This window comes from Macaca fascicularis, chromosome 16 (genome assembly GCF_037993035.2).
Source record: "Macaca fascicularis isolate 582-1 chromosome 16, T2T-MFA8v1.1".
NCBI lineage: Eukaryota > Metazoa > Chordata > Mammalia > Primates > Cercopithecidae > Macaca > Macaca fascicularis.
Window position 1 is genome coordinate 64,752,669 of NC_088390.1, and position 133,253 is coordinate 64,885,921.

At 47.3% G+C, this 133,253-nt stretch overlaps 4 protein-coding genes and 1 pseudogene across 25 annotated transcripts; 1 reads left to right on the plus strand and 4 right to left on the minus strand.

Moving 5' to 3' along the window:
• Positions 1–853: 853 nt before the first annotated feature.
• Positions 854–3,135, minus strand: LOC102130021 (histone-lysine N-methyltransferase NSD3-like; annotated as a pseudogene).
• Positions 3,136–37,441: 34,306 nt separating this feature from the next.
• Positions 37,442–42,533, minus strand: SOST (sclerostin). The gene is made up of 2 exons (XM_005584371.5): positions 42,267–42,533; positions 37,442–39,507 (listed from the first exon to the last, which is right to left on the minus strand). Exons 1-2 carry the CDS (start codon positions 42,484–42,486, stop codon positions 39,086–39,088), a joined length of 642 nt encoding a protein of 213 aa, XP_005584428.3. The 5' UTR covers positions 42,487–42,533; the 3' UTR covers positions 37,442–39,085.
• A 7,918-nt stretch (positions 42,534–50,451) lies between these two features.
• On the minus strand, positions 50,452–64,647 carry DUSP3 (dual specificity phosphatase 3). Its single transcript, XM_005584373.4, has 3 exons — positions 64,470–64,647; positions 60,399–60,625; positions 50,452–54,122 (listed from the first exon to the last, which is right to left on the minus strand). Exons 1-3 carry the CDS (start codon positions 64,592–64,594, stop codon positions 53,917–53,919), a joined length of 558 nt encoding a protein of 185 aa, XP_005584430.2. The 5' UTR covers positions 64,595–64,647; the 3' UTR covers positions 50,452–53,916.
• Positions 64,648–66,212: 1,565 nt separating this feature from the next.
• CFAP97D1 (CFAP97 domain containing 1) lies at positions 66,213–70,245 on the plus strand. Of its 2 annotated transcripts, XM_005584372.4 has the most exons (6): positions 66,213–66,336; positions 66,874–66,944; positions 67,541–67,659; positions 68,953–69,076; positions 69,610–69,666; positions 70,120–70,245. In XM_005584372.4, the coding sequence occupies exons 1-5, from the start codon at positions 66,213–66,215 to the stop codon at positions 69,664–69,666; spliced, it is 495 nt and encodes a 164-aa protein (XP_005584429.1). In that variant the 3' UTR covers positions 70,120–70,245. The 2 variants fall into 2 exon arrangements, with proteins under 2 accessions (XP_005584429.1, XP_045231850.1); XM_045375915.2 differs by lacking the exon at positions 68,953–69,076.
• A 19,008-nt stretch (positions 70,246–89,253) lies between these two features.
• Positions 89,254–121,636, minus strand: MPP3 (MAGUK p55 scaffold protein 3). 21 transcript variants are annotated; one of them, XM_005584375.5, is made up of 20 exons: positions 121,569–121,636; positions 121,228–121,286; positions 120,364–120,425; positions 120,058–120,176; positions 119,743–119,820; positions 118,519–118,599; positions 118,143–118,280; positions 116,241–116,322; positions 114,192–114,277; positions 112,360–112,434; positions 109,232–109,428; positions 106,414–106,478; positions 105,042–105,062; positions 104,405–104,446; positions 102,570–102,734; positions 102,384–102,464; positions 99,517–99,610; positions 99,208–99,316; positions 97,672–97,794; positions 89,254–90,567 (listed from the first exon to the last, which is right to left on the minus strand). In XM_005584375.5, the coding sequence occupies exons 3-20, from the start codon at positions 120,386–120,388 to the stop codon at positions 90,391–90,393; spliced, it is 1,758 nt and encodes a 585-aa protein (XP_005584432.1). In that variant the 5' UTR covers positions 120,389–120,425; positions 121,228–121,286; positions 121,569–121,636; the 3' UTR covers positions 89,254–90,390. The 21 variants fall into 21 exon arrangements, 12 of the variants coding, with proteins under 12 accessions (XP_005584432.1, XP_065387700.1, XP_045231844.2 ...); XM_065531628.2 differs by having other exon boundaries at positions 119,732–119,820; XR_012425908.1 differs by lacking the exon at positions 105,042–105,062.
• Between the last annotated feature and the right edge of the window lie 11,617 nt (positions 121,637–133,253).

Below are 133,253 nucleotides of genomic sequence, written 5' to 3' on the forward strand. Positions count from 1 at the left end.
TGAAACCCAGTCTCTACTAAAAATACAAAAAATAAAATAAAATAAAATTTGCCAGGCGTGGCACGTGCCTGTAATTCCAGCTACTCAGGAGGCTGAGGCAGGAGAATCGCTTGAACCTGGGAGGCAGAGGTTGCAGTGAGCTGAGATTGCGCCACTGCACTCCAGCCTGGGTGACAGAGCGAGACTCCGTCTCAAAAAAAAAAAAAAAAAAATTAAAAATAAATAAATAAATAAAACCAAAAAACAGTCCATGTTGGAATTGATAAGTGTAAGTTAAATGATGGTTTTTAGGCTGGACCCATGATTTTTTTTTTTTTTTTTTTTTTGATACGGAGTCTCGCTCTGTGGCCCAGGCTGGAGTGCAGTGGCCGGATCTCAGCTCACTGCAAGCTCCGCCTCGCCGGTTCACGCCATTCTCCTGCCTCAGCCTCCCGAGTAGCTGGGACTACAGGCGCCCGCCACCTCGCCCGACTAGTTTTTTGTATTTTTTAGTGGAGACGGGGTTTCACCGTGTTAGCCAGGATGGTCTTGATCTCCTGACCTCGTGATCCACCCGTCTCGGCCTCCCAAAGTGCTGGGATTACAGGCTTGAGCCACCGCGCCCGGCCCTGGACCCATGATTTAAGCTGTACTCATCCAGCTTAAACTGGAAAAAAAAAAAAAAAATCATTTGAATGTTAAAGCAGTTGTTCAGTGTCTTGAATAAGAAACCAGGCAGGAAAATGCCAATAATGATGATTGGCAAAATCAAAATCAAAAACAAAGAAACTGTTTATCAAGCTGCCAACAGACAAAGAAATCTTGCAGGGAGACTACAAGTCTGGAGTTTCTGGGATGAAATTGTACAGGAATGTCAGTCTACAGTTTCCTCAACCGCTGTGAAGACAGAGCTGTCACTGAATCCGACAGAGCCCTGCACTCCCCAGTCTGCCCACCCTTCCTGTAACCTGGTCTTCACTGCAGCCCGAGGAACTGTTTCAACCTGCTCCTTTCTTATCTTCTTTGACACAACCTCAGTGGACCTCTCTGATTCAGAACGCGTTCTAATTGATCTTCTCTGTTGCTTCTTTTCTGCTGAGCCTGTAGAACCAGATGTTGCTTCAAGAGATGATATATTCTGCATTGGCTTTTCATTTCTCTGGTTTGGTCTAGAAATTATAAGCCTGTCTTGCCCCCTGACACTTATTTCTGTTTTGTTACCAATTCCCTTTGTTGAATAAACAAGTTGATTAATTTCCCATCCTCTGTAGCATTCTGCAGAGCAAACACTTGTTCAATTTTCACAGCTGGAGACATGTTACACTTCTGCAAATCCAAGCTCCCTTAGTGCATTGTAATGGAAGCTGGTAGGATTTCCTTGCTGCCACAGTTTTCCAGGCTATTTTAACAGGAGGTGGCTCTTCCTCGTCTACACTTGTGTGCCGCCTCTGGCTGTGTCTTCGAATGTCAGTACTTGAGAGTGAGGAGGCCATCTCCCCTGCATTGGTCTATTCTGGCTGAGTACAAAGCACAGATCTCGGTCATCAGGTTTTTTTTAACTTTGGCTTTGGAGACAACATTCTTTTTTTTTTTTTTTTTGAGAGGGAGTCTCACTCTGTTGCCCAAGCTGGAGTACAGTGGTGCGATCTCCGCTCACTGTAAGCTCTGCCTCCTGGGTTCATGCCATTCTCCTGCCTCAGCCTCCCGAGTAGCTGGGACTACAGGCGCACGCCACTAGGTCTGGCTAATTTTTTTGCATTTTTTTTTTTTTAGTAGAGACAGGGTTTCACTGTGTTAGTTACGATCTCCTGACGTCGTGATCCACCCTCCTTGGCCTCCCAAAGTGCTGGGATTACCGGCGTGAGCCACTGCACCCGGCCCCAACATTCTTTTTTGCTTAGGATAAACCCTCTTCAGGTTGTTTATCAATATAGATAAAAGTATGCTGTTCTATTCTTTCTTCTCAAGTCATTTTCAGTGCTTTCTCTGCATGGGCAATGCCAAAATCCCATTGAGCATGTTCTCTCTGAGGTCAGGGTTTCCGAATCTTTTGTTTCTCAGAGTGATTGCTGGCTCGTTTGGTTGCCTCAGCCAGTAATTCTTCATACTGCTTATGATCTTTATACTCCTCTACCCATTTTTCATGAACCCACGCCCTCTCTGGCTGTTTGCTAAAACACTGGACATGATATTCTCGGGCACCTCTTGTGTTAATTTTGAAATGAACCTCAAGCTGGGGATCACTTGAATCCATACAAGGTCACCACGGATAGGTTCCCACCTTGGACCACACAAGATCACCAACGTGAAATTTAACACCGGTAGACACTTCTGTTGTTGGAACAGAAGATAGTGTTGGCTGAACTGGGGCTTCCTCTTTTAGTACTGGATCTTCCCTTGGTTTTTCTGATATGGTGTCAACCCTCTCATTTGGTCTATTTTGTTCCTCTGGTTCTAATTTGGGGATTTTGTGTGACTTGCACTCTTCAGATCTTGATGAGTCATGCTTTTTGGTTTTTTTTCTCTTTTCTGCTTTCATGCTTTGACTTCTCGTGTGCTCACTTGCCTATACTTCATTTAAAAGGTCTCCACAAAGGGAAGATTTGAACAATTCCCTGCCATTCTGGATAGTTCTGGTTATTTGTAGTTTAAATTCAGGTGAGCCAGTCTTCTTTGGAATCACAGTTTGTGGTACTGAAGGAGGGGAGTGATGGCTGTGGAGGGGAAGGTTTTTCTAGAATTTAATGTGGTCTTGTGTTTAGAATTTCTGAATGATAATAGTCAGTGGGGCTAAAAGTTTGTAACTGCACCAAAGCCATTGGCTGACCCATTAGGATATCGATTATACGACTGGTATTTGGTTTGAGTTTCATACATGCTGATTGATGGTAGCCATTTGTGAGTGAAGGAAGATGTGTTGTAGGTGAGTACTGAAAGCTTTGCTGCAAGGTAGTTTCATATGGTGTCTGGCCACCATTTTCAGCAATGTCACTGTTGTTATCAAAGGCATCCTCCTGATGGATGCTGGTGGAGTCAACGAGTTGAGGTGGTCGTTGAACTGTGTTTCCCATGATCCCTTGCATGAAAAAGAAAGAGAAATCCATTGTTCTGCTCCAGCATTCTTAACTTTCCCTTTCTCTCATCAGGCCTTCAGTTTGTCCCGTTCTAACGCCCCGGCCGGCCGTGTCAATGCAATCGCAGGAGGGACACGGAGATCGAGGACGGCCACAGCCGGGTCAGGCCAGGCGTGCTGCGGCAGGAGGAAGGCTCAGGAGGTGGGGTGGGAAGGGGAGGCCGAGAGACGGGGGTCGCCGCGCCCCCGCTGCCGCCAGAGAGGAGCCTACGTCTGGCAGCCCGGCCTGGGCAGCAGGGTCCTCAACGCTCGACTTGGGAAATCGCACGCCTCTCCGCGGCGACCTGTGCACAGCCCCTGGGCCTCCGCCTCCGTGCTGGCAGCCGTCGCAGCGCACAAAGCCCCCTCGCCCGGACTCTCGGGGTGCCGCCGCCAAATCCTCAGCCCTTCATTAGCCGCGGCGCCTGCCGGGAAGCACAGTCCCGGGTTCGGGGCGATGGGGCCCAGGAGGAAGCGGCGAGTCAGCGGGGCGGAGGAAGCAGGGGCGCGAACCACGAACGCCGGCGGCCACGAGGGTCTGGAGGACAAAGGAGAGACTAGGCGAGAGGGCTTATTGTTATTTATTTATTTATTTATTTATTTATTTATAAGACGGAGTCTCGCACTGTCGCCCAGGCTGGAGTGCAATGGCACGATCTCGGCTCACTGCAACCTCCGCCTCCCGGGTTCAAGCGATTCTCCTGCCTCAGCCTCCGAGTAGCTGGGATTACAGGTGCCCGCCACCACGCCCAGCTAATTTTTTGTATTTTTAGTAGAGATGGGGTTTCACCATGTTGGCCAGGCTGGTATCGAACTCCTGACCTCTTGATCCACCCACCTTGGTGTTGCTCTTTTATAACTCTTTTTACCCTTGCACCAAACTAGCATTTAGGGGAAAAAAAGAAAAATCAACAAAAACAAAACAACAACCAAAAAAACCTGTATCAGTTATTTACACGTTAGTTGGAAATAATTTAGACCAGTGTGTCTGTTCTTTGCAGAACACATTCAGTCCTCTCTGATTATGAGAAGGAAGGTTCACCTTTTGATCTTGGTTAAAGAAATTTCAGGCTAAATTTCTGGGGAGGGGATGTATTTCAGGTTCCAGGATCCCAGAATTGCTCTGCACCAGTCACAGCCATCCTTCTTCCCTGCAGCCTCTGTTGGCTGCACTGTGTCTGCTGTTCCTTTAAGAGTGGTTTTGGCAGAGGCCAGGCTGAGCTCTTACTAGCTCCTTACAACAGAACAAGCGAATGTGAAAAGTCTTAAACATTCAGCCTTCTGGTCAGAGGAAATCCCAAAATCAGCATGGCTCAGGATTTTAAGTGCCCCATAGAGTGTCCAAGAGAAGAAACCTAGGAGTCTAGGGTCTTTCAAAACCCCAAAGTTGAAATCTTTCATTAACCCTTCCTGGCTTGGGATTTTAGGCAGCCTTTTGGAGGCCTCCCTTGCCTGGGGCACACTTGGCCATAAACCCATTCATTCAGCCCTACTGATTTAGTGCCCATTATGTACCAGGCAGAGGAAAAGTAGAAATGGTACAATCTATCTTCAAGGGGCTCAAAGTCTGCAGGAAACAGGATCTGTTAACAAATTAGAGCACAAGGGTGTGCTGAGTGTTATAATAGCAGTCTGGTTTGCTGTTGAGAAAATACAGAGGAGGGTACCACCAGGGAGCTTCTATGAGTTGAGCTGAGCCTTGAAGGTTGAAGAGGCATTCCTCACATAGAGAAGACAAAATAGTGCCCTGAATATATACTACAAATGAAAACACCAAGTACTTACCAAGCTCAGATTGGTACATACATGAATAGAGTAGGTGAGTAAAGTAGCAGGGATTGTTGGCAGTGGTGGGAAAGTGGAAGGCCCTCGTCCTGCCTACAGGGCTTCTGCTGGAAAGACAGCCTGGCCTAGATTCAGCCTCCATTTGCCCCTTCTGCTAGGTGCTTTTGTGCAGTGCACAACTCACACAACCTCACATGGCTGCCCTGCCCGGCCATCAGCTGCTTGTTGCCATACTGAAAAAGAGGGTTTGGTTTTGCCTCACTTTGCTTTTTCAATAGAAGCCAGAAACTTGAATTTTTATGTAAAAATTTCCAATTTGTCAAATGCCATTGAAGTGAAACAAAAATCCAGCCTCAGGCTGGATCCACCATAGAGTTTCAGTTTGCAGCGCTGATGGGAACCAGTCCCCTGGGCACATGCTGCTCTCTCTCCTCCATACCACACAACATAGTCCTTTGCTGAGATTTGATAAGGGAGACACAATCATAGATGAAACCCCCTACAGCTGCTGCAAAGCCCTTCAGAAAGATGAGACTGGCCTCTGAACCAGAGGAAAGCAACGTGGGGCTGTACAACAGCAGTCAGCCTGTGAGACTGATGGGTAAAGCTTTAATTTATCGGTGCACCTTGTTCGGAGAAAGCTTCCCTGCCCTCTTGGTTGCCCCCCGTCCAACCCCTCCTGTTTTGCTAATGATAAATGACAAGCAGTGGACATTTATTAATTAAACCACCCGCCGTAGCCAGTGGTAAAACCCAAGGCCACATGCAGGGGAAGCATTCAAAGCATTCCTGCTGCCCCTGCCCAGGGCGCAGGCCCCGGGGTTATCCTTTGCTGGCGAGAGCAGGCCACGGCGGCCACAGCCTCACACAACGGGCCTTCCTAGGATCTGTCTGGGTTCTGGCTGATAAATGGAAATCACCTCCATGGGCCACACAGTAATTAAACTCCTGGCATTCTTTTGACAAAAAAAAAAAAGTGTTCCTCATGGGACATTCCCACAAGCTGCTGAAGATCTGGGACCTGCAAGCGTCCAGCTGATTACCAAGGAGTTTTTGAAGTTGGCCTTGACTGAGGATCAAAGGAAGATGGGAGTTCAGGGAATGAGGGTGGGGGTGGGAAATGCCTTAGAATTAAGTTGAGCATGGGCTGTTGCGGTGGCTTACGCCTCTAATCTCAGTGCTTTGGGAGGCTGAGGTGGGAAAATCACTTGAGCCCAGGAGTTTGAGACCAGCATGGGCAACATGGTGAGACCTTTTCTTAACAAAAAATTTAAAAATCAGCCTGGTGTGGTGGCACATGCCTGTGACCCCATCTACACGGGAGGCTGAGGTGCAAGGATTGCTTGAGTCCAGGAGGTTGAGGATGCAGTGAGCTGTGTTTGCACCACTGCACTTCAGCCTGGACAACAGGAGACCCTGTCTCAAAAAAAAGGTGATCATTTGGTGTTTTAGCTTGAAGCACCCACATTTATTTTCCCAGGACTGAGATGGGCAGAGAGATAAAAGCAGGCCTTGAAGGCTCATTTATTTATATTTCTATTGTTTATTTGTTCACTGATGCACCCCAAATACCTAAAACAGAGCCTGGCACATAGTAGGTGCTCAGTAAATATTTGTTGACTGATTAGCTGGAGATGTGTTCATGTCAATTCTTAACAAAAGCAGTAATCAGGAGAAATTCCTAATTAAGTTCCTAGAACCAGTGGCTTCTAATTGTTTGTTGCCACAGGATTGTAAACACGTTGAAGATGAGGCCAGTGTCTTACTCAATTGACTGTCCCCAGAAGCAGGCACGATGCCCAGCCTAGGGCCTACACGCCGTGGTTTCTCAACAATATCAATTGTCTGAATGACTCAGGGGTAAACCATTTTTCAGTGCTGGGTCAGGCAGAGCCCCACTGGGACGTGACCTGCACACACTCTGGCAGTCCCCTGGGTTGCAGTGGTAGCAGCAGCAGAGTCATAAAGCCTGGGGATCAGAGCCACAGTGGATGTCACAGCTGGAAAGGCCTGAGATCTCAGCCAGTCCCTCGCTAAGCAGAAAGAAGAAATGAATTAGCTACAAATCTTGGGGTCTCTAAAAATGCAGCTTCATTTTTCTCTGTTTCTCCTAGAGACTCCCCATTCTGTCCAACTGCCAAAACCATTTATTTATAATCAATGTCAGCTGAAGTCAGTCATGTCAGACTTAAATTCAATCTATTCCAAATTGCCTCAACTTCCCTTGTCAGGGCATCTACTTAGTTCTGGTGGCTTCTGTGCCATAGGAGGGGAGCTAGAGGAGGGGGAGAGCTGAGCCATGGTCATCAGTATCTGTCTTCATTAGCCTCTTGGGCATGGTCACCCCATTTTGTTGGTGTCTGCTATATCCACATCTTTTTTTTTCTGTAGTAATTAGCCCACACACTCTGTGTGCTCCTGACTCTGCACCTGAGGCCCTCTCAGCCCAGCAGGCCCTACCCAGCACCTTCTATTGGAAGCATTGGAAAACTAGCTGGACCCTCATACTGTAGGGACTCAGGAAGGCTCTGATTGACCTTGAGTGCCATGATAGAACAGAGTTTCACCCACTCAGGGTTCCTGATAGACAGTGGACACAGTCTCCTTTGCATTCGTATTTTCCCAACCGGTTGGGAGGATTCTGTTGGTGCCCACCCCCAACCCCATTGTGATCTTTGTCTCCCTGGTGATCTATGTATGTGCATGATGGGGAGGGTCTCCAGCAACAAGGAAAGAAGTTACATTTGTCCATTTTCACACTGCTATAAAGGAATACCCGAGACTGGGTAATTTATAAAGAAAAGAGGTTTAATTGACTCATAGTTCCGCATGGCTGGGGAGGCCTCAGGAAACTTACAGTCATGGTGGAAGGGGAAAAGGCATGTCTTACATGGTGGCAGGTGAGAGAGAGTGTGTAGGAAGTGAAGGGGGAAGAGCCCCTTATAAAACCATCAGATCTCATGAGAACTCACTCCCTATCATCAGAACAGCATGGGGGAACCACCCTCATGATCCAGTCACCATCAGCAGCGCTCTCCCTCAACACCTGGAAATTACAATTCAAGATGAGACTTGGGTGGGGACACAAAGCCTGACCATATCAGAGGTTGATCTTGCAGCATTTTATTCTCTGAATGTCACATGGGGAAATGGAGGTCAAGAAGGTGGAAAAGACTTGCCTAAGGCCACACAGCATGAGTGAGTGGCAACATTGGGCCAAGAGCCTGGGACTTGGTAAACCTCCCCTGAGCCCGCCTCCTGAACCAGGACCTGTCTCGGGTTCTAGCACACGCAACTGCAACCAGCAGGGTATGTGTGATAGTCTTAAAACATGGCCACAAATTCTTTGATGGTCTTCCCATTGAGCTGTAGGGTCTGTCTCTCTCTTTTCTTTGAATATTGGTAGGTTTATTCTGCCAAGGGGCTGCTTCAGTTAATTGAGTACCGAGAAGTGATGCTATATGACTTCCAAGCCTAAGTCATCTCAGGCCATCAGCTTCTGCCTTTGTTAATGGAACACTTGCCTTTGGAGTCCTGAGCCTCTGGGTAAAAAGTTCAACTATCCCAAGGCCACCATACTGTGAGGAAGCCCAAACTACATAGAGGGGCCATGTGAAGGCACTCTGGTTGACAGTCCCCACTGAGACGTCTCAGTCCAGGCACTAGGCATGTGAGGGAAGAAACCCCCAGGTGATTTCAGCCCTCAGCCTTTCCAGCCACCTCCAGCCATTTGAGTCTTCACAACCCAGGCCCTAGACATTGGAGAGCAGAGAGAGACCACCCTGTTGGGCCCTAGTCAAATTTTTAAACCTCTGAATCTGTGAGCCTAATAAAATGGTTGTTGTTTTATGCCACCAACTTTGGGGTGGCTTGCTACCCAGCCATCTTAACCTGCTGGATTGGTACCCCTTAAGTCTCTGATCTCCATGCTTCTGCCCGGCCACTAATGAAGCCACATCTGTTCCCACCAGAAGACCACTGAGAAGGCCAGTGAATGTGTGGTGGGTACCCTTGTTTGAAGGAAGTTGGGTGAAGGAAGCATGCATGACTGGTAACAAAAGAATGTACATCTGCGGAGGTTGTTCTGGAAGTATTTTAGGGAAGTAAAGGAAGGGAATTAAGACTCATTGACAACAGACTCCATTCCTCGCCCGGCCCATCCTTATTCATTTATTCAACAAGGGGTCTATGAGCAACTACGAGGTGCCAGACCCTGTGTTAAGATTCTGGGACATGGACGCAGGCCTGGCCCTGGTGGTTCTCTTAGTCCAGCTAGAGACAAACATTAAACAGTGATTAATGTACATACTTTGAATGAAAAACTTAGGGCGTTCTGAGAATGGGTAGAGACCTATTTAATCCTCATAATATCCTTCTGAGGTGGGCACCATCCTTTCTATTTTGCAGGGTAATACTAAGGCTCAGAGGGGTTAAGTGACCTTCCCAAGGTCACCCAGCAGGGGAGACACCAGATTGCAAAGAAGCAGTCCCTAGCTACCCAGTGCAGCCAGAAAAGCAGAGGCATAAATGGCCAGCTGAGCAGGAGACTCCTCAGGCCAACAGGGGCACGGTGGGGTCAGCACCCTCAGACTGGCAACCTCTGAGGGAACAGCATTAACCCCTGGCTTCCCAGGGGTTTGTTAACCCAGCAAGGCTTGTTAACAAGCTTGTTAATCCAGCAAACCTGCACTTCTCAAGAAAAAATGGCCCTCTACTGGGAGGGGATGATTGAGCTCCAATCACCTAGCAGTCCCTGGGCAGCCACACTCACCATCTATAAAATGAGGGCAGACATAGAGGGTGGGAGGTATGGTAACCATGAAGAGGCAGTGGCTGGGACTCCTAACCCATTCCTTGATTCTGAGTCCCCAAGGGCCAGTGGAGGGGCATCAGGAGGTGAGACAGGACGTGCAGACAACCCCCCTCCAAGAGATGTCACAGAGAAGTGGGTTTCAGACCTTGGGGTGTGGAAGCACCTGGAGAATAGGTGAAAATGCTGATGCTTGGCCCCACCCTGAGGGATTTGGGTTCATCTGGTCTGGAGTGAAGCCCAGGCATCTATGGGATTTTTTTTTTTTTTTTTGAGACAGAGTCTTGCTCTATTGCCCAGGCTGGAGTGCAGTGGCGCGATCTCAGCTCACTGCAAACTCTGCCTCCTGGGTTCAAGTGATTCTCCTGCCTCAGCCTCCTAAGTAGCTAGGATTACAGGCACCTGCTACCACAGCTGACTAATTTTTGTATTTTGAGTAGAGACGGGGTTTCACCATGTTGGCCAGGCTGGTCTGGAACTCCGAGACTTAAGTGATCCGCCCCCATCGGCCTCCCAAAGTGCTGGTACAGGCCTGAGCCACCGTACTTGGCCAAAAATGTATATCTTTAGATGAGCTTTTAATAGAGTTCTTCAAATACCCAAAAGAGTAGGGAAAACTAGGATGCTGAAGATGAAATAAGTGACTAGGCAAATAAATCATTAGGGAAATTGGCTTCAGGCTCATGGTATTGTTCCCCACAGTGCTGGGCAAGTTACTTGTCCATTCCCAGTTTCAGTTTCCCCCACTTGAAAAATTGAGCTGATAAAATTGATTTTGCCTGGCATGGTGGCTCATGCCTGTAATCCTAGCCTTTGGGAGGCTGAAGTGGGTGGATCACATGAGGTCAGGAGTTTGAGACCAGCCTGGCCAATGTGGTGAAACCTCATTTCTACTTAAAAAAATACAAAAAATTAGCTGGGCGTGGTGGCGCATGCCTGTAGTCCCAGCTACTGCGGAGGCTGAGGCAGGAGAATTGCTTGAACTTGGGAGGCGGAGGTTGCAGTGAGCCAAGATCGCACCACTGCACTGAGCCTGGGTGAGTGCAGAGTGAGTGAGACTGCCTTAAAAAAAAAAAAAAGATTTCACAGTGTAGTCGTGAGGACATTGTAAGAGGGTGTGAGCTATGTGCCAGGTGGGTGGTAAACGTTCAATAGATGCTACTTTCCTTCCTTCCTGAGCATTTGGACCACACGGAGACCTCCCTGCTCTTGGCTTTGGCTTTAAGGAGCTTGTGGTCACTGAAAGGATTTCGCACTGGAAGTACATGCATTCGAAATGGATACCTAAGTGTATATTTTCTGGTGTAAACTATATGTCGACTCTAACTTTAGCCCGGGGGAGCTTTATTATTTGTCTCCCTTTCATGAAAGCTATAATAGAGGAAGAGAAAACCCTGCCTCTCACATTCCGATTCCTAAATACATAATTTATAATTTTCTGGGATATTATTTAAGTTTATTTTAGTTCTGGATACATACCATCCCCGTGGGGTGCTTATTTAAGTTTCGGGTGGGCTCTGGAAAGGCCTGGAATGCCTCAAAAGGAGGGAAGAAGATTCTTTCCATTCATTAAACAGCAGGGCCTGAGGTCTTTGCAGGTTCTAGGGCTTAGAAGTTTCCTCAACACCAACTGAGGAGTCCCAGGGCAGGGGCTGAACTCACACCAAGCTCTACTTCACATGTCCTGAAGGTTTGACAGTTGGGCCTCCTTCTGGCTTTTGCATCCTCTGCTCATACTAAGGCCAACAGAGGGACAGGTTGGACCACGGTCTGTCCGGGGGCTCCAGCTTCCTCTTTTCCTCTCAGTAGGCATCAGGCCAGCTGCCCATACCTGGTGCCCGGGTATGAGAAGAGACCTTTGGCTTTCACCAGGTTCTTGAGCAGGTCAGGGACCTCCAAAAGGATAAATGCCATTGGTCAGATAGTCACTGTCTACCTCCCTTCCATCCATTTCCTGCCTTCAACCCCTGTTCTTGGGACAAGTCCTTCAATAGCATTCAATGGCAGATCCCCGAGGAAGGCCCCAGGCTTGCTGAACATCCTTCAAGGAAGACTTCAGCTCCTGGCCCTGCAGTGAGTGTTGTTAGCAGCGGAGGGGCTGAGCGAGGCAGTGCAGTGAGTGTGTTGTTAGCAGCGGAGGGGCTGAGCGAGGCAGTGCAGTGAGTGTGTTGTTAGCAGCGGAGGGGCTGAGCGAGGCAGTGAGTGCAGTGAGTGTGTTGTTAGCAGCGGAGGGGCTGAGCGAGGCAGTGAGTGCAGTGAGTGTGTTGTTAGCAGCGGAGGGGCTGAGCGAGGCAGTGCAGTGAGCGTGTTGTTAGCAGCGGAGGAGCTGAGCGAGGCAGTGAGTGCAGTGAGTGTTGTTAGCAGCAGAGGGGCTGAGCGAGGCAGTGCAGTGAGTGTGTTGTTAGCAGCGGAGGAGCTGAGCGAGGCAGTGAGTGCAGTGAGTGTGTTGTTAGCAGCGGAGGAGCTGAGCGAGGCAGTGAGTGCAGTGAGTGTTGTTAGCAGCAGAGGGGCTGAGCGAGGCAGTACAGTGAGTGTTGTTAGCAGCGGAGGGGCTGAGCGAGGCAGTGCAGTGAGTGTGTTGTTAGCAGCGGAGGGGCTGAGCGAGGCAGTGAGTGCAGTGAGTGTTGTTAGCAGCAGAGGGGCTGAGCGAGGCAGTGAGTGCAGTGAGTGTTGTTAGCAGCGGAGGGGCTGAGCGAGGCAGTGCAGTGAGTGTGTTGTTAGCAGCAGAGGGGCTGAGCGAGGCAGTGCAGTGAGTGTGTTGTTAGCAGCGGAGGGGCTGAGCGAGGCAGTGAGTGCAGTGAGTGTTGTTAGCAGCGGAGGGGCTGAGCGAGGCAGTGGGATGGGGCTCTTCTTTTTTGTTCTGGTTGCAAATTATAAACTCCCAAATGCTGGAGCTCCAGACTGAGGTTCACAAACTTTAGTGTGAAGAACAGTCAAGTGTGCTTTGAAAAGCACCCCAGGAGATGCTGATGCAGGTGGACACTTAAAGAAATACTGGTTGATAAAGTTTCTTTCTTTCTTTCTTTCTTTTTTTTTTTTTTTCTGAGACGGGGTCTCGCTCTGTGGCCCAGACTGGAGTGCAGTGGTGCCATCTCACTTAACCGCAACCTCCACCTCTGGGGTTCAAGCAATTCTCCTGCCTCAGCCTCCTGAGCTGCTGGGATTATAGGTGTGCGCCACCATGACCAGCTAATTTTTGTATTTTTAGTAGAGATGGGGTTTTGCCATGTTGGTTGGGCTGGTCTCAAACTCCTGACCTCAGGTGATCCGCCCGTCTCAGCCTCCCAAAGTGCTGGGATTACAGGCGTGAACTACCACACCCGGCAGTGGTTGATAGTTTCTAGAAAGCTGTTCCAAGTTACTGGCTGTTTTTGAACTGTTCGAGCTTAAAAAAAAGTAGGCACCCTTTAGGAAGGCCAATTGTGAAGCAAAAGTCCCATTCCCAAGGAGGGCAGGCCTGTGAGCACGTTAATGGCAGCAGTGGCAGCTAGCAACCACTTTTGTAGCCCTACTGTGCACCAGACACTGTTCTAAGCACTCATAAACATTAATCTAAACCTCCCAACAGCCCCACATGCCAGGATACCCATACCTCTATTTCAGGAAAGGCCATCTGGACCCTGCAGGAGGGCAACAGGGAGAGAACAAACAGAGCCCCGTAGGTGAAAAGGAGGAATGAGAGGCTGGAGAGGAATGGGGAGCATTAGAGATCATAAAATGTGGTAGACAGAATAATGGTCCGCAGGTGTTCACATCCACATCCCTGAAACCTGTGAATGTTACCTTATCTTACCTTATGTGGCAAAAGGGACTTTGCAGGTGTGATTACATTAAGAATCCTGAGATGTGAAGATCATTCTGGATTATCCAGAATAATCCAGGTGGATTAGGGGAACCCAATGTCATCACATTTAAGGGTCCTTAGATGTGGAAGAGAGGGGTAGAAGGGTGAGTCAAGGGGGTGCCATGAGAGAAGATGGAAGGGGTCACGAGCCAAGGAATGCAGGCCACTTCTAGGATCCGCAAAAGGCGAGGATACGTGGTCTCTCCAGATAGGAGCACAGCCCTGCTGGAACCTGGATTTTAGCCCCATGAGACCCATTTTACACTTGTGACCTTTAGAGTTGTAAGGTCATTAATTTGTGTTGCTTTAAGCCTCTAAGTTTGTGGTAATTTGTTGCAGCAGCCATAGAAAACTAGTGGAAGGAAGAAAAAGAGCATTAAGAGAGATTTCTCACTTTGCTTTGAAAAGTGGCTGGAAATAGATGGGGCAACAGGGAGAAGATGGCCTAGAGCAGAACGGGGGAGAAAGTCTTCTTCTGTGACTAAGGAAGAATGAGGCTTCTAAATGGCCCTCAGGAAAAAGTTTGTGCCATGATGCTTTTCAAGAGAGAGTAGAGATCAATCAATCTCTGTGCTGTGTTCTTACATGAAATATTTGGGAGGGAAGGGTTGTGGTGAGTCACTTGTAATTTTTTTTTTTTTTAAATACCTGCCACTCCCAGTTTTCCAGATAGCTGAGGAAAGGCTGGGGTTCAAATCCTATAAAAGCCAACATTATTCAATTGGTATATTCTCTAAAATGTACATAAAACATCTAGGAGGACTTCATAACGACTAAGAGCAATCAACTGCTAATGCACTGAGTGCTTATTTTTTCCAGGCACTGTATCAGGCATGCTGCTTCATTTAAATTTTGCAGGGACTTTTGAAGTAGGTCCTACCTTGATTTCCATTTTGCAGGTGAAAATCATCACATTGAGATGTGGCCCTTCAGCCTTCGCCCTTTGATATGGTTTGGCTCTGTGTCTCCACCCAAATCTCTTCTTGAATTGTACTCCCATAATCCCCATGTGTTGTGAGAGGGACCTGGTGGGAGATAATTGAATCATGGGGGCAGTTTCCCCCATACTGTTCTCGTGATAGTGAATAAGTCTCACGAGATCTTGTGGTTTTATCAGGGGTTTCCACTTTTGCGTCTTCCTCATTCTCACTTTGCCTGCTGCCATCCATGTGAGACAGGACTTTCTCCTCCTTGCCTTCTGCCATGATTATGAGGCTTCCCCAGCCACGTGGAACTGTAAGTCCAATTAAATCTCTTTCTTTTGTAAATTGCCCAATGTCAGGTATGTCTTTATCAGCAACGTGAAAATGGACTAATACACCCTTCTTCCTCTTTGCTAAAATACCCTTTTGATGGTGATCACGAATTGGCCTTTGTGTGCAGGGAGTTTTGACTGGTCTGCCAATGCCTTTCCTTTCCTTTCCAGCTATGAATGGTTTTAAAAAATATCAATGCCAAGGCCCACCTCATAACCATTAAATACAAAGCTCTGGTAGGGGCCCAGGTGTTTCTTTTCTTTCTTTTTTTTTTTTTTTTTTTGAGATGGAGTCTCTCTCTGTTGCCAGGCTGGAGTGCAGTGGTGAAATCTCAGCTCACTGCAATCTCCGCCTCCCAGATTCAAGAGATTCTCCTGCCTCAGCTTCCTGAGTAGCTGGGACTACAGGCACGTGCCACCACGCCTGGTTAATTTTTTGTATTGTTAGTAGAGACAGGGTTTCGCCGTGTTAGCCAGGATGGTCTTGATCTCCTGACCTCATAATCTGCCCGCCTCGGCCTCCCAAAGTGCTGGGATTACAGGTGTGAGCCACCACTCCCGGCTGGACCCAGGTGTTTCTTAAAAGCTTTCAGGTGATTCTAATGTTACAGTCAGGGATGAGACCATTTCTAAGGCAATCTTGATGACTCCTTTCCTCTTAGCTAGGGGTTTGCCTGTAAACTATTCTGACCAAGGAGGCATGAAGTTTTCTGTTTCTGGATGTTGTCATCTGCAAATGACAGGAAGGAACCTAGGATCTGAGCATGCTGCTGAGCTGCCTGAGTAGCTCACCTGAATCCACCCTATTTCTAGACTTCTTGTTATATGATGAATAAATGTCCTCCTGGTTTAAGACAGGGGTTGGCAAACTATGACCCAAGAGCCAAATCTGGCCCACTGCTTGATTTTGTAAATAAAGTTTTATTGGAATACAGCCCTGCCCATTTGTTTATGTATTGTCTACATATTGTTTAGTGCTACAGTGGCAGGGACGAGTAGTCATGACAGAGACCTTATGGCCTGCAAAGCCTCAAATATTTACTCTCTGGCCCTTGGCCCTTTACAGAAAAAGTTTGCCAACTTCTGGTCTAAGGGTCTTTTTGTGAGCCTTTCTATTACTTGCAGTCAAGGGTATCTGTTAGTTTGGGAGTTTAGCTTCCCCAAGGTGGCATTGTTAGTGATGGCAAGTTTTGCCCTTTTTAAGCCATTTTTTATGAGAGAATAATTACAGAATGATCTTTCAGGGATTCCAATAATATCAGCCAATCCTACTGCCCACAGGGATATGGGATCACACAGGCTGGGGCTTCAGATAGGCCTGGATTTATGTCCTGGTTTTATCATATAGAACCAATTGTCTTTGAAAAGTGACTTAATCTTCTAGTCCTCAACTTTCTCATCTAATATGAGGACAGTTATATCTACACAAAGGATGGGTACCCTCATGGAAGCAATTCCAGACAAAGGAATCCGTGCAAGCAAAGGAAGCAAGGTGAGAAGTCTCCAGGTACACATGGAGAGCAGGAAGCTGCTCTGCCTGACCTAAGCCAAGAGCATAGAAAAGGGGTCATGGGGCACACTGTGGTGAAGATAGGCTGGCATTTGTTGCATAATAATTTCTCCAGTTGTCTTGGGTTTCTGAGAGGGAACTTCTAAACCCTTGGAATTTCCCAAGTGATAGGAATGTCTTTGTTATTCATAGTGAGCCACTGGGACCATGCCTGAGTTTATACTAACAAGGTGACTCATGGTGGGCCCCTAGATAGTTTCAAGATGGGGACTAGTCATTAGGAACCAACCAAATGATTAGAGGGTTGGAGTTTTGAGCCAGATGATACCAGCCTGACCTCCAGGGAGGGAAGGAGGTTAGAGATTGAGTTCAATCACATGACCAATTATTTGATCAATCATGCCTCGTGATGAAACACCAATAAAAACTCTGGACAACAAAGCTCAGTTGAGCCTCCTGGTGGGTGAACACCAATGTGCTAGGAGGGTAATGCATCCTGACTTCATGGGGAAAAGATATGGAAGCTCTGTGTTTGGGATCCTCCCAGACCTCACCCTATGGATCTCTTCATTTGGCTGGTCCTGATTTATACCCTTTATAATAAAACTGTAATGGTAAGTATAGCACTTTGCTGAGTTATGTGAGTCATTGTAGCAAATTATCAAATATGAGGGGGTTGTGGGAACCCCCAAATTTGTAGCCAGTTGATCAGAAGTGCAGATGGCCTGAGAAACCCCATATTATGTAGGGTCTCTGAAGTGAGGGCAGTCTTGTTGAAGACTATGTCCTTAATCTGTGGAGTCTGTACTAACTCCAGGTAGTTGACACTGCAAAAGTATATACTGCTGTATTGCAGAGCTGGATTCATGAATGCCTGTTTCCAGACTTGGATTTAATTTGGTTGGTGATGGGGAGACATAGAAGGTTTATGAGCAGATGAATGACAGGATTGGTAACTGAGATTCTGGAAGAATAATTGGGCAGCAATAAAGGCTATGTAGAGCTCTCCCTGAGTCACAGGATCCCTTGGTTATGCACTCTCAACTTTGACACGTGATACTGGTCACCAAAGATGCTTCCTTTCAAAAATAAACAGCAGCTATAAAGGAACTCACATATATTGGTAGGGCTGGAGCCATCCCAGGGCAGGCCAGGCCCAGGAGCTACAGGAAATCCTCACTTCTGGAAGCAGAAGGTCAGTTGCTTCTTCCTGGACCACACCCTCTGCAGACATGGGCTCATGGAGGAGTCCTGGAGGCATACACAGCCCAAGCCTTTGCTTTCCACCATAAGGGGATGGCAGCAGAATCTGGGTACGGCTTCCTCTTGGAGGTTTGGGGAACCTGGTGACATTCAGGAGCCCCCCTTTTTAAACCTTGTGTTCCCTCCAGCTTGCTTCTTTCCAGCAACAGCTAGCCACTGGGGCGTTGTATTTCAGTCTTTCTGGGGCATCCCCTACAAGATACGCACTGGCACTGCTTGCTCTCTCTCCCTGGATCTGATTTAGCCTTCACTGAAACCCTGCTGAAGGTGATGACTTAATCTCTGGGCTGAGTGAATGCAGCCAGTATGTTCAGATGGATTCTGCAAGACAAAAGCTCAAATCTGTTTTGTGGCTGCAGATACACATTCGGACTTAACCACATCCATGGTCATTCCAGTCACAAACACAAAGGGTGCTATGAATTCTTTCCATGAAAAATAATTTCCATTGTATTGTTTCTGTCATCATTCATTTCATGATAAGTCAGTTAAAACAGCCAGTCCGAGTCTGTCATTGATCCCAAGAGCCCCATAGTCGTGTCCTTAACTTACTGATGGTTTTAGGTCTTAATTGTTAGCAGCAAAGTTTCTTTTCAGGAATTCTGTTTTCTCATTGACGTTGATGAGAAAGAAAATTTAGAGAGATGCTAGCGAAAAAATTTCATTGCCCTCAAAGAAGTAGCAGTCTTTTTTCTTTAATATACATTGTGCATCAAGCAAAATCATTTTCTGAGAACTAGTTCCAGATTGCATCCAATGTCACGGGTTGTGTGTTTTATTTATTTATTTTCATATTGAGATATAATTCACATACTGTAAAATTCACCATTTTAAAGTATACAATTCAGTGGTTTTAGTATATTCAAAAGACTGTACAACCATCACCACTAATTCCAGAACATTTTCATGACACAAAAAAGAAAATTCGTCCTCATTAGCAGTCACTCTCCACTTCTGCTGTCTTACATTCCCTGATAACAACTAATCTCTCTTCCATCTCTATGTACTTGCCTGTTCTGGACATTTCATGTAAGTGGAGTCATATAATATGTGGCCTTTTGGTCTGGCTTCTTTTACTTAGCATGTTTTCAAGGTTCATCCATGTCGTGAGATAGATCAGTGCTTCATTTCACTTCAGAGTTACATAATACTCTATTGTATGTGATGCAGGGTGGGTGAGCCCTAAATTGGGACTTAGCCCATGAGGGTTTTTGGCTTTGCCCAGGAAAGAATTCAAGGGCAAGCCAGAGGTAGAAAACAGCTTTATTGAAGTAGCAGTGTTAGAGCTTTGTGACTACTCCTGCAGAACAGGGCTACCCCACAGGCAGAGAGTAGCAGCTCAGGGCATTTTGCAGTCATATTTATACCTACTTTTAATTATATATAGATTAAGGGGTGGTTTATGCAGAAATTTCTAGGGAAGGGGTGGTCACTTTTGGGTCAGCGGGTAATTGCCATGGAAAGAAGTGGTAACTCCTGGGTGTTGTCATGGCAATGGTAAACTGACATGGCACACTGGTAGGCATATCTTATGGAAAGCTGGTTCTGCCCCTTCCTTGTTTTAGCTAGTCCTCAGTTTGGTGTCTGACCTTCATCTCTGGAGTTGAGTCTCACTTCCTACCTCATATGGATATACCATAATGTATATATCCATTCATCAATTGATGGATATTGTATTGTTTCCAATTTTTGTCTATTATGAATAGTGCTGCTATGAACATTCATGTGCAAGTTTCTGTACTGACATATATTTTCACATCTCTTGGCTATATACGTAGGAGTGGAATTGACGTGTCATATAGTAAACTCTATGTTTAACCTACTGAATTAGAGTATCTGGGACTAGGGCCCAGCAATCTGTTTTAACAGCTCTCCAGGTGATTCTATGATCACCACAATTTGAGAGGCACTGCCCTAGAGTAAGGGGCAGTAAACAGCTAGGTAGTAAATATTGGGGTTTGCAGGCCAAGAGTCAAAACTGAGGATGTTAGGTAGGCACTTATTTGATAAGAGTGTAAACAAATTTCCAAAAATTTTTATTGACAAATTGAAAAATATGATCATAATAATTGGTAACAGGGTTGTTTCTGTTTGTTGGTTTTTGGTTTTTTGAGACAGGGTCTCGCTCTTTCTCCCAGGCTTGAATGCATAGCTCACTGCCACCTTGACCTCCTGGGCTCAAGTGATCCTCCTAAGTAACTTGGAGCTACAGGCATGCACCAGCACACTGGCTACTTTTAAAATTTTTTTGTAGAGATGAGGTCTCCCTATGTTGCCCAGGCTGGTCTCAAACTCCTGGGCTCATGTGATCCTCCCACTTCAGCTTCCCAAAGTGCTGGGATTATAGGCTTGAGTCACTGCGCCCTGCCAGGAAGTTTTTTGTAATGCAGATTTACTAATGAGAAGAATGTGTTTGGTTTTTTGTTTTGCTTTGTTTTGTTTTTTTGCAGGGTTGGGAGGGCAACATTTTACTTAATTGGGATTCATAGTTGGTGTTCCCTGTCGTCAAATCAATTGCAGATATTCATCTGTAAAAACCATTCTTCTGGCCGGCACGGTGGCTCATGCCTGTAATCCCAGCACTTTGGGAGGCCAAGGCGGGCGGATCACCTAAGGCAGAGAGTTCGAGACCAGCCTGACCAACAAGGAGAAACCTTGTTTCTACTAAAATACAAAATTAGCTGGGCATTGTGGTGCATGCCTGTAATCCCAGCTACTCGGGAGCTGAGGCAGGAGAATCGTTTGAACCTGGGAGGCAGAGGTTGCAGTGAGCTGAGATTGCGACATTGCACTCCAGCCTGGGCAACAAGAACAAAACTCCGTCCCAAAACAACAACAACAACAAAAACCATTCTTCCCTCATGGGCTGTAAAGTAATAAGCCGTGGGCCAGATTTGGCCTGTGACTCTATGGTGTCAACTAGTTCTGGTGCATAGCAGCCCCCAAAGTTTTAGCAGCATGGTTAGTGGAGAGCTGTGGCTTTTGCCTCCATCTCAATTTTTCTTTGAGCAGATTACCTCTCCTGACAGTCTGGTTGGGGGTGTTAGTTGTGGGGTTCTGGCACCTCCCATCCCGGCCCCAGCTAGAGCAGACGGGCCCACAGGAATTTGAATCTGGAGGGAGTTATCAGTGGTGGAGAGTAGAGGCTGCAGGAATCTTCATATAAGTGGAGTCATATAATATGTGGTCTTTTGGTCTGGCTTCTTTTACTTAGCATGTTTTCAAGGTTCATCCATGTCATGGGATATATTAGTGCTTCATTTCACTTCTGATGGCAGGGCCCTGAATTAAGTCCTGCCCTGAGGATTACACTGTTACTTCTAAGCCTTGTGGGATTCCTGAGAATTGCATCCCATCTGCCCCTGCTCTAAAATCTACACAGCCTTTGCCATATCCATTTATCGATCTGGCTCAGCAACATCGACTAATGATGCTTAAATCCTGGGCAGGTATACTTGAAGTGGCCCCAGAGGTTAAAGATCTGGATGTTCTCCCTCCAGCAACAGCTCCACTGCCCCACAGCCTGGGGATTTTCTGTTCTGTTTGTTATTAATCACTTACTTATTGCATACTTATATGTGCCCAAAATGGGATCCTCTCTTGCCCTATTTGGCTCATGAAATTGTAAAGTGGTACCCATCTTCTAGAAAGCAATCCAGCAATATATGAGAAGAGCCACAGAAATGTCCCCCCTTGGGGAAAAGAAATAATCCTAAGTAGAGAAAAATGTATTTGAGCAAAGTTGTTCATGGCTGCATTCTGCCCTTCCATGTCCAGAAATGGATAAAAGCTGAATCTACTGCCAGCAAGTACCACCACCTCCACCCATTCAGGATGCAGAGGGTCCCCACCATTGGGTTGCCTCACCATTGGGTTGCCTTCCAGAAAACAGCTTCCATGATGCCCAGTAATCTCTGTTTCCCTTAATCTCTCTCTTCGCCTTCCTTGTCTAAGTTTCTTCTCTTAGAAAAGGAGCTTCATCCCTTTTGGTCAGCAGCCAGCAAATCTGAATTGCTCCCCATGGCCCTTGTGCACAAGGTAGATAGAACCACCTGCTCCACATCCTCCCATCCTCTGAGTGGAGGGGCCTTGAGATAATCCATTTCTCTCACAGTGGATTCTTTTTTTTTTTTTTTTTTTTTTGAGACGGAGTCTCGCTCTGTCGCCCAGGCTGAAGTGCAGTGGCCGGATCTCAGCTCACTGCAAGCTCCGCCTCCCGGGTTCACGCCATTCTCCTGCCTCAGCCTCCCGAGTAGCTGGGACTACAGGCGCCCGCCACCTCGCCCGGCTAGTTTTTTTTTGTATTTTTAGTAGAGATGGGGTTTCACCGTGTTAGCCAGGATGGTCTCGATCTCCTGACCTCGTGATCCACCCGTCTCGGCCTCCCAAAGTGCTGGGATTACAGGCTTGAGCAACCGCGTCCGGCCTACAGTGGATTCTTGATGTATCACTCTAATGATTTATGAGGTTAAAAGGCTCCCTTCTCAGTAGGGGTGAGGTTAAAAGATTCCCTCCTCAGTAGGGATGAGCATAGAGAGGGAAAATGGGCTGATAGGGCCAGAGAATCCCATCCACCACATTTACGATAGTGAAAATATTAGAAGCCATCAGATGCTCCAAACACCTCTTGTACCAGCCAAGGGGGCTGACCCAAGGCAGGATCCCAGGAGCTAGGGTTGAGTGGGTGGGGGAGGCACTCCAGGCAACAAAGCATCAGATCTGAGTATGGGTGCCAGACTCAGCCTGAGAAGGTAGGCCAAAGCCCAGTTCTAGAGAAGCAGCCTGGATAAGCTGTTTTATTTTGTTTTTAATTGGTTGTAGACACAAGGGGAATATGGAAAGCCATTGGCTCAGGTCTCAATGGGTCTCAAATTTAGACTTCTGCTATTTTTTTCTTCAAGTGCAATTGCATATTTAGTCCCAGAGAGTGACTCTGACAAGACCCAAAGAGAACATTTGTCTTTTGGCCTTGACCTTGTCTCCACCTCTGGAGAGTTGGTATCACCTGTGGTACCTTATTTGTACATTTCTCGTGAGTTTCATAACAATGTTATACCACATTACTGGTGAAAGGAATATTAATTTGTTCAGTGTAAACATTGAAATAGCTGACAATCTTTTATTTTTAATTTTAATCTATTTATTTGTTTTGAGACTGGGTTATGAGACTGGCTAATATTTGTATTTTGGGTAGAGATGGGATTTTACCATGTTGTCAAGGTTGGTCCTGATCTCTTGGGCTCAAGAAATTGGACGGGCATGGTGGCTCACATCTGTAATGCCAGCACTTTGGGAGGCCGAGGTGGGCAAATCACGAGGTCAGGAGATCGAGACCATCCTGGCTAACACGGTGAAACCCCATCTCTACTAAAAATACAAAAAATTAGCCAGGCAAAGTGGCGGGTGCCTGTAGTCCCAGTTACTCGGGAGGCTGAGGCAGGAGAATGGCGTGAACCCGGGAGGCAGAGCTTGCAGTGAGACAAGATCGCGCCACTGCACTCCAGCCTGGACAACAGAGCGAGACTCTGTCTCAAAAAAAAAAAAAAATTAAAAAAAAAAGAAATCTACTCCCCTTGGCCTCCCAAAGTTCTGGGATTACAGGTGTGAGCCACCACACCCAGCCTAAAATAGCTGACAATCTTTATAACCCTCTTTAGGCATATTTACATTTTATAGTATACTAGGAACCTCAAAAATTGATGGCAATTCAGGTTTTTCCAGTATTCGAGAAGGCATTATCTAAGTTGTCAGATCTAGGGTGGTGGTGAGTGTGATATATAAATTGGGAGGTAAATGGAAAAGTCTGGAGCAGGCAGAAGAATGTAGGAAGAGGTCAGGGAGTGAGGGACTGGATTGAGAGGGCCAAGATTTGGGGTCTGAAGAGGGCTGACTTTAGGGAGCAGGAGTCTGGCCCCAAGTAAAACTTAGTGTTATTGTGTGGGTCAGAGGACAACAGAGGATCCTTAAGGAAACTATGGCCCATCATCTCAGTAGACCAGGCAGCCTTTGGGAATGATGGTCACAAAGACTCTGTAGCAACATAGAAAATGCTAATGGTGTCATACAGAATACAGAACTTTATGGACCTATGGTACAAACACACACATGCATGTACCTGCACACACACACATACACACACACACAGAGGAAACAAGACTGGAAGGGGTTACACCTAAATATAAGCAGTGCTTGTGTTCAGGGGTGGAGCGATGTTGTGGGTTTATTTCCTCTGTATTTTTAAATAAAACAATGGCTCAACTCAGAAGACAACTGAGTCAGCATCTCATCCAGCAGCCCCCGGGGCCCCTGGGAGAAGCCACCTCCCACCACCTGGCCAAGAAGATCTAGAGAGGCTGAGAGGCTCCCTCTCCCTCTTCTGGGGTCCCAAGCCACAAATCTAAAGCCACATTCCCTGGGTGACCAGGCAGGGACTGGGGGCAGATGTCAAAATTGGCAAGGACCCGCTTTGTGGTACCGAGCCTGCTGTGGCTCCTGTCCTAGTGCCAGCTCCTCTGCTGTCATCCCGTTCCCACCCCACTCATCCCCACCTCTCCAGCCAATTGGGCCCAAGGTGCCCTCACTGATATGTTGGGGGAATAATCTGCTTCTCTCCATCTCCTCAGGAGACCTGCGTGGGAGGTCCCGCGTCACGGGCTACTGTGGCACATGCTCTGAGTCCCCTCCCGTGGGCCTGAGCCCACCCACTGTGGCTTAGCTCTTCCCACCCAGGACCTCCTCAGGGCTTCTCAGCATTCCAGAAAGACAAGGAGATTTTCTTGGGGACAAGGCGTTGCTGGGTCTCTCTGTCCTGGCCAGGCCCTCGGCAGGCTCCATGCCTCAACTCTACTGCCTTCTCTCTGGTCCTCTCTGTCACCCTTCAGAGACGTTTAAATCCCATAGTCCGGGCTTCAGGGCCTCCAATAAAAGCAGAATATGACCTATAGAGACTTAATAGAGCTTTTATCTATAAAAAAAGACAGACCGTCTAATCTAACTAGAAACTAAGGTAAAAAAAATGAAAAGAGTTAGACTTAAACTCTTAAAAAAAAATAAAAAAGATTCAGTACTGTCAGAGTCAGCCTGATGTGGTAGACAAATTGCTCATGAATTACTCATGGTGTTTGCTAAAAAATGCAGGTTCCTGGGAGTCTCTGAGCCTACTCTGGCTCGAGAGGCTGCCCAATTTAAAAAAAAAAAAAAAAAAGCAAGTTCCTGAGCTTAGTTCCGGAACTACCAAATCAAAATCTTGGGGAGGTGAGGACTGGGAATCTGAATGTGTAACATGTTCCCTAGGTGATTCTGAAGCACACTGCCCCGGTGGTTTAGTGGTTTCCATGCCAGGAGAGCATTGCGCCCTCCCTGGGAACCCTGCCTCCCTAGCACTAGCTGCTGGGAGGCCGGCCAGCACAGACACAGTCCTCCTCCCCAAGAGATTACTAGACCTGGTGAGGAGGAAGACTCAATGGGTAACAGGAGTTGCAATATGGATTTGTACCCAGTTCTCGGGGAGCACGGAGGAGAGGGGAGTTCTCAGAGAGGGAAGATGTCTCAGGGAGTGAGTCTCTGGGGCTAGATCCTGAGGGCTCACTGTAGCATTGACTAGCTAAAGAAGAGAGCAAAGGTATCCCAAATTGAGGGCATAGCATGGGCAGAGGCACAAGGGGGAGCTGTAAAGAGTTTAGGGCCTGGGCACAGGTAGGGAGTAGAGGGGAGGAGTCCAGAGAGATGAGTGGGGCTGGTCCTCCTGCTGTTTTGTGTTTTGTCCATTTGGCTAATCTGGGAATAATACCTCCCAGAATCCCCTTCTCCAGAAGGGTCTAGGGTAGAGTTGGTCAAAAGAGGAGCTTGCATGAGATTTGGAAAATAAAAGTGAAGCAGCATCCTGACTCTCAGAGGGTTGTCATGGTCATGTGCTGTGATGACACCGAGGCAGAGATGCCTGGCCAATCCACCTCTCGGGCTGCTGGCTCCCTGTCTGGCCTGTGTTCTAGCCAGCTGGTCTTGCTGAGCCACAGCTGCCCACAGACCTGTCCACTGGCTCCCTTCATGGCCTCACTCAGGCAGCCAATGTGCTTGGTTTCTTGGGCTTCCCTGCAAACTCTGACTTGTCACCTGTATTAGGCCATTCTTGCATTGCTATAAAGAAACATCTGAGGCCAGGTGTGGTGGCTCATGCCTGTGATCCCAGCAGTTTGGGAACCCAAATCAGGAGGATCACTTAAGCCTAGGAGGAGGAAGTTGCAGTGAGCCAAGATTGCACTACTACACTCCAGCCTGGGAAACAGAGCAAAACTCTGTCTCAAAATTAAACAATTTTAAGAAGGAAGGAAGGAAGGAAGGAAGGAAGGAAGGAAGGAAGGAAGGAAGGCTGACTGACTTGAGTCTGGGTAATTTATAAAGAAAAGAGGTTAAATTGGCTTGTGATCCTGCAGGCAGTAGAGGAAGCATGGTGCTGGGCATCTGCTGGGTTTCTGGGGAGGCCTCAGGAAGCTTCCAATCATGTCAAAAGGCGAAGGGGGAAGCCAGGGAGAGAATGGGGGAGAGGAGGGAGGTGCTGCACACTTTTTTTTCTTAGACAGGGTCTTACTCTGTCACCCAGGCTGGGGTACAGTGGTGCAACCACAGCTCACTGCAGCCTTGACCTCCCAGGCTCAGGTGATCCTCCCACCTCAGCCTCCCTAGTAGCTGGCACTACAGGTGCACACCACCATTCCTGGCTAATTTTTTTTTGTGTTTTTTGCCACGTTGCTTGGGCTGGTCTTGAACACCTGGGCTAAAGTGATTCACCTGACTCAGCCTCCTAAAGTATTGGAATTACAGGCATGAGCCACCATGCCCAGACAGGAGTCCCCCCTTTTTTTTTTCTTTTAGACAGAGTTTCACTCTTGTTGCCCCGGCTGGAGGGCAGTGGCACAATCTCGGCTCACCACAACCTCCGCCTCCTGGGTTCAAGCAATTCTCCTGCCTCAGCCTCCCGAGTAGCTGGGATTACAGGCATGTGCCACCATGCCCAGCTAATTTTTGTACTTTTATTAGAGACAGGGTTTCTCCATGTTGGTCAGGCTGGTCTCGAATTCCTGACCTCAGGTGATCCACCTGTCTTGGCCTCCTAAAGTGCTGGGATTACAGGCATGAGCCACCACACCCAGCAGGAGTCCCTTTCTAAGAGCAGGAAAAATATTTTCCATAAGCAACTCCTCCAACACACACACACACACACACACACACACACACACACACATGCTCACAGTCCCTCCATGGCTCATCAGGGGTAGACCTTTTAATGTCCAGGGCTGGAGAAGGACAATCCCTTCAAACTTGAATGCTATGAGGGCCGTGCCCTTGTCCAGGGCACCTGCCAGGAGGAGTAGGCAGTGGGTCCAGTCTTTCAGTGGAGGGCTTCTGCAGCTTCACATCCTCTCTAGGAGTCTGGAGGTCTATTTTATGGCTTGTATTTCTGGAACCCAGTCATGCCTGCTTGAAGATAAGAGGATCAAACAACAGGATGCTGTGGCTTCTCCTGTCCCAGGGGCCTCAAGGGCAAATCAGTTCCCTTCCTGGGGGACCAGATCCTCCTGGCTGGGATCTTCAGGCCAAGTTGATTCAATTTATATCCTTCATGTCTGGCTTCTCCTGCATGTTCAAGTCACAGGAACTTTAAGTCAGGATCTTCTCTGCATCCCTGAGTATGACAGCCAGCCCCTGCCCTCATGAAACTCCCAGTCTAAGGGAAGAAATAATAAATTGGTGGCTGGGCATGGCAGCTCACGCCTATAATCCCAGCACTTTGGGAGGCCGAGGTGGGCAGAACACTTGAAGTCAGGAGTTCGAGACCAGCCTGGACAACATGGTGAAACCCTATCACTACTAACAATACAAAAATTAGCCAGGTGTGGTGGCATGTGCCTGTAGTCCCAGCTACTCAGGAGGTTGAGGCAGGAGAATCGCTGGAACCTGGGAGGCAGAGGTTGCAGTGAGCCGAGATCGCGCCACTGCCCTCCAGCCTGGGCGACAGAGCAAGACCGAGATTATTATCATCTCAAAATAATAATAATAATAAATTGGCAATTAGAGGGCACTTTGCCAAGGCAATATGAGGGAAATTACAGTCTGTCAGGAAAACACAGGGGAAGGCCCTAACTGGCCTGGAGGCTCAGCGGGATATCCAGGAGGAGGTATGAGAGCCGAGGCAGGAGTAGCAGGTGGCACAGGAAAAGCACTTGGCTGAAAGACCCACTGCCCAAAGGCCGGAGGTGGGAGAGAGTGCGGGACTTGCAGGAACTAAGGAGGAGCCCAGAGAGGCATCTGCGAAGAGAAGGGCCTGGAGAGCTGGGAGCATCAGATCGGTTTTAGCCTGGGGGCCTGGCTGAGGTGAGTGCTCTCCATCCTGAGACCACAGGAAGCAGAGGAGGGACAGGATCAGATTCTGTGCCCAGAGGAAGACTGGCTTAGAGGAGGTGAGTCCAGAGGCCAGGAGAGCATCAGAGGCTGGGACAAGGGAGACAGCGGCCAAACCAGGGAAGTGGCACTGGAGAGAAATGGATGGATTCAAGAGACATTAGGCAGATGGACAGAAAACAGAAACTGTGCACGTGGTGGTTGGTGAGTTGAATGCATGCAGGAGATAGGGGAGCAAGGGAGAACCATGGGGGTTGATTCCAGGGGCCTGGTGGAGCCCCTGAGGGGTTGGAGACACCGAGCTGGTCAGCCACGCAGAAGCTAGGCAGTGTGAATGGGTCCTGTACCGACTTCAAAGTGTGCACCTCTGTCTCCCCAGATAGCAACGGAAGGACCAGGGAAAATTCAAAAGGGAGTCTATGAATGATAATGTAATATAAAATCTCTAATGAAGATGTGACTATTAGAAAAAAGGGAAATAAAGTGATTGAGGAAAGGAAAACATCTTGCGCATAAAGAAGCAAAGAGCAAGCAACCGAAAAGCTCAAAACATTTTTCCAGGCCTGGGGGATGAAGTGGAGAGAGTCTGTTACTCCCACTCCAGGAGGACTGCCTGGGACTAAAGCTGGTGTTTGTGATCCGATATTTAAGTGACTTTCTTAGTGGTGGTGGTAGTGGTAGCAGAGCAAGTGTGCCAGGGCCCACCGGCCCCTTGCTGGTTCACTCACTTGCTAACATATACAAAGCACCTGCTGCAGGCCAGGCTCTGTGGTCTCCGATCTCAAGAACAAGCCAGCTCTGTCCCTGCCTAATAGAGCTTACAACTGGGCAGCGGAGGCAGACCTGCCATGAGACAAATATAAAATGACAACTTGTGACAAGGGTTAGGAAAAAAAAAAGTGGGATCCTGTTTTAGATGGGATGGTCAGGGAAGGCCTCTGAGGAGGTGACATTTGAGCCGACATCGGATGGATGGCAGAGAATGCAAGAAGAGTGTCCCTGGCAGAGGGAACAGTGTCGTCACAATCGGGAGCCGGTGCTTTCGAGGAACTAACAGATAGGCAGGGTGGGTGGAGGGTGGGAGCCAGGGCCAGGCTGGGGGTGTGAGGACACTGACAAAAGACCAGCTGGAGAGGGGGGCAGGGGCTGACCACGCAGGAATTGGAATCTTTCAGTAAAGGCCAGACCAAATGACTCTTCAGGGTCCCTGTTCCCCCAGGTTTCAATGGCACCTGAAAGGTGCTGTCATAAAAGGCTGGGGAGTCTGTTTCTACCCCCCATCTCATTTAAGAAGGGGGGCATCCAGGCCATCATGGAACAGATGACCTGGAAGATGTTCCTTGGTCCAGTTTCTGCAAACTGCCCCGCAGCATTTTTAGAAAATATTCCCTTTTAGATTCGATTTGTCTTAGCCAAATTGACCAGGGAAAATAAGTGCCTACAAATAGCGATCACTGGCAAACATGGAGAGTTATTATCTTAAATTGAGGCTGGTTTCTAAGAAAAAAAACAACAACAACACTAAATGCCACTGGGTCACCCCCCACAAGCCCCAATCCCCAGTGCATACGTGAGGACGATGGCTCCACCACCCTCCCTGTAAGTACCAGGCTCAATGCTGGGCTCTGTGCAAAGGGAAGGAAACAGACAGGAAGGAAGGCAAGAGATTAGAGAAGCTGACAGATGTAAATAACCTCAGAGGGGCCACACTGTCCCGGCATTTCTCCCCCGGGAGCCTTTTGTACCAAGGAATCTGGTTGCCTGAGTGAAAAATGATATCATTTATTTCTTTAGTCAGAGCTGAGCTGTTTTCTTCAGACATAGAAATAACTTAACATCACAACACCAAATTGTTGGCCAAATGACAGAGATATCTGTAATGTGGGCACTTAATAATGTCCAGGGTAAACAACCATGGACTTGGTTTCTTGGGAAGGGCCCTGTTCCCCGCTATGGTTGCAAAGCTACAGAGGGACTTGAATGAAAGAAATGCTTTGGAAAAGTTGTCCAAAGCTCTTGCCTGCTGCTGAGCCAGGAGGAAGCTGGGCTTTTCATTCCTGCTGCTCAAATCATGCTCCAGCAGCCAAACATCCATTAATTCAACAAATATTTATGGAGCCCAGATTCTGGCCAAGCCCTGTGCAAAAGCACTGAGGCTACAAATGTGCAAAGCCCGGGTCCTGTCCTCAGTAGCCTCATAGTCCAGAGGGAGACAGCCAAGTTCAGCCTGTGTGGCAATCTTGTAACACAGCGTGGATGTGGTGTGGTCAGCTCTGTGGAGGAGGCAGTCTCCTCAAAAGGAGACTTGAAGGGGAATTTCCAGGCCAGAGGAGTTGGAGGATGGGATCCTAGGCAGACTAAGGAGAATGTGCAAAAGCAGAGGCTTAAAACCTCCTGGGCGATTTAGAAATTAAGAGAAATACAATATTGCAGGGAACAAAGTGCTAAGGAAGTCAGCAGTCAAATGTGTGGCTGGACAGGTAGGCAGATACCAGATCATGTACTCGTAAGCTAAGGAGTTTAGAGTTGACCTTTTAGGTAATAAATTCCATGGAGGAATTTGAGCAGGGAAATGGCATGATTAGATTTTTGTATTAGAACACTCACTCCTCTCTGTCCTGAGGAAACTCTAGCATATGTCACATCAGGAGACAAATTCAGGCATCTTCCTTAGTGCATTGGTTTTGATAGTGAAAACACTGGAAACAAACTAAATCAGTAGAAAAATAGATAAGCAGGCCAGGCGCGGTGGCTCATGCCTGTAATCTCAGCACTTTGGGAGGCTGAGGCAGGCAGATCACTTGAGGCCAGGAGTTCGAGACCAGCCTGGCCAACATGGTGAAACCCTGTTTCTACTAAAAATACAAAAAATTAACTGGGCATGGTGGTGCACGCCTGTAGTTCCAGCTACTCGGGAGGCTGAGGCAGAAGAATTGCTTGAACTTAGGAGACAGAAGTTGCAGTGAGCTGACATCGCGCCATTGCATTCCAGCCTGGGTGACAGAGCGAGACTGTCTCAAAAAAAAAAAAAAAAAAAAAAAAAAGAAAAGAAAAATAGATAAGCAAATAGTGGTATAGTCATAAAATATAATACCATTCAAGATTTTAAAATAATCCAACATGGCTAGATCTTAAAAGCATAATTTTGAGTAAAAAAAAAAAAGGTGAGTTTCAGAATATGTATGATATGATAAAATGCATGTGAAATTTAAAAACACACATTTGTATATTGATTATAAATAATATATGTAGGACTGTATGGAAACATGGATTGTTGCCTTTGGAGCTCAGGAGTTCAAGACCAGCCTAGGAAACATAGTGAGCCCTCGCCTCTAATAAAAATAAAAAAACATTAGCTAGGTGTAGTGGTGCACACCTGTAGTCTCAGCTTCTTGGGAGGCTGAGGTGGGAGGATCACTTGAGCCCAGGAGATAGAGACTGCAGTGAGCTATGATTGTGCCACTGCGCTGCAGTCTGGGCAACAGAGTGAAACCCTGTGTAAAATATAAAGAAATACTGTAGATGGAGCTAAAATGCTAACATATTCAATTTCCTATGTTTAAAATATTTTTTGAACTTTGCTTTTTTAAAAAACACAAAGCAAAGTCCATCTGGCAGTGGCATAGCAGATGGAAGGGAGGGGATTGGGGAATGGGACCCCAAGCCAGTCTCTGTCTCCACACAGCTCCTCCTGGGTGGAGGACAGCTGGAGGCCAATCTTGGGGGACCTGGGAGTGATGCATACAGAGAACACCTCATCTTCTTGGGCTGCTTTTGGCCTCTGGGCAGAGTGGAGGTGTGGTCCTGGCATCTTGTCTGGTGTCCCTGGAAGATATGGGGCTCTGTCTTGATCAGAACTGGCCACCATTCTGACCTGGGATGTCAGCACCATTGTTGGACACCTGCCAACCAAGGGGCAGAAACTGGAGGATTTTAGAATACCTAGGAAAGCTTGACATTGTATATTCAGAGTAAAGATGGTGTGAATGTGTGTGTGTGCACATGCAAGCGAATGTGCAAATCCAGAAGCACGGTGAAAGCAGGTCTTCCCCAAGGGGGTTTGCAGTGGATGCTGTGACAAATACATTCACCGATGAGGATGCTCTTACAGTTCAGACAAGTAAGAATGAATCATGAATCTTTCCAGAAGGAATTCACTTCTAGACTCCTTCTTACCCTTCAGATCTCCATCACCTGACCTAGAGTCTCAGCTGAGTAGCATAAACCTGTATCCATCCACATATATTTATACATCTGGCTTAGAGCCACAGCAGGGAAGAATTCACAGCAGGAAAGTGCTTGCACTTTCCCAGGCCAAGATAATCCTTTGCTTCCAGCCCAGCCTGGATCTTATAGGCATCCATTAATGAAAACTTCAGGCATTTCTGCAACTAAATATGAATTGTATCACATCTGCATGTGCTAGAAGGAGTTCAAGGGCATCAATATTCCTATTGTAATACATCTGCCCAGTGCTAGCAGCATTACTTAAGCAAACCTATCAAGAGCCTAAAGAATAAAGATGTGGCCGGGCGCGGTGGCTCACACCTGTAATCCCAGCACTTTGGGAGGCCAAGGCGGGGGAATCACGAGGTTAGGAGACTGAGACCATCCTGGCTGACACAGTGAAACCCTGTCTCTACTAAAAATACAAAAACAAATTAGCCGGGCGTGGTGGCGCATGCCTATAATCCCAGCTACTCAAGAGGCTGAAGCAGGAGAGTCACTTGAAGCCAGGAGACGGAGGTTGCAGTGAGCCAAGATTGTGCCACGGCACTCCAGCCTGGGCGACAGAGTGCGACTCTGTCTCAAAAAAAAAAAAAAAGAATATAGATGTGCACCAGCTTGGGCAACAAAAAATACAAAACTTAGCCGGATGTGGTGGCAACTGCCTATAGCCCAGCTACTCAGGAGGGTGAGAGAGGAGGATGGCTTGAGCCTGGGAGGCAGAGGCTGCAGTGAGCCATGATCGCTGCCACTGTACTCCAGTCTGGGTGACAAAGCAAGACTTTGTCTCAAAAGAAAAATGTGTATAGCTACATAATTAATAATATGCAAATATTCTTCTTTAGGGTCACTGGTCTTCAACATATGGAGCCAAGAGAATGTACAGAGACTCATTCTCTCTCTCTTTCAATCACACACACACACACACGCGCACACACACACACACACCCCTCTCCACTATAATTATAATTACTATGTTGGTTTCCAGATCAGGGGTTAGAGCCTTGGCATGGAGACGCCTGAAAGGCACCCAAGGCAATTAGTGGTGTCCCTTCTCCACCCCCTACATACCTTCAGGCCCTTTGCACTTGCTGCTCCCCCTCCCAGTGCACACCCCCCCAGATCCTTGTGTGGCTCCCTCTCCCATCACGTTTTGGTCTTAGTTCAAATGCCACCTCCTCAGAAATGCCTGGCTTGGCCGCCTTCAGGACTGTCTATATGCTCACCAACTTTATTTTTCTTTGGAAAACTTTCCATTCCCGGGCATTGTGCTAAACATTTATTTGTTATCCGTCCATTATCCGTCTCCTTACAGCACTCACTGTGAGCTCCATGAGGCTCCAAGATCACAACCACAAGCCCAGAGCTAGGGTGGTGCCTGGCTCACAGCTGGCATCCAGTCAAGTAGCAATGGAATGAATGAATGATCACCCTCTCTTCTTCTCCATCCCCACCCTCTCCTTTTTCACTTCCTCTCCCGCCGCATCTCCCCTGCCTCCACCTTAAATCTGCTGGCAGGACCAGCCCTCAGGAAGTTGTCAGGCAGGGAAGGTGTGTGCTCTGCACCCCTCTCCTTCCATCTCTCTTTCCCGCCTCCCTCATGGGTGCCTACCTCTCCTACCTGCAGCTGCTCACTGCCAGCTCTGGCTCTCTTGGTGGGCAGAAGCTTAGGCACCTCAGACAATTGTAGGGAAATTGGGCATTGGAGGGTGGCGATAAGAAAGGATTCAGTACATGCCGAGGAAGGATGAATTGAGTGTCTCACCCATGAACAGGCATGCACTTGCAGGGCTCGGGTTTAGTCTCTAAAGCAGAAGGTCATTCAGGGCACCCTTCAGTACCCATGACCCAGTGTCTCGCCTTTCCTGCAGGAGTTGGTGCTGCCACTATGGGGACTCAGCCCCTCTCTTCTCCTGATTCGTTCCTGGGTTCTTCCTGCAGTGATTGACAGTATTTTTTTTTTTTTTTTTGAGATGAAGTCTTGCTCTGTTGCCAGGGCTGGAGGGCAGTGGCATGATCTTGTCTCACTCCAACCTCTGCCTCCTGGGTTCAAGCCATTCTCCTGTCTCAGCCTCCCAAGTACCTGGGATTACAGGTGCATGCCACCATGCCCTGCTAATTTTTGTGTTTTTAGTAAAGATGGGGTTTTGCCATGCTGGCCAGGCTGGTCTCTAACTCCTGACCTCAGGTGATCCACCCACCTTGGCCTCCCAAAGCACTAGGATTACAGGTGTGAGCCACCACGCCCAGCAAGTTGCAGCTCTTAATAGCATGGGCACCATATAATTTACTGCCCGAATCAGGTCATTTTTTAGAGTAAAAGTGGGAGCTGTTAATAATTACACTCGGCCTACAGGTGTAAACGAGACCACCCTGGGCAAACCAGGCATGTGGTTGCATGGATTAAGAGGAATATTCCCCTGCCTCCTGCATCTCCAGCCACAAAAGGAACCTCAGCTGTTGGTCAAAGCTGCCCAATAACCGAGCCCTTGCCTGCCCTTGGACAAGGGAGAAGACAGAGGGCACGTTCCAAGAATGGGGTGGGGGTGTGGCAGGAAGGACGATGCAGGCCCCAGAGCTAAAATCAATGATCTTGGAACCAGGTTGTGGAGCACAGAGCTGTGTCAAGGAGCAGGTGGGAGGTGGGTGGGTGTGGGACATGGCACCAGCATCTGGTGTCTGTGACTCTGAACTTGGCTTACTCACAGGTGGCTTCTGCAGGCTCTCCACCCTCCCAGCTGCGTAAGTCCTGCCTGACTCAAGGAAAACAGGGAATTCTGGGGTCCTGTGGCTTCTTCAAGTTTCTTTTCCTTTACCTCCTTGTGTAAACGTGGCCTGATTTGTACTTGGAGCCTAAGTAGACCCCTACAGAGCCTGTGTGTGTGTGTGTGTGTGTGTGTGTGTGTGTGTGAGAGAGAGAGAGAGAGAGAGAGAGAGAGAGAGAGAGAGACGTATTTCCTTCTATCCCTCTGTCTGTCTTACTCTCAGGCTATTAATACAAGCCCTGAGTCTGGCTGTACCCCCAGAACATGTGCCCCGCCCCCTACAACAAAATGCTGCCCCTCCCAGCTAGGTCTGTTGTTTGTTTCTTTTCTGATTGGCGCCAGGCTCATAGACCCCATGTAGGTAGAATATAACTTTCCATAAATAACCTCTAACCCGACCTACAATTTAGGCTTCAGGTTTTTTTCTTTCCCCCTCGTGGTAATGGGATTGCAGCCTGGGCTGATCCATCCTGTATCTTCAGGTCCCAGAAAGCAGACCCTAGGTTTGGGCATTGCTTGGAATTCCTGGTATCCCCATGTTGCCTTGCACATGGCAAGGACTCGGTACCTGTTGAGGAATGGTGGATTCTCTTCTACCCATGAGCAGCCACGTACTCGCAGTCTTTGCTTAGGCTATGCCTTCTGCCTAGAAGCCCCCTTCTCCACCCGGAATATCTCTAAGCAGCACCCACTCTGTGAAGCCTTCCCTAACCCCTATCCCTCATCCCCTCCACAGAGCAAATTACTCCTATCTTGGGTTCCCATAACACTTGGTACAGAACAGTGTGACCTGATTATTGCCCATATGCCCACCAGGCTCTGAGCAGCTCAAGTGAGGGGTAGGGCCAGGAACTGAGCTCAGTATGGCTGTGGGCAAAACATTTAACCCCTTGGTGCTTCAGTCTCCTCAGATTCAAACACCAACCTGGGGCTGGGCGCGGTGGCTCACGCCTGTAATCCCAGCACTTTGGAAGGCCAAGGCGGGCAGATCACTTGAGGTCAGGAGTTCAAGACTAGTCTGGCCAACATGGTGAAACCCTGTCTCTACTAAAAAATACAAAAATTAGCCAGGCGTGGTGGTGTGCGCCTGTAATCCCAGCTACTCTGGAGGCTGAGGCAGGAGAATCACTTGAACCCGGGAAGGCAGAAGTTGCAGTGAGCCAAGATCGTGACACTGCACTCCAGCCTGGGCAACAGAGCGAGATTATGTCTCAAAACAAACAAACAAACCAAAAACACAAACCTGGCCCAGAGCCCATATCCCCACCCACTGGACCACACTGCCTCTCAGGGATGGAGGACAGCTCTGTTTCCTACCTGCCTGCATATTCCGGGCCCTGAGACACTCATGAAGCATGGCTTTTCTGCGGGGGCTCACTGAGGCCTCCTCAGGGGCTGGAGCCACAGGAAGGGACCAGCCACTGATACCCACTCACACTTATCAAAGACTTGATGATAATGATTAATTCAAGTGAGTTATTGGTAGTTAAACTGACAAGTCATCAGGAGGGACCTCAGCTTTCTTTGTGGGGCTGGGTTCCCGCAAGGTAGGCTGGACTTAATTTAAAGCTTTCCAGTTGACCATCACACCTTAGGGCCACTGAAGAGTAACTTTAGGGTTACTCTTCATCTGAAGATGCTAACTCAGCTAGCATCCAGCACTATTAGACATCCCGGGGAGGTGAGACTTTGAGAAAAGTGCAGGAGGCTGGCCCGCTTTTGAAGATCCTACATTTCTACCTGGGAGACATAAAATCCCCACTTCGAAGAAGACGAAGTTTCCTGTGAACTGGTCCTGACTTGTACTTGGCTTTGTGTTGTCTATGACAGTACTAAGCAGAGCTTGGCCAGGCTGGTCCTCCATGAATGACTGTCAAATGGAAAACAGAATTAGGAACCAAAGTAGAGGTGTGGACTAAAGGGGCTGGAACCTCAGAGGAGAGAGGGATTATGGGAGATTGGAACATCTCTGGAAGGTTGGGGGAAGAGGTGACAAGTAACGTGAATCCTAAAGAAAGAAGATAAGTTATTGGATGGGCTAAGTGTGGATGGCAAACTAAGGAAGCAGGGATCTGCGTGACCATTTGGAGTCAGTAGGAAGCTTGGTGGAGTGGGAGGTGGGAGTCAAGCAGAGAAGCCCTCCCATGTCAGATTGGGAAACCTGTACTTGATCCTGGGCAAGGGGGAGCTATGGAAGGCTCTTGAGCAGGTGAGTGATACAATGAGAACAGCGTTTTTGGAAGCCAGCATGGAGAGGAGGCTGCTAAAAGGATACAGGGTTGAGGTTATTACTATGCCCTGGGTGAAGAAATGTGGTCTGGGTTTGGAAAGGAAGGGACAGACATGACTTTTCAAAGGAAGACATAATTGCTGCAAGGGCCACCAGAGAGCACTCAAAGGTGTGTCCAAGGTTTGAACTCTAGTGACCAAGAGAAGGGTGTCAACTTTGACAGAAATGACATCGTGTGTGGTTGACAAAATGAGACCACATCCTTTCGGTCATGATTCATTGTCTTTATTAACAATGTCTCTGGACTCCGGAAGAACAGACTGTTAATTCATAAAGCAATATTAACATTGTCATTCTCTACAAGAAAAACTTTTGCATAAATAACTTAAGTGGGAAAATAAATATGTAACTTAACTCTTTAAAAACCAGTACTTTCATTCTTGTGGACAAGTCCCGCGTGGAAGGATTGCAAAAAAACGACCAGTCCTGCAGGCTTTCATATGGCATGTGCTTTTGTTTAAAACATTTTTTTTTAACAATTAAAAACTACACACAAAGTAAGAGGTTGTCTGGAAAAGATTTTCAAAAAGATTTTTGGATGGCAGCTATTATGCTCTGCAGCTTCTCAGCATATGTACAGCACTTGTCGTTTTCCCCCCAATAATATTCTTTTAGTGTAAGATATGCCATCACATGTAAGAGCAGTAAGGAGCTATTTTCTAGGCAGAAATGTGTCTGTGAGTGGTGGGCAGAAGGCGGTGTCTCAAAAGGGATGTGCTGGTCTGTGAGTTCGTGATGGCTGCTCCCTTGAGCCTGGTGTCCTGGGACTTTGCACTTCTCTTCGGAAGGTGACTTTAACATATGGCTATGGGTTGGGGTAGGGATGCTGCTCTTTGGGAAGTTGGGGTGGATGTAATTTCTATCCCTCCCACCACCCTTGGACCCTCTCCTTTTCTGCCCCAATGGGTGATGTTATTTCTTTGAGATGGAGGGGTGGAGGTAGCCAAACATCTGGGGAAGCCAGGCTGGAAAGCAGCATAGCTTCTCCCAGGAGTTTGTCAGCCATAAACATGTCAGCCATAAATAGACTCTTTACTTTTTTTTTTTTTCCTGTTTGTTTTTCATCTTTGGCTGTCAGATGAGAGCATCACAACTCTGAATTCTGGAAGGGACCTTGGCACTGAGTCAATGCAACCTCATTCATTCTCTCTCTCTCTCTCTCTCTCTCTCTCTCTCTGTCTGTCTCTTTCTCTCTCACACACACTTCTGCCCATTCAAAAGGCACTGGAGTCCTTGGAATCATATGCCAGTAGTCTCCTCGAGATCCTATTCCCACATCCACCCTCATTTTACAAAGTGGAAATTGAGATCCCAAAAGAGAATTGTGCAGTTCAAGGTTACACAGCAAGTTAGTGGCAGAACCAGGCCTAGAAACCACATTTACAGATGCCCCCAGTCTTGTGCTCTGGGCACGCCGCAGGCTTTCTGATGGGCAGTGAGGTGCAAGGGGGAATCTTATCCAGCTTTCTTAACCAGTCCCTGGACTTTTCACACTCCCATACCGCTCCCTTAAAACCCCAGGGCGGTGAAAATCCTTCCATTTCTGCCTCCTCTGAAGTGGGACCAGCAAAGGTCGGCGGCCCCAGAGGTGGGGCTGCGTGGCTCAGTGTGTGTGACTCTCAACTCCCTCCCCCGCCCCGCGGGACCCCTCAGCTGGCGGACTGAGGGGGGCCTTCCCGGCGCCCGGGATTCCTCAGGGCCTGGAAGGTCTCAGCCCCCTGCCCTGGGTTGCAGGCATTTACAATGAAATATAAACAATCAAACCACGCGCAGAGGACAGAAACGTGGGGCGCGGGGCCGGGGCCAGGGCCGGGTCGCCCGCCGGTGGGGAGGGGCGCGGGCGGGCTCTAGTAGGCGTTCTCCAGCTCAGCCTGATTGGCTTTGGCCCCCCGGGCGCGGGGCCGCGGCTTCCGGCCCTTCTGCGGGCGAGCGGCCTCGGGACCGAAGTCCTTGAGCTCCGACTGGTTGTGGAAGCGGGTGAGGCGCTTGCACTTGCACGAGGCCACCAGGCGCACCTTGCGCGCGCGCGGCGCGGCACCACCGGGACACAGCAGCTGCACACGCTGCGCGCGGTAGCGGTCGGGGATGCAGCGAAAGTCGGGCCCACTCGGGCGCCACCACTTGCCGCGGCCGATGGCGTTGGGCAGCAGGCGTGCCGGGCCGCACTGGCCGGAGCACACCAACTCGGTGACTGGCTTGGCGCTGCGGCACTGCCCGTCGGTCACGTAGCGGGTGAAGTGCAGCTCTCGGCAGCTGTACTCGGACACGTCTGAGGAGAGAGGCGCGCGTGAGGGTGGCCGCCCGCCTGGCCACCCCTGCCCTGGCCCGGCCCGACTCCCTCCACCCCAGCCCTGCTTTTGCCAAGCCTGTCTCCAGAGGCTTTTTCCCCTGAACACCTATTGCAGGAAGGTCCCAGATGCTCTAGAGCTCGTGGAAAGCTCTCCTGCGCACCCTGTCCCCTCGGAGCCAAATGACTGTTGGGGTTCAAACACCAGGGCTCCATCGCTCACTGCTGGTGTCATCTTGGGCAAGTTCCTTAATCTCTCTCTTCTTCCAGTCTGTAAAATGGGCCGCCCCAAGCACTGTGAGTTAATCCATTCCACACGCAATGCAGAGAATACCATTTGGCAGATATAGCTGAAAGCGTCGGCTGTTATATATTACTATTATCATTTCTCTCCTGGGGTCCTCTTATGATTTAAGCCACACTTGTGCCGCAGGGTCCCTGGCCTGGGCAGGGTAAGTGCTCGGCACACCTTCTGCCTGGCTCTGGCTTCTCCCAAATTCCTTTTCCAGCCACTTGGGAGGGGTGAACAGGAGATGGAGAAAGGAGTAGAGGTTAATTGAAGGTAATAAATCAGGGCAGCTGCTGTGGTGGCGAGGGACTGAAGGGGAGGTGATCAGGACAGGAATTCATTAGACTTGAAAGGAATCAAAGGCAGTGTGTCCAACCCCCTCATTATCAATGAGAATACTGAGGCCCGGCCAGAGAAAAGAACTTGCCCAAAAGACTGGGCTGCATCTCCAGACTCCACTTCCCTGGGGTCCCAGCACCTTTTGGCTCCCACAAGAGTGGAGGCTCTGTGTTCGAGCACCCATGGGAGGCTGGGCTGGGGGATGGAGCCGAGGGCTGTTTTTCACTCTAGTTACTTTCCTACCATAGGGGGACTGAGCTCTGACCCAAAATCTACAGGTTCAGCTGCCACAAACATTTACCTGGCTCTCTGCTGGGCACATTTCTTGTTCTGTGTTATCTGAATGGGCACCTCGTGGTGATACTCCCTGGGCAGGCAGAGATGGGGCTCCCAGGCCTGGCCTGATCCCCTGCACACACCTTGACCATGTCTCCTATGGTGGACTTAGATGGGTGGGAGCTTTTTAAATAGCTGGTCGTGTGAGTACCAGTCCACCCCGCAAAGGTTTCATGGGGATAGTTCCAATGTGACACGAAAGAATGAAAAATAGTCTTAAGACCAAACCAGAGAGGGGACAGTGAAGGCTGCTCCCCACCCCCACTCTGGAGAGCAAGCACAGCAGGAGAGATGTGGCCACTGCCATTGTATGGGGCTGCTTTCTGGTTTGTGGTCTGGTTTGCATCCTCACCTCTGCAGGGCTGGGGTGTGTGTGTGGTCGGGGGGACATTTGCCCAGGGAAGGGGGCATTTTGGGGCTTTCCAAGAATAGTGCCCCAAGTCAGGCACTTCCTCTGCAGACTGTGACTTTGTTTTGAGCACGTGGCTTCCTCGGGGGCTGTGGCCTCTCATGGGAGTCCAGCAGGGTGGACATTTTGTGTTTGGGTTCCTTACAGCCCTTCAGGAGGTCACGGGAGCCCAGCTGACCTTGCCTAGAAGGGGAGCTGTGGGAGGAGGCACCCTTGTCCTCCATTTGGAAGACACAGGGTCCTGGCTGGCCTCCCATACAGTTGCCCTTTTTAGCACCCCATAGCCCCAACAGGTTATGAGGCAGGGAGGGCTGGGGTCCAGGAGCCTGGGCAGTGGACTTCTCTGCCACCTGGATAATGGCCAGAGGGCAGGGAAGCCCTTAGTCTGAAGTGTCATTCCAGCCCCCACCCACGGCCTCGTGATTCCTGCCAACCATACACCCAGATGCACACTGTCACCTGGGCTTCTCTGTGCAGGCCTGACCAGGAACCCAGGGTCCCTCTTCCTTCTCCCTCCCCTGGAATGAGGCAAGGCTGGGAATGGGGTGGCCACTGAGGACGGATGTGCCTACTCCTGCGCAGAGGATGCTGTCTTCCCCTCCAGGGCCTGAACTCAGCTGCACCCATGTCAGGGGCTAAAACTGCGGAAAACTCTCATTCCTTCAAGTGCCAGCTCCCTGGGCAGGCCATGGGCAATGCACACTGCAGGGGTGCCTCTCTGGCCTTCCTCTCCCACTACTTTGTGGAGATCTATCCCCAACACCCCCCCCACACACCAGGGCTATCTTGCAGTTGATCAAACCAGATTCAAACCTCAGCTCTTCTCCTCACTACCAAGTTACTGAGTGCGTGGAGCCTGTTTCTTCCCCTTCGAGCTGGGGGTTCACCTCCTGGGGCTTCCATGACGTGGGTCTGTGTCATGGAGACAGCCACCGCCAGCATAGAGTGTCTGGCACCCTGCAGGTGCTGTTCTGTGGATGGGAGGCTCCCTTACCTTGTTCCCTCCCCAATGGTACCAGCAGCTGGATGTGGCTCCTATATTCCCAGCAGGAGATTCTTTGAAACCTTTTCTTTTCTGAGCCCCGGAGCCTGTTCTGATAACCTGATGCCATACCCTCACCACCCCAGCCTCCTTCCTGCCCTGGGCTCTCACCAGTGTCTGTTGCCTCATGCCCCTGCACCTGAATTAGAAGGCTGCACCAGTGAGCCATCCTTCCCCCATCTCCAGGCAAGACTGTTCCTTGACCAGTGCTGGCAGAGGCCAACAATCTTCACTGGGTCTACCCAGTCTTCCCAAAGCCTCCCAAAGAGAAGTTTCTAAAACCTCCCCAGGACCTTTTACTGAGAATTCTCTCCACCACCCCATACCTTTGGTCTCAAAGGGGTGGTGGGGAGGCCGCCCTCCGTTCTCCGCCCGGTTCATGGTCTTGTTGTTCTCCAGCTCCGGTGGAGGCTCGGGGTACTCTCCGAGCTCGGGGATGATTTCCGTGGCATCATTCTTGAAGGCCTGCCACCCCTGGCCCTCCACTACACGGAAGGCTGCGTGTACCAGCAGGCAGACAAGACACAGGGCTAGTGGGAGCTGCATGGTGCCAGCCAGAGGAGGGCACGCAGCCTTCCAGTAGCACAGGCTCTGGTCTCCAGCGGACACGGTCGCCTTTTTAAAGCCCCCCTCTGCCTCATGCCAGCCAATGAGGACAGGCTGGGACAGGGCTGGTCCCATGTTTCCCTCAGCCCCCCCGGGGGGGAGGGAAAGGGGTGTGCTCAGAGCAAACCCTCGCCAAAGACTTCTCCTCTAGCTCAGCAAACTTCCAAATTGCTGCTGGCACTCCCAGGTGACCCAGAGAGAGGGGGCGTGTGAGGCAGGGCCCAAGCCTGCTCTCCGGCACCTCCCACGTGCTGGCGGCTGTGGTTTTCAGATATCAAAATGAGCTCCGGCTTTTAATTGTCTGTCTCCCTGGGCCCTCAGGCATTCTCAAAACAAACTGTGGACCCGCTCAACAAAGAGAATGTGCAGTTCCGAGTGCTTCGTGGGGCTGAGCCCAGCCTACTCCATTTCTCAGGCCAAGTTCATTTGTCACCCCACCAACAAATGGCCCAAGGGGTGTCTGACCTCCATAGACCCAGCTAGAGGCAAAATGATGCTTTTAAAGAAATCCCATCCGTCCTAACTTCACAAGTCTCAGCATTGATTGACCTAAGAAAGCCTCTCTTGGCATTCTCCGGAAGGCAAGAGAGAGAACTAGAGGGCCAGAGCAAGGGTGCCCACTTGGGAGATGGGGCAGGATTCTGGTTACAAACCGAGGATGCGCTGGTCACTCAGGCTCCTGTGATGGAGAGCACAGAGGAAATCCCAGCTCATGCTCCTCGGGGATCCTGTGCACCGTGACAGGCACTTCCGAGCCAGGGCACTCACTGTGGCTCGCAGGGTGATATACTGAAGACAGTCATTTCCCCAACCAGGCTGTGCGTGCAAGCAGACAACACCAAATTCCTTTCCTTAGCAAAAGCCACAGCCAGCGTTTTTAGTGCTGACATTTTATTTTCTTGTCTTCCAGCTGGTTACATTTTTCAAAAACATTTTTGAGTCCTGTATGGAGAGCTTCATTGGTGCACACCACAGGATGTGTTCCATGAAGCCATCCCAGGACCGACTGGTCACAAAGAAGCTAGAAGAAATTGCCTTATTGGCCCTGCATATGATAAGCGGCACAGGGCCGGGGCGGCAGGGAGGGGAGGGCCGGTAGAGGCATGGGGGAGAAAGGTTCACACCTGAGGTGCCAGAAGAGAAAGGAGGGCCAGAGGAAGCTTTCATTGAAGACAGATGGTTTGAGGACAAGCAGCTCCTGCGAACAGGCTGCCCATATCTTCCTGGTATTTTAACTGGGTAATGAATCAGTATGCCCCACCTGCAGAGCCTCTGCAAGCCCTTTGCCACCTGCCTCAACTTGCAAGTCGCTGTGTCCATCTGCAGCCCACTGTCCTCCTTTCCATCATCCATCATCCGACACATGAATGCAGCTGCTCTGACAGTTTTACAAGCCAGACAGAAGCCCCCTCAGGAAGGGCCCTCTCTGATACCTGCTTCCTAAGTCAGTTTCCTTCAGGGCAGATGAAAACAGCTGTGGCCATTGTTGGGGGTGATCTATCTCTCCCAGCAGAGCCGGTAGTGTTGTGAGAAGCTGGCCCTCCGCGCCCCCTCCCCTTGTCTATGACCCTCCAGCCTCCTTTTCCCTCGATCTGGAATGTGGACTGTTAACCCTCTCATGGCCAGACGACTGCCTTCTCACAATGGACTTGGGAGAGAGCAGTTCTGATGCCTGGGTTCCTTGAGCAGGTAGGATGGATGCTTATAGCCCCACCTGCTGTTGGGAGCAGCTGGACCATCTGCATTGAAGAGGCAGCAGGGTTCATCCCTGGAACACGTCTGCCACCTGCGGGTGACTGCAGGAAGGCAAGGCTCAGGACCGGACGTGATTTCCTGTCCTTTCCTTATTTGGAAGTGAAGTAATATTAAATGGAAAAAGAAGAATCCAGTGGACTTGAACTTCTAAATGATCTCCACCCCTCCCAATGGCTCAGTGAGAACCTGCTGTGACATCTGCCATTTCATTTAATGTTAAGTCATTGACAGCTCTTTATTTTTACTCAGTCCACAAACTTGTCATTATTCACAGTATTCCCTGGAATTAAACCCCCAGGGTTTTAGCTGACTCCTATTGTGAGTAGTTTAGGTTATTTCCAGTTTTTTTCCTATTTTCAGCGAGGCTGCTATGAACATCCTTGTATGACTGAATTTTTTTTTTTTTTTTTTTTTTTTTTTTCAGAGTCTCTCTGTGGCCCAGGCTAGAGTGCAGTGGCACAATCTTGGCTCAATACAATCTCCACCTCCCAGGTTCAAGTAATTCTCCTGCCTCAGCCTCCCGAGTAGCTGGGATTACAGGCATGCACCACCACACCCGGCTAATTTTGTATTTTTAGTAGAGACGGGTTTCTCCATGTTAGTCAGGCTGGTCTCAAACTTCTGACCTCAGGTGATCTGCCCAACTCAGCCTCCCAAGGTGCTGGGATTAGAGGCTTGAGCCACCACACCTGGCCTCGGAGTAATTTTTTAAATTAAAATTTTTAAATTAGGATATAATTATAAATTTAAATATACTTATAAGAAATAAATAAAAGCCTGGGCAACATGATGAGACCTAGTCTCTACAAAAAATTTAAAAATTAGCTGGGCATATGGTGTCGCACGCCTGTGGTCTCAGCTACTCGGGAGGCTAAGGTGGGAGGATCACTTGAGGTTGAGGTTGAGGCTGCAGTGAGCCATACTTGTGCCACTGCACTCCAGCCGGGATGACGGAGTGAGACCCTGTCTCAAAAAATTAAAAAAAAAAAAAAAAAAACAGACTCCATGTATCCTTTATCCAGTTTCCCCCAACAATAATACCTTGAGAAACTATAAGACAATAGCACAACTAGGATATTGATATTGGCACAATTTACCAATCTTACCCACATCTCCCGTGGTTTAACCTGTACTCTCTGTGGGCACACACATTCACGTGTGTGTATACTTAGTTCTGTGCAATCTTGTCACGTGTAAATTTGGGGATCCACCACAGTCAAGATAAAGCACAGCTCTGTGATCACAAGTCTTTCTCCTGTTGCCCACCTCCTTCCCTCCTTTGCCCTCCCTCCCACAACTAACCCCTGGCAACTACTCATCTAATCTCCATTTCTGTCTCTTTTTTTTTTCACTTCAAAATTGTCACATAAATGCAGCCAGGTGCAGTGACTCACTCATGTAATCCCAGCACTTTGGGAGGCCGAGGCAGGCAGATCACTTGAGGTTAGGAGTTCGAGACCAGCCTGACCAACATGGCAAAACCCTGTCTCTACTAAAAATACAAAAATTAGCTGGGCATGGTGGCACACACCTGTAATCCCAGCTACTTGGGAAGCTAAGGCAAGAGAATCGCTTGAACCCAGGAGGTGGAAGTTGCAATGAGCCAAGATCGCACCACTGTGCTCCAGCCTGGGTGACAGAGTGAGACTGTCTCAAAAAAAAAAAAAAAAAAGTTATATAAATGGAATCAATTAGTTTTTAGCCTTTGGGGATTTTTCTTTTTTCACTCAGCATTATTTCCATTATCAAAGTTGTACGTATCAGTAACGTGTTCCTTTTTTTCTTTTTTTTTTTTTTGGCTGAGTAGTATTCTACAAAGTTAAAAAAAAAACAAAAACTTCAGAGTTATTTCTGGAAGTGAATGCTGTGTCTGAGGGAGTGTGAAGAGTTTGGTGGGTCTGATGAGGATATGACACGGCTGTTTTCCAGAAAACCCGGCCTGGTGCCTGCCCTCACCCACAAAATAGAGGCTCTCATAGACGGCACTTTGCTGAGGCTGCCGTAACTGAGTACCACAAACTGGGTGGCATAAACAACAGAAGTCGTCTCACAGCGCTGGAGGTTAGGTGTGCAAGTTCAAGACGCTGGCAAAGTTGGTTCCTTCGAGGACAGTGACAAAGGCCTTTTACCTGCCTTCTGCTGACTGCTGACAAGCTTTGGCATTCACTGGCTTGCAGAAGCGTCACCCCCAATCCCTGCCTTTATCTTCACATGATGTTCTCTCTGTGTTCGAGTTTTCCCCTTTTCCTGAGGATGTCAGGCATATTAGATTAGGCCCTGCCTAATGATCTCATCTTAACGAATTGCATCTGTAATAGCCCTATTTCCAAATAAGGTCACATTCTCAGGTACTGCAACTTAGGACTTCAATATACGCATTTGGGAGAAATGCAGTTCAACCCATAAACAAGATCGTCGACACTGGGTTTGGGCTGTTGATTTTTTCTTTTTTTTAGACAGAGTCTTGCTCTGTTGCCCAGGTGGGAGTGCAGTGGCGCGATCTCAGCTCATGTAACCTCCATCTCCTGGGTTCAAGCAATTCTCCTGCCTCAGCCTCCCAAGTAGCTGGGACTACAGGCTCCAGCCACCACACCCAGCTAATTTTTTTGGTTTTTTTTTGTTTTTTTGGTAGAGATGGGGTTTCGCCATGTTGGCCAGGCCGGTCTTGAACTCCTGACCTCAGGTGTTCCCACAATCCCACTAAGTGCTGGGATTGCAGGCGGGAGCCACCAGTGGCACCCAGCCGATTTTTTTAAAAATTGAATTTAATAGTTGAACCTTAATTTCTAGAAAAACTGTTTTTCCATGTGATGATTTACTAGCTTTTGTTTCTGTCGAGTTGCTTCTTCCAATGTTCACTTGCCAAACGTTTAATAAAGCAAGGAGGACATGCACTCCCTCTCCAGGAGCTTGCATACCATGGAAGAAATAATTTCTGCATCCAGACAACTCCACCACCAGATGGAAGGTGGTCAGTGCCACTGAAAAAAAGTTTGGGTGCTTTTTTCTAAAAAAAAGACTTTATTTTTTTTTCTGGAGCAGTTTTAGGTTCACAGCAAAACTGAGTGGATGGCACAGAGATTTATCACGTGCCTCCTGTGCCCACACATGTACAGCCGCCCCCGTTATCAACATCCCGCCACCAGAGTAGTGCATTTGCTATGATTGATGAGCCTACATGACACATCATTATTACCTGAAGTCTATGGTTTACATCACAGCATTAGTGTTGTACATCCTGCGGCTTTGGACAAATGTATAATGACATACATCTACCATTATAATATCACATAGATTAGCAGTATTTTCATCGTCCAAAAAAACTATGTGCTCTGCCTATTCATCCCTCCCCAACTTTCCCCAACCCCTGGCAATGACTGATCTTTTTACTGTACCTTTATTTTTGCCTTTTCCAGGATGTCCTGTAGAGTTGGAATATACCCATACATAGTCTTTTCAGATTGGCTTCTTTCACTTATTTCACAAATATTCATTTGGGGTTCCTCCATGTTTTGTTTTGTTTTTGCCCAGGCTAGAGTGCAATGACACGATCTCAGCTCACCACAACCTCCACCTCCCAGGTTCAAGCAATTCTCCTGCCTCAGCCTCCCGAGTAGTTGGGATTACAGGCATGCATCACCATGCCTGGCTAATTTTTTTTTTTTTTTTTTTTTTTTTTTTTTTTTTAGTGGAGACGGGGTTTCTTCATGTTGGTCAGGCTGGGCACAAACTCCTGACCTCAGGTGATCCACCCACCTCGGCCTCCCAAAGTGCTGGGATTACAGGCATGAGCCACCGCACCCGGCCCTCCATGTCTTTCCATGGCATGAACAGCTTTTTTCTTTTTAGCACTGAGTAATACTCCATCGTCTTGATTTACCACGGTTTATCTAGTCTCCTATTGTCACCTACTGAAGGACATCTTGGTTGCTTTCAAGTTCTGGCAATTATTAATAAAGGTGGTATTAATATTTTGCACAGGTTTTTTGTTTTAAGACGGAGTCTCACTCTGTCTCCCAGGCTGGAGGACAGTGCCGTGATCTCAGCTCACTGCAATCTCCGCCTCCTGAGTTCAAGTGATTCTCCTGCCTCAGCCTCCCGAGTAGGTGGGATTACAGGTGAGCACCACCGCACCTGGCTAATTTTTGTATTTTTAGTAGAGAAGGGGTTTCCCCACGTTGGCCTGAGTGTTCTCAAACTCCTAACCTCAAGTAATCTGCCACCTCAGCCTCCCAAAGTGCTGGGATTACAGGCATGAGCCACCACATGCAGCTGTGTGCAGGTTTTTATATGAACATAAGTTTTCAAATCATTTGAATAAATACCAAGGAGCATGACTGCTGGATTGTGCAATAAAAGTATGTGTAGTTTTGCAGGAAACTAAACTGCAAACCGTCCTCCAAAGTGGCTGTACCATTTTGCATTCCCCATTGAAACAAAGAGTTCCTGTTGCTTCACATCCTCACCAGATGCATTTTTTTAAAAGGACAATTTTCTTATGGGCCTTCAAAGGAGAGAACAATCTCTTTCCCCTGGGGAGGGTCTGGGATACTTATGGTAAGATGTGACATTTGGGCCGGGTGTGGTGGCTCAAGCCTGTAATCCCAGCACTTTGGGAGGCCGAGACGGGCGGATCACGAGGTCAGGAGATTGAGACCATCCTGGCTAACCCGGTGAAACCCTGTCTCTACTAAAAAATACAAAAAACTAGCCAGGTGAGGTGGTGGGCACCTGTAGTCCCAGCTACTCAGGAGACTGAGGCAGGAGAATGGCGTAAACCCCGGAGGCAGAGCTTGCAGTGAGCTGAGATCCGGCCACTGCACTCCAGCCTGGGCGACAGAGCGAGACTCCGTCTAAAAAAAAAAAAAAAAAAAAAAAAAATTGTGACATTTGGACCAGACTTTGAATGACAGGCCAAATTTGGAAAGTATATTACGTTCCTTTGACTCCTTGGGATCATAGAATCCTTGATCTGGAAGGAATCTCAAAGGTCATCTTGTTTAATTCTCTACTTGGTTCTGGAGGAGGCCCCTATCTCTAATTAATAGAAACTGAGGATTCTCCTTATTGGCTGCATTTTAAGACAGATTTTGCTCCCACTGGTAGGTGGTAAAAAGGAAGTATCTGGATTGGGAGGGAAAACTTCTGCTTTTAGGCAGTAGCCTGCATTGAGGGATGTCCAGATCACCTTGTCTTTATTTGCACATCCATACACAATGGAGGCCATGTAGCTGTTAAGATGAATGGGGTAGAACGATAAAAACAATAACTAAAATGTAAGCTAAGCAAAACAAACAACAAAGCAGAGATCTCTGTATATACACATGTGTGCACATGTGTGTGCTTATATATGCTTGAGATTTTCCTGTAAGGATATGCTTATGGGGAGAGAAATTGAAGGAGCAAGTGACTCACTTTTCCACATAAGCCTTTTGCATTGTTTAAGTGTATTACTATATACATATCATATTATTTTTAATGAAAAATTTTTAAAATTATACTTAAAAACACTTTTACCTGTTTTATATTTTAGTGCTCTGCCTTTAGATTTTGTGTAGAACCATAAAGATTATGTTGTCAGAGGTTTGACAAATAGTGAACGAGTCCAATTGCTTCATATGATAGAGGCAACAGGAACCTCAAGGGGCTTTCTCTGCCCAGACTTCTGTCTGGGAGAAAAGGCACCCACTTTCTCTAAGGTTTTTTATTCAAAGGAACATAACACCAATAGTGGAATTTAAGGCATCTGGGGGAAGGGGATATGTTTAGGGACTGTTCAATTGCAGGATCACTCAAATCCCAAAATGCCACCCAGTCATCACGTGAGGCTACCTTGAGATGAACACCCTAGTCCCCTACTGTCTTAGGAGTACAAATCTTACCTCCTTCATCCAGGTGGGCCATTCTACCTAAGAATATTCCTAACAGAACATTTCTGGTACTGGAGAGATGTTCATCAATATCTACTGCATAAACAGGACCATCATGGAACCTATAACTAGCTCAGAACAGCTATGTTTTAAAGATGATTATTTTTAAAAAGTTAGAAAAAGCAAATATAAAAGCTAAGCCCTCACGAAAAAAGCTAAGCATAAAAACATAAAAGAAAATCAACTGTGATAAGAAGGACAAAAAAAAAAAAACAATACCTTTGTAATGTAAGACATTTATTTTGGCTACAGTTTTGGTGTTTTAACACTGATTTGTGATACAATGGACATTAAACTTCCTTTAAAAAATAAAAAAACAATTTGGTAGCTCTCCCTTTTCTGTCCAGAAAATTCACTCTTTCACAATCAAATTACCCTAAAATCTGGCGGAGTTAAGAGGCAACAAAATTTAAGCTTCCAACCAATCTGTTCTCTCAACCTGAAATGTCTTCTATTTCCAATCAGGTTAAAACCTTGACTTGGAAGGACCATCACTGTTAGCCCTTCAGTGATTCCTGACACCAGTTCTGTGAAAAAGAAAATTTCCTGCGAGAAAAGCTCATGTCTTCAAATTGAAGATCAGTGCTTTATTTATTTTTATTAAAACAGTAGCATCTTAACTTGTGGCACAAAAGGCCCCAACATTCCCTTTCCGAACCATCCATCACCATGGGTGGAAGGCAGCGCCACCTGCTGGCCATCACATTATGACTCACATACCCATAATTTCCTTGCGGTGCTTAATTCCAAGTGGGGATTATTAGAGACCCCTCAGAGCCAAAAGGGACCTTAGAGGTCTTCTAGATGAGTCCCCTCATTTGTAGGTGGTGGTTTCTGGATAACTCAGAGTGGCAGGGACACAGACCAGCCTGTGGAACGGTATACTGCTTTAAGATTGAGAAGAAAACCATTTGGCGCTCTAATTTTGCCTGGATGGTGCTCTGTCAAAGAAAGGGATCAGGTCTGGGGAGGGGGTAAGGGCACCCTGAGTTCCTGTTCCAACACTTCCCAGGCGGTAGAAGGCTGTCCAGGAACAGCTCCCATCCACAACTGGGCATGTGTTGGCTCTTACACAAGAGACTTTTATTTTACTTGAAGAACTAGGAGCTAAATCTCGTTAAGTAAATACGGGGTTTTGGGGGTGAAGGACTATCAAGAAATCCCAAGTTATCAGCATAAAAGTAGTTCCAAAGTAAAGGCAGTAATTCTCCCAGTGGCCTTTTCTCCCTCATGCCCCCACAGAGGCTTTCGAGAGGTCCTAGTTAGCCAGCCACACCAACCTGCTGTGTTCACGTAAGTAGCTGTGCCTGTCCCATGGGGTGACCACTTCCTGGGCATGGGAGGGGAGCCCCAGCCCCAGCTCCCTAGCCTCTTCCAGGAGCAGAGCAGAAAGCTCTGCTTAGGGGTACTACATCCCACCTGGAGAAAGAGCTGCACATTCTAGCCTATGAGGGACCCACCCTTTTTACTTGCTTCTCCGGAGCTGGATCAAGGGCATGTGCAGTACACCTGGAAATCCCAGGGAGCCCTTTTCTTGCAAAAGAGTATCATATGAAAGAATCCAGCTTCAGGGAGCAGCAAACCCAAAATCTTACCCAGCTCCACCTTATAGAGCTGGACAACCCTGGGGGCCATGCCCTTAATCATTCTGAACCTCAATTCCTTTTTTAATAAAGGCCACAATACAAGAACAAGCTCTACTAACTTTACAGGGTTATTGTGAGGCTCAAGTTAGATTAAGTTGGAAGGCTACCTGGAAGCTGTGCAGTGAGGTACCCAGTTTAGAGGATGGCCATTTCACTTAGGTGGGTTTATCTGGACACCTTTTTCACTATCTGGAGAAGAAGACACATCCTAGTTGTTCAGGGCTGCTGTGGTCACAGAGAAAAGTGGACAGCAAATGACCAGGCTGGGCAGGACTGCTCCTGTGTGATCAGAGACCTTCATAGCCGGGAGTGAGGCCTTACACCACACCTGCTTCTCCGTGTCCCAGCCAGGAGCTCCTGGCCAACTCTGAAAAAGGCACATTCCCCACCTTGGCATATTAACACTGCCTGAATTTAAATGTAAAACTGAGTTGTAAATAGTCAACAAAAGTCCCTGATATTTCATTTTAGGTAAGATACCTTCACAAGGCCTTGCAAGTGATCCTACCATGAATTCAGGCTTCTGGGAGCGTGAAACACCCACCAGAACAATGCCCTATGTATATTTGGTGCTCAAAAAGCATTTAATTTCTTAAACTTTTATCAGACAACTATGTGCAAGGTGCTGGGGGCATGGCTGAGGACCTTCTCTTTGCCCAGAGTGACCCTGAAGATAAATAGCATCACAATCACTTTCCATAATAATAATAATGTAAAATCCTAACAAGACTGTGTTTAAAACAAAACTCTTATATTCTGGCAAATGTGCATACACATGTGAGGGGTAGTGCATTCCAATATCATCCTTAGAAAGTCTTTTGAAAGGCTGACTGCGTTTGGGTTTTTTTGCTCTACCACCAGTAAAGGATCCATTTGGATACTCCGCCATGTCTTGTGTCTGCCTGGCTGAGTCACTTCAGGAATCCCATGCTGGCACCAGAGAGCTCTAAGAGCCACCTGCAATGGGCAGGGTGTGTGCCTGGGACTTTTCACTTCCCTGCTGTCTTCTGGCCGCATTTCTGAGAGGCACCCCCCACACACACCCATGCACACATGCTGTAATTGGCCAACTTCCTCCTTCTGTTCTTGGAATAGCAACCAAGACAAAAAGCAGTTAGCACGAGTGGCTTGGGCTTGCCAGCGCTGTAATTCAGGACAAAACCCTTGTAATTCTCCAAATGGTGGGGTTTTTAAATAGGTTGGACTTCAACACCCTGTTTTCTAAAAGAGAGAGAAAAAAAAAGAAAGCATGCCCAAGGCATCGCTCTTCTCAAAAATGAAGTGACTGAGATAAGGTCAAAGCGAAATATTCCAGAGCAGCAGATTCTGAACTCAAGGCTTCCAAAGATTCACATTTTGAAAACTCTATGGATTTAGGAGGGTTCTCCAGGTTTGCCCACACAAGGCCTCTTTGTGTAGGGACCATTCTTCCTAAGGAAATCATTCAATGCAGCCTTGCTATGGGAATCTCCATCCACTAATGACTGACAGACACCCCTGCCCCAGCTCCGGACCTCAAGACGTGAGAGCTCTGCCTATGTACAGGGTGTGGAAGGCTGTGGGGACAGTGGGGGGCACAGACGTGGCGGGGAGAGTGGCCTGCATTTGCATAGTTCCTTTACTAGAGCTCAAGGTGTTGAGGTCCCCACTCAAGAGAGGATTTGGGAGTAGGGGAAGGGAGGTCATGAGGGACCTCTATGAGCATCCTAGGCCTTACGCTTCCACACACCTCCTGCCCTGGGCCATCGGGAAGCATGCAGGCCACAGGCCTTCCCCCTCTGAGCCCCCATCCTAGGGAAAAGACATCGAAAGTTACAGAAACAGGACAACTGGGGAGCGAGGACGCCCCCCTTGGCAAGCTTCTTTGTGTACTCCCCAGGGTGGGGAAAGTGGCCCAGGACTGTGTTGAGACAGACTTGTAGACAAGTGCCTTGTGATGTTGGGAGCAGGGTACAGTGTGTTTCCTAAACATGGCAGCTCGGGACATCGTTGCCCACGGCCTCCCCCGTAGACCTCTAAGCAGAGGCAGCGGGGATGCCCTAGGGTTTCAACTTCCCCTCCTTGGCTAGTCTGTCATTGAGCTGGCACAGCTGGGCCAGGAAGCCATCGTTGGGGCCAATCTCACGGTTCTGCCTCACGATGCTCAGGGCAGACTTGACATCCATCTTCTGCCGCATCATGAGGTAGGCAATAACTAGCGTTGGAGAGCGGCTGTAACCTTCCCGGCAGTGGACGAGCACCCGGCCTGTAAGAAACAGGGGAGACGCGGTGAGCTGGGGGCGTCCCATCACACCATGGCATCGGTCAAGACTCTTCCGTGAAGTGCCACTTAAAACCACAATGTCACGCCACTGTGTGCCCGCCAGAATGGCTAAAATGAAAAGGATGGAAAACCCAAAGTGCTGGTGAAGATACGGGGCAACTGGAGCTCTTCTGCATGGCTGGGGGAGGTGGGGTGTGAATTGGAACAACCACTTTGGAAAGTTGTGTGGCAAGGCAGCATCTCCTCAAACTGAACACGTGCATCCCCTCTGGCCCAGCAATCCCACTCCCAGGCCCAGGTCCAATAGAGATACGCATTCACTTTCACAAACATGGGTCAGAATGTTCATAGGCAGCACTGTACATCATGGACCCCAGCTAGAAACCCCCAAAGGCCCATCCACAGTAGAAAGATAAATACAAAGAATGACCAGCCCACCACTTAGCAGAAGCAACATGGAGGCAGCACACAGATATGAGGTGGACGAGCCCACAGAGTAGGAAAGTGGGTGAAACCCATCTGTGCTGTCAGAAGCCTGCAAGGGGCCGGGTGCGGTGGCTTATGCCTGTAATCCCAGCACTTTGGGAGGCCGAGGCAAGTGGATCACGAGGTCAGGAGTTCGAGACCAACCTGGCCAACATAGCGAAACCCCATCTCTACTAAAGATACAAAAAAATTAGCCAGGCATGGTGGCGTGCGCCTGTAATCCCAGCTACTCGGAAGGATGAGGCAGGATAATTGCTTGAACCCAGGAGGCGGAGGTTGCAGTGAACTCAGATTGAGCCATTGCACTCCAGCCTGGGTGACAGGGCGAGACTCCGTCTCAAAAAAAAAAAAAAAAAAAAGGCCAGGCGTGGTGGTTCACGCCTGTAATCCCAACACTTTGGGAGGCTGAGGCAGGCGGATTGCCTAAACTCAGGAGTTCACGACCAGCCTAGGCAACACGGTGAAACCCCATCTTTACTGAAATACAAAAAATTGGCCAGGCATGGCAGCGTGCGCCTGTAGTCCCAGCTACTTGGGAGGCTGAGGCAGGAGAATTGCTTTAACCCAGGAGGCGGAGGTTGAGGTGAGCCGAGATCGCACCACTGCACTCCAGCCTGGGCAACAGAGTGAGACTCTGTCTCAAAAAAAAAAAAAGAAAAAAGAAAAAAACCCCACATTGTTGAAGCCATATGAACCCAGGTTTAAATTTGACTGACTGATTGTAATGGTAAAATGCATCCATTTGGCTAATGCACAATGCCCAGTCACTTGATCAAACACTCATCTAGATATTGCTGTGAAGGTATTCTGTAGCTGTAATTAGCATCTACAGACAGTTGACTTTAAGTAAAAGGGGACCACCCTTGATAATGTGGGTGGGCCTCATCAAAACAGTTGAAGACCTAATGGACAAAGATTGAGGTTTCCTGGAGAAGACATATTACACCTCGACTGTTACACAGAAATCCTGCCAAAGTTTCCAGCCTGCTAGCTTGCCTCACTTCAGACTTCCCAGCTCTGAGAAGCATATGAGTCAATCCCTTAAAATAAATCATATATGTATATATAAATCAATATAATAAATATATATAAACTAATATATGGCCAGGTGCGGTGGCTCACACCTGTAATCCCAATGCTTTGGGAGGCAGAGGCTGGAGAATCACTTGAGGCCAGGAGTTCAAGACAAACCTGGTCAACATAGTAAGATGCCGTCTCTCAAAAAAAAAAAAAAAAAGAAATAGCCAGGGTGGTGACGCATGCTTGTAGTCCCAGCTACCTGGAGGCCAAGGCAGGAGGATCCCTTGAGCCTGGGAGGTCAAGGCTGCAGTGAGCCAAGATTGGGCCACTACATTCCAGCCTGGGTGACAGAGCAAGACTCTGTCTTAAAAAAAATATATTAATATACATATAAACTATATATTATGTAAATATATGTAATATATAGAGACTACATATAACATATATCTTATATGTAAATATAAAACACATAACTATATAATATAATTATATAATTATATATTATATTATATAAAATTATGAATGATAAAATTATATCATATATTAGATATAATTATATTAAATAAAATATTTAATATAATTATATATTTATATTATATAAATATATTAATATTATATACAATTAAATTTAAATTTAAAACATAATTATGTAAAATAGATTACATATAATTATGTATTTATATATTTATAATATATATTATATATTATGTATTTATATACAGGTTTATTTTTATTAAAAAATATATATAACATATTTTAATATAGTGTGTGTGTGTGTGTGTGTGTATATATATATATATATATATATATAAAATAGACACCATCTGTCAATATCCACAGGGGAGATTGGTTCCAGGACCTCCTGCAGATATCCAAATCCACAGATGCTCAAGTTCCTGATTATAAAATGACATCATATATGCAAATAACCTCTGCACATCCTCCCCTATACTTTAAATCATCTCCAGATGACTTATGATACCCAAGACAATGTAAACAGTTATTAGACTATATCATCTAGAGAATAACAAGGAAAAAAGTCTGTACATGTTCAGTACAGACATAACATTTTTTTATGTTGTTTTTAATATTTTCAGTCTGCGGTTGGTTGAATCCACAGATGTGGAACCCACATACACTGTGCACATACACTGCAAGTGTGTGTGTGCCCTTTTACCTGTTCTTTGTTTTGTGGTGTGTGTGTGGTGTAAGCGTGGTGTTTTGTCTCGAAGAAGCATGGGTCAGGCACAAATAAGCCCACCCTACTAGGAAATATGTTGAAAATTTTCAAGACAGGATTTAAGGGAGACTATGGAGTACTCTGATGCCAGGAAAACTTAAAACTTTGTGTAAAATAGACTGGCCAGCATTAAGGGTGGGTTGGCCATTAGAAGGCCCTTGTTTCACACGTATGGCACAAGGTAACCTGTAAAGCCACAGCACCCAGACCAGTTCCCATACATAGATGCGGAGGACCACTGTATATTCTATTGGTCCTGTTTTTTCTAGAGAATCCTGACCAATACACTGGTTATTAACTCATGATCTACCTACCTCAAGGTGCCTCAGTTTTCTTATCTGGCCAATAGTACCCATTGCACAAGGTGGTTAGAAGATTAAAGGAGATGACACATGAATCCTCTAGGTTAGCACCTGGCATCCATGAGCACTCAATAAATGTTACCCAATACTGGGCATCCTCTGGTGGCACCTGGTACACCCTCAGCTACAGCAGCCCTGGTCCCGTGTCATTGCCAGACATGCGCAGATCGACTTTCTCTCCCAGAGGACGAATTCCTTAAGAGCAAGAAATGGCTGGGTACGGTGGCTCACACCTGTAATCCCAGCACTTTGGGAGGCCGAGGTGGGTGGATCACCTGAGGTCAGGAGTTCGAGACCATCCTGGCCAACAAGGCAAAACCCCGTCTCTACTAAAAATACAAAAATTAGCTGGGCGTAGTGGCACATGCCTGTAATCCCAGTTACTCAGGAGGCTGAGGCAGGAGAATCACTTGAACCTGGGAGGTGGAGGTTGCAGTGAGCTTAGATTGCGCCACTGCACTCCAGCCTGGGTGACAAGAGCCAGACTCCATCTCAAAAAAAAAAAAAAAAAAAACAAAGGCAAGAAATGTGGGGCATTGATTTTTGGATGTGTTACAATCTCTAGCATACACCTTGTGCTCAATAAATATTTCCTGACTAGCTGAGTGAATTATTACCTACTAACACCTCTATAAGGGCATTGTTTGGCAAGGAATCTGCTAGCCCAGAGTCCAACAGAGTCTCTTCTGCTCCCATCACCCTACCTGCAAAACACCACTCTATTTTCTCAATGCCTTCCAAATCAGGAAGCAGGAGTCCTCCACTTTCTTGCCCATTCACCCTCTGGCCTGTATGCCCAAAATATTCAGAATGGGGCTTCCCCTGCCCCACCCTAGGAATGAGACCCTCTGCAGAGCAGCCACCTCACCATCTAGAACATACTTTGCATGCCCAGTGCACACAGAGCCTACTGGGAAAGGGGCCAGTTCAACCTCCCATTCCTCTAAGCCCAGCCCAGATGCCACCTCCTCCATGAAGCCTCCCTTGGTTTTCCCAGCTGGAAGTGACTGCTCCCTCTTGAGCATCCTCAGCCATCCCACCTAGCTGTCAGTGATGGGTCCCTGGACCCCACTCCCTGTCGGAGGCCAGCATGTTTCTGTTGACTCACTTAGCCACTCATTCTTGGAAGCATTTATACTTGGCATTAGAGCCCATGGAATTCTTCATCACTTGCTCATTAATCATTTGTGGTGTACCTACTATGTGCTAAGGAGACGGACAAGGAACAAAGTGGACCCAGCCTGTGGGCAGGTTTCATGGAAGAGAGGACACCATGCCAAGGACGAGGTGGAGTTTGCCAGAGGACCGGGTAGGGAGAGGCATAGAGAACTTTTCAGACTGAAGACCCAGCACACCTGGACTGAGACAGGAGGTCAAAAAAAGAGAATGTTCCTAGGTTTTGGGAAGTGGAAACAAAGTCAGAGAGCTTGAAATTCCCTGAATGAATGACCAATTGATATTACATGAGAACAACAAAATCCTTCCCCTTCACTCAGCCTATGTCTACACAGGGTGAGGAGCTCAGTACAGCTGGAGTGGAGGGCGTGGGCAGGGTGGGGGGTGACAGTGACCGGCAAGGACCATGAGGGGCCTGTCAGCAAAGTCTGCAGATACTCCCACAGTAAAGCTTCTCTCTGAGCCCTGAGCGTGCACTGTCCAGTGGTCTAGAAAATTGTGTTTACTGGAAATAATTCAGACGGTGAGGCTGCTGGGCCCAAGAATCATCAGAGTAGTAGAGCCAAGGCTGATCACACCTCATGGGGGTCCCCTCCGCTGGGAGGGTTTGGGGTGGGGAGGGAGGAAGAGGCTAAGGGAGGAGCTGAGAGAAATAGCTAAAAGCAGAAAGGGAGAAAGGGCGAGTGGCCCAGCCTGCTCAGCTGATGTCTGCTTTGTGGCCTTCTAGGGTTTCTTGCTGTAACGCCTTGGTGACTGCCAGCACCTTGGTAGTTCTCCTTCAGTCTTACCTTACCTTTGGGGGCTGCAGAAAGTGTTTTTTAAGTGGCTGGAAGATTTGGCTGGGGGGGCTGTGGTTTGCTGACTGCCAACCTAAGCCGACCACAGCTACCCCTTTTCCCCTTGCCAGGCAGTCACATGAATCTCTAGCCAATGAGATGTGAGGGGAATTTCTGGGAAATGTTTTACTTGTTCTTAAAAAAAGAGAGAGACCAGGCATGGTGGCATGGGCTTGTAGTCCCAGCTATTCAGGAGGCTGAGGTGAGAGGATTGCTTGAGGCCAGGAGTTGGAGACCAGTCTAGAAAATGTAGCAAGACCCTGTCTCTTTAAAAAAGAGAGAGTGGCTGGGTGCGGTGGCTCATGCCTATAATCCCAGCACTTTGGGAGGCCGAGGCCGAGGTGGGCGGATCATCTGAGGTCAGGAGTTCGAGACCAGCCTGATCAACATGGTGAAACCCCATCTCTACTACAAATACAAAATTAGCCAGGCGTGGTGGCACATGCCTGTAATCCCAGCTACTCAAGAGGCTGAGGCAGGAGAATCACTTGAACCCAGGAGGTGGAGGTTGTGGTGAGCCGAGATCGCGCCATTGCACTCCAGCCTGGGCAACAAGAGTGTGACTCCGTCTCAGAAAAAAGAGAGAGAGAGAGAGAGAGAAAAGGTGGGAAGAGATAGCTGCAGTGTCTCATCTGCTGTACTTTGTCCTGCTTGGATGTGGTGACCAGATCCCATCTTGGGACCAGGACGGGAGCACCCAACACTGAGGTGGCAGAAGAGAGAAAGGGAAAGGGCCTGGTCCAGATGCCACCACGGAACTGCTGAATCAACCAGCCCCTATGCTCTTTCACCTCAGGACTTCCTGCCATGCACATGAACACATGAACACGTCTTCCTCATCGTTACAGCTGTTCGAATGGGGGATGTGTAAGCAACTGGAAACCAACCTCCAGCCAAAGTGCAATCAAATGCAAGGACCCTGGGGCTGCCACGGTGTGAATGAGTTGCACATCCTGTGACACATGGGGCCACTTGACAGGCAGCCAGGTGAGCAGAGAGAGACCTACAGCTCTGTCATTCACCCCAGAAGATGGGAAACAAGGAGGTTTCCAAGAAGACACCTGTTGTGGGCCTGTTTTCCAGAGGGATAGTCTAGTCAAAGCTGCCTCCCATCTTTTCCTGGCGGGAGGTCCCTTACCATTCTTTTGAGCCAAAGCCTGGTCGATGAAGTCAGCAGCCCTTTCAAAGTAAGCGCTGAGGTTGAACTCCTGTGTGTCATTGGCCTTGATGCCCAGGTATGTGATGCCGGAGTCCTTGTAGAAGTTGGCATTGGTGTTGACGTGCATGAAGGACCTGCCCTCAGCCGCGTTCAGAACATGGGTGATGCCTAGTTTCTGCAGCTTGGGGATATCCTGAGCCACAGACCTGGACGGGAGACAATGGTGGGGATGATTAACCAACCAAATGGCAGCCCCAGGGGGAGGAAGATGAAGGAGGATTTAAACCTCTTGGCAAAGCAAGGAACCCCTCCATGCTCTGGCCCCTGCCGGCTTCTCCTGCCTCAACTTATGACCTCCTCCCTGACTCTGGCCATATCGAATTGCCAGCAGCTTCCCCAAATAGACTGGTGGTTTCATAGCCATGCTGTTCCCTCTGGAATGCTCTTTTCCACCTTTTCTGGAGAAATGTGCCCTCTCATCTTTCACACCCTCTGCAGTGTTTGTCTCCCCTCCATTCCATTTGGCCCCATGCTCCCTAAGCTGTGGTGGGGGTGTACATAGCCAACTGGTTACAAATGGGCTCTGGAACCAGACTAACTGGATCTGCACCCAGCCCAGGTACTAGCCAGGCAACCTTAAGAAGCCATTTAACCTTTCTGTGCCTCAGTTTCCCTCTCTGTAAAATGGGGATAACAGTGCCTTCTCCCTGAGGTTCTTATGAGCATTAAATGGGCTATTCCGTTGACAGAGCCGGACATGGTAGTGAGCACTACGATTCTAATGCTTGATTGTGCTTCTGTGTTTAGACATCCAGGCTTTGAGCTCCTTGAGAGAGGAACCATGTCTGCTTTAAGTCTGTTTCCCCACCACCTGCTATAGTACCTGCCACATAGTAGGTGCTGAATAAATAAGTGGTGAATGAGTGTAGAAAAATAAATTTGTCATGCGCCAGGCAGCCCCCTCCCTGCCCCCTAGAGGGATCCTACCTACCACCTTCCACTAGCTACATTTCCAAAGCTCTTTTGGGTGATTTAGTACTTGGGGAGTAAGTGGCCCCAACAGAACTATGGGACGTTACAAAATAATTGATCTAAGGCTGGGTGCAGTGGCTCACACTTGTAATCCCAGCACTCTGGGAGGCCGAGGCATGTGGATCACCTGAGGTCGGGAGTTCGGGACCAGCCTGGCCAACATGGTGAAACCCCGTTTCTACTAAAAATACACAAATTAGCCAGGTGTGGTGGTACAGGCCTGTAATCCCAGCTACTCGGGAGGCTGAGACAAGAGAATCACTTGAACCCGGGAGTTGGAGGTTGCAGTGAGCCGAGATTATGCTATTGCACTCTAGCCTGGGTGACAGAGTAAGACTCTGTCTTGAAAAATAAAATAAAATAAAATAAAATAAAAATAAAAATCATAATTGGTTTGAATGGTGAAAAGGCCCTTTTATTTCATCTCACAAAACATCCCAGCCCAAATGGCAGTTTATACTTTATAAAATGTCACCTCCTATGTGATCTTGTTTGCTTACTGCGAGCAGCCCTGTGAGGAACAAGGATGGCAATATCCCCGCTTAACAGAGCTTGAACTCAGGGCCAACAGGATGAGCAGAGGGATGAGCACAGGCCCCATGTGCTGCCGGTGGCAGAGCTGGGGGAAGATCTCCTTTCTCCCGACATCCAGCCCTGCTCTATCTTACACCTCACTCTGCCTCTCATGCCCACATCTGCTGCAAAACCCCCAAGGCCTGGCAAATGTGGCTCACACAGGCTCTGTCTCTGCCTTGTGAGGACATGGCTGCAGCCCTGATTTTGTTAAGGGGATGGAGCCCAAGTCCTCTTGGTGCTTGGTGCTCACTGATCCTTCCTGTTGAGGAACCTCCACACCCCTGGCCAAGTCAAAGTCAGATGTGCTTAGAGGGCAAGGGATGTATTTTCTACAGGGGCCATCAGCAATTGCCACTCTGGCTACACCAGACGTGCACAACCTTGGTTTCCACTTGGGAAGTGATGACAGCTGAATGACCAAGCTGCCCAAGCAAGCGGCGTTCCTGAGGCTAACAAGGCCTGCTTGCTGCTTGGGGCAAGAGGAAGGGTGTCTCTAGAGCTTTGCAATTCCTGAAGCCTTTGGCTGACACTGTGGGACTCTGTTTATTCCTGCTTAGGACACTGCACAAGACTGTAAAGCAGTGGCTGATAGAAAAAAATCCTTTGAAGAGTCACCCCCATTCATCTCCCTTCTCTAATACTTTTTTTTTTTTAGATGGAGTTTCACTCTTGTTGCCCGGCTGGAGTGCAATGGCACGATCTCGGCTCACTGCAACCTCACCTCCCGGGTTCAAACGATTCTCCTCCCTCAGCCTCCCAAGTAGCTGGGACTACAGGCGTCGGCCACCACGCCCAGCTAATTTTTGTATTTTCATTAGAGACAGGGTTTCACCATGTTGGTCAGGCTGGTCTTGAACTGCTGACCTCAGGTGATCCGCCTGCCTCAGCCTCCCAAAGTGCTGGGATCACAGGTGTGAGCCACCGCGCCAGGCCTCTAATACTATTAATAATTCAATATTCAAAAAATTTACCATTATCATTATTACTATCTCTACTATGAATGAACATTGTACAGTGCCTGACATAAAGTAGGCGCTCAGACTGGTGAATGAATGATGGAATGGATGAGAACTGTCCCCATGAGGCTAGGGCCTGATGGACCCCTTCTAGTTCCACGATGAACCCCATTTCTGTGGCAGTCCTTGGCAGGCTGAACAGCAGGTCCTAGCAGAGGTCAGGAAATACATACATGAACAAGACATTGACCCTGTCCTTGTAGTCCCTCACACACTCTGAGCCACCATTTCCTCCTCTGTAAAATGGGAGGAGGGTTAGTTTTGAATTTTCAACATGCCATCCTTGGGCTGAGCCATGGAGCTTAGGATTTTGGTAACTGGGTCCTCAGAGTCTCATGAAAATCCAACCTGAGCCTTTCCAAGGCTGTACAGGCATGCTAATCTATTCTTTCTTGTGGCTCCTATTTCACATCTCAGAATTCTAACACTGGTTCTCTTCTGCTGATTAGACATTCTTACTATAAAAAATTTTAAAATTTAAATTTAAAAAAAAATTCTTACTGGCCAGGCGCAGTGGCTAACGCCTGTAATCCCAGCACTTTTGGAGGCCGACGCGGGCAGGAGTTTGAGACCAGCCTGGCCAAGAGACCAGCCTGACCAATATGGCAAAACCCCGTCTCTACTAAAAATACAAAAATTAGCCAGGCATGGTGGTGGGCACCTGTAATCCCAGCTACTCGGGAGGCTGAGGCAGGAGAATTGCTTGAACCCAGGAGGCAGAGGTTGCAGTGAGCCGAGATCGCGCCCTCCAGCCAGGGTGACAGAGCCTGGGAGTGAAAGGTCAAGAGCCTTTTCTAGGTAGTGGCTCAGGTCCTTAGGGGGATTATCAGTGGACCGTTCTAGAATCTCCTGTAAATCAAACCACATCTGGAAGGTGGGGGCCTGGAAATCCCGGCCCAGCTCCCCGGACTCGCTCGTTTGGGGTGTTTAGGTTCCCTGATCCGGGACTGCCGGGCCAGGAAAATTCCATGCCCGAATTGTGACGTCGGCCCGTTGCCATGGCGGCGAAGGCAGACATTCCGCGGTGACCTCACTGCAGAACCAGGCAGCTGTCACATGACGCGCTGGCAGGAGACCGGCCGGGCGACCGAGGGCCACCTGTTAAGTGAACATGGTAGCCCCGACCCCGCCCAAGGCCAAGCCCCAAGGGGGTGGCGGCTGAGGACCCAGGCAGGCGCCCCCCGGGCTCCGTGCACCCCGCGACGGGGAATGGCCGCGCCCGGCCAGGCAGGGTTCCAGTTCCTTGGCCCCACGCGCTGGGGTAGGCGTCGACTCCAGCCACCTCCCAAGCCCCCGCTGTGGCTCCCGGAGGGGCGATCGCGCCCGGGCTCCCCCAACCCAAGACTCGCGACACCCCGACCCCGGCCTCGAGTGGGCGGGGCGTCCCGAGAGGGACGGCGGGGCCGGGCTCACTGGGGGGACTCACGCGTTGCCCACGTAGATCCGCGGGGTGACCTCGTTGCAGGGTTGGCTCGGGAGGCTGTAGCAGCCGCTGCCGTCCGAGAGCAGGTCGTTGAGATCCTGCACCGAGAGCTCGAACGAGCCGGACATGGCGGCGGCGGGGCCCAGCAAGCCCGGCAGGAGCAAGCGAGGCGGAGAGCGGCGGGTCAGCTGGGCGGGGGCTCGCTCCGGGAGCCGCCCAGTCCCGCCCCAGGGGCGGGCCCGCAGGGCTCCGGGAGCTGAGGAGCGCGGGCGCCGTGACGCGGGGGCCCAGCGCGCCACTCCTGGGCGCGTCCCCGGGGGGAGACGCCACCGCCCTCGAGTCTCGGGAATCCTCGCCCCATCCCGGTCCAGGCCGTTTGTGTATCTTTGTAAACTGGGAAGCGCGGTAACTTCCTTCCCTGAATTAAATGCAGGGCCCAATAAACGTTTCTGTGGCGGGGGTACACCTAGAGGTTCCTTCAGTCTTTCAGGATTACAGGGACCGCGGGGTTCGGCTCGTGAGCGGCTCCCTGCTGTGGAGGCATCACCCGGGCGCTTGACAGAATCAAGCGCCCAGGTGATTGCTGGAAGAGTTAAATGTGACATTCAAGGAAGGCACCCAGCACTGCATGGCGAGCACTCAATAAGTGTTGGTCCTTCATCAACAAATGCGTTGAGCACCCAGTGGGTGCTACACCCTGTGCTGGGGTGGAGATCAATCAGACTCCTGCAGCCCTTCCTGGAGCAGATGCCAGCCCACCATAAGCCACTCAGCATTTCCTGAACTCCCACTAAGTACAAAAGATAGTCTGTACTGGAGGAAAGCCGCCCTCCCCTACTGCCATGAAAGACTGGCAGTTCCCTTCCTGCAAAGAGCAAATTTGGCCTTGAATTCAGGAACCCCACATCCTGAGCCAGCCCTGCCACTAATTTGGTTCTTTTTTTTTTTTTTTTTTTTTTTGAGACGGAGTCTCGCTCTGTCGCCCAGGCTGGAGTGCAGTGGCCTGATCTCAGCTCACTGCAAGCTCCGCCTCCCGGGTTCACGCCATTCTCCTGCCTCAGCCTCCCAAGTAGCTGGGACCACAGGCGCCCGCCAGCTCGCCCGGCTAGTTTTTTGTATTTTTTAGTAGAGACGGGGTTTCACTGTGTTAGCCAGGATGGTCTCGATCTCCTGACCTTGTGATCCACCCGTCTCGGCCTCCCAAAGTGCTGGGATTACAGGCTTGAGCCACCGTGCCCGGCCTAATTTGGTTCTTGAGTAACATGGCTGCTGCTGTGGTCTTCAGTTTCCTCATTTGCAAAAGGAATTGGATCAGATTATCATTAGGGTCAACTTTCTCCTCCCCCAAAACTTGTGGTCTTGCACCTTCAGGCAAGCTATTGCAGTGGAGACTACTTAGCTGATAGCCCAAGATGTGTAACCAAGGCTGGAATTTCTGTACCCCTCACCCCACCCCATCCCTGGCCACCCCTCCCAGCACACCACTCCTTTCCTTCTGGTGTTGGCTGGTAGCATCTGCATTCTAAGCAGGGGAGAACGCTTTCGAGTTCCTTGACTTGAGCCTAGGTTAGCATTAAAAACACAAGCCCAGAGGCAGCCAGCCATGCTCCGCTGCTCCTACTCCCTTCCCGGGACCTGTCCCTGATGTCATAACTGGGTAACTATGACAGCTTGTCATGGGGACAGCTAGGCACCTCACAGAGGAGCCTGGGTACCTCATTTCTGAAGTGAGACTAGGAAGAGAAGATGAACAATTCCCTGGATTATCTGGCCTACCCTGTTATCGTCTCTAATCACAGGCAAAGCACAACCTTCAGAAAGAAACTGGACTTTGGCCACTACATATCTCACAAGAATAGAATACAAATAGGTATGTGGGCACTTTGGGCTGGACACCGCTATCAGGGATTTGGGAATGGTAACCCATAAAGAGATCGACAGTAAACCAGACCAGGTCACAGCTTTGGGATGATATGGCCTTATCTGCTGAATTTGGGCAAGAGGGCATTAGCACCAATAACAAAATGTATCTTCCACAAGGGAGTTCACTGGGTGGAAATACTCCCTTCAACTCTTTAAAGCCAAAGTATGTTAGAAAGAGGATAGGACTTCAGAAGCCAATAGACAGGCTAAAAATATTGGAAAAGGATTGGAAGAGAGGCTTTTTCATTGGATTAAAAGGATATTTATCTCTGTAAATTTTACTTTCACTATTCTTTTGTTTCTGCTCAAAAGTCTCCAGAGATGTCCATTTGATAAATTAAACCAAACCAAACTTCCTGAGTCGCATTAAGGTCCTAATTCAAAAGTGTTCATTAGTCAAGGACACTGTCTAGTGCTGGTTTTCTGAGGCCGCTACTGGAATTCCTGTGATGTAACATTGTTCCCTTTTATCCCCCTTCTCTAGTGAAGCCTACTGTTGATACCAAACCTCCAGTGGCGCACACACATCACATTTTAAAATTGAGCAAACTACAGGTATTTGTTCTCGCTGCTTGCAGATGTGCAGATGTATTTTATGGACTTCCAGTCCATTTCCTAAAGAGGTTCAATTTCTCAGAGCCTTCTGAATACCCATCTACTCAAAGATTTGTTAACACTCCTTCCCACACACGTCACCCCTAGTCTTTCCCGCCCCACCCCCCAGGCGGAGTCTCGCTCTGTCGCCCAGTCTGGAGTGCAGAGGCATGATTTCAGCTCACTGTAACCTTCGCCTCCCAGATTCCAGCGTTTCTCCTGCCTCAGCCTCCCGAGTAGCTGGGATTACAGGCGCATGCCACCATACCCAGCTAATTTTTCGTATTTTTAGTGGAGACAGGGTTTCACCATGTTGGCCAGGATGGTCTTAGTCTTCTGACCTCGTGATCCGCCTGCCTCGGCCTCCCAAAGTGCTGGGATTGCAGGAGTGAGCCACCGCGCCCAGCGTCCCAGTCTTTTAAGTTCTGCTCCCAGTCTCCCCTGTGGCCCTCAATGCACCCCTTTCCCATGATCTCAGAGGAGGGGGACACTAAGTCATTGTGTGTGGGAGCAGTGTACTGATGGTGTCACCACGGTGAGGTGTGGTTTCTTACCAGGGTGAACAAAAGAAAATCAACAAAATCGAGTATGAAAACAAGCAACTGTGTCAGAAAATCGCAAATGCCCATCGTGGCCCTGCCAAGGTGGATTGCTGGAATGAATATTTTTCCAAGAGGTAATGTTCTTTGTCTTCATTTCAGTTTTGAAAAGTCAAAATTGACTTTCCTCTTGGGTTTTAGTGTGAGCTTTTCCCAAGCCACAGGAGTACGTAAGGAAAGTTATCTTGAGGGAGAACCAAACAGACCATGTTACACAGAATGAAAACTTTAAAAATGGGGACCTTTCTCTAGCATTAAAGAGCTTTTATTTCATCTAAGAGACTTTTCAGAGTCCTATTCAGTTTGTCACAAGAATGCACTGCCCACTTTTATAAGATGGTGGCCATGTGTCTTAGTCCATTATAGGGTGTTATAGCAAAATGGTATAAACTGGTGGCTTATAAACAACAAAAATTTATTTCTCATAGTTCTAGAGGCAAGGAAGTCCAAAGATCAAGGTGCCAGTAAATTCGGCATCTGATGAGGGCCTGCTTCACAGACAGCCATCTTTTCACTGTAACCTCATGTGGCAGAAGGAGCAAGGGGTTTCTCTCAGGCGTCTTTCATAAGGACACTAATTCCATTAGGGTGACCTAATCATCTCTCAAAGGCGCACCCCCTAACCATCACCTTAGTGGTTAGGATTTGAACATAAGAATTTTGGGGACACAGACATCTGGACCATAGCACCATGGCTGGGGCTATGATGTGATATTCTTAAAATTGGTTCCAGAAATCTTTCCTAAGCAACTACTATGTGCTAGGCACCAGGAATAACAGAGATGAAATGAGATGTATATTTCCTAACCTCAAAGAACTCAAGGTCTTGTAGGGGAGATATTTATGGAAATAATGACAATGTAGTGTGATTAGGATACAAAAGAAGCACATGCAAGAGAAAGAATTTGGTGTAGGGGGAGGAGATGGTCAAGATGCCATTCCTATATCCTGCTATATTCTGGTGTAAGTTGAAAGCTGAGAGGAGCGAGGTGACCCAAAACTTGTCGCCAGGGATTTATCCACAGGGAGACCTTCCCCCAACCAGAAGTTCTCAATCCTGGTTTTACATTATAATCCTTGGGGAATTTTAACAAAATGCCAGTGTGCGTGGTTCACCTCAGATCAATGAAGTAGAATCTTCTCATGGGCAACAGGGTTGAGGACCACTGATATAAACCTCCAAATGCTGTGTACATTTCCCAGAGTGCAGTGCGGATCAACAGGCTGCCCCAGTGGCCTGTGGGCTCAGCAGGACAGGTTACTCCCTGCACTTAGACAGCCTGGCATTTATGATCTCATGACTTCATCTCCCCCACTTGTTAAGATGAGCATTTTCTTCTTCACCCATCTCGGGGTTTTGTGTTTTTCAGCTTAAACAGAGAAACGAGGAACCGCGAGCTAGTGAGAATCACCATGGAAAACCAGGGCATTCTGAAGAGGCTTGTTGATCGCAAACCCCACTATGACCGCAGGGCATCTGAGATAGACTGGCAGGCACGTGGGCACTTATGTTATACTCCCAGACACACACAAGAGTTTGTCCCTGTTCAGCCTAGAGAGAGTCTCAGAAAGATCCCTAAACAGCTAGAGTCAGATCACCTGAAATGTAACAATCATTAAAGGAAAAACCATCCAAAGCAAACAAAACTAACAGGCACAAACCATCAAACAAACAGCTAAAACATCTTGGTAACAAAGCTATTATGTATCAGTTTCATAACATAACAATTATGTGTCAGTTCCAGAAAAATAATCTAGTAGCATCTTCCCTCATCCCTTAATTCATTAAGAAAGGCTGAATGTACAGGGATTAGGGTATAAGAATCAGTCAGTATGTGGTTGGTTTGCTTCATTTGGGAATGACCCTTAAAAAGGTCAGGGGAGGGGAAGCCATCTGTGGTGTTTTAAAAAACCTCCACTTACTGACTTTGGTCTTTAAATCTTTTCTAAGTCATCCCTAGGATTTAGAACTTCAGTAATAGCACCAATGCCCTGGCATTGACATAAACCAATTTTTTTCCTTCAAGAATTCAAGGCGCTATATCAGAAATACTACGAGATATCTTCTCTCCCAAAATGAATAGGTATGTCTCTCTCACTATCAAACATTGTGACCAGAGCTGATACCAAAGCACTGAGAACCCCATAAATGGCGAATGAGGGGCCCAGTTAAGGAGACGGATTTTGCTCTTCTCATATAATATTGACTAGTCATCCATTCAGGAAACATGGGGCTCTCTGACTTTATTTCTTCTCTCCATACAAGAAGGAAATGATACTGCTTTTTGTCATCATCTTTGAGGCTTTGTGGGAGTCTAAGGGGAAGTGATTTGTTCCAATAAGACATAAACTGGAGCACTTGTGGCTTTGAAGTTGTGCCAAAGTTACATTCCAGGTCTCTCAGTATTCAAAAGTACCTGCATGTTGTCATTTTGTATTATTTAACATTATTAGTAATGACTAAATGGACACTCAGGTGTTCCAAAGAATAGTTCTGTGTAATTGATGTGTCTCCTCTCTTCTCCACTGAATACAAGGTTATTCACCATGGAAAAGGTACAAGAGAAGGCCCTGGGATTTCCTGGCTGCTTAGAATCGTAAGACACTCCTGAGTGGCTGAATGCTCAATCTTCAGACGCTTCAATAAAGCTTGGAACATAAAATGTGTAAGTTACATTTAGGGGACCCAAAGGCTTTACGTTCTCATTCCAAAATGGGGCAGGCAGAAGGAAAGATGCAATGAGCATTTTTATTTGGGGCTATGAAAAGAAGTTTTAACGAGAGAAAGAGAGAGAGAAATCAGAGAACTCTTTAAAACATACACCATCATCACCATCCCACGGAAGAAGAAAAGCTGGGGTGAGATCATCCAGCCACAAGTACAGCACTGTCAAAATGGAAAACAAAATCACATGACAACATCAAGGTTCAGAAAACACAAGGAACAAGTGCCGTTAGTTCCTCTGTGAATATACACAATTGGAAAAGAATGCCTCATTGAAGTTTCCATGGACTCTGTTCATTTATAGGGAGCAGCAGCAGTGAAAATGTCTCAAAACATATGGTGTGACAATGTTGCAGGCCTGCTATGACTGGTCGTGCTAGTTTTTAGCCCAATTATATTAGTCAGCATTTTCCAAAGAGACAGACTCAATAGGAGAGGGAGACAGAGAGAGAGACAGAGAGAGGATTTATTTGGGGAATTGGCTCACAAGATCATGGAAGCTGAAGAAATCCCACCAGAGGCCATCTGCAAGCTGCAGACCCTGATGCAGCAGGGCAGATAACCCCCAAAGTGGGACTTAGCCTGCAAGGGTTCTTGGCTTCACCCAAGAAAGAATTTAAGGGTGAACCAGTGGTAGGGTAGAAGAAGACAGTTTTATTGAAGCAGCAGTGTTACAGCTCTGGCAGTGTTACAGCTCCATGACTGCTCCTGCAGAACAGGGCTACCCCATAAGCAGAGAGCTTTGCAGTCATAGTTATACTTACTTTTAATTACATGTAGATTAAGGGGCAGTTTGTGCAGAAATTCTAGGAAAAGGGTAGTTTTTGTTTGTTTGTTTGTTTTTTTGAGATGGAGACTCACTCTGTCGCCTAGGCTGGAGTGCAATGGCACGATCTCAGCTCACTGCAACCTCCACCTCCTGGCTTCAAGCGATTTTCCTGCCTCAGCCTCCCAAGTAGCTGGAACTACAATCACACGCCACCACACCCAGCTAATTTTTGTATTTTTAGTCGAGATGGGGTTTCACCATATTGGTCAGGCTGGTCTCGAACTCCTGACCTCAGGTGATCCACCACCCCCCCTCGGCCTCCCAAAGTGCTGGGATTACAGGCGTGAGCCACCGTGTCCGGCCTATAGGAAGGGGTAGTAATTTTTGGGTCCTTAGATCATTGCCGTGGAAAGAGGTGGCAACTCCTAGGTGTTGCCATGGTAATGGTAAACTGACATGGACACACTAATGGGAGTGTCTTATGGAAAGCTGCTTCCACCCCTTCCCTGTTTTAGCTAGTCCTCAATTGGATCCTGTGTCCAAGCCCCGCCTCTGGAGTCAAGTTCTGCCTCCCACCTCACTGGGATGCTGGTAGCAAGGCTTGGTCCAAGCCGGAAAGCCTCAGAACCAAGAAGAAGGTGGTGTAACTCTCAGTTCAAGGTCAAAGGCCTGAGAACCCACCAGGGGGGACAAGGGTACCGGTATGTGTCTTGGAGTCCAAAGGCCAAGGAGCCTGGAGTTGTTGTCCCAGGACAGGAGCGGAAGAGTGTATTCTAGTTCCAGCAGATAGATTGACATATTCACCTCTTGTCTGTTTTTGTTCTCTCTGAACCCACAGCAAGTTGACTGATGCCTCTCCACATTGAGAGTGGATCTTCCCACATAGTTCACTCAGACTTACATGCTAATCTCCCCTGGAAACACTCTCACAGACACACCCAGAAATAATGCTTTACCAGCTTTCTATTCAGTCAAGTTGGCACCTAAAATTAACCATCGCACTGACTTTTTAAACTTTCTATTTTGAAATAATGAAAATTCACAGGTAGTTGAAAATAAAGGAACAGGGAGGCCTCCTGCAACCTTCACCCAGTCTCCACCAATGTTAGCATCTTGCATAACTGGTGTACAATATCAAAACCAGGAAACTGACATTGGGATGATGCACAGAACCTACGCAGGCTTCATCAGTTATACATGCACTCATTTTTGTACATACGTGTATAGCTCTATGCAGTTTTTCTCACATGTATAGCTTTGTGTAACCACAACCACATTTGAGATACTTAAAAGCACTATTATCAAAAGACACTCTTGTGCTACCCTTTAGCCACAGTCACCTCAGACCCTCAAGCCTAACTCTTGGCAATCAGAATCTGTTTTCCACCTCTCTGTTAGTTCATGGTATTACATAAATGGCATCATGCAGTATATGTCCATCCTTTTGAGACTGGCTTTTTTCACTCAGGATAATTTCCTGGATGTTCATCCAAGTTGTGTGTGCCTTTTTATTGCTGAGTAGTTTTCCATGGTATGGACGTACTACAATTTATTTAACCACACATCCATCAAAGGACATTGGGGTAGTTTCTAGATTTTCAAACATCATTATTATTATTATTATTATTATTATTTTGAGATGGAGTCTCGTTCTGTCGCCCAGGCTGGAGTACAGTGGTGTGATCTCGGCTCACTGCAACCTCCACCACCCAGGCTGAAGCAATTCTCCTGTCTCAGCTTCCCGAGTAGCTGGGACTACAGGCACGTGCCACCACACCTGGCTAATTTTTGTATTTTTAGTAGAGAAGGGGTGTCACCATATTTGACAGGCTGGTCTTGAACTCCTGACCTCGTGATCCACCTGTCTCAGCCTCCTAAAGTGCTGGAATTACAGGCGTGAACCACTGTGCCCGGCCTGAATATTATATGTGAAACTGCTGTGAACATTTGTGTGCAAGTTTCTGCACAAAAATGTATTTTCTCTGGAATAAATGCCCAAGAGTACAATTGCTGGGTTGTATGGCAAGTCCAATTTTAGTTTTAAAAGGAACTACAAAACAATTTTCCAGAGCAGCTATGATACCATTTTATATTCCCACCAACAATGGATGAGTGATCCAGTTTCTCCACATCCTCATCAACATTTGATGTTACCACTTTTTTTATTTTAGCCATTCTGATATGTGTGTAGTGAAATCTCATCTGTATATCCTCTTCAGTGAAATGTCTGTGCATGTCTTTTGCTCATTTCCTAATCTGATTTTTAAATTTTTTTTATTTTTTATTTATTTTTTTCGAGACAGAGTCTCGCTCTGTCACCTAGGCTGGAGTGCAGTGGCACGATCTTGGCTCACTGCAACCTCCGCCTCCCGGGTTCAAGCAATTGTCCTGCCTCAGCCTCCTGAGTAGCTGGGATTACAAGCATGTACCACCAAGCCCGGCTAATTTTTATATTTTTGGTAGAGATAGGGTTTCACCATGTTGGCCAGGCTGGTCTCAAATTCCTGACCTCAGGTGATCCACCTGCCTCGGCCTCCCAAAGTGCTGGGATTACAGGCATGAGCCACCACACCTGGCCTGATTTTTTAAATAGCAAATTTTGAAAGTTATTTACATATTCTAGATATAAGTCCTTTGCCTGCTATGCACTTTGCATGTATTTTTCTCCCAGTCTATAATTTGTCTTTTCATCCTCAAGGTCTTTTGATGACATCCAATATATCAGTGATGAAACTGTTCTATATCTTGACTGTATCAATGTCAATATCCTTGTTGTGATACTGTACCATATAGTTTTGCAATATGCTACCACTGGGGGAATCTGGTAAGGAGTTTACAGGATCTCTCTGTATTATTTCCTACATGCATGTGAATCTACAGTTATCTCAAAATAAAAAGCTTTAAAAAAAAACATGTCTAAATACAAATTCATTATTAACTAACAACCATTCTTCTAGACACCCAGGGTAGAAACCTGAGGTCATCTTTTACTTCATTCCTTCTCTTTCCTCCTATCCCCCTCCCTACATATCTTTTCTTTTTTCTTTCTTTTTTTTTTTTTAAGATAGAGTCACTCTGTTGCCCAGGCTATGGTCTAAAAGCTACGAGGCTTATGTCTCAATCTCTATATGAGCTACTGCCCATATTTCAGGCATTTGTGATTTATAACTTGTATTACTAATGCAAAAATATGCCCATATTACTTTCTAGCTTAATGGCTTCAGTGATTTGCCATTCTTGCATAATGGGCTGGAGCTTTAAATAGAGTATACAAGGCTTTTCATGATCCAGCCCATTAACTGCTCAGGTTATATTAGTTATAGTTTCAAAGGTTTGGAGATTTTCTGGTTATCTTTCTGTTATTAATTTTTAATTTGATCCCATTATGTCCAGAGAACATACTTCATCATTTCAATTCTTTTAAACTTGTTAAGGTGTTTTGTTTTTTTTTATCAAGGTGAATATTTTATGGACATTTGAAAAGAATGTGTATTGTGCTGTTAATGGGCAAAGTGTTCTATAAATATCAGTTAGGTCCCGTTGGTTGATGGTGTTCAGTTCTTCTACATCCTGATGATTTTCTATCTAGTAGTTCTATCAGTTGCTAAGGGTGGGTGTTGAAATCCCCAACTGTAATTGTGGATTTGTCTATTTCTGTTTTTAACTCTGTTTTTGCTTCATATATTTCGAAACTCTGGTGTTTGGCACATACACATTAAAGACTGATGTATATTTTTGGTGGATTGAGTTATTGATTTTTTTTTTTTTTTTTTTTTTTTTTTTTTGGAGACAGGGTCTCACTCTGTCACCCAAGCTGAAGTTCCCAGCGGTGTGATCTCAGTTCACTGCAACTTCCACCTCCTAGGCTCAAGCAATCCTCCCACCTCAGTCTCCTGAGTGGCTGGGACTACAGGCATGCACCACCGTGCCCAGCTCATTTTTGTGTTTTTTGTTAGTAGAGATGGGGTTTCATCATATTGCCAAGGCTGGTCTCGAACTCCTGGGCTCAAGTGATCTGCCCACACTGGCCTCCCAAAGTGCTGAGAGTATAGACATGAGATCTCTTTATTATTATATAATGTCCCTCTTTGTCCCTAGTAATTTTCTTTCTCTGAACTTACTTTATCTGATATTAACATACTCAGTACTGCATTCTTAAAATCAGTGTTTGCATGATATATTACCTTTTATCATTTAACTTTCAGCCTACTTGTGTCATTATGTTTGAAGGAACATATACTTGCAGACAGCAGATACCGACGGTCCCTGACTTACAATGGTTTGACTTAAATTTTTTTTTTTTTTTTTTTTTTTGAGACGGAGTCTCGCTCTGTCGCCCAGGTTGGAGTGCAGTGGCGCGATCTTGGCTCACTGCAACCTCCGCCTCCCGGGTTCATGCCATTCTCCTGCCTCAGCCTCCTGAGTAGCTGGGACTACAGCTGCCCACCACCACGCCGGCTAATTTTTTGTATTTTCAGTAGAGACGGGGTTTCACCATGTTAGCCAGGATGGTCTCGGTCTCCTGACCTCGTGATCCACCTGCCTCGGCCTCCCAAAGTGCTGGGATTACAGGCGTGAGCCACTGCGCCCAGCATGATTTTTTTTTTAACCTTGTAATGGTTCAAAAGCAATACACATTCAGTAGAAATCATACTTTAAGTACCCATACAACTACTTCTGTTTTTCACTTTCAGTACCGTATTCAACAGATAACATGACATATTCAATATTTCATTATAAAATAGGCTTTATATTAGGGTAATTTTGCCCAACTATAGGCTAATGTAAGTGTTCTGAGCACATTTAAGTTAGGCCTGGCTAAGCTATAATGTTTGACAGGTTAGGTGTATTAAGTGTATTTTCGACTTCGAATGTTTTTCAACTTACCATGGATTTATTGGGAACGTAACCCCATCATAAGTCAAGGAGCATCTGTACTTCTATTTTTATGTATTGTGTTGTTTCTTTCTTTTCCCTCCCTCCTTCTTCCCTTCCCTTCCCTCCCCTCCTCTCCTCCTCCCCCCTCTGTCCCCTCTTCTCCTCTCCCCCCCGCTCCCCTCCACTCCCCTTCCCTTCCTTCTACCTTCTTTCTCTTTCTTAGGTCCCAGCCTCTTTCTGTTAATTTATTTCTGTTTGGAGAGCTTCCTTTAGCCATTTTTAAAGGGTAGGCCTCAACAAACTGTTTCTCTTCATCTGAGAATGTCTTCATTTTTCCCTTTATTCCTGAAGGTTAGTTTCACCTGACACAGGATTCAAGGTTGACGGTTTTGTTTTCAGCACTTGATAAGTGTTGGACCACTTCTAGATGGCCTCTATCATTTCTTTTATAGGTACTGCAAAAATAGTTTGAATTAGCATTCCTTCCTGGTTGTTTCTCTCTGACTGTTTTAAAGATTTCTTTTTTCTTAATCTCCAGTTTTTAGAAGATTAGTTATGTGTCAGTATGGCTTTGGACTGTTTTCTCTATTTGGAGCTCAATCAACTTCTTGAATCTGTGTTTGTCTTTCACCAGATTTGGGAAGTTTTCAGCCATTATTTCTCTGAATACTTTTCAGTCTCACACTTTCTCCTTTCCTGCAAAGACTCTGATGATACAAATGTTAGTAGCTCTATCACGGGATCCTTAGGGTGTCACTTCGCCAGCCAGAAACCTCTGTGGCTAGTGGCACCTTCTGCCTGAGTATTGCTTGTGCCCACTGGGCTTGTTCCACCCACTCAGCCCAGCAGGCTGCGCTCGGCTCACACTACAGGCCCAGATCCCACACCTGCCGGGCTGAGCCAGGCATGGAGTGGCAAGGCGTGTGTGGGCAAGTGAGTTCAGGGTCTGGCCACTATGCACAGCCAGGCATGCTGGCTGCTGTGGTGGGGTGGGGAGCTCAGGTGCTGGCACAGGTGCCAGCTCCATGTGAGGCTGTACTGCACACGGCTTCCACTGCAGGCATCCACGTCTGGATGAGGGGAATGCAGTGGCACTCGGAAGATTGGAGATGCCAGAAATCACAGAGCCCCAAAGAGGGTGTCACAGCCCTAGCTCAGGGAGCTGCAGCCCTTCTCTCCTTCTCGTCACCCACAACATGGAGAGCAGGGGTGGTGACGGGGCAGTGTTTCAGCCCTATTTGGGTTACGGCTCTTTTAGCCCTGCCATTTGGCAGACCCCCAAGTTCTTGTCCTGCGTCCAGGAAAAACAAGGTACATGCAAGGACAACTGAAAGATGAGCAAGACAAAGAGGTGCTTTATTGAGTGGCAGTATAGCTCGCAGGAGACCCGAAGTGGGTAGCTTCTATCTGCAGGCAGGTCGTCCCAATGCCTGCAGCCCTCAGTGGAGAGGAGACCTGGAGTGGGCAGCTCCTATCCATAGGCAGGTCATCCTGCCATATCCATGAGTCTGGCTGAGTCTGGAGATTTTATAGGCTTCAAAAGGGAGGAAGTATGTGCTGATTAGTCCATGGGCGGCCATAGGTGAGCCTGGAAAAAGCACCGTAAGTTCTCACTCTGTGCTGTGGACTCCACCTGGAACTAACAGCCCAGTCCCCATGTTTCAGGCTGTCCCTGGTCTTCAGTGCCCAAGGTCTGGAGGGGGCCAAGGTGGCAGGGGGCTGGCATGTCAGCGCTGCCCCAAGTGTGCTCACACCTGGCTGGGTCACAACACCCAGGCTCAGTCACAACTTTGCTGCAAAATCAGAGCAGGCACTGGAAGTGGGGAGAGGCCAGGCAGTGGGACTCAGCACTTCCAAGCCTGAAGGGGCAGGGGGACCCCGGGCCCCTGAGAGCACAGGGATGCCCGGGTCTGCAGTTGCAGCTGGGCAGCTGGAAAAGCGACACCCTAGGAGCCTGAGACAGATATTTCGTTACTGTCTCACAGGTCTCTGAGGCTCTTTTTAAAAAATCAGTAAGATTGAGTAAATTATATTGATCTGTCCTCAAGTACACCGATTTTACCTTTTATTATCTTCACTCTACTACTGAGTTCATTTGAGCTTTTTCTTTTGCTTATTGTATTTTTCATTCCCATAATTTCCATTTGGTTCTTTTTCATATCTTCTATTTAATTGCTAAGATTTTCCATTTTTAAATTTGTTTCAAAAGAAGTTACAATTAATCATTGAAGCATTGTTATTACAACTACTTTAAAATCCTTGACAGATAAATTCCAGCATCTGAATCACATTGGTATTGCCACCAGCTGACTGTCTTTTCTTGTTTAGACTGTGGTTCTCTATCGCTTCTTGGCCTTTTGCCTTAGATCATGTGTAGACTGTGATTCTTCTGGTTTTTGGTATAGTGATTTCCTATTGCATTCCAAATATTTGAGTTATGATGTTATTTTTCCTATTTAAATCTTCTATTTTAGCAAGCAGTAGTCCTGTTAAGGTGCAGTGTGGAGGTTCTTGCCTTTTGTTGTTTTTAGTTCCAATGAAAGTTATTTTCAAAGCCCTCGCAATGCTATTTTGGTCTGCTTTGTTCTTGGGGAGCTGCTGGGACTCCCACCCAATCCCTGCTGATGTCTTCTGCTGATTCAGAAGGTGCTTCCTTGGGGTGCATGGTGTCACTTGGCCACCTTCTGCTGAACCTGGGTCTCCTTTTGCCACTAGGTTGGAGGGTAGAGAGACACAGGATCCCACTGCTGCTACTAATGAATTGAGAAACCTGCTAGTGACCCAGTATGGAGGTAGGGTTGGGAATCCCTATGTGGGTCTCCATTGGGCTTCCTCCTTCCCACCCTTTGGCCAGAGAAAGCAAGCTTGTTTTTTTGCTTTGTTTTGTATGTTGTTTGTTTTTTCTGTCTAGGCCTGTTGGCAGAACCCCCTCCATTGTCCAGTCTGGGGTATTCAGAGATAAAGAAAACCCAGCAAACTCACGACATTGCTTTTCCTCAAGTCCTGAGGTCCCCAGTCAGCTCATCATCTTCTTTCCAGCTTTCAGAGTCCTTTTATCATTGTCTGTCGAATAGTTTCCAAGTATTTTGTTGTATTTAGAGGAGAAGAGGAGGAAAAAGTGGTTCTATACCATCTTGTTCTGAAACCATAAGCCTGGCTTTTAAAGGAAGCAGTGGTTGGTGACTGTATTCAAAAGGCAGGAAAAATGGAGTAAGAAACTGATCAGTGGCTAGGCGCGGTGGCCCACACCTGTAATCCCAGCACTTTGGGAGGCCAAAGCAGGTGGATTGCTTGAGGTTAGTGTTCAAGACCAGCCTGACCAACATGGTGAAACCCCGTCTCCACTAAAAATAAAAAAAATTAGCCAGGCGTGGTGGCAGGTGCCTGTAATCCTACTGTAGTCCTAGCTACTCAGGAGGCTGAGGCAGGAGAATTGCTTGAACCTGGGAGGCGGAGGTTGCAGTCAGCCGAGATCACGCCATTGCACTCCAGCCTGGGCGACAGACACTCTGTCTCAAAAAAAAAAAAAAAAAAGAAGAAAGAAATCGATCAATATTAACTCCACTAAATAGAGAAATGCTACTTATTGGTTCTTAACTATCTGATTAAAAATGGGCTTTGTGCATAATGCTGAACTCTGCAGTTATTAAAGAAATCATCAAGTGTTATTGTCTGGATGCACGGTCCTGTGATTGGTAGCATAAATGATATGATACTGGATAAGTGGATACACAATTTGATTTACCACATGTTTTAAAGCACGTATTTCAACATACAATTGGGTAATATATCTGAGCACTGCCTGTAAATGACAGATGGTTCTAACTTTCTCAAACCCATTCACAGGGAATGAAGTGGATAGCAGGGAAGGTTACAAATCAGTGGATTGAGAATGGCAAACAGGAATAACTCACTAATTCTGCCCAACTGATACTGAACACTGTCCTGAAAGAGCCAAAGACATTACTAATTGATCACAGCACTCTCCTGTTGAATTAAATTCAACAGGAGAGTGCTGTGATCACAATAGGAGAGTGCTGTGATCAATTAGTAATGTTTTCCACAGGTGCAGGAATGGGCACTGGCTGCGCATATGCCACCTATTTAACACTTCTGACCTAGAAAATTCCTCTAGAGAGCACATCCTCTCTGGCTGTAGATACAGGCAGCCAACTTATCTGTTTGAAGACCCAAGGATTAAAAAAGGTCCATCTTGAGGGGTTTGTAATAAGGAGATTTATTAGTGTTGGGCCCAGAGTGATGGACTTTTTCCAAAATTTTGCCCAGGGGCTCAGAACATATGGACTGCTAGTTGAAATGGGGCTTGGAATTACATTTACACACATTCCACCAATAAATATTTGAACACAGGTGCATTTTTTAACAACAGTTTTCCGCATGAACTGCAAAAATGCCTTCCAAATGACCTGTGTCTCTGGGGCCCTACCCTTCCTACTCCCATAAATCTGGTAGCCAACAAACAGCTGTAGACACAGCTTGTCTTGGGGATTAGGGGCTGCCTTGACAGGAAATAAAGCAAGGATCACTTTTTTTTTTTTTTTTTTTTCTTGAGACAAGGTCTCACTTTGTTGCTCAGGCTGGAGTGCAGTGGTGCAATCAGAGCTCACTGAAGCCTCCATTTCCTGGGCTCAAGCAATTCTCCCACCTCAGCTTCCCGAGTAGCTGGGACCACAGGGGCATGGCACCATGCCCAGCTAATTTTTTTTCTTTTTTTAAGTTCCAGGGTACATATGCACAACATGCAGGTTTGTTACATATGAGTACATGTGCCATGTTGGTATGCTGTACCCGTTAACTCGTCATTTACATTAGGTTTATCTCCTAATGCTATCCCTCCTCCCTCCCCCCACCCCATGACAGGCCCCAGTGTGTGATGTTCCCCACCCTGTGTCCAAGTGTTCTCATTGTTCAGTTCCCACCTATGAGTGAGAACATGCAGTGTTTGGTTTTCTGTCCTTGCGATAGTTTGCTCAGAATGATGATTTCCAGCTTCATCCATGTCTCTACAAAGGACATGAACTCATCCTTTTTTATGGCTGCACAGTATTCCATGGTGTATATGTGCCATATTTTCTTAATCCAGTCTATCATTGATGGACACCTGGGTTGGTTCCAAGTCTCTGCTATTGTGAATAAGTGCCACAATAAACATATGTGTGCATGTGTCTTTATAGCAGCATGATTTATAATCCTTTGGGTATATGCCCAGTAATGGGATGGCTAGGTCAAATGGTATTTCTAGTTCTAGATCCTTGAGGAATCGCCACACTGTCTTCCACAATGGTTGAACTAGTTTACAGTCCCATCAACCGTGTAAATTGTTCCTATTTCTCCACATCCTCTCCAGCACCTGTTGTTTTGTGACTTTTTAATGATCGCCATTCTAACTGGTATGAGATGGTATCTCATTGTGGTTTTGATTTGCATTTCTCTGATGGCCAGTGATGATGAGCATTTTTTCATGTGTCTGTTGGCTGCATAAATGTCTTATTTTGAGAAGTGTCTGTTCATATCCTTTGCCCAGTTTTTGATGTGGTTGTTTGATTTTTTTCTTGTAAATTTGTTTAAGTTCTTTGTAGATTCTGGATATTAGCCCTTTGTCAGATGGGTAGATTGCAAAAATTTTCTCCCATTCTGTAGGTTGCCCATTCACTCCTATGGTAGTTTCCTTTGCTGTGCTCTTTAGTTTAATTAGATCCCATTTGTCAATTTTGGCTTTTGTTGCCACTGCTTTTGGTGTTTTAGTCATGAAGTCCTTGCCCATGCCTATGACCTGAATAGTATTGCCTAGGTTTTCTTCTAGGGTTTGTATGGTTTAAGGTCTAACATTTAAGTCTTTAATCCATCTTGAATTAATTTTTGTATAAGATATAAGGAAGGGATCTAGTTTCAGTTTTCTACATATGGCTAGCCAGTTTTCCCAGCACCATTTATTAAATAGGGAATCCTTTCCCCAATTTTTATTTTTGTCAGGTTTGTCAAGGATCAGATGGTTGTAGGTGTGTGATATTATTTCTGGGGGCTCTATTCTGTTTCATTGGTCTATATCTCTGTTTTGGTACCAGTACCATGCTGTTTTGGTTACTGTAGCCTTGTAGTATAGTTCAAAGTCAGGTAGTGTGATGCCTCCAGCTTTGTTCTTTTGGCTTAGGATTGTCTTGGCAATGCAGGCTCTTTTTTTTGGTTCCATATGAACTTTAAAGTAGCTTTTTCCAATTCTGTGAGGAAAGTCATTGGTAGCTTGATGGGGATGGCATTGAATCTATAAATTACCTTGGGCATTGTGGCCATTTTCACAATATTGATTTTTCCTATCCATGAGCATGGAATGTTTTTCCATTTGTTTGTGTCCTCTTTTATTTCGCTGAGCAGTGGTTTGTAGTTCTCCTTGAAGAGGTCCTTCACATCCCTTGTAAGTTGGATTCCTAGGTATTTTATTCTCTTTGAAGCAATTGTGAATGGGAGTTCACTCATGATTTGGCTCTCTGTCTGTTATTGGTGTATAGGAATGCTTTGTGATTTTTGCACATTGATTTTGTATCCTGAGACTTTGCTGAAGTTGCTTATCAGCTTAAGGAGATTTTGGGCTGAGACAGTGGGGTTTTCTAAATATACAATCATGTCATCTGCAAATGGGGACAATTTGACTTCCTCTTTTCCTAATTGAATACCCTTTATTTCTTTCTCTTGCCTGATTGCCCTGGCCAGAACTTCCAACACCATGTTGAATAGGAGTGGTGAGAGAGGGCATCCTTGTCTTGTGCCAGTTTTCAGAGGGAATGCTTCCAGTTTTTGCCCATTCAGTATGATACTGGCTGTGGGTTTCTCATAAATAGCTCTTATTATTTTGAGATATGCTGCATCAATACCTAATTTATTGAGAGTTTTTGGCATGAAGGGCTGAATTTTGTCAAAGGTCTTTCCTGCATCTATTGAGATAATCATGTGGTTTTTGTCTTTGGTTCTGTTTATATGATGGATTATGTTTATTGATTTGCATATGTTGAATCAGTCTTGCGTCCCAGGGATGAAGCCAACTTGATCGTGGTGGATAAGCTTTTTGATGTGCTGCTGGATTCAGTTTGCCAGTATTTTATTGAGGATTTTTGCATTGATGTTCATCAGGGATACTGATCTAAAATTCTCTTTTTTGTGTGTGTCTCTGTCAGGCTTTGGTATCAGGATGATGTTGGCCTCATAAAATGAATTAGGGAGGATTCCCTCTTTTTCTTTTCTTTTTTTTTTTTTGAGACGGAGTCTCACTCTGTCACCCAGGCTGGAGTGCAGTGGCCGGATCTCAGCTCACTGCAATCTCTGACTCCCAGGTTTACGCCATTCTCCTGTCTCAGCCTCCCGAGTAGCTGGGACTACAGGCACCCGCCACCTCGCCCGGCTAGTTTTTTGTATTTTTTAGTAGAGACGGGGTTTCACCGTATTAGCCAGGATGGTCTCGATCTCCTGACCTCGTGATCTGCCCGTCTCGGCCTCCCAAAGTGCTGGGATTACAGGCTTGAGCCACCGCGCCCGGCCCCTCTTTTTCTATTGACTGGAATAGTTTCAGAAGGAATGGTACCAGCTCCTCTTTGTACCTCTGGTAGAATTTGGCTATGAATCCGTCTGGTCCTGGATTTTTTTTTGGTTGGTAGGCTATTAATTATTGCCTCAATTTCAGAACCTGTTATTGGTCTATTCAGGGATTCAACTTCCTGGTTTAGTCTTGGGAGGGTGTGTGTCCAGGATTTTATCCATTTCTTCTAGATTTTCTAGTTTATTTGCATAGAGGTCTTTACAGTATTCTCTGATGGTAGTTTGTATTTCTGTGGGATCGGTGGTGATATCCCCTTTATCATTTTTTATTGCATCTATTTGATTCTTCTCTCTTTTCTTCTTTATTAGTCTTGCTAGCAGTCTATCAATTTTGTTGATCTTTTCAAAGAACCAGCTCCTGGATTCACTGATTTTTTGAATGGTTTTTTGTGTCTCCATCTTCTTCAGTTCTGCTCTGATCTTAGTTATTTCTTGCCTTCTGCTAGCTTTTGAATGTGTTTGCTCTTGCTTCTCTAGTTCTTTTAATTGTGATGTTAGGGTGTCAATTTTAGATCTTTCCTGCTTTCTCTTGTGGGCATTTAGTGCTATAAATTTCCCTCTACACACTGCTTTAAATGTGTCCCAGAGATTCTGGTATGTTGTGTCTTTGTTCTCATTGGTTTCAAAGAACATCTTTATTTCTGCCTTCATTTCATTATGTACCCGGTAGTCATTCAGGAGCAGGTTGTTCAGTTTCCATGTAGTTGAGCGGTTTTGAGTGAGTTTCTTAATCCTGAGTTCTAGTTTGATTGCACTGTGGTCTGAGAGACAGTTTGTTATAATTTCTGTTCTTTTACATTTGCTGAAGAGTGCTTTACTTCCAACTATGTGGTCAATTTTGGAATAAGTGTGATGTGGTGCTGAGAAGAATGTATATTCTGTTGATTTGGGGTGGAGAGTTCTGTAGATGTCTATTAGGTCTGCTTGGTGCAGAGCTGAGTTCAATTCCTGGATATACTTGTTAACTTTTTGTCTTGTTGATCTGTCTAATGTTGACAGTGGGGTGTTAAAGTCTCCCATTATTATTGTGTGGGAGTCTAAGTCTCTTGGTAGGTCTCTAAGGACTTGCTTTATGAATCTGAGTGCTCCTGTATTGGGTGCATATATGTTTAGGACAGTTAGCTCTTCTTGTTGAATTGATCCCTTTACCACTATGTAATGGCCTTCTTTGTCTCTTTTGATCTTTGTTGGTTTAAAGTCTGTTTTATCAGAGATGAGAATTGCAACCCCTGCATTTTTTTGTTTTCCATTTGCTTGGTAGATCTTCCTCCATCCCTTTATTTTGAGCCTATGTGTGTCTCTGCATGTGAGATGGGTCTCCTGAATACAGCACACTGATGGGTCTTGACTCTTTATCCAATTTGCCAGTCTGTGTCTTTTAATTGGAGCATTTAGCCTATTTACATTTAAGGTTAATATTGTTGTGTGTGAATTTGATCCTGTCATTATGATGTTAGCTGGTTATTTTGCTCGTTAGTTGATGCAGTTTCTTCCTAGCATTGATGGTCTTTACAATTTGGCATGTTTTTGCAGTGGCTAGTACCAGTTGTTCCTTTCCATGTTTAGTGCTTCCTTCCGGAGCTCTTGTAAGGCAGGCCTGGTGGTGACAAAATCTCTCAGCATTTGTTTGTCTGTAAAGGATTTTATTTCTCCTCCATTTATGAAGCTTAGTTTGGCTAGATATGAAATTCTGGTTTAAAAATTCTTTTCTTTAAGAATGTTGAATATTGGCCCCCACTCTCTTCTGGCTTGTAGAGTTTCTGCCAAGAGATCGGCTCTTAGTCTGATGGGCTTCCCTTTGTGGGTAACCTGGCCTTTCTCTCTGGCTGCCCTTAACATTTTTTCCTTCATTTCAACTTTGGTGAATTTGACAATTACGTGTCTTGGAGTTGCTCTTCTCGAGGAGTATCTTTGTGGCGTTCTCTGTATTTCCTGAATTTGAACATTGGCCTGCCTGGCTAGGTTGGGGAAGTTCTCCTGGATAATATCCTGAAGAGTGTTTTCCAACTTGGTTCCATTCTCCCTGTCACTTTCAGGTACACCAATCAGACATAGATTTGGTCTTTTCACATAGTCCCATATTTCTTGGAGGCTTTGTTCATTTCTTTTCACTCTTTTTTCTCTAAACTTCTCTTCTCACTTCATTGCATTGATTTGATCTTCAGTCACTGATACCCTTTCTTCCACTTGATCAAATCGGCTACTGAAGCTTGTGCATGCATCACGTAGTTCTCATGCCATGGTTTTCAGCTCCATCAGTTCATTTAAGAACTTCTCTACACTGTTTATTCTAGTTAGCCATTCATCTAATCTTTTTTCAAGGTTTTTAGCTTCTTTGCAATGGGTTCGAACATCCTCCTTTAGCTCGGAGAAGTTTGTTATTACTGATCGTCTGAAGCCTTCTTTTCTCAACTCGTCAAAGTCATTCTCCATCCAGCTTTGTTCCGTTGCTGGCGAGGAACTGTGTTCCTTTGGAGGAGAAGAGGTGCTCTGATTTTTAGAATTTTCAGCTTTTCTGCTCTGGTTTCTCCCCATCTTTGTGGTTTTATCTACCTTTGATCTTTGATGATGGTGACATACAAATGTGGTTTTGGTGTGGGTGTCCTTTCTGTTTGTTAGTTTTCCTTCTAACAGTCAGGACCGTCAGCTGCAGGTCTGTTGGAGTTTGCTGGAGGTCCATTCCAGACGTTGTTTGCCTGGGTATCACCAGCAGAGGCTGCAGAACAGCAAATATTGCAGAACGGCAAATGTTGCTGTCTGGTCCTTCTTCTGGAAGCTTCTCTCAGAGGGGCACCCGGCTGAGAGGTGTCAGTCGGCCCCTATTGGGAGGTGTCTTCCAGTTAGGCTACTTGGGGGTCAGGGACCCACTTGAGGAGGCAGTCTGTCCGTTCTCAGATCTCAAACTCTGTGCTGGGAAAAGCACTACTCTCTTCAAAGCTGTCAGACAGGGACGTTTAAGTCTGCAGAAGTTTCTGCTGCCTTTTGTTCAGCTATGCTCTGCCCCCAGAGGTGGAGTCTACAGAGGCAGGCAGGCCTCCTTGAGCTGTGGTGGGCTCCACCCGGTTCGAGCTTCCAGGCCGCTTTGTTTACCTACTCAAGCCTCAGCAATGGTTGACGCCCCTCCGCCAGCCTCGCTGCCACCTTGCAGTTCAATCTCAGACTGCTGTGCTACCAGTGAGTGAGGCTCCATGGGCATTGGACCCTCCGAGCCAGGCATGGGATATAATCTTCTGGTGTGCCATTTGCTAAGGCCTTGGAAAAGCGCAGTATTAGGGTGGGAGTGTCTGATTTTCCAGGTACCGTCTGTCACAGCTTCCCTTTGCTAGGAAAGGGAATTCCCTGACCCCTTGTGCTTCCCAGGTGAGGTGATGCCCTGCCCTGCTCCATGGGCTGCACCCACTGTCTGACAAGCCCCAGTGAGATGAAGCCAGTACCTCAGTTGGAAATGCAGAAATCACCCATCTTCTGTGTCGCTTATACTGGGAGCTGCAGACTGGAGCTGTTCCTATTCAGCCATCTTGGAACCTCCCCTCTGAGCTAATTTTTAAATTTTTATTTTTATTTATTTATTTATTTAAGACAGTCTTGCTCTGTTGCCCAGGTTGGAGTGTAATGACATGATCTTGGCTCACTGCAACCTCTGTCTCTGAGGTTCAAGCGATTCTTGTGCCTCAGCCTCTTAAGTAGCTGGGATTATAGGCACGTGCCACCATGCCTGGCTAATGTTTGTATTTTTAGTAGAAACAGGGTTTCACCATATTGGCCAGACTGGTCTCAAACTCCTGGCCTCAAGTGATCCACCTGCTTTAGCCTCCCAAAGTGCTGGGATTACAGGCGTGAGCCAATGTTGAGTCAATGCTGCTGGCCCTAATTTTATGTTTAATAGAGACAAGGTCTTGCTATGTTGCCCAGGCTGGTCTTGAACTCCTGAGCCCAAGTGATCCTCCTGCCTCAGCCTCCCAAAGTGCTGGGATTACAGGCATGAGTTACCACACTTGGCTAAGGATCACTTTTTAATACTCTGCTTCATAATACATATAAAGAGAATTACTATCATTTCATCTGACAATTGTGTAAAAATATTATGTAAGCAGCAGAAAACGCCTGTGGAGTGGTATAAAATGCAGAAAGAATGTCATCGGGTGCCCAACCACTGTGTTCCCACACTGGAGGGAAAACCGCCTACATGGGACTTTGAGACTTGATTAGGATCTCCACCATAGTGCCTCCCAAAGGGATCTTCAAAAGTAATTTTTAACGTATGTGGGTTTGTTTTGTTTTTGCCTGTGAGCAGACTTCAGATCTCAGCTCTCCTGCATAACTTTTTTTTTTGAGACAGAGTCTCACTTGTTGCCCAGGCTGGAGTGCAGTGGCATGATCTCAGCTCACTGCAACCTCTGCCTCCCAGGTTTAGGTGATTCTCCTGCCTCAGCCTCCCAAGTAGCTGGGATTACAGGTGCCTGCCACCATGCCCAGCTACTTTTTTTTTTTTTAGTAGAGATGGGGTTTCACCATTTTGGCCAGGCTGATCTCGAACTCCTGACCTCAAGTGATACACCCACCTCAGCCTCCCAAAGTGCTAGGATTACAGGCATTATCCTGTATAACAACTTTGCATGTGCTAGTCACACTTCAGGGACAGCTGCCCTCCCTGGCCTAGCTCTCTGTGGATCAGCTCAAGACCAATTTCACTTGATAAGAATCCAATACTCTCTAAGTGCAAAGAAGTCTCCATCTTTTTGCTAGAAAGTTCTGAAGAATGTGATCCTGTTACGTGGGCCTACCAGGTTCATGAGCTAGAGAGCTGCAAAGGTATCCTTGTGTAGAAGGTAAAATGGACATTTTTAAATGGGTGGCAAACCTTCTCCCTGGTGTTTCACCTTCAACCTGGCCTCCTTTTCCTTTCATGAGTAACAAAACTTGAAAATGTACACGTGTGTATGTAGCCTTTTCAGTCTTAGAAGTTATGGTCACACTTCATATTATAAATTCTAGCTGTGAACACATTCATCACTTATAAGTGAATTATATTAGTAGCCTCGATTATGGGTCCACAAAAGAATGAGGCAGTATAGTATACGGTTAACAATCATCTCTGGTATTTGGGATATTTAGGCTCAAATACCATAGCTCTGCATTTTTTTATTTTTTATTTTTAAATTTTTTTTGAGGTGGGGTCTCACTCTGTCACCCAGGCTGGAGTGCAGTGGCACAATCATGGCTCACTGCAGCCTTGACCTCGTTCCTCGGCCTCCTGAGTAGCTGGGACTGCAGGCACACATCACCACACCCGGCTAGTTTTTGTATTTTTTTGTAGAAATGGGGTTTCGACACATTGCCCAGACTGATCTCGAACTCCTGAGCTCAAGCAATCCACCCAACTTGGCCTCCCGAAGTGCTAGGATTACAGGCATGCACTACACTGCCTGGCCTGCAATTTTTTTTTTTTTTAAATCTGTGCAAACTTGGGCACATTATTTAAACTGTCTAAGCTTTATTTTTTTTTTCTCATTTGTACAATGAGATAAGAATCCTACCTTATTGGGTTGGTGTATTTATCAGGGTAATGTATGTAAAGGCCTTAGCATAGCATCCAGCACAGAATAAAGACTGTTGTTGGCTATTAATAATAAAAAAATTCTCTGAGCGGCTAAGATATATCATGAATCAATCACTTTTGCTCAGAGACAACCCATTAGGCCCACACTCTGGGTCTACATACTTTTATTCTTGACAGAAATGGTTTACAGTGGCATAGCCATAGTTTTGACAGGGAGAGTCATTTGGTTTCCCAAGATCTAGCACAACAGGAACCCCTATGATCTCATGGCAGGGACTGGCTAGGACCAAGGCAACTGTCAGTAACAAAAGGAACAATGGATGGAATAGAACAAATCAAACAAAGCAAGGGCTCGATGTTAGGAATCCGAGGGTATTTAGAAACGGGAAAGGCAACCTTACATTCCTCGAGTCCCTGAAGGCACCACTGTAGTACAGAATAGTACAGTAATTCATGTTGATGGTGAAGTGTGCCTCAGCCTTCCAGAGACAATTTACGTATATTCACTATTTTAAAATAGGCAGAGAACCAATTTTCTATTACCAGGCAAAGCACTTCAAAAAAAGGTTAAGATCAGGCCGGGCGCGGTGGCTCAAGCCTGTAATCCCAGCACTTTGGGAGGCCGAGACGGGCGGATCACGAGGTCAGGAGATCGAGACCATCCTGGCTAACACGGTGAAACCCCGTCTCTACTAAAAAATACAAAAAACTAGCCGGGCGAGGTGGCGGGCGCCTATAGTCCCAGCTACTCGGGAGGCTGAGGCCGGAGAATGGCGTGAACCCGGGAGGCGGAGCTTGCAGTGAGCTGAGATCCGGCCACCGCACTCCAGCCTGGGTGACAGAGCGAGACTCCGTCTCAAAAAAAAATAAATAAATAAAAATAAAAAAAAAAATAATAAAAAAAATAAAATGCTTAAATTAATTCTGCAAATCAGTACTGTATAAATTAACCACTATCACCTGCAAAAGACAGTGGCTACTTAACTTTGGTACCAAGAATCAGGGTCAGCTTGCCTGTGATACTGTAACGAATGAAATGTGTTGTTTCCTGATATGCCCCTTTCAAATCATGATCCAAAGAGGTGCAGTGAAAAACAACAGACAAAAACCAACAACAAACAAGACTTCCCACTTATACTCTTCTCGACGATGCAGTTTGTGGAGAATTCTCCCCGTCTCTGCGCTCAAGATTCCTTGATGGTAAAATGAGGGAGTCTGGACTAGTTGATCTTCAAGGTCCCATCCAGCTTGGATGTTCTGGGATAAAGTCACCTGACCCAACTAACAGGTACCCAGTGAGTGTCCTTGCTCAGCTTCTCTAAGACCACTTTGAGCTGGCTGTAGGCACCCTGGAGATCCTCCTTCACCAGCACGGCATCTACCAGGTGCCCGTAATGCTGGTCTATGAAGGCGGCGGAAGCGGCCATCTCTTGCTGCTGCTCATCCTGCAAGGAAAGGGATGGTAAAAGGAGCAACTGGGTTGTTCTCCTATAACAAACCTATAACCTTTGTCTTGAGCAATGTTCCAACCTTTAAGCGATGAGTGGATGACTAGGTCTCACTGATAAACCAACCGTGTACACAAGAACAGAGCGTAGGGACAACATCACGTCAAACTTCAAAGAAAGTTAATGGGCAGTAGACACAATCACTGTTCAGTCACTCACTCACAGGATACCTCCTGAGGACCTATGACCTCAAAGCCATGATAGGAAGTGCATTGGGAATGCTGATTCTATATCCGTGTATATATGTCAATATCACACTTCCTGCCTCAGAAGTACTTCCAAAGAAGTAGTAGTATTGTGCTGCATGGCATTTGGTACACAGGTTAAATAATTATAAGAAAGAACTATAAATAATAACTATATAAAAACAGAGCAAACATTTCTGCAATCAACTAGTGGAAGAAGAAATCATTCTAATGCCCTCCTGAAGACTCCTAAATTCATAGTGTAGAACTAAATTCTTTTCATTTCCTCACACCAGAGCCAAACACTAGCACAGCAAAGTGGAGTTATTTAAGAAAGCACTGGACAATTCTAATCAAATTCCCCATGTCCTTAGGGCAGCTGATCTCTTTAATCAGATTGCCTTCCTGACACCTAACATTAAGGTATAGGCAACGACTCCATCTTACCCAATGTGGGCACTGTTTGCATCTCCATTCAAAAGAACCTCTAATAAGTACCAGTTCGGGTGAGTAGTTGTCTGACAATCTGCCTGGTTCTGGAAAACAGGAAAGTGGCAGGCCCTTTCTAAGTAAAACTATAAAATGAAATTTGTTGCTGGCATTCACTCATTCCCCTTTTTAGTCCTCTATTGCCATCTCCCCTCTGTTTCTAGGGGCTCAGTGTTTTCATGCTGCCACAGGGAAAGGGTGAGTTCTGTTCTCTCCCAAAGAGACGTACATTCCAAAATATTCCCCCGTCTTCTCTCTGCCACCAGTCAAAAGCCAATTCCTACTTTAGTGAGAGCATCTGAAATTTCAGGATTCGAGTCCTCAAGATCTAGGAAAAGGGTGTGGCGTGCTACTTCAAAGACAGTTGAAATGTGCTATCTAAGAAGGCTGAGATAATTTCTTCTCCTTTTCTCCTCCAGGAGGGAAAAAACTGGATTAAATTGGGAGACATTTCTCAATTCTATATTCCATATAGAATATTCTCGCAGGGCTACTTTCATACTCAGAAGCACTTCGCACTATCCCATAACTGCCCCCTGGCTCTTCAACCCCTCCTTCCCCACTCCCTGACACACATCCATCCTATAGACCTGTCTGCTGCTTCCAGTTTCCCCTCCTCCAGGCACCCACATGGTTCATCCTGGAAGCATTTGGCTAGTTAAGAAATTAAAGCAGAAAAAATTTTGCCACAAAGAACCACAATCTTCCTAATAAATATCTGCATCCGGAAAGAACTTAAGTAAATCTCTAATGGAGTAAAAACACGTGATATTTGCTTTGCAATCATAAATCCCCTGAACCCCTTTCCTGGCCTGTAAAGATGGAACTCGCCACCTGTGTCTTCAGCAAGAGTCACAGTCCCGAAGATCACATAGGAAAGATTCCCCCATGCTGTCCATCACCCCCAGGCTGGATTAGCTTTGCTGGGTCAGAAGCCAGAAGCCTCATTAACTTGTGGTCAGCAAGGAAACAGACAGAGGATGTTTTGGGTCCCCTGCCAGGAACTCAGGTGCCAGACAATGGACAGATAGATATTTAACGTTACACAAAACCCATGCCTTTGTGAGGAATTTTTCCAAATGTCATCTGGGGTCTGCCAACATACATCAAAACCACATGAAAGGCTGAGTGTTAAAAACGGAGTGCCTGGGCCCCACTCCAAATCCCCTAGGTCGGAATCTCTGGGAGTAGAACCGGGGACTCTGTGTTGAACAGCCTCACTGTGACCTTGCTGCCTACTCACAGCTGCAGGGTGGTGGAGCACGAACGGACCAGCTGCATTTCATCATCAGCCCACCTGCTTGGAATGCAGTATTCTGGTGGGCAATAAAAGAGATGGGATAGACGACAAAACCGGCCAGGCTGGAAGGACACTGGGAATAGAGTGCAGCTGCTTCTCTTGAAATAACCACCATGGGCCAGGGAGGGTTCTGACTCCTAGAAAGCTGGCACTGCCTGGGGACCTGATTATTTGGCAGAGCTTTCCTTGAGTCCTAGGAAGCTCCCTCTTACTCTCCTAATGAATTCTTGACTCTTGGAAAAATGAGCCATTTCCCCCCGCTTATTCAATCCTGAAATATTTGCAAAACAAAACAAAGCCAATACAGTAAAACGAATGGGCAGATTGATCCTAAAATTCATATGGCAATGCAAAGGACCCAGAATAGCCAAAACAAGCTTGAAAAACCTGACTTCAAAACGTACTACAAAGCTAGTAATCGAAGCAAGACGGTGTGGTGCTGGCCTAACAATAGACATGTAGACCAGTGGAAAGGGACTGAGACTCTGGAAAGAAACCCTTACTTTTCTTGCCAATTGATTCTAGACAAGGGTGTCAAAATAATTAAATGAGAAAATAGTTTTTTCAACCAGTGATGCTGGGGTAACTGGCTATCCACATGCAAAGAATGAAGTTGGACCCCTACTTCACACAATCCACAGAAAATAACACAAAATAGATGACAGATCCAAATGTAACTGCTACAACTATAAATAATTTAAAAGAAAACAAAGGAGTAAATCTTTATGACCTTGGATTCAACAATGATTTCTTAGATACGATACCAAAAATATAAGCAACAAAAGAAAAAATACATTGGACTTTATCACATTTTAAAATGTTATGCCTCAAAGGACGCTATCAAGAAAGTAAGGGCCAGGCATGGTGCCTCCCAGCACTTTGGGAGGCCGAGGCAGGCAGATCACCCAAGGTCAGGAGTTTGAGACCAGCCTGGCCAACATGGTGAAACCCCATCTCTACTAAAAATACAAAAAAAAATTAGCCGGGCGTGATGGCATGCGCCTGTAATCCCAGCTACTTGGGGGTTGAGGCAGGATAATCACTTGAACCTGGGAGGCGGAGGTTTCAGTGAGCCAACACCGCACCATTGCACTCCAGCCTGGGCAACAAGAGCAAAACTCTGTCTCACAAAAAAAAAAAAGAAAGTGAAAAGACAACTCACAGAATGGGAAAAAATATTCGCAAATCATGCATCTGACAAAGGACTTGTATCCAAAATAGATAAAGAATTCTTACAACTCAATAATAAGAAATGGACATTTAAAAATGGACAAAGTATTTGAATAGACATTTCTCCAAGAAAGATATAAAAATGGCCAATAAACACATGAAAAGATGTTCAGCTTCACTGATGATTAGAGAAATGCAAATCAAAAGCACAATGAGATACCACTTCACACCTACTAGTAGTGCTATGATTAAAAAGACAGACAATAACAAGGGCTGGTGAGGATGTGGAGAAATGGGAACTCTTGAACGCTGCTGCTGGGAATGTAAAATGGTACAGCTGCCATGGTAGAGTCTGGCAGTTCCCCCAAATGTTAAACATAGAGCTGCCCTATGACCCAGCAATTCCATACCAAGGTATACACCCAAGAGAAATGAAAACATACGTTCACACAAAAACTTGTATATGAATATTCATAACATGATTCATAATAGCTGAAAATCCATAAATGTCCATTAATTGATAAATGGGTAAACAAAATGTGGTACTCTATACAATGGAATATTATTCAGCCATAAAAAAAAAAAGAATGAATTACTGATACATGAATGAACCTTAAAAACATTATACTAAGTGAAAAAAGCCAGATACAAAAGGTCTTATATTGCATGAATCCATTTATATGAAATGTTTAGAATAGACAAATTTATAGTGACCGTAGATTAGCAGTTGCCTGTGGCTAGGAAGGGACTGGAGGAAAACAGATAATGGGAAATTCTAACGGGCTCAAGGTTTCTTTCTGAGGTGATGAAAATGCTCTTAAATTGACTGTGGTAGTTGCAACAACTCTGTGAATACATCATTGAATTGTATGCTTTAAATGGGTGAATTGTACAGTACGTAAATTTTATCTCAATAAAGCTGTTAACTCCCCCTCCAAAAAACACACAGTAAATACACAAAACAAAAATTAGTTAAGAGCCTCAGGGAGAATTGCCTTTAGCATTTTAGTGTATTTTGTGTGTAACACAAAATTAGAATCCTGATTTTTTTATTTTCTGATTTTTTCTTGTATTTAGCTATGTCATCAAATATTCCTCCAACACATGGCTTTTATGTATTTAGTTAGTTAGTTAGTTATTATTTTTTTTGAGACAGAGTCTTGCTTTGTTGCCCAGGCTGGAGAATAGTGGCGCGATCTCAGTTCACTGAAAACTCTGCCTCCCAGGTTCAAGTGATTGTCCTGCCTCAGCCTCCCAAGTAGCTGGAATTACAGACGCCTGCCACCACGCCCAGCTAATTTTTGTATTTTTAGTAGAGACGGGGTTTCACCATGTTGGCCAGGCTGATCTCAAACTCCTGACCTCTGGTGATCCACCCACCTAGGCCTCCCAAAGTGCTGGGATTACAGGCGTGAGCCACCACATCCGGCCCCAACATATGGCTTTTAACTGGCTACAATAATATTTCAATACATCCCGTAAGTGTCATGTAATGGAGTATATCGAACTGAGTCCTGATAGTGAACATTTAGGTTGTCTCTGATTTTTTTGTTATGTGATAGGCATACTGTACGTTTCTGGTTTTTGTTTTTGAGATGGAGTTTCACTCTTGTTGCCCAGGCTGGAGTGCAGTGGCGCAATCTTGGCTCATTGCAACCTCTGCCTCCAAGTTCAAGCAATTCTCCTGCCTCAGGCTCGCAAATAGCTGGGATTACAGGCATGTGCCACCATGCCCAGCTAATTTTTTGTATTTAGTAGAGATGGGGTTTCACCGTGTTGGTCAGGTTGGTCTCAAACTCCTGACCTCAGGTGATCCACCCGCCTTGGCCCTCCAAAGTGTTGGGATTACAGGTGTGAGCCATTGCACCCAGTCAATACTGTATGTTTCTAAATGATTCTAAACTTAAGCTGATACTCCCCTTAGAGTTCCTTGTGTGTGTGTGTGTTTTTTTTAGACAGAGTCTTGCTCTCTTGCCCAGGCTAGAGTGTGCAGTGGCGTGATTTCGGCTCACTGCAGTCTCTGCCTCCTGGGTTCAAGTGTTTCTCCTGTCTCATCCTCCCGAATAGCTGGGATTACAGGCATGCGCCACCATACCTGGTGTAATATACAAAATAATTTTTGTATTTTTAGTATGAGACGGGGTTTCGCCATTTTGGCCAGGCTGCTCTCAAACTCCTGACCTTAGGTAATCCGCCTGCTTCGGCCTCCCAAAGTGCTGGGATTATAGGCGTGAGCCACCATGCCAGCCTCCCCCTTAGAGTTTCTAAAGGAGAAAATTTCTTTTTTTTTCTTTTTTGGAGACAGTCTCACTCTGTCATGCAGGCTGAAATGCAGTGGCATGGTCATGGCTCACTGCAGCCTTGACCTATTAGGCTCAAGTGATCCTCCCACTCCCATCTCAGTCTCCTGAGTGGCTAGGACTATAGGTGTGTGCCACCACACCTGGCTAATTTTTGTAATGTTTTTGTAGAGACAGGGTTTCACCAAGTTGCCCAGGCTGGTTTTGAATTCCTGGGCTCAAGCAATCTGCCCACCTCAGCCTCCCAAATTGCTGAGATACAGGTGTGAGCCACCGTACCGGGCCAAGGAGAGAATTTCTAATGTTCCTATATGTATGCCATTCTAAATAATTTATTGAGACCAGGTATGGTCAGACTTTGGGAAGCTGAGGCAGGAGGATCACTTGAGGCCAGGAGTTTGAGACCACCCTGGGCAGCACAAGACACCCTGTCTCTGTAATTTTTTTTTTTAATTGGCTGGGTGTTGGTGGTACATGCCTGTAGTCCCAGCTACTTAGGAAGCTGAGGAAGGAAGACTGCTTGAGCCCAGGAGTTCAAGGCTGCAGTGAGCCATGATTATACCTCTGCACTCCAGTCTGGGCAATACAGCAAGATCCTGTCCTAAAAAAAATAAAAGGCCAGGCACAGTGGCTTACACCTGTAATCCCAGCACTTTGGGAGGCCAAGGTGGAAGGATCACTCGAGCCCAGGAGTTCAAGACCAGCCTGGACAACATAGTGAGTCCCTGTCTTTAAAAATAAAAAATAAAATAAAAAATCTATCAATGTGGACAGTTAAAACTGAGAATCAGTATGAACTAGGATTGCATCAAAATCTTGACTTGGAGGGAGCTTCCTGATCAAGGGGAAGGATCCGAGAAGGCCTCCTTCAGATGAAACCAGCTATATAGGACAGCAAACAAAGTCTATTCTGGGACTGAGTTGCTTCTGACTGCCCCCACCACCCATAATAACTTCCAGCTCATTCTGCTGACTGACCCTGTTAAGAACCAAAAAAGATGAGTAATCAAGTCCATACCGCCTAGAAGAACTCTGTCAAATATTCAGGTTTGGGTGAGGGTTTCGCCATCCTGACATAGACTGGGCTGAACAAAGAATCTATGACAGTGAAACAGAGGTTCATTTAGGATACATCAGATGAACTCATCCACGAGTTTTAGAAATCCCTTCACTCACTGATGATTCAAACTGGTTTGAAAGCAGTGATAATGACCTTGTTAGTTGGGATTTCAATTAAAAATACTTGGGTTTGGCCTAGGAATGTAGTTTGATGAGTGTAGTCTGTCACACTCACATGAGGTCCCTGACAGGTGTCATATTTTGGGGGAGGGTGCTTATGTGAGGGAGTGGAGGGGTGTGAGCCCGGGAAAAGCCACCTGCCTGGTTTGGGAGGCACTTCCAGCTGTTCACCTTGAGCCTTCTGGCCATGCAATCATCTTCTCTTAAGTTTTTCAATAGGCAAAATGGAAAGACAATCACGTGCAGAAGGTGCATCCCGCATCCCTCTTCAGCTGCAAGCACCCTGATGCAGCTAGAAGCATTCCTGTAACAGCCTCCCTTAGGCCTTCAGAAAAGAAACAATCCACTTTAAACTTACAAATGGGGCTGCCGTGTCCTCACAAGCTGGGGACATAGGTGGTGTCTTTCTTTTTTCCTGAATTGCAGGCTTTACAAATATAATATAGGGTTTAAATTCTGAGGTCCTCAGTTGTTTCAGTGCCTGAGAAAGAAAGTTCAAGAATATTATATACTTTTGAAGTTTTTTATTGTGAAATATACTTTTGAAAACTCAACGTGTGCTTCAGTCCCATAACCCCAACAGCAAAGGTCCTGGTTACATGGGTCCCATGACAATGGACTTCAATGGGGCAGACCAACTGCTCCTTTTCTCGTCCTTCGACATTGAACTCAGCGGGGCCCTGAAGTCACACTCACTGCAAATAGAAGGTTCCTAAGCCTCAGCTCAGAGAGAGTTGCTGTCTCTCTTAGCTCTGACCCTTCTGGCTATAATTAACCTTCTTAGGCTCCTCTCCACCTTCCATTTCTGATGGGTGAGGATGCAGGAGTCAGTGTGTATCTATTTAGTCAAATGTCATCAATTGGACTACACTATTACCAAATTTGTGCTATTACATCTCCTCTTGGTATTCAAAGAAGAAAACGTTCGCAAAGCAAATGAGATTACCGAACAGATCACTTAAACTGTAGACTGTAGAAACTGTACTCTTAATTAATGCATTTTATCTAGAATGTAAGGGCTCCACTTGGAAACACTAAATATTAAACTGCTATATGCATTATCTGCACCCTTGATCAATAAAGTGATCAATAAAATTATTTTTCAAAGAAATTTTTGAAACTCAGACTTCTAATTTTGATTACTAACTCCCTGTAAGTCCAAATGAGTGAGCGTTTTCCTTTGTAGGCATAACGTGCTTTTTGGAATATGTTTCAAGCAAACTTCTTTAAAATAAAGCCTACAGTTTATATCATAAAATCAGAGATCTGTTTCTATAGAGGGGAAAAAAATCCCAGATTGAGTTCAAAGCTTGGAAGTTTTTCTAAAAGACAAGGTTAAAGAGATGGTTAAGCCCCTGCTGAGCCCACAGCATGCCGGGTGTGCAGGAGTGGAAATGTTTTTGAAGCACTTCACAGGGCCACGTCTCCCTCCCTCTTTTTCCCCTTTAAACTGCTCTCCTCACTGCCTCCCTGAGTGGTTCTCTAAGCCACTGACTCCACCTGCCTTGGTTGGGGAGAGGGAGGCCTGGCACCGAGAGCTCAGCCCTAGCTTCACCTGGGTACTGACATCCCTAATTCTCTGGCACATTGCAATGGCCAGTCAGCGCCACCAACTACAGCATGATCTGTTCCATGCAGGGGTTACTAGCCTGGGTCTGTGGGCCACCAGAGTGTCCACGAGCTCCCTACAATTAATGCAGCATTTGTGGATAGAGGGGCATGTTTTGGGGTACAAGGCTTTCATTTGATTTTCAAAGGAAGACCCAAAGAAATTGAACAGTTAGTGTTCCAGACTAAAAATTCCTTAGGCTGAGGTTAAGTGTTGTATAAAACGTACAATCCCCTAGTTATAAATTCCATTAACCAGAAATGGCCAGCAGGCCCAGGAACTCACTTCCGGCTCCACATCCACCAAACAAACTTTGTTTTTGGCCATAACAGCCTGAATGGCCTCCAGGCTGGTTCCATAGAAATTTTCCTTATATTCACCATGTTCCAGGAACCTAAAACACCACCAAAGGGGAAAAGACCTTTAGTTCCTCAGCTTTCCTAAATTAGCAAAGGAAAGGGGACCTCCCAACATGACTTCTCTCCCGCTTCCCCCATCCTTTCTGGGAGCCCTCCCGGGAGCTCCAGTGGAATACAGGTAGATATAAAAAGACGCAGCTGCCTAGAAGGCCAACTGGCCCATCAAGCAACGTACTTGTTGTGATGTAAGTCGGCCTCAAATGCTTGCTTAGACACAAAGTGATATTCCACTCCTTCCTTCTCATGGCTCTTTCGGGGCCTGGTGGTATCTTTTAAAGAAAGAAGGAAAGCTGGGCAAAGAGATGTCACATCACAGCACGTGGGGATAGCAGCAGGCTTAGGCACTCATTTGGGAGTTGGCTGCTGCTGTGTCTAAACCAAGCACTTCTACCTCATTGCATGTCCCTGTATCAGGCACTGTGCCTTTCCAGGCAGGTGTATCACTGATTCACACAACAACTCTTCCATGTAGGCAAAAGGAGGCTTTTCCTTTTGCAACTGAGAAAACTGAGGCACAGAGAGGCTCGGTGCTGTGCACAGTGACACACAACCAGTAGAGCACACAGCCAGAATCGGTCTCTCTGCCAAATGCCCAGCTTAAACCCTTAACCACTCTGCTAACTGACTCCCTGATGCTGTGGCTTTTTTTGTTTTTTTTTTTTTGAGACAGAGTTTTGCTCGTTCCCCAGGCTGCAGCGCAATGGCATGATCTCGGCTCACTGCAACCTCTGCCTCCCCAATTCAAGTGATTCTCCTGCCCGAGTAGCTAGGATTACAGACATGCACCACCACACCCGGCTAATTTTGTATTTTTAGTAGAGACGGGGTTTCTCCACGTTGGTCAGGCTGGTCTCAACTCCCAACCTCAGGTGATCCACCCGCCTCGGCCTCCCAAAGTGCTGGGATTATAGGCGTGAGCCACTGTGCCCAGCAGATGCTGTGGCTTTTGGAGAATCACTTAAGAGACCCCTAGGTCCTAACTTTTAATTCTTCAATGTTTTTTCTTTTTTGAGAGCAAAGGAGCCACATATACATTTGACCCTGATGTATGCTTTTAATTCTTTAGTCAATTAGTTCTCATCTCCAGAAGGAGACAGGAAGACAGACCGTCCCTATATGGATTGGATGTGTTTCAGCAAGGCTGGCTCTCAAACAAAAATGTTAAAACACATGGTGTTTTCTCATTGATTTCCATAACAGAATTGGGATGCACACTTCTGAGGAAAATCAGGTCTTCCACAGAACAAGGGCACACACAAAGCCACACACACGGCATTTTCCAAAAGATAAAATGGGATCTTGGGGCGCTGTGTCTTCTGGCCCATGGGAACCATCCAGGGGATGCCCTGTGTTCTATCTGTGGCATCTTAGTCCAACCTCCGGTAGAGCTGCTAGGGTCACTTTTCCAACCACGTCATCCCCCTGCTTAAAAACTTTTATTTATCTATGCATTACATTCTAAACACCCTAGCTGAATATATGAGACCTGCATGATCTGCACAACCTCTCAGCTCCATTTTCCAGCACATCATCCACACTAATCTCCCCAGTCCCTAACACTGCTCTGTCCCTTCACACATGTTGTTTCCTCAGTACGGAAAACTATTCTTTTCTCTTCTGCCTGGAAAACTCCTATTTACACTTCAAAACCCAGCATAAAAGTCACTGCCTCTGGGAAGGCTTCCTTGACTCCTCCAGTTTCTAAAACCAAGGAGGAAAATCTCCTATCTGTGGAGTGCCTAGAAGCAGGTGGGCCTGACCATCCAGGTACCTCTTCCCCAGGGGATGGATCCAGGGGGTTCGGAACAATCAGTGTGTTAGCAACCTCTGCATGTCCTGTTTCAGTTTCCCTGAAACTTGGAAGGCTGTGGCTCCCTGAAGCCCTCCAGGTTCATCACAGCTGTCCTGCCAGAATGGCCTCCCCAGTACCATCACCTCCCCCACATCCCTGCCACTTCAGACTGGGCTCTGGAAGACAGCTCGGACAACCCACAGACTAGGCGCTGGGCCCAGGGAGAGCAGTGTGATCAAAGTAAGGCTTCGTGGCTGCTCTGCCCCAGAACACTCTGAGGAGGCCCCCACTACCACCACCACAGCACCCCTCTCAGTAGCCACCAGGCATTCATACTGCATCCCTCTGAGGCCAGGGGGACTGAGAGTGAGTCCCAGAAAGGAAAGGGGCAGCCAAGGGCATGAAGTGGCAAGCAGCAGGTGAGAGGCCATTGTGCACCCTCATTAAGAACATGACTGGGGCAGGCTGCCTGGGTTTGAATCTTGGTTCCACCACTTACCAACTGTGTGACATTGGACAGGTTAGTCAACCTCTCTGACCCTCACTGTCTTCCTCTGCCATACAAGATGATGATAATCTCTCTTCTCAGGGGTACTGGGAGGGCTGACCCAGGGGACTGCACATAAAAGCTCTTGGCATATTACCTGGCACCTTCATTCTCCTCCTCCTCATCCTCCTTATCACATTCAGAACCAGGATCCTCTACCCACTGGAGCTTGACATCCCAGGGTGCCCCTAGCAGCAGCAAGCCCCAGGAATTGGCAGGGGAGGCATCACCCAGGAATGTACCCAGCCACCCTGACAAACTGGAATCTGACTATGAGGGAGTGCCAAGAAATACCACTCACAGGGTTCTGTGGCTTCTCTGACCTGCCCTCTCATCCAAGCAGAGGGCAGGGGCCATCGGAGTCAAAATTCACTGTGATGAGGAGGAATGCCCCCTACTGTGGAGGCCCTTTGGTGTCAGGTTGAGGCTGCCACTTTGCCTACAATGTGCTCTGGACTCACCTCCCACCCCAGGCAGGAACCACGCAAGTGGTCCTCCAGCTTCTGCCTCAGAGGGTCTCAGAGGACCACTGAGAGTGGATTTCTTCCCATCAGGCCTTTGTCCCATGATTTGCCAATAGCAGGCAGTGCCTGGTGATCCTTTAAACCCAAAGTAAGGATTTGGATGAATCTGGGAAGTTAAGTCCCCATGAAGTATTTGTGTGTGTGCAGAAAAACACACACCCCCACATGGGCCCTCTTACGTGGAACAGCGACACCAAAGTGCTGTGGGTTCTCGGCCACCACCTTTTGCTTCAGCTCGTGCAGTCGGGCTCCCAGAGACCCTGGGAAACAAGAGGAAGGCTGACCAGGGTCCCTGCTGAGCTCCCTCCCCACCTGCTCCAGGGAGGAAACCAGATCACTTCCTGGAAACCCAGGATGGCACCTACCGATCAGAACCACCAGGCGGGGCCGCTCTCCGGGCTGGTGTTGGTACCTGGCCACCTCCTCGTAAGTCAGCAGCTCTGGAGACTCAGCTCCGGAGGACATCTTCCCTTCCTGGGAGCCCCCCAGTCTCTCCCTACAGCCCAGCCGGAAACTCCTCCGAAGACCAGCTTGGAAGGAGGGGCAGAGGGACACCATGGCATTTGTCTCAGAATCTCCCAGAAGAGACTTTTTCCACCTGGCCAGACCTGGAGATGGGACTGAGTCCCACTGACCTCTCCCAACCTCCTCCTGCTACTGGAAGAGGTTGTTCGGGAAACACAATGGTAAGATGAAAGGGTGACCCTGCATTCACAAACTAGCGCTCAAGGTCACTGTTTTACTTGGCATGTGACTGACCTTGGACAAGTCCCTTCATCTCTCTGAGCCTCAATTTCCTTATCTGTGAAATTAGGATATGAATCTACAAATACCATGTGTGGTCCTAGATCGGATCCTGGACCAAGGGAAAATGCCATAAAGGACATGATGGGGACAATTGATAACATTTAAATAACAGCATATAATAGACTTGGATGCATTTTAAATTCTCAGAATTTGATCATTGCCCTGAGGAAGTCCTTGGCCTTGGGAAATACATGCTGAGAGATTTAATGGGAAAGCGACATGATGTCTACAACTAAGTCTCATATGACTCAGGAAAAAAAATGCAGAGATGTGGGAAAGGAAATTGAGCAAACATGGCAAAGGAGCAACAACTGGTGAATCTGGCTGTGGAGTATATGGGAGTTCTTTATATAATTCTTACACCTTTCCAGTAAGTTTGAAATTACTTCAAAATAAAAGCTAAGGGGCTGGGTGCAGTGGCTCATGCCTGTATCCCAGCACTTTGGGAGGCTGAGGCAGGTAGGTCACTTGATCCCAGGGGTTCACGACTAGCTGGGCAACATGGTGAAACCCTGTCTCTACAAAAAATACAAAAATTAGCCAGGTGTAGTGGCATGCACCTGTAGTCCCAGCTACTAGGGAGGCTGAGATGGAAGGATCGCTTGAGCCTGGGAGGCTGAGGCTGCAGTGATTTGTGATCACACCACTGCACTCCAGTGTGGGTAACACAGCAAGACCATTTCTCAAAAAATAATTTAAAAAAAAGTTTAAAAACTTTTTGGAAAGGAGGACTGCTTGAAGCTAGGAGCTTGAAACCAGCTTGGGTAACACAGCGAGACCCCACCTCTACAAAAAAAATATATTTTTAATCAGCTGGGCATGGTGTCAGGTGCCTGCAGTCCCAGCTACTCAGGAGGCTGAGGTGGGAGGATTGTTTGAGTCTAGGATGTTGAGGCTGCTACAAGCTGCAATGTCACTACTGTACTCCAGCGTGAGTGACAGAGCAAGGCCCTGTCTCTAAAAAATAACCAAAAAACAAAAAAAACTTTTTGCCTATCTCTAAGACGTTTGACAAAACTGACGACAGTAAAAGAAGTGAAAAGGGGCTCTGGAGAGCAGTAAACACCCTCACTGTGTGGTGGTGGTGTTAACACTGAATAAACTCCAATTGCGATGATGGTGATAACAGAATTGGTATTAATGTAGGGGTGTGTGTACCTTTCCCGCCAGGGCATGTGCCCCATGGCTGGGTAAAAGCTGGGTGGGGACTCAATGCCTGGGCAGGCTCAGCTCCTGCTCAGGCTGAGAGAACTGAGGAGAGACGGGGGTCCCACAGGCTCTGCTGCTCCAGAAGGACTCCTGGGGCTCACATCAGCCTGCTTTGACCTCTCCCTGCCTCTGGAGCCTGGGGTGGGGCAGGTTGTGCATGTGGGTGTCAGGGGGAGCTACTTACCCACATACTGCCCTTTGAGGTAGCCCTCACAGTCACAGGCCTCTGGGAAGCAAAAGAGGGAAGGAAGCCAGTGAGTCCCGCCAGACACATCTGGCCCAGGGGACCCAGCCCCTGGATGGCCGGGCAGGAAGAGCCCCCTGGGATGGTGTCTCATGGGGAGCTCAGGGGAAATCCCATGTCCTGGATACCCCAAGAAAGCAAGGTCTTCTGTTTTGCTCAGTTCTCCATGCTTAGGCCCCTAACAGCCTTTCCAGGCCCTGAGGGGGATTCTAGGCCAGCAGGCCTCCCCAGTCCCTGAGTGTGAGCAGCGTGAATAAGGAGGGATTCACTCCTGCCTGCCCTGCCCTCCCACCCCTTGTCTCCTACCCAGCCCCATCACAGCACGGCTGAGTCCTGGAAAGGCTGGGCCCCGCATGTCAGGAGAGCAGGGAAGGGCCCCAAGGCCTTGAACCCTGTCCCCACCAACTCTGCCTGCCTCAAGAAACAGCCCAGTCTGGCTGGCAGAGCAGGAAGAGGTGTGCAGACAGCGGGAGGGGCACAGCTGCCCACATGGGGAAAGAATACGAGTCCCTCAGGCCCCAAACGTTCCACGGAAAAGGGGCCGTGCCTGTGCACAGCGGACAGATACTGGGCCTACCTTTGTCACAAGGCTGATCATCTGCGGTTTGCACAAAAGACAGATGGAACAGCGTTAGTGGAGGGAAGCGGGGACCCTGGGGCTGAGGGCAGCCACGGCCCGGGTGCCTGAGGAGCCCGCCATCTGGCCTCTCTCCCTTTCCTCCAGTGAACCTGTGATCTGAGCTGTGGTACATTATTAAACCCCAAGACCTGCTCTAATTAGTCTTCTTGTGTGTGTCTCATTAGCAGCCCAGAGAAAGCCAGCTCGTCAGTGGCGCAGCAGCCTCAAGGCCACTGCACTCAGTGGCCCTTCTAACCTGACAGCAAGTCTGGAAAAGTGGCCATTGTCAGGGGCCCAGGGAGCAGCTTACTCCAGGATCCTGTAGTGGGAATAGGACCCACTCTCTCTTTTCTGGGGTTGGAGTCTGGCCCTGGAAAACGCAGATGCCTGAGGGTGGAGCGGGGTGGAGCAGAGCCGCAGGCCATCTGTGTTCTGGTCACCTGGCACCTGCTCAGGCCACTCACTCGGTTACAAGTCTGCCCTCTAGTACCGGTGAGACCATGCCCTGGAAAAGCTTCCTCTCTACACGGGGCCCTACCCTGGGGCTCTGATCACAGGCCTTCAGAAAATGTGACCCCACCTCTGCTCACTTCACCTTGTGACCCTACATATTCCCAGCTTAGAAAAGATACCTGACTCTACTGACTTCATAGCGTTCCAAGAAGTAGGTGGACGTGTTTTCTAGTGTAAAGGGCTACACGGTGTAGAGTTGCCAGATAAAGTGCAGGATACCCACTTAAACTTGAATTTCAAATAAACAAGAAGTAACTTCTCAGCGTAAGTATGTCCCAAATATTGCACAGGACATACTTCTACTATAATAAAAACTAAATAAAAACATACCTATGCTATAAACCAATCTGTCATCTATCTGAAATTCAAGCTTCAACTGGGCATCCTTTATTTGTATTTGCCCAGTCTGGCAGCCCTACCAGAGGCACCGGGTCACACACGGCCTTCTCCATTCCCTTCCAACGCCACTGCTTCTTCCATTTTCAGGGTCAGAGAGTCCTTGGGAATCTAATGAAAGCTGTAGATCCTCACACGCACATGCATACGCGCGTGAACACACACACATGTCTGCACATCAGTTTGGGAAAGTTGTTAATATATCCCCCAGCATCATCTATGGACTCCAAATATACAAGCTCCTCTCCAGTGACTCCAGCCACCTCCTACTTCCCACTCCCCTCCTTCCTCTGGAGTCCATGAGCTCAGACAAGACCCCTGATGCCCCCTCCAGCCCACTGCCTGCTTCTTCCCAGCCTGAATCCTTCCTCATCCTAACCCCGGGCCCTCCCCGGAGTGCCATCCCTGACAATCTACTCACAGGGGGGCTTCTTGAGGCTCTGGGGGCTCGGCAGGGTGCCCGCGGCTCTCCGGTAGCTTAGTCGTCTGCAGGGACACAAGGGGATGGGTGGGCCCGTGAGCTGGGCCAGAGAATCATTTGAAAGGAACTTTCTGGAAAACTTGGGAAACCAAGGCCTGGATCCCACAGGTGGGCACACACTGGACACTCTGAGGGCCTCCTGCTTCGCACTAAGTTCCAACGAAGGGAACACTTTCACAGGGCTCACTGCTTCGCCAGGAGGAAGAAACCGAGTCTCTAAGTCCAGAAATAGCTCATCCAGCTCAAGATGGCCACACAGGGATCCAGCCCAGTGTACGATCCTCAGCTGGTCATTACTCCCCTATGGCCAATTTCCAAGCAGAGGCGGCCCCTTCTCTACTCTCCAGCCTCCCCATCTCTGAGGGAGCTGGGAAATAGCAGAATGACTCCCAGGAGAGGCTGAGGACAGAAGTGACCCTAATTTAACACCCTCCCCTCAGTGGAAGGCTCAGCCCGGGTAGACTGTCCAATGTGGCTGTCAGTGGAGAGGTGAGGCTCTCAGAGGTGTCCAGATTCCCACATTGAAATGCAGCCGAAGGGTTGGGTGTGGCGGCTCACACCTGTAATCCCAGCACTTTGGGAGGCCGAGGTGGCAGGATCACTTGAGGTCAGGAGTTCAAGATCAGCCTGGCCAACATGGTGAAAAAATACAAAAAGTAGCCGGGCATGATGGTGCACGTCTGTAATCCCAGCTCCTCGGGAGGCTGAGGCAGGAGAATCACTTGAACCCAGGAGGCGGAGGTTGCAGTGACCTGAGATCGCACCATTGCACTCCAGCCAAGGGGATAGAGTGAAACTATGCCTCCCAAAAAAAAAAAAAAAAAAAAATTGCAGCTGAAGAGCCCTCCCCCACATCCTCTGGTAAGATGTTGCCAAGACCTGTGAACCCTAAAATGGAGATGGGTCTGGGGTTCCCGAGGGGACAGAGCTTCGTTCTCAGACTTTGGCACCTCAGAATCAGCTGGAACATTTGTTAGAATGTGGGGTTTCTGGGTGGGACCCACGGATTTGCATTTCTAACAAGTTCCCAGGTGATGCTGAAGCCCCCGGCCAGGGGGCCACACCTTGAGGGCCACTAAAATGGGTGAACCCTGAGGTTCTGTCCTTACCACAGTCCACACACCAAAAGATGTGAGGGCTACAACCCACAGAGGAAGTCACAACTGCCACCCTCTGACCCAAGACTGAACTTCTTGGAAGTCTAAAGAAATAATTTGAAATATGAGGAACAGTCTATGTGCAAGGTAAGTATACTGAAGCCTTTTAACAGTGAAGAATTGGGAACAACCTAATAAAAGTGCAGCCACAGGAAAGCAGTGAAATCACTTAGCTAGTTCCTCCGAGAAGCCTTCCCTGCATTCCTGGATGAGGACGCAGCCTCCTAATATGAACTCACAGAGCACCAGGTCCTCCTCCCTTGCACCCATCACATTTACATAAACTGCTTGTTTGAAGAGTGTCTGACTTTTCCACTGAACTATAAGCTCCTCCAGGGCAGAAACCCCAGGTTCACAGCAGCCTGCAGGATGCTCAGCACAAGGCCAGCTCAATTCATCCTAAGTACCTGCCGCCTAGGAATGAATGGCACAGCTCCTGATGAGTTAGTATATAGCCACTAAAATCACACCACAAAAACGATGTTATAATATGGAAAATACTCATGCCAAAAATGTTAAAAAGAAAAAAAAAAGGCAAGACCCCAAATTCTGTATGCAACACTCACATAAAAAGCACAGTAAGGAAATAAACTGCTGTTTAGATAGGGGTGAGACGTGGGGAATTTTCTTCCATAGTCTTCCTCTTCTGTATTTTTTTTTTTTTTTGAGTCAGGGTCTCACCCTGTTACTCAGGCTGGAGTGCAGTGGTGTTGTAACAGCTCACTGCAGCCTTGACCTTCTTGGACTCAAGCGATGCTCCTACCCCAGCCTCCCAAGGAGCTGGGACTACAGGTGTGTGCCACCATGCCCAGTTAGGTTTTTATTTTTTGTTTAGAGAGAGACAAGGTCTTACCATGTTGCCTAGGCTGGTCTCGAACTCCTGGGCCCAAGGGAACCTTCTGCCTCGGCTTCCCAAAGTGCTGGGATTACAGGCGTGAGCCACCACCATGCCCAGCCTCTCTTCTGTATTTTTATATTTTATTTCTCAGCATTCTCTAAGCATGCATTAGAAAATATACATTAACTTAGGCTGGGCCCAGGGGTTCATGCCTGTAATTCCAGCACTTTGGCAGGTCAAGGCAGGTGGATCACTTGAGGCCAGGAGTTTGAGACCAGCCTGGCCAACATGGCAAAACCGTCTCTATTAAAAATACAAAATTAGCCAGGCATGGTGGTGCACGCCTGTAATCTCAGCTACTCAGGAGACTGAGGCAGGAGAATCGCTTGAACCTGGCAGGTGGAGGTTGCAGTGAGCTAAGATTCACCACTGCACTCCAGCCTGGGTGACAGAGTGAGACTCTGTCTCAAAAAAAAAAAAAAAGTGTGTGTGTGTATATATATTTGTGTATATACATGTATTTTGTGTGTGTGTGTGTATATATACAGATACACACACACACAATAGATTCCTTTAAATCTCAAATAGCCATCACCACTAGTTATGGGAAAAGACCAAACACAAGTGCAACTGGTACTTACCTTGGGGAAACAACGCTCAGCAGGCCCCTCTGGCTGTGAGGACACAGAGACTTGGGGGCCTGTCATGTACCTGCACCTCTGCCACTTTGGAACCAGCCCTTCACGACACACCCCAGACCCACCTCTCCTGGAACCGCTTGGAGGGGATGAGGCCGGCTCGAAGGTTGGTGTCCCCGACTCGCTTGGCCTGCCACCACGTGGGGTCGTCCTGGCTCACCACTTCCAGGACCTGCCTGCGCTGGAAGGGCAGGCCCGCCTCCTGACAAGGGATGGCCCGGTCCTCGCGAGGGTTGTAGTGGAAGAGGGCGCGCATGAACACCTGCACAAGGAGGGCTCTGGTGAGGCGGCCCTTCCCCATGTGAGCACCGACAGGTCATTGCCACATCAAAGGCCACATGATAACGACCACCCACACTTAGGAGGGCCAAGCGGCCTTTCGAATAGAAAGCTACTTGGAAACACTGCACATACGTTCTTAACTGTTCTTCAACCATTTGGGATACTATGGTCAGGAATTCCATCAAGAATCAGAAAGTTAATAGACCCTATGACTGAATATCTCTTTCTCACCTAAATATTTCCTTATTTACTTGACCAGCTGTCCTCATAACAGCCTCTTAGCATACACACAGCAACAACTAATCCTGGGAACAAAAAGTAAAGGCAAGCACAATTTCTAACTCAAGTGTTATTTTTGACACGCCAACTGAGCTGACGGAAGGCAGCAGCCATCTGTTATATAAGTAATCTAGATGTTTGGGTAAGAACACAAATATCAACAAAACTACTGTTACTGACTCCTCACCACTTTTCAGTGGGTAATTGACACCCACAGCTCTTACAGCTCAATCCTGCCTCATCTGCCATAGACTCGGCCAAGCCCCAATTCCCCCCTCTACTCTAGAGTCACCCTCTCTGGAGAAGATGGTGTGAGTACACAGCATTTTTCACACTTCCTTGTTCTCTTCTATAATTTGGTGGCATGGATTAATTTTATTTATTTCTATTTTCAGACCATTAGGGCCCAATCACTTCAGTGGCAAACAGAAAAAAAAAAAAGGAATCAGGGGTCTTCCTCAGACAGATACAAACTGTATTCCTTTATATGCCAACCAGAAAAGATTCCATCGGACAACAGTAAGAACTTTCTGGCATATGTTGTGGGGACAGATACCCTTAACCAGCCACAGATGTTACCAGGGTCCTAAGCACTCAGAAGAGTGTGATCTTAAGTGGCCAGCCCAAATCAAGCATCTGGATCAAGAAGAAATATTCAAGAAGGATGGGCTGGGGGACAGGCTACTCATTTTGTCCTTTAGGAAAACCAAGTTCTCTTCCTCAAAGAGGGTTCCTCAAGTCAGAACCCTCAAAGTTGCATATGGGGACCACATTCGCTTGCCCTAAAAAGAATCACTTTCCACCAGGTAACAGGAAATATTATGCCGTGGGATTTAACCAAAGAGCACAAATAAGAAACAGCTATATAAAGATTATTTCTTCACTTGCTGCAAAAAACTGTCATTGAAGACATAGTCCATTACAAATCCACATTCTTCGAAGTATCGACTGACATTCCCTCTCTGCCAGATGCTGTAACATCTCTTCTTTCATGCTTTAAGTACTGACAGGCAGGTATGGGAATCAATCTTGAAAAACTGGCATGCTTCCTTCCATTCTCTGCTCAACAGTATGTAATTCATTATGCTATCCTTTTTGCCTTGGCTGCCAGGAAACTCAGATCCAAATGTACTGTGAAATCAAAGTGATGCCCTCCTCTCTATCTCATCAACCACCATCTCACAGTTCAGGTCTTAATAATGTCTCTCCTGGGCTTTTACAAGCGCCTTCTACCAGGCCTCCCTGCCTCCAACCTCTACCTCTACCCACTCCACCCTCTCCCTGTGGCTGCCTCAGGGAGCTTTCTAAAACACAAATATAACTATACCACTCCCATCCTAAAAAACAAAACAAAACAAAAAAAACCACACACACACACACAAACACCTTTAAGAGCTTATTAGAACCTATGGGACTATCTCTTGGGCTGTGGGATGGCTTCCCATATGCCCCAGGGCTGGACCATTCAGTGCAGCCTGGGCTGACTTCCAGCCAGCTGCCAGCACCTGCATCTCTTTGCCTAAGGACTTACTTTCTCTGGCCACTGGAGCCTGCTCTTCTCTAATCCAGCAGGCAGAAGTTGCTAGGAATTAATCCCCCAGGTGCAGCCTGGCAGGAGTTGGTGTACAGATCGCCCAGCTCCCAGGGCCCCTGGGTGGGATGATAGAGGCATGTGTTCCACAGGGGAGGAAGTAGTTCCCCAAGTTCCCAGCAGGACTAAGCTCCAGCTGCCCATAGTGGCAACCTGCTTGATAACACACCCTTGGTCAGATCAGCTGTCTTCCCTTTCCCAGTCCTGTACTGGTGTTTCCTGGGGTCACTTCCCAAATAAACCATTTGCATTAAAATCCTTGTCTCAGGGGCAGCTTCTAAGAGGCCCCAAACTAAGCAAGGATTATGCCAAAACCCTTAACAAGGCATTGAGGCCATTCAGAACATAGGCTTAACCCACCTCCCCAGCAAAACCCACCACCATCCTCCCCGCAAAGCCCCAGCACATCGCCCTTAACGTGCTCCTCTCCAGAATGCCAGGGAGCCTCTGTATGGGCAGACCCCGCCAAGGTCCCACTCTTCTTTACCTTCTTCAGGCCTCAGTTCCAACACCCCCACTCTGACACCCTCAAGGGTGACTGTAACTCTTTGTACAGAATCTTGACAAAGCACTTATTACATAGCAAGGAAAGGTTTGCTGCCCTTCTGCACCAGGAACCCTTGAAGCTACCAAGAGTCCTGTCTCCAGCATCTGGCAGAGTGCCTGGCACAGAGGACGTGACCAAATAAGGCAGGCTCAGCAACAATTAAACAAATGGCAGTTACTTAATTGGTTCAGAATTCAGCACACTTGGTACCTTCTCCTCCTCTTCATGGCCCTGAGTTTCTATTTCAATTAAAATAACCTCGTCTTTTATTATTAGTAAGCCACGTCAAATCCTGTTTAGAAAGAGGCAGGGTACAAACAAATGAATCACTTTGTGACGGAATTAAAGTCCTTCAATGGGCACAGATTACTAGGACCAGATCTATGATCTGTTCCCGAATGACTGTTTCAAGAGGCTGGACTGGATCCAGCCCCCAGCCAGCGAGCTGCATCTCTCAAGCTGAGAGAGGGTGCCGCAGGCCCACCTCCCCATACCTTGCTCTCCTTTAAGCGATCTTCCTCCTGGGTGGCTGGGATGATTTTTAGGGTGATGGATCCCTGGGACTGGGCCTGAAACGAGAGAGAACAGAAGCTTCTCGCCTACCAGGTCTAACCCTCCAAGAGCTCAACTTCTACTTCTCAGGCCTAAAAACTGATGTTCAGAAAGTCAGACTTGCAGCCTTCCAAGGCCCACCCTTCTAGGATGGTGCCCTGGTTGAATGAACTAAAGCAAAACTCAGTAACCAAGTAACTGTACCTTTTTGTATTTTTTTGTATTTTTATTATTTTAAAGGCAGTTCAAATTTAGCAGTGGAGGGTTGGTAACTGTATTTTCAAAAGACAAAGGGACGGAAGACTTTCCATGAGAACCCAAGGACTACGTGTTGAATTCCAATCCTCCATCCCTGCTGACCGCTAGGGCCCCAGAGGGCTCCCTTCCTTGCTTTCCTCTTGGGTCATCTGAACAACCCATTTCAGCTTCCTTTGCCTCTTTCCTGACTGATTTGGGGCTGGTCTCTGATTAATACTTCCCTCTTTGCTTCCATCTCCCCAATCTCAGGTCATGCCCAGCTTTCCAGGAGCTCCCTTCACCCTCATCTACAGAGACCCTGCAGCCCAATGCCAGGGGCCCAACAAGGAAGAATGCTCTCGGACCAGGACAGCAGGGCCCAACAGACCACCTCCTGGCCTCTCCACTACCCAGACAGCCCACACCCTTGCTCTGCAGCACAAGGAAGTTGGCACCCAAAGCCACAAAAAAGCAAGCTTGGGCAAAAGGACTGAAGGGCCTGCCTGCGATCTGCATCCTCTACAGAGGGGGCTTTATTTTGTTGGGTTTTTGTTTTGTTTTGTTTTTTGAGATAGAGTTTTGCTCTCATTGCCCAGATTGGAGTGCACTGGCATGATCTCGACTGCCTGCAACCTCCGCCTCCCAGGTTCAAGCTATTCTCCTGCCTCAGCCTCCCAAGCACCTGGGATTACAGGGGCCCACAACCATGCCCAGCTAATTTTTTGTATTTTTAGTAGAGATGGGGTTTCACCATGTTGCCCAGGCTGGTCTCGAACTCCTGACCTCAGGTGATCCACCTGTCTCAGCCTCCCAAAGTGCTGGGATTACAGGTGTGAGCCACTGGGCCCAGCCCAGAGAGGGCTTTAAACAGTGGGCCTCCTCTCTTCCGATCTTATCCTGTTTCTGCCCCCAAAACTATCAGAAGTTAGCAAAGAGTATCAGGTTGGGGGAGGAATCCTGAGGATAAAGGGGACCAAGCTATGATTGGGGCTTTTCACAATTTCAGTTTTGACTTCAACTCCCCAGAATGGACCACGGAGATTTTCAGCCAAGCATTTAATACCTTGAAATCCCCTTACACTTCTGAAGGGCTTTACCCTTTTCCAGATGTTGGCATCCCAATGATAACCACACATTGGTTGAGAAAGAATCCCTATCCCAACGTTAAAGGAAAGGAAATGGAAACTCAGATGATCTGATGGCTTGTCCAAGGTTGCACAGTTGGAAGGAGGCAGAGCCAGGATTCATACCCAGGACCCAGGACCCAGGAGGGACCTTGTGAAAGGGAGCCAGGGGAAGGAAGGAAGGCTGTGCTGAGAAGAGGGTCTAAGAGAGGCAGATGGAAGGGAAGATCCCCTCCTCCTGCCGCCACCCCATACCCCAAGCACACCGTTAGGGGCACACCATAAGGCCACTTTGCCTGCCACCTCCTCAGGACAACAGCAAGGCTAAGCCAGAATCTGCCTTGGCTCCAGAAAGCGCCCCGCTCTGGGTGTCTGAAGACCCAGCACATCCCTAGCAGGCATGTAGCACGGACCAGAATCTGGCTGATCTCGTCGGGCCGCTTGTGCAGGACTGCGATCCCGTTCACTTCTCGGAGCTCGTCTCCAACGTGGACCAGGCCTAGGAGACACAGGGACTGACCATCAGCACAGGAGGAGAGCCTGAGCACCAATCACTTAGAGCTCCAAGCACCACAGGGGCCTGCCTGAGGAGCCCACTGCAGGGCCAACTCGAGGTTTAAAGTTGATGGGTGGGACTCGGGCGAACAAAGCCCCTGAGTGCTGGGCACCTCACTTGGCATGGAGGGCTCAAATCACCCAGTAAAATCTCCATTTTACAAATTGGCACCTGAGACCCAGGAAGATTAAGCAGCTTGCATAAGGCCACATTGCTATGAAATAATGAAGCCAGTATTCAAACACAGTTATTCTGTTGTAGAAAGCCTGTGTTCTTTTTGCTATAACCTCTGCTTCTTTAAAATGATCATTAACTCTTCACCTTCCTAGGTTTACAGATATACTCCTAGAATGGCGTCCTTAAGTCTTAACAAGGAAAGACAAAAGCGCCAGTGAAGACATCATTAAGACTGTAAACACAATATGAGCCTCTGCCTGAATGACAAATGTCTTGGCATATTAGGGCCCTATTTGCTACTCAAAGTGGACACTGGCCTGGCTGCATCAGCATCACCTGGAGGCAGGTTAAAAGTGCAGAATCTTCAGCCTAGCTCAGACCTGCTGAATCAGTCTGCATTTTAACAAGATGCTCAGGGAATTTGTGTACTCGTTAATGTTTGCAAAGTGCTGGTCTAGGATTCTCTGCAACAGTGACCCCCCAGACTTTGGGGGTAACATCCCCCTATATCAGGAGGTTTGTCTCCCAGCTTAGTAGCTCTTCCACACACCGGTGATTCTCAACCTTTCTACCCAAATGAATCTGGGGCACAAACACTCTCTTTGTAATAGTGGTTTGACAAGACCTGGAGTGGTGGGGAAGGGTGTCATCCCTGCCCCAGTTAGTAATCCCCCAAGCCCATGCTATATTCTTAACTGTCACAGTCCTTGGACTAAACCAACGCATGAGCTTTTTCTCAATCACCCCAAAGTACTCCATGACTATTTTTTATATATATACGTATATATAAAATACGTATATATAAAATATATACATATATATGTATATATAATTTTTTCTTTTTTTTTTTTAGAGACAGTCTCACTGCGTCACCTATGCTAGAGTGTAGTGGTGTAATCACAGCCCACTGCAACCTGAAACTCCTGGGCTCAATCTTCCCACCTGGGCCTCCCGAATAGCTAGGACTACAGGTGGGGGCCCCCATGCATGGCCTATATTTTCTTTTTCTCTTTTTTTTTTGAGACGGAGTTTTGTTCTTGTTGCCCAGGCTGGAGTGCAATGGTGTGATCTCGGCTCACCACAACCTCCACCTCCCAGGTTCAAGTGATTCTCCTACCTCAGCCTTCCCAAGTAGCTGTGATTACAGGCATGCGCCACCAATCCTGGCTAATTCTGTATTTTTAGTAGAGACGGGGTTTCTCCGTGTGAGCCAGGCTGGTCTCGAACTCCCGACCTCAGGTGATCTGCCCACTTTGGCCTCCCAAAATGCTGGGATTATAGGTGTCAGCCACAGTGCCCGGTTTTTTTGTTTGTTTGTTTGTTTTGAGACAGAGTCTCACTCTGTTGCCCAGGCTGGAGTGCAGTGGCATGATCTCGGCTCACTGCAACCTCCACCTCCCAGGTTTGTGTGTTTAGTAGAGATGGGGTTTCGCCATGTTGGCTAGGCTGGTCTCCAACTCCTGACCTCAAGTGATCCGCCCACCTCAGCCGCCTAAAGTGCTGGGATTACAGGTGTGAGCCACCACGCCCAGCTGGCCTATATTTTCTATTAAAATTTCTACTGACTTGGGAAGGAGATGAGAATTCCAGCCACAACCCCAGAAAGCAAACCACATCCCAAACAGGTGGTCTGATAGGAGAGAAGTAAGGGGAGCTATGAGCAAAAGTGGAGGGCTCTGGAACAATGGCCATGATCAGGGGTGGGCCAGCTTTGCACGCCGCCACTCACCGCTCCTGTCTGCTGCGCCTCCTCGCATGATCCTGGCCACCACGACAGCCCCTGAGTGCTCGTCCCGCCGGATGGTGGCGCCCTGAACCCGAGACAGAAGAGGCAGGTTCTTAAGCAGCAGCTCCAAATCTCAGACCCCTACTCTCTGGACCCAACACAGCCTCCCCAGTCCCTCCCTCTGACAGTCCTGAGGGCAGATCACTGGGGACCTTCCCAATGCTGAAGACAAAACAAAACCAACATCTCCCATTAGTACAGCCCTGCACTTTACAGTTTACAAGGCACAATAATGCTGCAACATTTTAGATGAGGGACTGGGGCTCAGAGAAGTTAAATATCCTCAAGGTCACCCAGCTGGTAAAGGGGAAAGCTTTTTGTGATGCCAAATCCAGTACGTTCTCCATCACATCTCTGTCATATCACAGTTCCTACCACTTGCAAAGACATTTAATAATGAGGATGATACGTGCCAGCTAATTCTCACCCTGCCTCTACCCAATCACAGGGTTACCAGGCCTTCTGCTGCTGCTGAGGGAAACCAATTATGCACCCCAGCCAGAGCTTCGGGACCAGGACTTGGCCCATGAAGCACAGCAGAGATGACACTTAGGATGAGAAAGGAACTAACGAGCCCTCGATTTCCTGCACCACAGAGGCTGGACTGCAGCAGGACAGCAGAAAGCTTAAGAGCTAAGCTCTAGGGCTGGACAGCCCTGGGTGTGAACACAGTTCCACCATTTACAAAAAGCATGTGGCCTTAGCAAGGAAATCTCTTATCCTCTTCAAGCCTGTTTCCTGTGAGATGTGGGATAGCATTTAACTCACAGTGTTGTTGCAAGGATTCCATGCAATGCACTTAGTACACAGTAAGCACTCAACATATGTTAACCACTTATTAGTGGCTGTAACTGCAAACACATTTGCACAGTTATTGTTAACATCATCCGTGCCATCTATTTGAAGTACAAAAAATAATTATTACTAGAAAGGCCATCAACTAAGAACCCCAGGACTTCTAGCCTCCCCAGACCTGAGAACTTTCCAGCATTGCTATCTATCATTTACTCAGCTCTGAACTGCCAGCACCCAATACCGCCTGGATAGGAGGGCTCACAACGTGTTTGCTAAATCAATGGATGGCTGCTCCATTTTACAGGTGAGGAAACAGAGGGAGAGGAGAGATCCTCGTCTGCTTGCAGAAGAGGCTCATTGGAGGTCATTTGGGGAAAGCTGGAAATAGAGAATGACAGCTGTGGGATCTTCTGGAGCCAATCTCAATTCTCTGGGCTTCCACCACTTCCGTGCATCTCATAAACAACACTGTCCCTTTGGTCGGTAAATCAATGCTGAACCAGGACCAAAGTGATAGCAATCAGTCTACTGGGGAGAGGAATGCCCCGTGCTTCCTCAATATTCAGAGCAGGCATTGTCACACGTTTTCTGTAAGAGGCCACACGTAAATATTTTAGGCCAGCTACACAGTCTCTGTCACAATGACTCAACTCTGCCATCGCACTATAAAGGCAGTCACAGCCTATCTGTAAGTGAATGGGCCTGGTTGTGCTCCAAAAAAGCTTTATTTTAAAAAATAAGCTGTGGGCTGGGTTTGGCCCTTGGGCTGTAGTTTGTCCATTTCTGGCTTAAAGGATGATCAGGGTCACCCTATACAATTGTGCAGGTTATTTACTGCACAAAGCGGGTTGGCCACAGTTGAGAGGGGCTGTATCCACCCAGAGGAAGGGGTGCTCTGCACACAGAGGCGCCACAGGGACGAGCAGCAGCCCCGGCAAAGCTGCTGTCACTCACTCTGAAGACTTCGGGGAGGGTCTTGTCCCAGTGTTCTGGGTGGGGGTGAGAGGCAGGGGAAGAGTGGGTTAGAGAGAAGCAGGCAGCAGCACCTACCAGGGGTTCCTTGTTCTTCACCAAGCGGACGATCTTCACAGATTCCTCATCAAAATCCTCATCGATATTGTCAGGCAGAGGCGGGAGAACAGGGTCAAAATTCTTCTGGGCAACCGTGTCGTGTACCATGAGCACAGCCTGTCGGGAAAGCAAGAGAAAAGGAGGGCTGGCCCGCCACTCACAGGGTCAGCAGGCCGTGGCTAGGTGGTGGTCTGGAGGGTGGCAGATGCCATGCCAGAGAGACAACTGCCCAGACACTAGTGCTGAGGATCGCTCCCTCAGAAGTCTCCACTCCTCAGCCTCACGAGGAGAGCTCCCTCCACCCCCATCCCAGGAGACACAGAGGCATGGGTGGGCAGGGGCTCTGCGCGACTACCCTCAGGTGCGGGGTGGACAGCAGCTGGAGCAGCTCCTTCTCATCACTGTGCACAGAGGCGGCCTGCAACTCCTCCATCACCTGCAGAGAATGAGACAGGCGCCACCGATGGCTAGAGGTGCCCCTGCCCCACATCTGCTGGGTCCTTCTTCTTTGGGCCACAGACCCAAGGGCCCACCCAGCTGCAGCCCCCAGGGGCTGAGGGGCAGACCCTCAGCCACCCCAGGACGATGATCCCGGGAACATCACACCAGGGGTCAGGAGCAGCTCGACGGGGCCATCCTCCAAGGAGCCACCATTTTAAGCCCTATGTGCTTTCTGCTTTATGTGGATCTTCTCACTGAACCCTGCAACCAACTCGATGCAGAGGGTCTTGTTACTTTGCCATTTTACAGATGAGAATCCTGAGACTCAGAGATTAAACATCTTGCCCGAAGTCACAGAGCTCATATACAGCACAGCTAGGATTTGAACCTGGGCTTACCTGGCTCTCAGATGCTATTTTATGAATGAGGAAATGGGAGCTCAGAGAGGTTGAGTGGCCTACTTAACATCACAGAGCCAGTGGGACAGGCAGCGCTGAGCCTGGGACGGGCAATCTAATGTGCCCCTAATCACATTCCACAGTGGAGAAGGGCCCAGGGCTCTGCATCCACAGGCTGCACCCATCCCTCCCCAGGCCATCTCCTGGGGTTAGGAGAGTTTATTCAGGAGCTGATCTTAGTAATCAACCAGAATGGCTTTTCCCCAACCATACAACACAGACGACTAGGTCCACAAGAAATTAAGAAGCGTTCCTTTAAAAAATGAGAAGCCTGAGCCAGTATGGGGGGACACACTCTAGGTCCCTTGACTTCAGGAAAGCACAGATACAATGTCTAATTGACCTATTCAAATCATCCGTCTTCAGAGCAGTTTGGGAACTGCTCAGCCAATCCAATGCTCTCATTTACAGCAGAGGAAACAGACTTGCTCCAGAACACACAGAGAGTGGGCAGCCCCATGTCAGTGTCTCCCAACCCAGTCCAAGGCTCACCGGTTCCTCCCTGCCTTTCAGGGAACCCAGAGAGAGGAAGAGAAAGAGGAGGACAAGGGAAGAAAACACCTCTTCACCTTTGGGCTCCTGATTCCTGGTGTCCCCAGACTAAGCAAACGAGGCAAGATGAAGGAACTCTACAGGGTAGGGAGTGGGGCAGACGCTCTAAGGAGAAACCTGGGGCTTACGTCCTCAGCGAGGGCCACAGCGCTGTGCAGAACTGGGGTTGGACTTTGCCTTTCATAATAGCGAAGCTTCTCATGAATCTGCAAAGACAGAGTATTTCAGATGCACCCTGGACACCACACATCCCACCCATGGCTGTGGGGACAACTGAGGCAGCAGACTGGGCCACTGATGGGGCACCGTAAGAGAAAGTCCTGTGCAGTGGGCAAGTGAAGGCCTTCCTGGGGCAGGGAGATGACTAGGATGACCTCAGACAGCCCCAGACAGCTAGAAAGACCTCTAGACACCCTTCCAGGCAGGATGACGTGGGACTTCACCTTCATTAAGTAACTGAGGCTTTTTTCACTGAAAACATCCCTCAGGAAGCCCATCTCCTCCTTGTGGTTGGAGTCAGGTCTCAGCTGGGAGGTCAGCAGGGCCAGGGTTTCATGCAAACCTGGGGAGAGGTGAGAAAAACAAAGGATAGCAAACGCAGTGGGTGCTCCCTGCCCCCAAGGAGCCCGAGTGGGGCCTCAAACAGCACTTCAGTCCTGCCGTGAGGACATTCTCTCCCCAGGTTCTCACTGCCAGGGCCTGGAGGCTGCCAGGCAGGCTCTTGTCTTCAGCCCGGGGGAGGTACTTACCAGAGTCCTCCGACAGCACTGGCATGCTGGTGTTGTCACGTCCTGACCTCTCCCTGCAGATTCTGGGAGAAGAGGGTGGGGGTGGGTATTGAAGCTCCATCAAGCATATTTATTCAACAAACTGACTACACCTCTACTGTGTTCTCTGAGACCAAGCTGTGGACAGAGAAGATGGGAACAAATAACTCTGCTCACTTTTTTCAGAGAGGAAGGAAATAAAGCTAAGATGTGCCGAGTGTTCTCAATGTGCCAAGCATTGTGTGGGGTGATTTCTATGATAAATTTTTTGTCTGCACAAAGTCCTGAGAAAAGACTGCGAATGTTCCCATTTTCTTGATGAAGAAACAGCGGCGTGGAAGGGTTCAGAAAGTTGTGGGTCAAAATCCACATTCAAGCAGGCTCTTCCAGGCTGGCCTTGGAGGTGCCAAGTGACCCTGCCTGACAGTGTCTGCTGTCCTCCGCAGCGCACCCCCTCCACTAGAACCTTGTAAGAGCCCTGGCTCAAGCCCCCGCTGGGACCCACCTTCCGAAACTACCTGGCTGGGCCTACAAGCCCCCTCTCCCCGACCCCCCAAGACCCAACCCAAAGGGAGTCTCCAGACTGGAGTGCAGAGAGGAGGGGGAGAAATGGGAGTCGGGCTTCCACTATGCGGGGGGGACCCCTATCTCAGGAGGCCCCCCAAGGTGCTCTGCAGCACGTGGACCTCAAAAAGTCCTCCTTAGGAAGAGGAGAAGGAGAGTCTTGATTGATTCATTCCACAAACATGGAGCCAGCCCGCGGCGCCGAGCCCCGGTGCCACTAAGAGGCATAAGAACCGCCCCGGGCCCTCCAGCCCCCGCCTCGCCCCGCCACGCCGGACTCACCCTTGGGCTGCTCCCCGCAGGAGGCCGAGCACCGACTCCCGCTCGCTCTCCGAAGGAACCTGTGGGACGAACAAGGAGCGCGCTGGGCGCAGAAGCGGCGACCCCAGGGGACCTCGGAGGGCGGTCCCGGAGGACGCAGAGCGGCAGGGAGCTGGGGGCGCGCGGCAGGGCGGGCGCGGGAAGAGGGAGGCGGGGGCCGAGGGGCGGGGCTGAGACCCCCGCGGTGGGCTCTGTGGGCCGCGAGGCTGCCTGGGAGCACGAGAGGAGGGTCTCGGCCCGGTCTCCCGCCCCTCCCGCCGCGGCGCCCAGCTCCCTCGTCCGTTGCCCGCGCCGCCTTCTACCTCGTCGCGCCGGGATGTGTGCTCCGCTAACGGCAGCCGCGCGGGTGCTCCGAGCCTGGGCCGCCGCTGGCTCCGCCTTCCTGGGCCCCTCCCTGCGGCTGCCGCGCAGGGCGGGGGTGGCGGAGCCTAAGGAGGCGCGGCGCGGGGAGGAGGCGGGGGAGGAGCAGAGGCCGCCCTCCGCGTCTGGCACCGCCGCCCCCCCGGGCCGGGCTCCGCTAGCCGGCGTCGTACCCCCTCCCGCTCTCCCGCTCCCTGAGCCCCCTGCCTGTGTCCCCCCCCGCCCTGGCACACAGCCAGCCTTCCCTTCCGGCCGCACAACCCACCCTCCTCGAGTGGAGGGGTGGACACCTGCTCAACAGAGAATTCGATTTTGCAAACATTTATTGAGCACCCTCCAGGTGCCAGGCGCTGTGCCAGGGGCCAGGGCTTCAAAGACGACCAAGGCAGAGATTCTGGGTTTGAAGATCTCCCTAGCTGGGGCTGGGGGCCGGTCGGATGCGAGGGCAACTCGCTGTAACAATGCAACGCGCTGGGAAAGATTTATCAGTGCACGCTGCCCTGAGGGCGCGGAGCAGGGGAGGAGAAGTCAGGCTAGAGAGAAGGGGGACTCCATTCTGCCCGGCTGCAGGGGGGTGAGGCTACATACCAGAGGCCACCAGCATCCAAGGGCTTTACTGGAAAAAGAGCTCTGAAATGGCCATGACAATAACTGACTTCCATTGTGCTGTCTCTACGCCCAGGTACTCCTCAGATCACTTCCCTTCACAGTAGTTCCTGATAGCAAGACCATTATTATTTTGGTTCTGCAATTGAGAAAACTGAGGTTCCAGGTGGAAGAATGTGTATAGGGGAGAGCATAGGAACTGCTGGGCGAGTGAACAGGTGGTTGTGGGTATTAGAAAGTGAGGAGTGGGTGAGTGAGTGGGCCCCCTTCCCTCAATCCCAGCAGCAAAGAACAGCACAGCACATGTCAGGAGAGGTGGACCCAGAGGTCAAGTCTGGAAGTAAATCCTTCCCAGGAACCAGGGAAAATGGGTTGGCAGGCCCCACAGGCTGTAGTGCATGGGGAGGCTGTGAGAGGCAGCAAATGTCATGATGACGTTTCCCCTCATTCCTCAAAAAATATCCTCATTCCTCAAAAAATATCCACACTATTGCCGCTCAAAATGTAACTTGCCTGAGACTCACTAGGGGGTTGTGTAATGCTGGGGTGGTGCCAGATTCTGAATTTCTAACAAGCTCCCAGGTGATGTGATGCTGCTGGTCTGCAGACCACACTTTTTGAGTGGAGAGAGACTGCATGAGACACATTTTTAGCTGCAATGCTTAGTGTTGGAAAGATAACGAGAACCATCTGATATGGGGTCAAATGATTTAGGACAAGAACACCAGGAAGTGATGCTGGAACAAGTAGATATTTATGTGCCTGAAGGGACCCAATCCCTACCTCACACCATATTCAAAACACGATTTAAGAGAGATCACTTGCCTAAATATAAAGCAAATTGATAAAACTACTAGAAGAAAACAGTAAATCTTGGGGTATGGAAAGATTTCCTAGAAAGGATGCAAAAAAGCCAGGCATGGTGGCATGAGCCTGTATCCCACATACTCAGGAGGCTGAGGCAGGAGAATTGCTTGAGCCCAGGAGTTCAAGGCTGCAGTGAACTATGATTGGTCCACTGCACTTCAGCTTGGGTGACAAAGAGACACCATCTCTTAAAAAGGAAAAACTAAAAAAAAAAAGCATGGACCCTGAAAACAATTGATAAACGGACCTCATCAAAATTTAAAACTCCTGCTCATCAAAAAACACTTGGCCTGGCACAGTGGCTCATGTCTGTAATCCCAGCACTTTGGGAGGCTGAGGCGGGTGGATCACCTGAGGTCAGGAAATTGAGACCATCCTGGCTAACACAGTGAAACCCCATCTCTACTAAAAATACAAAAAATTAGCCAGGCGTGGTGGCACACGCCTGTAGTTCCAGCTACTCAAGAGGCTGAGGCAGGAGAATTGCTTGAACCCTGGAGGTTGCAGTGAGCCAAGATCAGGCCACTGCACTCCAGCCTGGGTGGCAGAGTGAGACTCCATCTCAAAAAAAAAAAAAAGACCGGGCGCTGTGGCTCACGCCTGTAATCCCAGCACTTTGGGAGGCCCAGGCGGGCAGATCACAAGGTCAGGAGATGGAGACCATTCTGGCTAACATGGTTAAACTCCTTCTCTACTAAAAATACAAAAAATTAGCTGGGCATGGTGGCAGATGTTGCAGGGAGTGGAGATCACACCACTGCACTCCAGCCTGGGCGACAGGGTGAGACTCCGTCTCAAAAAAAAAAAAAAAAAAAAACTATTAAGAAAATAGGACCAGGGACCAGGTGCAGCGGCCCACACCTGTAATCCCTTCAAGCACTTTAAGAGTTCAAGGCGGGTAAATGGCTTGAGCCCAGGAGTTCCAGACTAGCATGGGCAACACGGCAAAACCCAGCCGGTATCTACTAAAATTACAAAAACTAACAAGGTGTGTTGGCTTGTGCCAGTAGTCCCAGCTGCTCAGGAGACTGAGGCAGGAGGATCACTTGAGCCTGGGAAGCAGAGGTTATAGTGAGCCATGATTGTGCCACTGCACTCCAGGCTGGGCGGCAGAGTAAGACCCTGTCTCAAAAAGAAAAGAAAAGAAAAGAGAAAAGAAAGAAGGAAAGGGAAGGGAGGGGAGGGAAGGGGAGGGGAAGCAAGGGAAGTAAGCCACAGACTGGGAGACTAGGAAGAAATATATCTGACAAAGAAATTGTATCCAGAATAAAGAACTCCTGTAACTCAATAAAAAGACAAACAACCCAATCAAAAAAACAGGCAAAAGAGATGAACACTCACTTCATAAAAGAAGATATACAAATAACCAATAAGCATATGAGAAAGCACTCATCCAACATCATCTGTCATCAAGGAAATGCAAATTAAAACCTGTCATAGTCAGTTTCTGCTGCTATAACAAAATACCACAGTAATTTATAAGTAATACAAATTTATTGCTTACAGTTCTAGAGGCAGGAAAGTCCAAGATCAAGGGGCCAGCCTGTTCAGTGTCTGGTGAGGGCCTGTTCCTCTCTGATGATGGCATTGGATAAGTATCCTCACATGGTGGAAGAGAAAGACGGGCATAAAGGGATGAACGCTGTGTCCTCATGTGGCATAAGGGGCCAAAGGGGTTAGGGTGCTCCCTTCAAGTTCTCTTATAAGGGCATTAATCCCATTCAAGTGTCCATCAACAAGTAAATGGATAAATATCCATTCACTTGTGGTATATCCATACAATGGTATATTTACTCACCAATAAAAAGAAACAAACTACAACTCAAAGACTATCCCTACCATGCAACAACATGGATAAACGTCAAAATAGATTGGGCCAGGCACAGTGGCTCACACCTGTAATCCCAGCACTTTGGGAGACCGAGTCAGGCAGATCACTTGAGGTCAGAAGTTCAAGATGAGCCTGGCCTGGCCAACATGGTGAAACCCCATTTCTAGTAAAAAAAAAAAAAAAAAAAAAAAAAAAAAAAAAAAAAAATAGCCAGATGTGGTGGTAGGCACCTTTAATTCCAGCTACTCGGGAAGCTGAGACACGAGAATCACTTGAACCTGGGAGGCAGAGGTTGCAATGAGCCAAGATTACACCACTGCACTCCAGCCTGGGCGACAGAACAAGACTCCATCTCAAAAATTAGATAGATAGATAGATAGATAGACTGAATGCAAGAAGGCAAACACAAAAGAAGTACATACTGTATGATTACTGGTGTGTTGTCATCTTGGTGCCATGACTGAGGTCAGAGGCCTTCATTAGGTCAGAAACCCACTTTATTATTTTTAAAAATTACCAAAGCTACCTCAAAAGAAAGATAAAATATTAATAGATCAATGTTACTAGAGTAGAGCTGTCAAGTGCTCCCTCAAAAATCACTAGGTCCTGCTAGTTCTGCAGGATAACTTCACCAAACATTTAAGGAAGAAACACATTTTAATTCTTCTAGAAGGTAGAAATAGAGGGAAATCTTCAAAATTCTTTTTGTAATAGCATTGATACTAAAACCTGTCAAAAAAGGCCAAAAAGAAAAACTTGCAAATGAGTCACATTTATAAATATTGGTGCAAAAGTCCTAAAAACTGTGTCAGCTAACAAATTCACCAGAGCATAAAAAGAATAACACCCCATGAGGAAGTAGAGTGTATTCTAAAAATGATTTAATATTTGGAAATTAAATTTTTTAATATTTGGAAAGCTATTACTCTCACTCCATGTAAGACAATCTATCAATAGGATAAAAAGTTAGACAGGGCATAATGACTCACGCCCATACTCCCAACTCTTTGGGAGGCCGAGGCAGGCGGATCACTTGAGGTCAGGAGTTTGAGACGAGCCTGGCCAACATGGTGAAACCCCATCTGTACTAAAAGTACAAAAATTAGCTGGGCATGGTGGCACATGCCACCACAGTTACTTGGGAGGCTGAGGCAAAAGAACTGCTTGAACCCGGGAGGTGGAGGTTGCAGTGAGTAGAGATCATGCCACTGCACTCCAGTCTGGGTGACAGAGCAAGACTCTGTCTCAAAAAAATAATTAAAACAAAAAAGTTGTTCTTATTAAAAGTAAATGGTCTAGGCCAGGTGCAGTGACTCACACGTGTAGGTGAGGCCAAGGCGGGAGGATCACCTGAGATCAGGAGTTCCAGCCTGGGCAATATCATGAGACCTCATCTCTAAAAAAATAATAATAATAAACAAAACTAGCCAGGTGTGGTGGCACTCATCTGTGGTTCCAGCCACTCAGGAGGCTGAGGTGGGAAGATTGCTTGAGCCCTGAGATGGAGGCTGCAATAAGCCATGATCATGCCACTGCACTCCAGCCTGGGCATCGGAGTGAGGCCTCATGTCTAAAAAACAAAAACAAAACAAAAGAAAAAGTAAATGGTCTAAATCCTCCAATTAAAAGGCAAGGATTGTCAGACTACATTAAAAAGCAAGACTTAATGTGCTTTCTAGAATAAACTCACTTGAAAAATAAAGACACAGATATCCTAAAAGAAAATGAATTTTAAAAAGATTTACCATGGAAACACTAATTAATAAGCTGGAATGACTACATTAATATAAGGCAAAGTGAGCCAGGCACAGTGGCTAATGCCTGTAATTTCAGCACTTTCGGAGGCCGAGGCAGGCGGATCAGAAGGTCAGGAGTTTGAGACCAGCCTGACCAATGTGGCGAAACCTCGCCTTTACTAAAGATACAAAAATTAGCTGGGCATGGTGGCGTGCGCCTGTACTCCCAGCTACTTGGGAGGCTGAGGCAGGAGAATCGCTTGAACCTGGGAGGCGGAGGTTGCAGTGAGCCAAGGTTGCGCCATTGCAGTCCAGCCTGGGCGACAGAGCAAGACTCCATCCCCTCCCCCCAAAAAAAAGAAAAGAAAAAGGAAAAAATATATATATATGGCAAAGTAGACCTCAAAACAAGGAATATTACCAGGGATAAAGGGGGATATTTCATGATGATAAGCAATCAGTTGATCAAGAGGACGTATCTTATGTGTATGAATCCTATGAATCTCTAATAATCAAGCCTCAAAGTGCCTACCAATATGAATCATTTAATATCACTCTGAATGTCGGCCAATATCAGCAGATGAGAAAAAGAAACAACAGACATAGATATTAGAAAAAGGTGATAAAAAGGTATACCTTGAAACCCAAAGAAATTGACTGAAAAGCTAGTAGAAATGATGACAAAAATTTAAGATGGCAGAGTATACAATTGATATTAAAAATTTATGACTTTCCGGCCGGGGGCGATGGCTCATGCCTGTAATCCCAACACTTTGGGAGGCTGAGGTGGGCGGATCAAGAGGTCAGGAGATCGAGACCATCCTGGCCAACATAGTGAAACTCCATCTCTACTAAAAATACAAAAATTAGCTGGCTTGGTGGCACGTGCCTGTAATCCCAGCTACTCAGAAGGCTGAGGCAGGAGAATAGCTTGAACCAGGGAGTCAGAGGTTGCAGTGAGCCGAGATTGCACCACTGCACTCCACCCTGGTGACAGAGCAAGACTCTGTCAAAAAAAAAAAAAAAAAAAAATTATGACTTTCCTATGAATAAAAATAATTATAAAATATAATGAAAGAAAAAATCCAAACTAAAATATCAAGAGTAAGATTAAATTCCAAGTTATAAACTTAATAGGAAAAATGAAAGACCTATTGATATTTGAGGGAAAAAACTGGAAAATTCTAGTGAAGGACATAAAAGACAAAATATACCTCAAATGGCTAGGGAAAGAACAGTTCAATAGTGCAATTATATTAATTCATTCTGAAATAATCTTTATACCCAATCCAATTCCAATTAAAATATAAGAATGATTTTTCAAAGGGAATTTATTAAATGCTACCACAATTCATCAGGAAAAATAAACATTGGTGAATAATAGGAAAGTTCCGGGAAAAAAAAGAGTTTTGGGACCAGGGGAGATGGGATGTAAAAATATGAAAACAATTTTTAAAGTTTAGTACTGAGTCTGTAGTCCCAGGACTCTGGGAGGCGAAGCAGGCAGATCACTTGAGCCCAGGAGTTCAAGACCAGCCTGGGCAACATGGCAAAACTCCATCTCTACAAAAAATGCAAAAATTAACTGGGTGTAGTGGTGCTCACCTGTAGTCCCAGATGCTCAGGAGGCTGAAGCAGAATTGCTTGAACCCGGGAGGTTGAGGCTGCAGTGAGCCATGATCGCGCCACTGCACTTAAGCCTGGGTGACACAGCAAGACCCTGTCTCAAAAAAAAAAAAAAATTAATTAATAAAGTTTAGTACTAAAGAGGCAATCAACAGCTAGACAAATAGAACAGAACTGAAAGAACAGAAATAGTCCTCATGTATATTGTCTTTTAATATTTGAGAAAGGTGACATTTAAGTGGAAGGAGAGGAATTTTTTTCTTTTTTTTTAATGTGGGGACAGGCCAGGGAAGTGGCTCACACCTGTAATCACAGCACTTTGGGAGGCTGAGGCGGGAGGATCTCTTGAGCTCAGGAATTCAAGACTAGCTTGGGCAACATAGCAAGACCTAGTCTCTACTAAAAATTAAAAAATTTTAAAAAGATTGATGCATGTGCAAGTAGACTCAGCTGCTCAGGAGGCTGAGGTGGGAGGATCGCTTGAGCCCAGGAGATAAGAGGCTGCAGTGAGCCGTGATCATGCCACTGCACTCCAGCCTGGGCATCAGAGCAAGACCCTGTCTCAAAATAAAATAAAGTATGGCGACAATTACAACCAGCTACTCTTTATGAAAAAAAAAAGAGAGAGAGAGAGAGAGAGAAAAGGCTGGGTGCAGTGGTTCATGCCTGTAATCCCAGCACTTTGGGAGGCGGAGGCGGGCAGATCACTTTCCGTCCTCCGCAAGATTATAAAAATAAATCTACCGAGAAAGTATTTTTATGTGAGAAGTGAGGTAGGGATCCAGCTTTGCTTCGCTTTTGTTTTGAGACGGAGTCTCGCTCTGATGCCAGGCTGGAGTGCAGTGGCGCGCTCTCTGTTCACTGAAAGCTCCGCCTCCCAATTCACGCCATTCTCTTGCCTCAGCCTCCGGAGTAGCTGGGACTACAGGCGCCCGCCACCACGCCCAGCTAATTTTTTGTATTGAGATGGGGTTCCACCGTGTTAGCCAGGATGGTCTCGATCTCCTGACCTCGTGATCCGCCCCCCTCAGCCTCCCAAAGTGCTGGGATTACAGGTGTGAGCTACCGCGCCCAGCCTAATTTTTGTATTTTTAGTAGAGAAGGGGTTTCACCAAGTTGACCAGGATGGTCTCGATCTCTTGACCTCGTGATCCGTCAGCTTCGGCCTCCCAAAGTGCTGGAATTACAGGTGTGAGCCACCACGCCCCGCCGCAGTGAGGGAAACATTTCTAAGTAAATTCCAAGTCCAAATCTATAAAGAAAAAGGTGGATATGTCTGACTAAAAAAAGGGTAAACATTTTATAGGTAAAAATATTATTTGCAACATATGATATCATATGCAATATGATAAATTCCTCAATTTAAAAGAGTTTACACAAATAAATGAGAAAAGATGAAAAAAATTAAGTCAAAGAAAATAGTCTAATACCAAAAAATATAGCCAATAAACACAAAACTGATGCTTGATCTCCCATTTTTTAAAAAAAGGAAAAAAAACATCCAAAAGATGCACAACCTCAGTCATAATCAAATAATTCTAAGCCAAAATAGGAAGTGATGTCCCTTGTCACCTATTAAGACAAAAATGTTTATGTCTGTTGACATCCAGTGCTGTCAGGGATGTGGTGAATAAAAAACATTTACACATTTGGAAGGAATATTATTTGGTGCGAACTTTCTGGGACATGATCTGGTAACGTTTGTTAAAATATTATTTGTACATGTCCTTTAGTCCAGAGGATATTTGGGCAAGCAGAATGGAAGAAACGATAAGCAGAGAGAGATGTCTGAGTGAATGAGAGCTTGGAGCGGGAGTGCTGGGAGATGCTGCATCCTAGGACAGGGCAGGTGCAGCGTGGGCAGAGTTGGACCAGATGGCCGGAAGCCCACGGCAGAAGTCGCCTCACCCAGCCAGGGCTCGGTCAAGGTGCTCGTTTAGAGCAGCTGCAGAGGGAACAGCAAGATGAGCTCAATGCCAGAGGAATGAATGACTTCGGGTCCATCTGGACAGGGAGAAGAGAGTTTACCAAGCATGCTCTGGAAAAAAAAAAAAAGAATGCCAACGATCCTTGAAGAGGTGACAGAGAGAATCTGCTTCAGGCTACAGGTGTGCATTGTCATTGCATTTGGCTTTCAGCCCAGACACCATAGGAAACCAGAAATAATTCCAAGAGGAGCAATGGGCTGGGGCCCAGGCATGAAGCAAGAGGGCAAGTCAGAAGAGAGTGGAGAAAGGGCAGGCTCAGCTCCATTTACTTCTCAATGAGAAGGGAAATTACTGTACTGGGGTTTTGGGGTTTTTTTGTTTTGTTTTGTTTTTTGAGATTTTTTATAACTTTTCCTGCTGTTCGTGGCTTTTGTTACCTATTTCTCTTATTTTTATTTTTATTTTTTGAGACAGAGTCTTGCTCTGTCACCCAGGCTGGAGTGCAATGGTGTGATCTCGGCTCATTGCAACCTCCGCCTCCTGAGTTCAAGCTATCTTCCAGCCTCAGTCTCCCAAGTTGCTGGGACTACAGGCATGCGCCACCATTCCCAGCCAGTCCTAGAATTCTTATGTTGTTCTTTTTTCAAATCTGCTGTCACTTTTTATTCTTTCCAGTTCCCTGCCAAAAATGTCAAGCTTGACTTTTACTTCCTTGAGCACAGTAAGAATAGTTGTGTTAAGGCTGATCCTGCTTTTTACAGTATATGGAGTCCCCACGGGTCTGTTTCGTTGTCTCTGCATATTATTGCTTATTGAGTCTTCTCATAGATTTGGTTATCTTTGATTACATATTAGATGGTATTTGAAAAAACTGTTTGTAAAAATGATCAGCTTAGGCTGATGCTATTTTCCTCCAGAAAGGATTTTTCGCTGTGATACCTTTAAGGTACCCGAGGGTAGGGATGGGGAAGGTGCTGCCAGACAAGAACCACTTTTAATTCAAGTTCAGAGCTTGAAGTTTCCGGGGGCACCTAAATGACAGAAAGTTGGGTGGAAGTCCACGGTGGTCTGGTTTGTATAGCCTTTTGGGGTCCCAGCCTAATGTGACCAAAAATATGCCAGATTCCATTCACCGCCCCCAGAGGGCCCTAGACTCCTAGTTCCTCCTCTCAGCTGCTACTGAGTTTATCTTTCTGGCTTCCTGTCCACTTGCATGCACACTTACGCCTGGGAACCCCCATGCTCTTTTTAGCTTTTTTTTTTTTTTTAATAGCTTTTCACTGCTTTTTTTCTTTTTCTTCTTCTTTTTTCTTTCTTTCTTTCTTTTTCTTTTCTTTTCTTTTTTTTTTTTTTTTTTTTTTGAGACAGTCTTGCTCTGTTACCCAGGCTGGAGTGCAGTGACATGCTTACGGCTGACTGCAGCCTCGGCCTCTCAGGCTCAAGTGATCCTCCCACCTCAGTCTCCCCGGTATACTTTCTTTTTTCTTAACAAACTTTATATTTTAGAATAATTTTAGATTTGCATAAAAGTTGCAAAGATAGTACAGAGAGTTTCTGAACACCTTTCCCCCTGTTTTCTCTGATGTTAACATCCTACATAATCATGATACATTTGTCAAAACTAAGACATGGACACTGGTACGTTATTATTAGGGAAATTCCAGACTTTATTAATCTTTCACTAGTTTTTCCACGAATATCCTTTCTCTGTTCTGGGATCCAGTCCAGGATAATACATTGCAGTTAGCCTTCAAAGTTTCTGAGAAGATTTGAAATTTACCTATCAGTAAATGTGGGAATTTACTGATTCAGCTTCCAAGGCATTACCAGTCTCCCATTACTGCCCTCCTCCATCATATTCCCTGCCATTCCCAGAAGTAATTGGTCAACATAAAAAATTTGAAAGGGGCCGGGTGCGGTGGCTCACACCTGTAATCCCAGCACTTTGGGAGACCGAAGCAGGCAGATCATTTGAGGTCAGGAGTTTGAGACCAGCTTGGTCAACGTGGTGAAGCCCTGTCTCTACTAAAAATACAAGAAAATGAGCTGGCATGGTGGTGCATGCCTGTAATCCCAGCTACTCAAGAAGCTGAGGCACAAGAATCCCTTGGACCCAGGAGGTGGAGGTTGCAGTGAGCCGAGATCGCGCCATTGCACTCCAGCCTAGGTGACAGAGTGAGATCCTGCTGTCTCAAAAAAAAAAAAAAAAAGAAAGAAAAAGAAAAAGAAAAAAAGAAAAAAAAAAAAAAAGAAAGGGAGTTTTCAGATTTGTTTGACAGAGAAAGTTGAAAAATCGAGTTTGCAACCAGCTAGGGTAGGGAAGCTGAGGGGAGACTAGAGGATGAATGTGTGACAGAAAACAGAAAGCATGGTGGTGGTCTATACTGTGCTACAGCAACAAGCAAACTGCAAGATCTCAGTGGCTAAACACAGAAAAGTCTGTCGCTTGCTCACTCCAAGTCTGCCGCACGCTTGGTGGCTGTCCAGGGCAGTTGTCTTCCAAGTGGTAGCTCAGGAATCCAAATTTTCCCGTCTTGTGGCTCATTTATCTTTGCTGGGACACATCTTCCCCACTGCTGATGTTTCCTTCCACGAGCAGAGAACCCCACTGGCCCAAAACTCTAGGACTCTCTCCACGCCTCTCTCTATGCCTCTCCATGCCTTTCTCCATGCCTCTGCTGATTTGATTGATGAATGTTGAAGGAGGAACAAGGCATGTGTAACCCAGCCCTCTGATTCCTTTTCTCTGGGGAGCTGGCCCACCTGCAAAAAGTATGTATTCTAAATTGCTACACCACACCTCACCCTGAGTATTACAGGCATGGCCCCAGCTCCACCGAGGGAAGAGGGATGCAGTTTTACCTAATTCTGGGGTTCAGCATTAGGTTCTGCCCACTGTCCTGTTTCCAAAACCTTGTTACTACGCCTACATCAAGCTTATCCCCCCGCGGCCCACGGGCTGCATGCAGCGCAGGATGGCTTTAAATGCTGCCCAAAACAATCATTAGTGTTCCTGTATTTCATGTGTGGTCC

Excerpts from the sequence above, each read along its gene's own strand:
- CFAP97D1 (XM_005584372.4), top strand. The coding sequence starts at position 66,213 with ATGAACAATTCCCTGGATTATCTGGCCTACCCTGTTATCGTCTCTAAT. Across the intron at positions 67,660-68,952 it reads AATGAATATTTTTCCAAGAG|CTTAAACAGAGAAACGAGGA; the intron begins GTAATGTTCTTT and ends TGTGTTTTTCAG. Across the intron at positions 69,077-69,609 it reads CATCTGAGATAGACTGGCAG|AATTCAAGGCGCTATATCAG; the intron begins GCACGTGGGCAC and ends TTTTCCTTCAAG.
- MPP3 (XM_045375909.3), bottom strand. The coding sequence starts at position 120,463 with ATGGAGCTTCAATACCCACCCCCACCCTCTTCTCCCAGAATCTGCAGG. Across the intron at positions 109,429-112,359 it reads ATCGCTTAAAGGAGAGCAAG|GTGTTCATGCGCGCCCTCTT; the intron begins GTATGGGGAGGT and ends CTCCTTGTGCAG. Across the intron at positions 90,568-97,671 it reads AGGACACGGCAGCCCCATTT|GATGAGCAGCAGCAAGAGAT; the intron begins GTAAGTTTAAAG and ends CTTTCCTTGCAG.
- DUSP3 (XM_005584373.4), bottom strand. The coding sequence starts at position 64,594 with ATGTCCGGCTCGTTCGAGCTCTCGGTGCAGGATCTCAACGACCTGCTC. Across the intron at positions 60,626-64,469 it reads CGGATCTACGTGGGCAACGC|GTCTGTGGCTCAGGATATCC; the intron begins GTGAGTCCCCCC and ends TCTCCCGTCCAG. Across the intron at positions 54,123-60,398 it reads GGCTTTGGCTCAAAAGAATG|GCCGGGTGCTCGTCCACTGC; the intron begins GTAAGGGACCTC and ends TGTTTCTTACAG.
- SOST (XM_005584371.5), bottom strand. The coding sequence starts at position 42,486 with ATGCAGCTCCCACTAGCCCTGTGTCTTGTCTGCCTGCTGGTACACGCA. Across the intron at positions 39,508-42,266 it reads CCACCCCTTTGAGACCAAAG|ACGTGTCCGAGTACAGCTGC; the intron begins GTATGGGGTGGT and ends CTCTCTCCTCAG.